At 38.2% G+C, this 144,179-nt stretch overlaps 1 long non-coding RNA gene across 1 annotated transcript; it reads left to right on the plus strand.

The window, feature by feature from the left end:
• The first annotated feature begins 38,087 nt into the window (after positions 1-38,087).
• On the plus strand, positions 38,088-97,965 carry LOC122526441. Its single transcript, XR_006306061.1, has 2 exons — positions 38,088-38,162; positions 97,875-97,965. It is a non-coding gene; the product is annotated as an uncharacterized LOC122526441 (long non-coding RNA).
• The last annotated feature ends 46,214 nt before the right edge of the window (positions 97,966-144,179 follow it).

The raw sequence follows: 144,179 nt of genomic DNA on the forward strand, positions 1-144,179 counted from the left end.
GAAGTAGAAAAGGGGGAGGGGGAAAGGAATCGTCGTCGTCTTCGTCGTCGTCGTCGTAAGGGCGAGGAAGAAACATTCGAAATATTCGAAATATTCTCTGGCAAGAACTCGTCGAGTATTGGGGGGGAGGGGGCGTGCTTGCGGTCGTAAGAATTCCAAGGGTAGCCGAGGTAACACGGTGGGGGGAAGCTTTTCTCGCGAGCTTCCAAGAACGACGATGAGAACGAATAAGAGGACGAATAAGAAGAAGAAGAGAAAGAGAAAATGGAAGAAGAAGAAGAAGAAGAAGGAGAAGAAGGAGATGCCTCTTTGCAAATGAATGACCCATTTATTCAGGATTCCTATCTATTCGCTAGACTCGAGTTGCGAGACCAGCTCGGAAAAGCATCAGGAGGTGTAGGAGGAGGAGGAGGAGGAGGAGGAGGAGGAGAATAAGGATGAGGTGCTGGGATAAGAAGAGATGGTTAGAGGGAAAGGGTGAGGGAAAGGGAGAGATTACCCTGCGGAAATCCGTCCTCGCCGAATACCCGGACTTCCGCACGCGGCTACAAAGCAAACGTTAAACAGAGGCCGAGCTTTTCACCTCCGGGCGATCGAGCGTGGTATTTTTTTTTCGTTTTGTCTCGTTTTTCTCTTCCCTCTTTCTACTATATCCCACCACCACCACCACCACCGCCATCAGTACCAACACCAGCACTACTACCAACACCCTCGCATTCCTGTTTCGCCTGGTATTTTTTTATTTCTTTCTTTTCTTTCACTCGTCGATCATGGAAAATACGTTGCGGGCGAAGAAAAAATATTTATTATTTTTTCCTTTCTCTTGTATCATTTATTGTTGTTATTATTATTATTATTATTATAATCGATTCGATCGATGGTGTATTTTTTATGGGGGAGAGGGATATTCTTTTACTCTATCGTGAAAATACAAAAATAATTCAAACGATATACTACTGGTAGCTTCGTTATTAAATATTTCATTTCTTTTTTTTATTTCTTTATTTCTTTCTTTCTAACGATAATAGCGATCGTCTTGATAATTTATACCGTATCTCGTAGAAAATTTTCACGAATTTACAACGTCGGTAGTTTCTCAAATGAGGTCCTTTGAAAAGTGGCACGAAAGCATCCATTATAAATAGAAAGGAATTTTACGTTGGAAGGTTGGGATTCCCCCCGTTGTATTACGACGATTCGTCGTAGTCGTCGTCATCTCTCTTTCAAACGAGACGAAAATTAGAGAACAGTTCCCGTCACGCTCTTCACCCCTTCCCCCCATCCTTATTTGTTTTTTTATTATTTTTCTCTTTGCCTGTTTTATTTTTTATTTTTTTTTTTAGTTCCCTTTAATTGAGATTCTTTAACAAATTATCTCTCTAACGCGAAGTTCATTACTTTTCTCGTTCAACATAATGAGCAACCGTGAGTTAGTACGAGTGCAAATTTTATTCGTGGTCATTACGCCAGTTATGAATTTTACAAATATGTGTTTCGTCCTTTTAAATTTATCTCTCTATTTAATTATCAAAAAAAGGACAAGGAAAAAATAAAAAGAGAGAGAGAGAGAGAGAGAGAGAGAGAAAAGTACAAATGGAGAAAGAAGTAGAAAAATTCCGGGAATAATATTAAAAAAATTGATATCATAATTTTCGCGACGCTGTTAACGTTATGTCTAATTAAAAAATAAAACACGAAAAAAGGGTAAAACAAATTAACACACATTATTCTTATTTCGTAACATCAAATTTGATCGATCGCGTAGAAAATATATATCAGTTCATTGTCATTGAATTTATCGTTGCGAGAAGAAGAAAAAGAAGAAGAAAGGGCTTTTTTTTTTTTTTTAGTTAGTTCTTGAGAAAGTTTTTTATCGATGGAAGACGATGACGTCGGGGCATTTCCACAGACGTGGAATCGATAGTAAAGTAAGTACTTACTAGGTTTGGCCAAAGAAGGCTTCCCTTTCGCTTCGCGAGTAGACGTCGTCGTTCCGTTACGATTCCGTCGAAGGTGGGGTGTGTGTTCGTTGGTTGGAAAAGGGGTGAAAGTGGGATGGAAAAAAATGCGTGAACGATTGTCTCCGAGACAAATGGCACTCCTCTTTTGTCCGTCCAGCCGCTACTCGAGGTGATCTCGTTCTCCTCTTCCTATCTGTCTATGTGTATGTGTATAAATGCGTGTATATATATACACACATACACTCCTCGTATCAAACCAGCACTAGTACTACTACTACTACTACCACCTACCTTCCACTACTACGAAATTCTAGGTACTATTCTACCTGCCGATGTTTTTATCTTCCTTTATCTTTCTCTATCTTTTTCTACGGTATTATTCTTTCCTTCTGTTGGACGTTGGGCCACCCCGTTGGCGATGGTGGTCGTGGTGGTGGTGGTGGTGGTGATCGGGGCGTCGAGAGGTACTCGCCGGAATCAAATTTCCGTGAGATGTCCTCGTAGAACAAAAGGCAAGGAACTTCGAAAAGGTTTGTTTTAAGCCGGGATCCTTTTGTTGACGCTGACGTTTCTACCGATGCCTAGCAGCTACTTCTTCTTCCTTCTACTTCTACTTCTACTTCTACTTCTATTTCTTTTTCTTTTCTTCTTTTCTTCTTTTCCTCCCTTTATTTCTACCATACTGAATAAGTATGGTGAGAGCGAGTGAGGTGTACTCGAGTAAAGACGTGCCCCCTCTCCACCCCATCCCTTCCTACTTTTACTACTTACTTTTTGTATGTTCTTATCCGATTTCGAGCGTGAATATATATTCTGTTTTTTTTCTTTCTTTTTTTTAATGTATTTCTGTTTCGCGTGGGAGGAGGGACGCGTTTTACATCGGCAAATATATCCGTTAACTTGAAAGTTCCATGAGAGTTTGTTGGTAAAATGTATTTTTTATCTACGTATAACGAGAACCCTCCTCCCAAGAGAATCTTCTTGGTTCATTATAAATTTGATCTTAAAACAAATAATACACGATGCGTTATTTTATATGTTATTTAGAAATAAAAAAAAGAAACAAAGGGAAATGAATTATGAACGAGGAGACACTTGAGTTCGATCATTTATTATTTGACGATCTCGATAAACCAACCGATTCACGTTCGATCGTACGGGAAAAGGAGAAAGAAAAGAAAAAGAAAAGAAAAGAAAAGAAAAGGAAAGAAAAGGAAAAAGAAAAATAAAGGAAAAAAAGGTAAATCGAGGAGAAACGACTTGTTATTAAATTTTCAGAAGATGTCGACTGCATTTACGCGCGAAAGGCTACTTGTTTTCCAAGTACTCGGTTCTTTCAGTTGGCGAACGTGAATACTGCATCAGTTTCCGTCTTGGTCGAAACGCGAGACACTTTCGGTTGGAACAGTAAACTCGATACGTTTGTAAGAAACTGTTCTTCCTAGTTTTAAACTAAAAGAACCGTGGAAAGAAATTTCCGGGTTAGGATTCTCCTATGTGCCGTGAAGTTTCTTTTATATATGTATGTGTGTGTGCTCAGTAGGTAAGTTTACGTGTGCGTCTATCTCTTGGTTCTAAGTAATCGTCCTTTTTTTAGTGGGGGGAGGGGGTTTTTTCCCGAGAAATAAGGCTAAGTAACTCCTAGTAGTTTTTCGTTTCTCCTGTTTTTATTTTCTTTTTTTATTTATCTATTTTTTTTTAATCCGGAATTTAATTAATCGTTCGTTCGTTCGTTCGTTCGATTATTTCTTTCTTTTTATTTTTTTTTTCAAGTTATTAAAAATTGCAAGGGAATTTATTCGTTCGGTTGGAGGATGAGGAACAACATAAAAGAATTGATTATCTTTTTTACAACAGGATACTTAGACAATATATACAAATTAGACAGTATCCTTATCAAACTTGTAGAAGAAAACTCGAAGATTGCTAGCACGAAAATTCATATTGAAACTCTCCTTATTGTTTTCGGGCTAAACTTTCGACATTGATCGTTGGAAACTTTGTAGATTAGTTAGATACGATCGTCTCGAAGCAAAATGGTCATTTTAAAGAATAAGAAAAAGAAAGAAGAAAGAGAAAAGAGAAAAAGGAACAATCACGAAATAAAGTTATAGAGAAGAAATTATTAAAAATAATATTAAATGTCTTATATAACGAATTGCAGAGTAGCTTTTGCTAAAAGCTAAAATTGTCATGAGAGATAGAAAAAAAAAAAGAAAAAAAAACAAATTACACGTAGATTATTTTTGATTGTAGATGATTTCCGAAAGTAATCACACATACTTACTTACTTACTTGCTACGAGTTCACGTTAGGATAATACTGGAGACTGATCGTTATTCTTTTGTTTTTTCTCCGTGGTCCGTTTTAAAGCTCAAGGACGAAAGATACGTCTGTGAAAAAAAAAAAAAATTCCCTCGACGATGACGTCATTGGTTCGAGGGTTGAGAGTTAGTAGGTAGGTAGGTAGGTAGCTAGCTACAGGGTTTTGTAGGACGAATAGAGTCGTCCGTTGCAGTTGCAGTTTGCGATTCGTATTAACAGCTACTACACGCTTGAGTTTCTGCGTTGCATCACGAGTCCTCCTATGCTGTCTCCTATCTCTATTTCTACTTTAACCATTGCAAAACGTAGTATAAGCGTTGAAAGGAAGAGAAATAAAAAAAAAAGAAGAAAAAGAAGAGAGAGGAACGAGCGTGAGATGAAGAGGATGAGGGAGGAGTAGAAGTAGGAGGAGTAGGAGATGAGAATTAGGATGAAAACGAAACGAAACGAAAGGAAACGAAACGAAACGGAATGATACGAAACGTTTCATTCGCCGTTGGGATTTAGAAGGTTTATGTCGCCTCGAGAAGAAGAGATCTTCGTGTTCACTGTCTCCGAAGGACTCTCTCACTCTTTCTCTCACTCTGCTCGCTTATCCTCAAATGCGAGAGACAAGAAGAGATAAAGAGAGACGAGAGGAGGAGGAGGGGGAGGAGGAAAGCCAAGCTAAATGCCGGCCGAGCGAGTTATCTATTTTTAATGGCTCTTAATAACAAGGCCGTACGTCTGTCCTCTGTCTCGTTGGTAAAGCTTCATGCTTCTCTGTACATCCATACCACCTTTTCTTCTTTTTCTATTTCTATTTCTATTTCTACTTCTATTTTCTTTCCTTTCTTTCTATTTTTTCTTTTCTTTTCCTTTCTTTTTTTCTTTTATTCTATGTTCTCTCTTACTCTTAGCCTATCCAAACGGACAGGAGGGTAAGGGGTTGCCGTTTCCGATTATAATCATCTCTACCGGGTGTACTTTCTTACTGAATTCAAGAAGTAGGTAGTTGGTTATGTGTTTCTCTCCTATCGAAAGATCGATTATCCCTTAGGCTATACTTCCTCTCTCTCTCTCTCTTTCTTTATTTCTTTCTTTCTCTTTCTTAAGCAAGTAAAAGGGAAGTCTTCTTCTTCTCTCTTCTTCTTCTTCTCTCTTCTTCTTCTTCTTCTTCTTCTTCTCTATCGAACGATTATCCCTCCAAAAGCGATTAATCTTCGTAAGCTTTCACCTAGAATTAGAATCTCGGGGACAACGGGATTAAAAGTTTCTCCTACCACCACCCCCGTTCTTCTTCTTTTCCTTCTTCTTCTTCTTCTAAAACTACTTTTTTTTTATTCTTTCTTTCATTCTTCCTTTCTCATTCACTCACTTTCTTTAACAGCTTTGATCGCTAGTTCAAGAGTGTTTACCGATTAAAATACCTTCTTTCTTTCTTTCTTTTTTCTTTCTTTTCTTTTTTTACGAGACTTTGATTTTTTACTCAAGTCAATTTGCACCGAGCTAATACTCTTGTCCTAATCAACTATGTTTCTTCTAATCTTCAATATACGTTAATAAAATAATACATACATACATACACATATATACACAGATATAGTCTTCCATAGAAATTCGACGACTAGAAATTCTATTTCGTTTCCGTATAACCGTCGACGAGTGGTCGCGAGTAATTTCGCGGGAGGAGCACGTACAATGCACCTACGTACATACATACGTACACACAAACAAACATATACATACGTGTATACATAACTTTATGTATGCACGTACGAGAAGAGAAGAGTAGGAAATACGTTGTCGATTTAAGTCGAGACTGCGAGTTTCGCGAAATTCGTGGGAAAGATAGAAGGATGAGGAGATAGGGGGAGGGCGGGAATAAGAGGAGGGCGGGGAATCTCCTGAGAGAGCAAAAGGTGGAGCCAGGGAATCGGGTCACGGTTCGGGTCGGCACCGGGTTAAACAAAGAAACGCAATTTTGCCACTGCGCATCGCGATATTCACGATCGTAAATTCAAACTCGACGAGAGAAGATTCTTGTTGTTGCTGCTGCTGCTGTTGCTGTTGCAGCAAGCGTGTGTGCTTCGAATTCTTCGAAATATGGTAAAAGTTTCCTCCTTTTTTTTTTTTTATTTTCCCCTCGAATATTTGCGAGTATAGGTAAAGGAAAGAGAAAAATGGAAGGAGGGGAGAGGTTTACCTTCCAATCAGATTCGAGACACCACTTTTTGAAATGTTTGAAAAACGTATCTCCTGAAAAGACCCTAAAATAAAGAATACTTCATTTTGACGTTTTTCTTGTTACAGAGTAAGGGGTTTATTTTATTCCTATATCGGTTGTCATTGGGTCGTTCGATTTTACTTATATATATGTAAACGTTCGTGTATGCATTTATGTATGTATGTATGTATCTATGTATATGTGTATGTATTGCTATCGAAATAATCGATTTTGAGCAGCTCGAATCCACGTTTATGGAGCAACCGAAGAGACCGCATGGCGATAGTACAGCGTGACATTTAAATCTCGATTCTCTAAAGGGATCTAACCGATAATAAAATAAATTCCAATTTGCTGGCTTAATAATGGATAACGGGTATACAAAAAAAATATCTGCTGTTGTTGTTGTTGTTGTTGTTAATGCAGTCGTTGGCATTACGAGTTTTCGTTTCACGATATAATCGATTCTATAAAGTGTATGCAGAATATATGCATTATACATATATATATACACGTATATACTTAAATTCAATTGAGTGGGGATAAAGATTTCGTGCGAATATGAAATTCACGTTAGGGTCAAAGGCCACCTTTTCGAGAAAACTTTGAATCATTCGTCGAACGAATTATACAGTAGAGAAAGTTAAACTTCACCGTACGAGGCCAAATATTATTTTCTTTTTCGTCATTCTTCTTTTTCGTAGTAGAGTAATAGTTGGAAAAAGATAACGAAATCCGATATGTTCGTTTGAATGGAAAGAGTTAACAAACTCGTCTTCCTTCTCTCTCTCCTTCTCCTACTTTCTCTTACTTAGTCTTTTTTTTTTTTCTGTAACGACAAGGGTATTTTCGCAAATGGCTTACGATCGGCAAATCGATCGATCATCGTGAGTCAATGCTTTTCGTGGTTGGTACTCGAAAGAAACTCGAGCTCTTCTACACTCCCTCAGATCGTAATGGGTTTTTCTTCTCGGGGACATACAATGGATATTATACGCGAGAAAGAGATAGATAGAGTTAGTAAAAGTATGTGTGTGTGTGTATAAAAGAGGAACGTGTTACCTACAATCGACGATTTCGAGCTTGGAAAGTGATATAGTCGAACGTAAACGCGAATTTAAGCGTCGAGACTACTCGACCGGTGATCGTAACTACTCGACGATTTAATTACGAGTGCGATAGATTAAGCCCTTATATATATAGGTATATATCGAGTATATATATACTACTCAAAATAAAAGAGAAAGAGAGGAAAGAATTCGTGTAGTAAATTAAGACGAAGGAAGACTGCATCCTTTCGTGTTGCATGCTTCTTCAAGGTTTTATTTTACATAAATACGTCTCGTAAGGAGGATTAACATTATTTACTTGAGAAACAAAGAGTGAGAGTGAGTTTCTTCATAACTTGAAAGTCTTCGACTGGTGACTGTGTAGCTAGCAAGTTCGTTGTAAAAAAAAAGAAAAATGTTCTTGGTATATATATTGGATTGAGATATCCGATTAACTGGTAAAGTCTTTCATATTCGAGTTAGTCGCATAGTTCTTCATTTGAGAGAGATAACTCGTGTTATATTTAAAGTTAAAATATGTCAGATCGAATAGAAAGAATGAAAATATATTTCTATTTCAAAGTAAAAGAAAAAGGATAAAGTATAAACTAAAGAATAGAAATGTCTCGTGTGAGATATTATAAAGTAAGATACGCATAACGATGCGAAGCAGTCGCGTTAACATGAGAACGGATGATACGAAGGAAGGGTTGGGTTGGGTTGGGGGGGTTATACTATTCGCCAAGAAATTCCTTGGGTTTCATTAATTTCGTCGTGACTGTATCGCGACGCGGATGAACGATATTTGGATTTGGACGTAAAGAGAGGGTGGTGGGGATTGGGGTAGAAGAAAGCAAGCAAACGGAGGGAAAAGGAGTAAAGAGAAATAACAGCAACGGTGGTAGCAGTAGCAATAGCATCTCGAAAAAGAGCATCGATCATTTGCTCTGACACAAGTGGGATGTGAGTGAGTGAGTCGCGTACGTCGAGTTTTGCTATTCCGACTTTGTCCCTGTCATCTGTTTGCCGTTTTTAAATCGTTAACACTTTTGAAAAATCTTCGAGATAGTTTTAGTTTTATCCGATGAGTAAGTTGAGCTATATTCGTTTGGAAATTACTCTCCTGCTCAGAAATAACGCGATAAGTTTTTGGAAAGAGTTTTTATTAGTTGGCTACTTTTAGGGACACCCCGTGTATCGAACGAGAGTGTGTGTGTGTGTGTGTGTCAGAATGAGAAAGAGAAAGAGAAGGAAGGAAGGAAGAGTGCGTTGGCGCGCACAGCAACGTGGGCTCGCGCGGACAAACCGGTCTGGAGACGACTATCCTCTTGGACCGGACTCCGGGCCTGGAGGAGTCGTCGACTCGTGACCTTCGAACAGAGCTAAACCGCTTCTCGAGCTCTGCTGCGCTGCTGCTATGCAGTTACCACGCGATATCGTGCTGCCCCCTTCGAAGCTTCGACCATTTCTTCACTCTTCTTTATTTCTTTCCTTTCCTTTCCTTTCCTTTCCTTCTTTCCTTTCTTTCCTTTCTTTCTTCGTCTATCTCTCTCTTTCTCTCTCTTTGTCTTCACGTTCTACTTTACGAAGTTACGTTCTCTTCTAAGAATATCTTCGTGCTAAGGCTATGATCATATCGAGCGAAAAAGTAGGGGAGGGATCGATCTTCCACAAGGATTCATCTTCTTAGATGAAACTCGTTCCTTTTTTTTCTCTCTCTTTTTTTTTTTCAAAAGCTTCAATCCTTTCTCTATCTCTCTCTCTTTCTTTCTCTCTTTGTTTCTTCGAGATAATGATTGGGAAAGTAAGTGGATGGTAAAAAGAAAAAAAAAGGATATATACGAGTCATCTAATTTGCCATATTGTTATTAACTCCATCGATTATTTGACGTAATAATTTTGGCTTCCATTATTAAGGACATTTATTTTCAATATATATTTTTTTATCTTTTTTTTTATTTAAACGATCGAGAGTGGTTCGTTATTCAAAATTTTGTTAAGTAATTCTTTTAAATGATGGTAATTAATACTTTGGTCGATACGAAGGTTGTTTTTTTTTTATTTTATTATTTAAATTATAATGATTTAATAAAACGCATTGTTAATGTATCATATATACATTTTGATCCGAATTATATCGTAGAATGAAAATGATCTAATAACCAAGAGCTATTTTCAGTCTACGTTAAACACATCATCGTACGCAGTATCATAGTAAAATACATAAACGATAAACTTCAAAACGTTCTAGAACGCACCGATCAAGCAAACATATACACAGTGTGCAAATAATTTCGCAGCATCTACTTAACCCCTCCGATCTTCCTATGTATACATATTTATATATATACATACCTTAAAATAGCTATCGCCTATTGGAAAAAAGAGAAGAAAGAAAGAAAGAAAGAAAAAGAAAAGAAAAAAATAGACATCAATTACCAGCCTGATTTGAAAGAACCTACCGACCATATATCCTTTTTTTCTTTTTTTTTTTCTTTTTCGATAATGATCAACGCTCTCTTCGAGCAATACGAAATCAGGAAAATCCTATGGTTCGCGATTTCAATCGCGATTTCGGACAATCGAAGGCTTCGAAGAAAAAGAAGAGAAAGATTTCTAAAAGCTTTGGGGAAAACGTTTCGGTTTGCGCTTCGTCGACGAACACTCATCATCATCATCATCATCATCATCATCATCATCATCATCATCATCATCATCATCATTCGGTTGGATCGGGATACGGTTTATTTTTTCCAATCATTTTCAAAATCGTTCGCTGCTTTTATTTATTTTTTCCCCTAATACGATATTATTACGTATCGATATTCTAAACGATAAGTAACAAATAAGAAAATTACGAAACATATTACAAAAAGAAAGAAAAAAAAAGATTATATTTTTCTAAGTGTTTCTTCGTACAGTTTTTTTTTATTTATTATCTTATAAAAAAATTCTAATAACGAATATAACAGATAATATAATATCCATATTACTCGTTAACACATTATCATTCGTTATAAGCGAGCGGATATATTTTTTTCTATTTTATCATTTTATACTTTGAAACTAAAAATAAATTTATCTTTATATATTACGTTTTGGAAAATTAGTTTCGTTAGAGAGATCTCTCATGTGTTAGATATTAATTCGGAAAAATATAATAATATAATAGAAAACGTTTGTGTTAATGATAATAATAATAATAATAATAATAATAATAATCGTTGAAATAAAAGGGAAGAATAAATATCGTTCGGACGGGTCGGATGATTTCGCAAAGAATTCAAAAGGCAACGCGGTTAGAGAAGAAAAGAAGGAGAGAGAGAGAAAGAAAGAGAGAGAGAGAGGCCTTTAGCATTTTTCGCGATGGCCGATGGTGCCCTCGTGCGCTCGTGCGCGCGCGCGCACTCCTGGTACCCAGTGGGAGGACCGGTTTTATAGTGGCTTAAATCCTGTTATGCCCGCGCGTGTAAGCGGCTTGCTTTCACGAACAAACCTCGAACGATGTGTGCCCGCCTTGTTGCGTCTCTCTTACACCTATCTAAGTATTATATATATGAGAACCTACATAAAAATACATATACATATTACTCAAATATATATGTGTGTGTGCGCGTTTGTATAGACGTAACGCCTGCGCAAAGAACGAAACGAAACGAAACGAAACGAAACGAAACTTTCCAAGAGGAGACGAGTTTACGAATGAAGAAGGAGAAGAAGAAGAAGAAGAAGAAGAAGAAGAAGAATGAGAAGTAGAAGGAGGTGGGGGAGGAGGAAAAGGAAAGAGAGAGGGAAAAAAAAAGAGTTAAAGAAAGAGGAAGAAGAAAAATGGGACTTTGGCGGATGTTATTATATCGGCATGTCGTAAAGTGCCCGATGGGCGGTGACCAGTACGTAAAAAAAAGAAGAAAAAAAACGAAAAAGAGAGAGAGAGAGAGAGAGAGCGAGGAGGAAAAAAGGAATGAAAAAAAAAAAGAAAAAAGAAGAAAAAAAGCCAGAAAAAAGTTTCTCCCTCGTCGATAACGACCCATTGTCCTCCGATAGAGGGATGAATTCCCCGTGAAAAGGAAAGGTTTACGAGCGGGGTTTGGCTCGTCCAGGCAAATTCCTGTGCAGGCTTGAATTTTCGTCGCACCCACCCCCTTCTTCCTGCCCTGTCCTGCCCCCCCCCACCCCAAACTTCCCTTCTCTCTCTCTCTTTTTCTCTCGTGTTTCCTTTCGATGGAAGGATTTACGGAGACAGCTTATGTACGCGGATTGGGGAGATACAACTTATGTACATACTGAAAAATGTGTTTCCCTTTCATTTTTTTTTCTCGTATCGAATAGAACGAAGATTATTATCTTCGTTCTTTATATTTAAAGAAAAAATGATCATGTGTGTTTGAGGGAATGGGAGGATAATTGTAGATGGTAGTTTAATAATAATAATCAAATTCATCGGTTTAGTTATAGTTTGATATGTTATTCTGGAAGATTCGTCAGTTGGCGTGACACACTTCAAAGGAAATATAGTACGTTACATATGTACGCAAATGATCCGTGATAGAAGTAGGAGGAGAAGGAGGAGGAGGAGGAGAAGATCGTTGAGGAAGTTGAGAGGAAAGGGGGTGACGGAAGACGTGGTTGTTAGCGTGGCTTGGCCATTTAAATCTTCCGCTGGCTTTCCTTCAGCGTCAGTAGTACCTATCTCTAAACTTTATCTACAATGTACGCTTGGTGTTTCTGCAAGGATGCCAAGACAAAACTAGAAAATTACTCTAACGAAAATCTTGCTTGGCCGACCCGTCGGTTTGCCTTTCTCCGTGCAATTAATCGATACAGTGTTTCGTTTTTAAATAAATCTTTGAGGTATTCGATTAAAAGAAATGAAGAAAGAAATAAATAGCAGATAAATTTGCTCAATTTTGTTTTCGAGATCGTTTCTAAAGTTTCTCTCTTTTTTTTCTTCGTAATTTTATACGCATAACAATTTGTTATTTTATGCTGTTTTACTAAGCAATGTATATATATATTAGATAAATGTAATAATGCAGAATGGATCGTATATTATTCGGTAAAATAACATAAATAAAAAGTAGAAAATATATTGGGCATGTATAACTTAGTAAGAAATAGTAAGAAACTTTTGGGGACGACTTAATATATACTGATAAGAGAAAAATCGACTTCAGTCGATATCCGTAGCGAAAAAGTTATGATACAAAGTCACATAGAAAGACGCGTTATGTGTGTATATATACTAGCTAACGCATACACATACACGGTAGGAATTTTACAAACGGTAACTCGGTGATATCTCTCGAAGGACGTTTGAGTGTGGTTATGTGTTGCTAGAGAGAGAGAGAGAGAGAGTGAGATAGAGTGCACCTCGCGTTATTTCGACGAGTGGAAAAATCGAGGGAAATATTTCAACGAAAGGTGGTTTAGTGGACGATCGGGTTGAAGAGGGAGAAAAAGGATAAAGGGGGTGGCGAGGGGTTGGGTAGAACAAAATCGAGTGCATCGTCGTCGCCGGTGTTGTTGTTGTTGTTGTTAGTGGGCGATACATCAGCGTAGGACAAAACGCCCCTATTATATTCTTCCTCCGTTTGCCAATATCTTTTCACGAACGTTTTCGAACGGTTCTTTCTCACTTGGATATTCGATGAGATCAACGATTTAACTTCGACGACTCGAAGATTGTTACTAACCACGTTCTAACGTGTCCCCCCAACCAGTTGGTGGGTGAAGGGGGCGTGTAGTGGTTGTTAAACTCTGACACGAGTTTAATTCTTTTTTCAAGCATGAATTTTTTCCACGAGATCTTACCACTTCTATAAAATAGAATGGAAATAATGCAGACGACGACGACGACGACGACCACCACCACTAAACACCATCGTAAATCTCACGATGGTTGACTCGAACGATTAAAAAAATATTACGAGGAATTCAACTCGGTGTCCTTTTTATTACGATCATTTATACGTAACGTTGGATTAACTTTTAATAAGTTTGAAAAATCTAACGTCTGTCGATGAGAAAAAATCAATTAATTTGAAATTTTTTGTTATTACGTTTTTAACATTTATTTCTACAGGTATATATCCAATCGTTATTACGAATTTATTAGGAGACAAGAAGCGGAATTATTGTGAATTGCATAAGAGATCGTCTAACGATATAATAGTTAATTCATTATTGTCGTTGGACTGATTCTCTTGGAGAGAATGGAGCGTACCGAGTACCATCCAAAAACGGGCCGCGTCCGTTGGCTTTATTCGATCGCAAGGACCCCGTTGTTAACAAAAACCGATAACCAATTTAGAGTTTTGACGTGACGGCGGCGGCGGCGGCGGTCCGTTCGTCCGTCGTCAAGGACCCTCGTACGTACCGAACGATTTTACTGTAACGAGCGATACACGAAAATAGCATTAATTCGTTATTGATACCCACGGCTGTAAGTGATTTCCTGCGTAAGCCAGAATATTTGATGATCGGTTAGTCGAGTGAGTAATGCTCTATGCTTTCATCTTCTCTAGATTCATTCGACAAATTAACTTATTCAAAGTGATCGTCGCACGGGTACGATCTATGAATATTTAAATATCTTTAGCGCGAAAATAATCCTTTCATTTCATTTCATTTCATTTCATTTAACCTTTTTCCCTCCTCCTACCTTATTATTTTCCATATTTTCCATAGGAAATGAGATTTATGCACCGAGCTAAACAACCTAGCGCGATAGAGGAAATTAAGTTTAAACCGGGTCTCGAGAATAAACTGGCGACGAACTGCTGCATTAAATCACGAAATCTTGCGTTTCGTCACCGATAAGATAAGAACGTCAACGTCGAGAAAACTTCTTTTGGGGCGGCAAAGCGTGGTTACGCGTCGATTTAAATGGACAAACCTACCTGGTAAAGGGAAAATCGCTGGGGAAATGGTCATGGTAGAAGAGATTCCTTTCGATTCCTTCGAGTATCGACTGCTACCATTTATTTTCTTCGATTCTGTAACAGTTTTTCGATACGGCAACGTAAATATATATATACCGGAGACGTATGCGGTTATATCGGTGTTGTTACATTGACGAATCATTTTGATATAATCGTTCCGTACTATCTGACCGATTCAATGAAAACTCAACATTTCTTTTTAATTCCTTATCATGTAATGACATCTAAAAGTCATTACGTCATTTTTGAAGCGTTTAATATTGCGACAGGAATAAAAGTAAATTGTTAGAAAGTTAATAGACCATTTGGTGTAGGGATAACGTGATTAAAGGTAGTAACGCAGTTAGAAATCAGCTTACAATTAGTTCGCCTAGAAGGGGAAGTTGCGAACAAAGAGGGGCAAGCTATTGGTTTGTTCGTTTTCCATTTGGTGGGAGTTCAACGAACCCGAGCCGAATCCGCGTGCGATATCATCCCGCCTTGGTGGCGAGCAGCAACGTACTGTTCAAATCCGAGTGCTTCGAGGAAGAACGAGAAAGGAAGAGTGTACAGAAGCTTGCTTTGGTATTGTCGATCGAAACTAGGCCACCTCGGGAAAATTAAAAGTACCTACTACCTTCCCGTTATTCTCCCATTTATGTGTACTACGTCTCTTTGGGTGTAGCTTATACTTTAAACCGACAAAGAAAAAGAAAAAAAAAAAAGAAAACGATGATTTCGCATCGCGACACAATTCAAGTGATTTTTTTCTTCTCCCCCTTCCCATAATCTTCTTCGCAATCACTGCCATTATTCTGGCAAGATTTTTTATAGGATCGGGGTGTGAGACAACCGCGCGTCTACCTATTCAAAACTTTAAACGTTCTCTTATGGTAGACGAAATTCGTGCATTTTCGTTGTCTAACTTTTTTAATGGAGTCAATTTCTAGTCAAAAGTGTTCGTCACTGTTAATACAATATTTGACAAGCTTGATTGGATAAATCAGAAATGACGTCTTTCTTCGAACTCTTCTTCTTCTATCTCTCTCTTTCTTTCTCTCTTTCTAGCATAATGCTGAGCCTCCTCGTAGACCCCATAAATACGCTACGAGAGTCTAAATATACCTCGTGCTCGATTTACGTGAAGTTCTTGCTTCTTCTTGGTTTGGTGCGTCTGTGGTATTACCCAAACTACCAACCAACCACTACCATCTTCTTTTCTCTCATTTTTTGTTTCTTTTCTTTTCTAAGACGACGACGACGACGACGACGGAAAAGACGAAGAAGAATTTTCTCGCGGTATCGAAGTTTCTCGACGTGTTCGGAATAGCCTTAGGAGTCCTCCTAGGTCTTTGCAATTTTCATGTTTTCCCATCGACTTTTACCGTTTCACGTTGACGTGACCGGCAACAACTCGGCTGATTTTCGATAGACGACAGTCGTTTGCGGATCGATCGGATTTCGATATTTTATCCAAATAAAATAGGAATGGAAAGAAGTATATTTTGCAAAAATAAATTCCATTATTCGGGTTCACAATATAAACTAATTATACCAGGAGAATATCGGTTATGCTAGTGGAGCTAGGTCTAACCGATCGTTCGTTCGTTCGTTCGTTGGTAACGTAACGTAAAGCGTCGATTACAAACGACGAAATCACCTACTTTTGGCACGGCGTAATCATTAGCATCTGTGCCAAGGTCGTTTATCACCGAAATCCACGGTGATTAATGCCTCCTCCGCTCTCTGCGGCTATCGAAAACTGGCACCAGATGGATCGGTATCTAATCGGTCAACCGAGCTGAGTCATAGTTCCCCTGATGCTCGCATTGACTGGACGCTCGGGAAATTTTCTCTCTCTATATACATATGCATGCATATCTGTGTACATGTAGGCACGCGTGTGTGTATGTATATGTAAGAGAGAGAGAAAGAGAGAGAGTCCAACCGATCGTTCTCTGTCTCTCTTTCTCTCTCTCTCTCTCACGTTTTGCGATTATCGCGTTACCGACGAGGATCGTCGAGATTACGTACGACCCGTCGGATTTAATCGCGTTGATAAGCGAATACACGACGGCATATGCCACGAAAGAGGGATCAGCGTTATAAATAATCGTCCTAAGGATAGAGAAGGAAGATTCGTTTTACCGTATATTCATTTACGTATGTATTTACTCGTTTGTGTGCGTGTATTTGTGTATGTGTGTGTGGATATGTGGACGACGTGCATACGAATAAGGTATCCAGGAACGAAATCATGGCAGGCCAACAGAAAGCAAGCAAGCAAGCAAGCAAGCAAGCACGCTTGCTCTTTGTCGCGGCTAACGAGCGATCTGTGCTACCGATTTAATTCGGTTAAACGGCCTCCTATCGAAAATCCACGTTCGAGCTATTATCGAAATTCATATCTATTAATAGAATTCGAATCAATTAGCGGAACGAATTGGAGAACGCGAGAGAGGGAGAGGGAGAGAGAGATAGTGCAGGTTCGTCGAGTACGACCATATATATCTTGTTCCTGTGTTATATCACATGGTATCGATTGATCGATCAATCGATCGACAGATCGAATCAGATTTGATCCATCTATATCATCTATACACTCTCTTTGATTGGATAATATCTCGTTTTCGGTGATGAATATTTCCAATGTTTATTATTTTCCAGAATAATAACAACAAATTCAATGTAATGAATGGAAAATGAAAAAAAATCGATCTATCTCCCTCATTAATACTACAAATTAATAATATAAATAATAATCTCTTCTATTTATTCATTTAATTTTGTATTAATTAGTAAAGCACACACACACACATTAATCTCTATAGATAGAGTCGCGTTCATGAAATTTACAGGGGGAAGAGGTAGAGTATATAGAAAGCAGAGAAGCGAGAATTCCACTTAAATTCGAAATCGAGCATAGGTGGCACAACGTTTGATCGCGAATCGTTTCACCCGTCGGCGAAGTTCTTCAGGGTGAAACGCTGCTGCAAATTCGAAAACCGGAGGCGCTTGGACTATACCATCGAAAACCCATCGGACCTTCCATCCTAGCAATGCGGTTATTGGAGTCGGCCGACCGGCCGCTCGGTATGTGTCGCTGACCACTGCCAGCATACGCGGAATGCATATACAGATCGGTGCATATTCGCGACCGCGGCTGCAAGTTCTCCCCCCAACACCCCCCCATCCCACCCCGCTACTCCTGCCCTTTCAACCCTCTCTCAATGTCTATCTATCTATCTATCTATCTCTCTATCTCTCTCTCTCTCTCTCTCTCTCTCTCTCTCTCTCTATGGCTGTTTCGCTCGCTTTTATTGCCTTTACACCGTTGCGAGAGAAAGACAGAAAGAGATATTCGAGTCTGCGTGCGTGTCGAATGTTAAAGTGCGATGTTCACCTTCGCTGACTCGACAATACCGATCGGATCGATCTATCTTCATTGTATGTCTCTTCTCTTTTTTTCCTTTTTCCTCCCTTTTCTTTCCTTTTTTTTTCATTCTTTTTTGTTCGTGTTTCCTTTCTCTCTCTCTCTCTCTATATATATCGGAGTTTAATTTTTTATTAGAGAATTTTGTCGTCCTCATTCTTTACAATCGTTAGTAGTTATTCACGATCAAATAAACAGCACTCGAGATTATTGGTCCTTGACCCAACGCAGTCGGTTGCACGCGTTACGAGGTAACGTTAAAACGCGATCGAGTACCACCTACATATCATCCAACGGGGAAAATTGTGAACGTTTCTAGAATTAGTTTGTTAGCGAATCCTAGGTTGTCCTGGGGGAGATTTTGGAAACGTCCATTACTTTCTGCGATGATCGAGGAGATATATGTACGCAATCGTCTAAAAGTAGAACGCGCGTTGTTATTTCATTCGAGTAAGAGAGAGAGAAAGAGACAGAGAGAAAGAAAAAAAGAGAGAAAGAGAGAGAGAGATAAATTCAGTTAAATGATAATTTAATTCGTAAAAATAGTTTAATCTCGGAAGATAACTTCCAGATCGTCGCCGCGTTGAACGTTAAAACGAAAATTGTGTTTTCCACGAACGTTCCAATCAGTTAAATTCGACTGGGATTTAAAGCGAGCGAACGAATACGTTTCCCGTTTTCCCGGTTTTGCCTTCACGTCAGCCGTTAACGTCAAACCGACAACTATTATCGATCCTTCCCCAATATCAGCGCGGTGTCCTCTCGTCAACATCATCTCGTAGTTTAACGAAAATTTCTACGAAAATGTTTCATCCCCTTTTCTCATTGTCGTCATAGTTTTTTCCATGGTGTCGCGATTGGCGTTATACCGTTCCTATGATTTCTTCGATTTCATTTTTATAACGTTTAATCCCTTTTCTTCGTCCTTGACAATTCTAACAATTTTTTTTTTATTATATTACAATTTCTCAAACGTTTTCTTCAAGATATTAACGTGTTTTGTCGTCGAGAGAGAGAGAGAGAGTTACGCTCAATTACTCTCTTTATCTGTCTCTCCTTTTCATACAAATTCTAAAGAAAAATAACGTCTCTCCTTCTTCTTTTCCTTCCATCGAGTTTCTTCTTTCAAATAGTCGAATAAGCATAACATGGCTAGTCTTGAAATTCCCGCCCAAAAGGAACGGAACGGAACCGGAATACGAAAGATGATAGAGTTTCGTGATCCGCAGGATTTCAAGATACCAAATCCCGTTTCCTATGAGAATTCTTATCGTTTCCTGCCTGGCTTAAATATATTCCACGATAAGTAAGTCGAACTTTAATCCTATAAACATTTACCTTCTCGATTCGTACGCTATTTTTTTCTCGTTTTCTTTTTTTTTCTTTCTTTTTCTTGCGAGAAGATCAGGTTTTTATTATTTTACCTCTTTTTTTCTCTTTTTTTTTCTTGTTCTCTCTCTCTCTCTCTTTCTCTTTCTCTCATCGGTGATCCGTGTTATTTTTAATCGTGACTCGATTAAGGTATATCCTACTTGGAATACGACGATGGCATTTAATCGTTCGATAGAAAACGAATTTGCGAAAGCGAGAAGAAAAAGATATAAGGATGGATAGAGAAAAAGAAATAAAAATGAAAGGGTAAGAGAGAAAGAGGTGAGAGGAGAAGGAATAGGTGGAGGAGGAGGCGGAGGAGGGGGAGGGGGAGGGTCGATCGGTCGTCGTCTCCCGTGGTGAAAAACAATTTCCTTTCTCGTTGGACGAGATGGATAGCCCCTAGGGCATCCTCATTTGCATAAGAATATAGACCGCGATATTGACCGATGGCGTCATCGTTTACAAACCGAGAGGGACTAGGACTTTCAACGTCGCACACGTGCCAACTTTTCCTTTTCTTCTTCTTTTTTTTCTTTTCTATTCTTTTCTATTCTTTTTTGTCCCTCCTTCTTCTTCTTCTTCTTCTTCTTCCTCCTCTCTTTTTCCCTTTCTCCGACAGAAGGAATTTTTATAAAAGAAACAAATAAAAAAAAGAAATAAACACTTCTGTTCGGAAAATCTTTGCAAAGTTCTTTTTCATCTCGAAGACACTTTAATCTAGCATACTTTTATCTTTACGTACTTTGTATTAACAGTTTTCGTAAACGAATAAAGAAAGTTTTGATCGGTACTGGTTATACCTATTCTTTATTATTCGCATAGGATAAAGATGGTGTCTGATCATTAGAAACACATGTTTTTGGTACGAAGACTGAGACTATACATACGTCTCTTTCCATTCTCTTTCATTCGTCGATCGTTTCTCTTTCTCTCAAATTCAACCGTATCATCCCCCTCTTCCTACTTGCTGAGCAAATGATTTGATTAGAGAACAATGGCTTTCCATTAACAATCCTGTCCTCCTCCAACTCCTCCTCCTCCTCCTCCTCCTCCTCCTCCTTCTTCCATCTGCCTGCCTGTCTATTCCTCCTACCGTCGACTGTTCGTTCTACTGTCTGTCAGCTGACGAACCCTGTACACCAACGAGCAACCACGACGATTATTACGAAGACAACCCAAGACAACGATGAAGACTGTCGAGAAGAAGGGAGCTACTTTTGCTCTCCTAACGTTGATGTCATAGGCGCCAATGTTCGTTTTCTATGATACAAGAGCTCTTGTTTGATAAAGTTCAACCACAACGATTCGACGAGAAAAAATAAAACAATAAAGAAAAAGAAAATCCGTCTGGGTTGAATCAGCTTAAATAAATAATTCTAACGTAAGCTCTCACACGGGGTAAAGCTCTTTGCTATTCGAAAATATTTCTCTCCACGTGGTTGTGTCGTAGACATCGTTGGATTCCAATGGAAAATGTTTACGGAAACCTAAAGTCTAGCTGGATTTGTTGTTCCTGTCATTTTAGATTTCGTCGAGTTTTCCTTTACACTTTAAACCAACGGAAATGGAACATTACATTACTATCGTGAATAATTTTCAATCTATGCTATCTTAAATTAGTTTGATCAATTGTTGAGAGGTTGGGGGGGGGAAGGTATGCTCTACTTCTTGACAAATACACACATACACGGTTATAAAGATATCTTTTCCTAATACAATTCTATTCTTCAAATTTTCATAATTTCTAATAGGATGCATACGTAACGTATAGACATGTATATACAAACACCCACACATACGCATAAACCATTCCCCATATATATATATATCTACTCGTATACGTAGGTACACACACGGGATCGATATAATTCTGTTTGGAAAGTCGATTAATGGACGTGCATACGTTCGCTCGTCGAATACGGATGCAACCACGTTAAATTTCAATGCACGAACTCGCTTGGAAGATCGCATTTCTAGATTTGCCGTTAATGTATTTCGTGTGGTTCATGTCGGCTCTTTGTTACTTCTCTCTCTCTCCTTCTCTCTCTCTCTCTCTATCTATTTATCTATTTTACTTTTTAGTTTCTTTTTTCTTTCCCTTTTTTTTCTCTCTTCTTTATATGGTGACAGTCGTTGAAATTTCAGTTGGAACGTAGGTAATCGAGAAACCCTGACGAGGAAATAGGCTATCGATCCTCGTGGACATTGACTCGTTTCAAACGCGGTGCATCGCGAGGTGACATAGCGATTGCTCGTTCCCGATAACAGAAGCAAATTTCCTACGTCATTTGCGACGTTTCGCTTTCCTCCTCCTCCTCTTCACCTCCTCTTCACCTCCTCTTCACCTCCTCCCTCTCCTTCTCTCTCCCTCTTGCCCCCCTCTTTCTTTTTCTCTCTCTCATTTTATCTTTTTTCTTTCTCGAGTTATTCAGTACTTTATCACAGTTTTCTGGACGAACAACCCCCAAGACGCATCTCTTCGAAACGAACGTTTACTTCGATATCGAACAAATTCACTCTCACCCTATCGACTTCTTTCAATTTCAACACATTTAATTTTATTTATTTATTTATTTATTTCTTCTTTTTCTTTCCCCATCGATATTCTGCAATCGCGATAGATGAAGGTGGGTGGGTGGGTGTAAAACTTTATAACAAACAATTGACGTCAGATTTTCTCTAGCTAAAAAAAATATTTCTCTATCAATTAATTGTTATTTATTTTTTAATTTCAATGTTCTTTAATTTAAATGTTCAATGTTAATGTTCTTTTCCTTAGTTTTTAAAATGTTACAATCTATTTACAAATGATTAATTTCTTTCGGAAAAATTATATAAACTTTTACAAAATTGAATACAAATGTGCATTTAATGAATGTACTTTTGATTATCGTTTAATTAACATTTGATTTAAAAAAAAAAAGAAGGAAAAGAAAAGAAAAGAAAATATAATACTTTTGAGGAGAACTTTTTTGATGCGTTATTATGTATGTACTACTTCATCGTTCGTTTAGGAAAAGAAAAAATAGAGAGACGAAGAAAGAGAAAAGAGGGGGAATGGTTGTGGTGGTGTTCGAAATCGTGAAAACCAAAAAGCACTCGTCCTATATAAGTAAAGAGGAGACGAGCCATCTCGAAGAAGTAAAAAAGAAGAAAAGATACAACGGGCAACTACGCACTCATTGTTCGCGACCGTCGTGATCAAACGCGTCCTCGTTCGTTCGCTTGGAATTTTTCTTCTTTTTCTTTTTTTTTTCTTTTTCAGAGAAACAGAGTAAGAGAAAAAGAGAGGGAGAGTAAATGAGGGTGGGTGTGGGTGGTTAAGGGGGGAGGATTTGGTGCGCGTGCACCATGTGTTTCCATCCGGCCTGCTTTATAATACGCTTCGCTATTTTCTTTCTTTTTCTTCTCTTTCTCTCTTTCTCTCTCACCTATTTTTTCCTTTCCTTTTGGGTGTGATAGTAGGCACACGTTGCACACCGTTCATTTACCTCCTTCCCCGAGTTCTTTGCTCGTCACGACGGAACTATCCACGCGCGTTTTTTCCTGCGATGCAACGCATGTAGCAATATGTTTACTTTCGTGCCACCAGATGGAAAAAATATTCTTCTCTTTTTCTTTTTCTTTTTTATCTTTTTTAACTTTTTTTCTTTTTATTTTTTTCTCTTTTTCCCCTCGTTTTCATATTCTTCTCGGGGTGGTTCTCTCGTATCATTCGCAATTTTACGTTCAACGAATTTTCACTGGAATTATCAAATAAAAATCTTTCTCCTTGTTATTACTCGTAATTTTTCTCTTTTACGATGTGTCCATATACATATGTATGCATACATATATACGCGAATATTTACGTGTGAGTATGCATATTATGCATATTATCTGTTGGAAATAGGTCAACAAATAATGCAAACTACTAGTAAATTTGATAGGACTTATTTCCCAGTAATATTTATCATACTTAATAATTAAAAATCATCTCGCGCAATTGGTCGACCAGTTAATCGAATAATAAAATATTTATTCCAAAAAAAAAAAAGAAAGAAAGCAAAATAATGGTAGAGTTCGAAGACCGTAACGGTTTGGCAATTACCACCGGTCGCTTTCTGTAACAACCCGCGTAGTTGGGCATGAGTACAGGAAAACGCCTAATCTCGTGGTTTGCGACAACTTGTCGAGTAAGTACATTATCGTGCGCTTAGATTTCGCACTCCTCGGAGGAGGAGTCAGATTAGCGCAGCCAAAGTCACTTCTAGGTGTAGCGCTAAGTGCGTCACTAAGTAAACGAAACTCAGTAAAGGACGTGTGTAAACATTCTACATGTCCTTTATATATGTATATATATATATATATGTACAAAAGTTACACGTACACCCCCATACTGCACAGAGAAACACACGTACTTTTCTATCTATATACGTATATATAATACCTATCTCTTTATAAACATGTCTTCTACTACATGCGGATTAGTGTATAAGTATTCGCATCACACCTCGATGATTAAGAGAAGACAGACAGACAGGTAGACAGACAGACAGACACATACGAGGTAGAATCTCCGTAGGTAATCTTTGTTTCTCTATTTCACGTACGTACTTCGGTATTTACACTTGCACCGTGGTGCATTTTAGTGTTGATCCGTAAACTAAAATAATTTCTCGGCTAACATCCTAAGTTTATTTTTATTTTTAATTTTCTTTTTTCATTCGTTCGTTTTAATGTTTGAAGTAATATCTAACGAACACTTTCTCGTCGATTTCTTATGAACGATGATGTGACGCATGCTAGTTCGGATGGAACTAGTTAATAGATGAAATTTTACGAATAACGAACAAGAAAACAAACATAAAAATTATTCACAACGCGGCTATTTAGTTTTTTCTCTTTTTTTATGTTTCTTTTATACAAAGTTCGCGATAATACCGAACGACAATTTCATCGATCTTATTTTAGTTGGAATCGTAAAAGTATATCATAGAAACTAGATGATATATATATATGTGTATCTGTCTCTCGAATTGGAGTTACCGAAATTCGCGTGAGTATTTTTTGTTTCGTGTTTTTTTTTTTCGTTCTCCCTCTCTCTCTCTCTCTTTCTCTGGCGTGTGCTGGTGGGCGCATACAATGAAGTAGTACTCGCAGTGCTAACAATTTGTCCATTTCGAAAAAGTTGTTGCCGGCTCTCTCTCGTTCGAACGTAAGCCGTAAAGTATCGTTACGCGTACTCGACTCGGTCGTATAAAACGATCGGGGTCGCGACTTCCGCGTCGGAACGACGCTGCATTTTTCCCCAATGCTGCTCCCTCTCTCCCTCACCCCTCTCTCTCTCTCTGTGTATGTTCGCGTAGAAGAGAGAGAGAGAGTGAGATAGAGTGGTGTTCCTCCTCGTAGTTCGTACATTTTCATTTGGATAGGAATGGTGGGAGGGTGTTGTGTGCAACGAGAGTAAGAGAGAGAATAAAAAAAAAAAAATAAAAAAAAACCCATACGCACCGATCGTGCGTCGGCGTCAGTTCTTTCAAGCAAGAAAAAGAGAGAGAGAGTAAATGTATACGATGATGGTGATGGTGGTTTGTTGGTGGTAGTACTACCACCACCACTACTACTACTAGTACTACTGCTAGTGAATATGGGAGGGAATGAAATAGTAGGATGAGAGTATGAGGATGAGGATGAGGATGAGAGTGAAACGGTTTCGGTCGCGACGCTAGAGCTGCGGCCGTAATTTCGGGTCCGCGTTAAATGTCAACCGATTTCGCATTTACGCTCGGCTGTCAGTTATTACCGAACAGAAGTATGACGCAGCCAGCAGTGTAAATAATTCAGAGCTCAATTACGCAAATTGCGAGGTAGTACCCCTTCAAACCTCTACGTTCTCCCTCCCTCTCTCTCTCTCTCTCCTCTTCATCCAACGAGCACACCACCCCCTTTCCGTCGGTACGACCAACCTCGTGTGACCGTTCCGCGCCACTTCATTCGTTTACTCTCTCTCTCTCTTTCTTTCCCTCTCTCTCTCTCTCTCTCTTTCTCTCTTTCCCTCCTTCTCTCTCACTCTCTTTGGAAGGGACGAATCGAGTGCAGCTCAACGACGAGCCACTTGGTTACGTTCTATCGAGTGATACTTCAACGACCCACAGATGTTTTTAGTAGAAAATCAAGGATGCTGCGTTGGTTTGAATTTTCCTGAAAATTATCCTTATCAAATCTTATCAAAGTTACACACACATACAGAAACAACTCGTCCCAATTTTCAGGAACATACACACATTCATTCTTGTTCTCGTACGCGTTTTCCTGTTTGCTTTTACTTTTTCTTTCTACTATATAGGAAATGGGAAATGGTCGAATATCACCGAGCAAATGGCTGCCGATGGTTGGTCGTGATGGTGATGATGCTGCTGCTTTTCGTTTGTTCGCGCATTTCACGCAAGACTCGTTTCTCTCTGTTTCTCTCGTGCTTTGTTATTGGATAACAATTGGAACGACGTTTAATATGTGTGCTGTGTTACTACTATACTTTGTGCTTTTGACGGTACAATTTGTTCAGCTTTCCTCCCTCTACTCCCCTCCCCCCTCTCCTCCCGTCACATTTGCTTTAATTAATGAAGTAATTGTCCAAGAACTTTTTTTCTTTCTTTATTAATACAGTCGAATTTTAGGTATTTTTTAATGTTTAATTTTTTTTTACGTTTATTTTATATATATATATATTTGTATTTTCCTTCGATAAGAATTAATGCGACTAAACATAAGAAACGAGTTCGTTCTTTACTTTCGCCTTTATTTAATATTATTGACGCGGAGTATTTTGCGATAACAGATTCTCGATTATCATCGTTAAAGCGTGATAAGAAATGGTGTCGGTGTCGCTTTGATGACATATCGTCTTCTTTGTTTATGTTAGATTAACGATGTGTTATAGACGCTATGAACGATCGACTTTACGCATAAGAAGCAGATTGTGTATGTGTCGCAATGTGTTAACGTTGTCCCCCTGATAAAGAAAGGAAAGTGGATTGCACTGGAGAATAAAAAATAGATTAACGTATCGTTTTATCGAAAGATATAGTTGGTTTATAGATTACGATGTTAGAAGATTATGAAAAAATATGGGCGCGACTTAACGCGTTTTATTATCGACACGAACAAATTTGTTAAGAAAATTCTGTACCGTTCCGAAAAAGAAATAAGGAGAACAAACAAAAAAAATAAATATATATATATGTATAATAAAATTCGAACAAATCAAATGAACCAGAAAGTAAAAAACTATAGGTATACAACGGATACGAGTAGTGCAAACTATCGTCGCTATAGTATCGAAACGAATCAAAGAGAAAAAAGAAAAAAAAGAGAGATAACAATTGTCATGCCCATACGAATATAGATACATAGAAATACTCAGGAACGTGGATGATGGGAGAGAGGGAGGGAGGTAGGGGTGATTCATCTCGTTTCGCGTATTTTCAGTATTTCCTTCTATTCTCTCTCGGCTGCGTTTGCACAGTTAGAAAGAGTAAGAGAATGAGAAAGAAATAGGCGAACAGTCACGTACTCGTACGCTCGTGATTATTTAACCGCATGCGGGTTTCCCCGTTTCTACCGGTCATCTTATTAACGTTCAAGATGGCTTCCAGTTTCTTTTTCTTTTTTTTTCCTTTTTCCATTGGCATACTCCCCTATCAAAATGGATCAACGTAGAGAAAAATAAAAAAAGAAAGAAGGAGAGAAGGAATCTGGTAAAGAAAATCATCGTCCTTTAACAAAAAAGAAAAAGAAAAAGAAAAAAAGAAAAGAGCAGGTAGATGGCAAGAAAGACAGACATAGAGAGATGAAGTGGGGTGGGGGGGGGGTAAAGAAGGTTTTGGAAGGAAGGAAGGAAGGAAGGAAGGAAGGAAGGAAGGAAGAGATTCGCGAAAGTTTGGAATTAACGAGGGATAGGACTCCAACGTGGCAGGGAAAGTTTTGCGCAGGCTATTCAACTTTCAGCCGTATAACCATCCTCCCACTTTCATCCTATCCTTCTTCCTTCCTCCGGGCTCGAAGACGCGTACCATAATCCGGGGTAACAACGTGCCAGAAAATACCACCACTCGGCAGAGCGGCCACACCGCGGGCTGCTGCTTGCTTGCTTGCTCGCTCGCTTGCTTGCTTGCTTGCTTGCTCGCCTCCTCTCCACTTTTCCTCCAAATCCTTTCCGAGTTTTCCACTGATTTATCTTCTCCTTTCTCTCTTTCTATCTATCTCTTTGCTTCCTCGTGTGTTTTACTTTCTTTTGAACACCTCTTTGCTCAGCCAGCCGCCACACCACCATAAATACTCTATCGTTTTTCTAACGTTTGCTGTGTTGCTGCTGCTGCTTTTGCTGCAGCTTTTGCTGCAGTTGTGTTCGTACTATAACTACTGACCATTTCTTCAACATTCATTGACAAAGATCTATTAACTCCCGTGGATTTGATCGTCTACCTGGGTCGATGAAAACGTGCCTCGAATTGAAGAGAAGCACGCAGCACCAGCAGCAGCAGCAGCAGCACCACACACTATATATACGTACGATTAATTTGCCGACGTGTCTACTGGTGTGCGCAGTAGAGAAATTCGTGCTCCGAATTTCCGCGTCTCGATGAGATATATTACTCTCTAATTACCTTTTCTCCTTTCTCTTTTATTTCATCCTGCTTATTTCGCTTTAGGAGATACATACATATATATATATACATATATATAATCTTAAGTTTTCATATCATTATTTTTTTATTTATAGGTATTATTAGCAATGATCTATTTTAACATTTCTTTAATTTTGTTGTTATTATAACACTGATTGAACTTTCTCTTTCCTCTTGCGAAGTTTATTATACCGAGAACGATGATGATGTGTATAATCAATGGCGAAAGATCGTTTGACCAATCGATATCTATCGATACCTATCGTGTTACCTTGCTTGTTGTTTCATATGTTAAAAAGGTTTTCACTGGCTACGTGTGTAAGTATGTATGTGTGTATGTGTGTGTGTTACGATATACGATCTTACCCGTGAAATTTATCCTCGTAAATTATTAGTAAACCACGAGAGTTTACGAACGATTTAACGTGCAACACCGAGAATCATATTCGCAATCCAAGCGAAAGTGTTAACGAGATCTTGCCGAGGACGATTTATCATTATCACGGTAAGGCAGCAATTACCAAGACCGAGATTCTAAATTGTTTTTATGAAGGATTCGAACGTACTACTAGCTAGCTAGCACCAATGAACAACATACACCACCACCACCACCACCACCAGCATTACTATCGATAGATGGATTGGTTTAACCGACGTTAATTGCGGAGAATCTTCAGAAGATTGATTCGGAGTGGCCCTAACGTGCAATCGACTAATTCATTCATAGACATCGTTGCATCACGCCACTGCAATAATCGTATATAGAACTTGGTAATACGTGCACCGCATTGCGTCTTTTTTTCGATCCTTTTTATTTTTATTTTTATTTCATTTTATTTTCTTTTTTTTCTTTTTTTTCTTTTTTTTTAATATACCGTTACGTTAATGAGATTATTTCGCGAAGCTTTCTAAACTCTTGCCATCGAGTCGCGTTGATTTCTGTAGTTCTATCTTTTTATATAATATCCAGTTATTCTCATTTATTCGCATTAGAATTAATTATGACATATAGGGATTAACGTAATCATTTTTTATTATAGAAAAAGAAAGAAAAAAAAGAAAAGAACTATAATTGAAAGTAAACGAGGTGTGATAAAATGAGTAAACATTAGATGGTTCGATAGGCATGAACTCTATTATTACATACATACTTACTTTTTGTACTTAAAAAAGAGGGATACCGTGTTACACGCATAAACATTACATGAACATGCAGTAGACAATGTTCGTTTTACACGTAACACTTTTGTTAACAGGTAATACGGCCGATTCGCTTTACGTTTTACTATTTATCCTTTTTTCTTTTTCTTTTTTTTTTCCTTTTCTTTAGTCGTCGTTTTTTTGTGTGCTCTGTAATCCATTAGAAACTCCATTAACCTTTATTAGTCTCGTTACGTCAGGAGGAGAATCGTGCAATCGGTAAAAATAGCGCAAGAACCTTCGATAGATTTTTCCGTGGAATCGTGGGGGTCTTCATAATAATATAACACACACGCACACACACACACGCTAAGATAGAGATAGAAAGATAGAAAGATAAAATGAAATAGAAAGAAAAACAGACTTAATGGTCAGACATAATGGTCAGGCGTGGGTGGTATGTTAGATAGAAGGAAAAAAGAAAAAAATATCACGCTTTTGCGTCTTTCCTTTCTTTGTTGATGTTCGTCGTTCAAGGTAGTTAAACCTGAATAAGGAAAAACATTCTTGTGGAATTATTTATCTTATAAATTTTAGAAGAAAAAAAAACCTGATGCAACCCCGACGCCAATCTCGAAGCATCTGTGTCCTACCACCTCTTCTTTATATTTTCAAATGACACCTCTCTATGAAATTTGAAAACTTTGTCTCTTATTTGTGTTTCTTCCTTTTTATTATATATTATATATTTTTTTTTCCTTTTTTTTATTTTTTGGAAATTTTTGTTTCATTCAGAACAACGTAAAAAGATGTGTCGGGTTTTTTTTTACAATACACACGGATGTAACTTATTTCATTTTTATTTTTATATCATTTAATGAAACCTTCCCAGTTATTTAATTGTAAGAAAATGTTTACTTCCGCGAACGGAGTTTTTGTTTTTCAAGATAGACGAATGTGAGATCACTCGCTTAGTCGTTTTCTTTGAGCATTGCACACCTACGTTCAGTTCCCATCGACAAGGTGCGAAACGAATTAGAACGATTACGTGAAACGTCTTACTCAACACTCGCTCGGTATCCTCTAAGATCGAGTCTAAGAGAATTTCAAATCGTTAGATTATAATCTCAGATAAATTACGTCTTTTATTTTCTTCCTATTGCTCGTTTATAGCATACATTTTTTTATTTTTCATTATAAATGAAGAATAATTAAGTAAGCAGTAAGATTTTCTTCTTGCAAATTTTTAATTATCATTATTATTTCTTAACAAGTTTTTGTAAAATCTTTCGAAACTGTTATATATATAGAAAAATAAAAATGAATTTTGATCGAGAACAAAATTGTTTCTATGTCGAATAGGCTGAAAACTTTTCCAACACACTCGCATACACGCTCACGTATATAAAATGAGAATTCTCGTGACTCGTACGCAGTGTGTTAAATTAGCAAATTCGATTTGAATGGAAAAAAGGAGGTGGTGGAGGAGGGCGGGGCAGGCGGGGGCGGGGGTGGGGTTAGTGAAATAGTAGGTATATACGCCGACAGTGAAATTTTTCTACGAATGAATAGTTCCAGTAGAAAGAATAGGGTACTGCAAATTGCATTTTCATGCGTTTTCAGCAATTTCGCGATAACGAAATAGTTACTACGTATTCTTTCTTTCTTTCTTCCTTTACTTTTTCTCTATTACTTTCTTTCTACCTTTCTTCCTTCCTTCCTTCCTTCCTTCCTTTCATTTTTTTCTTTTTTCTCTTCCCTTTCTTCTTTATCGTATTTTTTCCCCCCCATACCTTTTACCACCCCCCATCGCTTTTTCTTTTTTTTTCTTCTTTTTCGGAGCTTTCTTATTTAACCGTGACGTCGGTATTCCGAGCCGTTTCGTTCCTCATTAAATTCCATTCTTCATAACCGAACCATTTTAATTGTCGGCGTTATAATCAACGGTACTTGCGGTTTTTTCCCGTGGAAAGAGAGAGAAAGAGAGAGAGAGAGATAGAGTCAGTCGTATCTTGCTATTATACAAACGGGGTTTCATTCTACGAACATTTTTCTCGTAAATTTATCCTTCATTTTTATCAATACCGATTAGATTATACATCGAACGTTGAGAGCACCGATATCAAATAATCTAATATCGCTTTCTCTCTCTCTCTCTCTCTCTCTTTCCCCCCTTTTTCTCTTTCTCTTCCGATATACACTCTCGACATTTATCGAACGTATATTTTCTTCTTTTTTCTGTTTATTTTTTCCTTTTTTTCCTTTTTTTTATTTGCTTCTTCAAATATTTGTGTTCTCTATAGAATTCGTAGAAAATTGGAATATCTATGTGCAGATATAGTTTCGCGAAAATGTCGATGTCGATAAATAAATGTGAGAAGTCAAATCGTTTCGTGTTCAAGAGAAAATTCGAGAAGAGGTCATTGGAAATCGTACCAAGGATCTTTCCCCCCTCTCTCTCTCTCTCTTTTTCTCTCTCTTTCTTGTATATAGCAGTGCAATATCGTTTCTATCGTAATTAGCCTCTTAAAATCTTGACTCGTGACCGTATGCTATATAATAATCTACTGAAGTACAGGAAAATATGTAGGACGACGATTATAAAAAAAATGAGAAAAATATTTAAAGAGGGAGAGAGAGAGAGAGAAAGAGAGAAACTGACAGACAGAGACGGACAGAACTACTGGGTGTTTCGAAAATTACTATTAATCTTTGAATAAAAAAATGATAATAATTTTGTTCGTCGTTTTAAGATACAAATTTCCAATTATAAAAATATATGCGAATAACGTAGAGAAGTAAACTTTAAATATCTGTTTAAAAAAAAAAAGAAAAAAAAATAATTATTAAAAAATCGATTCAGTGATTTACTTTTTAGATAAAGTATATAATAATGGCTCGTTATAATACGAAGTAAGTAAATCCGGTAAGATAGAACGTCGTTAATATCGGGAATTAAGAAGCTAGAGTGTGTGGGTTGGTTGTTGCGAACAATGGCGATAATAGCGTAAACAGCCTTGGATAAGTTGGGCCCGTGGAAGTATGGAATAGTTTGTTTATCGACATAGTCCTTTCATTTCCTAAGGAAGAAAATGTATAAGAAAAGGGACGATAAGGGACGATATCGTCCCTCGTAATATCGACTCTTTACGGTTAGAAACGAGGGAACGTCATTTATTTCCTGGCCGGTAGTAGTCTCGTTTCCGGTCTGTTCTCTCGTTAACTCTTTCTTCTCTTCTTTTCTTCTTCTATTTTTTTCTTTTTCTTCTTCTCCTTCTCCTTCTTTTTCTTCTGCTTCTTCTTCTTCTTCTTCTTCTGCTTCTTCTTCTTCTCCTTAGCCCTTTTAATTATCACAAACCGCAGAAACGCGCTGAAGCAATCTTTGCTGGCTTTTACGAGGCACACAGCTGTGCCACGCTATCGTTCTACTACACGTCGTGTCGTTACGCCTGTCTCACTCATTTCGAACACATAAAACGCATATACCCTTACCTATATATATGTATGTATGTATATATACATGGTGTATACAATATTCGTCTAACTATTTCTAACTTCTATCGCATTTATTAATTTATCTTTTTTCATTTCGTAAGGTTAAAATGATTCTATTAGAAAAATGACGTTTTACATTTACGATTACAATTAAATCTCATCGAAAAGTTTACTTTCATAAAATGAACACCTTTCTCGAAATGATAGACGAACATTGGTCCACCTTGTATATTATTACCATACATATATATATGTATATATGTGTATGTATATGCCACACTAACATGCGTCGAGATTCGCGTTTGTATTTTCGTGCCAAGGTAGTCTTATTATTCTTCTTCTTCTTCTTCTTCTTCTTCTTCTTCTCGTTTTTCTTAAAAACTAGACGCGTAGGTGGACTCATCTTCTTATACCTTTTTACTCGTGCACTTTCTTCCTTAGTCCTCATGGCCACGAAAGCTCATGAGAGATAAGTAAGTAGCTATATCGCGGTTGTGTGTTCTTTCTAACTCTCGTGGTAATTACGTGACTTGCCGTTCGTTTCGTGCTACTTCCTACTTCCGTCCTCCCTGTCTCCCTCTTCTCGTTTCTTTTTTTTCTTTTCTTTTTTCTTTTTTTATTTTCTCATTCTCACACGCGTATTCTTTTCCTTCTGTGTTTTAACGCGACCAGAGGGTGTAGGGGGAGAGGGAGATGTGGGGGGGGACACGAGGACGATTTATTACGCGAACTTCGTAAAAGTCCCTTGTAAAGTTACGTGCGCCTCTTTAGGAATGAACCACCACCAATTTACATACCAAACACGGATTTATCTTTTAACACACGGGTGTGGGGGAGGGCTTTATATATTACCATAACTCTCGTCGTGGTTTGTCACGATGATCCCAACGTTAATAATTGATTTCTTTGTAAGTGCGAAATAATAATCTTTCTCTCTCTCTCTGTTATGAATGGGATATATCGTGTAATCGTTGTTTATGAGTATTATTGTTCAGAAGGATGATGATGTGCATGTTAAAACGATTAACATTCGCTTTACGAAGATTTCATTTTTGATATTTCATATGTCGGAAAGTAATTAATTAGTAGGATAATGCTCATCATGCTCGTTTACCAAAGATGGTTACCATCCTCGTAATTAGTCCATGTCTCGTAAAGCATTTAATTGCTCTCTTACCAATCGATCGTTCTAGATCAGAATAAACGACATCTATCTGTCCATATTCTCTCTCCCTTCTCTTCTCTTCTCTTCTCTTCTCTTCTCACTTCACTTCACTTCTCTTCTCTTCTCTTCCACTTCTAGCAAGCAACATCAGCACGCTAGCGAGAATAACGAGCGTGCTCGTGTTAGTGGCTAGGACGAGAGACTAGTTTAGTAGCAGTTATGCGAGTAGTAGTGATGATGGTGGTGGTAGTCGTCGTTGCATGGCTCTGCTGCTGCTGCTGCTGCTGTTGTTGCTATTGCTGTTGTTGCTGTTGCTGCGTTGGTCTAGCCGGGCTTTTCTATTCCACGTGAACGGTGCTGGAATCCAGCCGTCGGCGTGGAATACGGTACGCTAATTCACGCTAATCTAATTTGCTGCGAGCCGGCCAGCAACAGCAGCAGCACCACCACCACTACTACTACTACTACTACTACTACTACTACTACTACTACTATTACCACTACCACTAGCTGCAACAGCGAGAGGTACGAACCGCGAGCGAAAGAGCTAGCGAACTAGCCTGGGAAGCGAAACACACCTTCGACGATTATCCTTACTATGGATATATACACCCTAACTTTCTGACGATTCATTTAAATTACTCCTTTTGAAAAATGATCGTTAACTTCTTCTTTTTCTTTTTTTTTTTTTCTAATCATATTTCTTGTTATTTAAAAATATTTCTTATTTGTTAGATCAATATTTTTGGCCATGGGTGTATAGAATATTTTTCCACACAGTATTTATATATATTTTATTATTCTTTATCTATAATAGAAGCTAGTAGTTGATTATTGATATTAAACTGCACGCTTATATTTTATTATAAATATTGACGATGCAACTCTAGACAAATATTGAACCGTTAAATATGAATTATTCATGAAAAGCTATCGATTATTTGTTAGATCATCAATGGTGTGTAAAGTACATATGTCCTGCGTGCAAAGGTGTTGTAAAACGATCGGTTTAGAAACGTTTATTGGAATTTTTCTCTATCACGTTCCTGCGCTTTGGATCTACAAATCGAAGAAAGATCCACGTGATCTCTGATCGTTATTGGTCAGGACACGATGTTTTCGCGTCCTCGATCATAATGTTCAGCGAGTTTGGCTGGTATCTCTCGAAATCCCAATGCAATCACGTTCGTAGCTCTTCCTTTCGTGGATTCCAGGATGTGTAGCAGAGTTGGAGAGTACAATCCATTTGCCGGGAAATGCAATAATTGCAAATTGTAATAGGGCACTACTGCAACCCTGCGTCATTACCGCTGTATCAACTCTTCCATCCCCTTTCCAACACCCACTTCAGCCCTTCCCCCTCCTTGCTCTCCATGCTGCTTCATCGTTCTCTTCCAATTCCACTCCCCTTTCTTCGTATTTCTTTTTCTTTGCTGATTTCGAAACTTAACCAGTGCGAAATTCCTTCCTCGGCGATCGTCTTCGAATACTTTTGCATCCTTTTTACTTTTCTCTCTTTTACTTTTTTCTTTTTATTTTATTTATTTTCCACCTTTCTTCTCGTTGTCGATTACGCAGCAGCATTCTCTCTCGGGTCCAAATACACCACTACGCTTACTATCTTCTTTACCTATGTGTTGCATCTTCTTTCGCAAAAGAAAATGAAGGAAGAGAGAGAATGAGAGAGAGAGAGAGAGAGAGCTTTCCTTTCCGAGAAACATGGTAACACACAGCTTACCTTCTGCTCCGTTGAATCTGCAACCGCAACTTGATAGTAATTGATATTTATGCATGGTAGTTACATTTACATCGCTTCATTGCACCCGAGCGCCACTCGTTTAATACTTTTCTTTTCTCTTTTTTTTTCCTTTCTCCCCCCACCCCCTTTCTATCCCTTTCTTTTCTCTATTCTTTTTTTATTTATTTATTTTCTTCATTCCTGCCGCGCTACACTTTACAGCAATCACTCTTTGGATTGTAAGGTCTCCTTGAAAAGAAGCCCACGGGTATATAGTGCAAGGGAAAAAAAGAAAGAAATAAAAAAAAAAAGTAGAAAAAGAAAGAGAGAAGAAGGGATCAGACGGGAGGAGAAAGAAATTGGTCTGAGGTAATTTGTGAGAAAAAGAGTGGAAAACGAATATAAGAACATTTCTAGAGACCTTGGGAAATATTGTAAAATTAAAAGAAACGTTCTTGGACGATGTCATCGTAGTCGTAGTCATAGTCGTAGTCGTCGTACCATGAACAACGTTAAATTTATCTATAATATTATTGTATATTTGATAATGGAAGAGAGTGAGAGAGAGAGAGAGAGAGAGAGAAAGGGATGACGAGCAGAGAAATACATTTAATGCGCTTGCAGAGAGTTTCTAGTATGCGAGAGACAGGCGAATCGAAGTATTTATCGTTCGATGTTGTTTCCATCCCTCCTGCAACCCCCGATTTTCTCCACACACCACCACCCAACCCTTCTCAACTACCAACTCTCTCTCTCTCTCTCTCTCTCTCTCTCTCTTCCTCTTTCTCTTTCCGATAGGCGAATACGGGCAACGTTTTAACGCGGAATTAACGTTCGACAGTTATCGTCCGTAGCGTCTCTTAAATTAATGTTCCGATGAAATAGCATTGGAACCGAGAGAATGTCAATCCTCGTGGTGCGCTCGCGCGTGCATCTAGCCAACTTGTTGTGCTGTTCTATGTTGTTGCTAGTATTAGTGTTGCTGCTAGTACTGCTTGCTATACTGTTGTCTCTTTTCTTGCATGTATGGATACATGAATATCCACGCACACGTGAAATCGACAGACCGAAAACGAGAAGCGTAGAGAGTATATCTGTCACTTTGTTCCACGAACTGATAAAATGTTTCACGAGGGTCGAACGTAACGAACGTTTCCTATCATTTCTCTCTCTCTATCTCTATCTCTATCTCTCTCTTTCTCTATACAATTTCAGCTTACGGTCAACGAAACATACATTATCCTACACTTACTTTTGTTATTACGTTATATTACTTCGTTTTAATCAACATCATTGTTTTAATCGATTGACACTTGATTTATTTTTCGTATTATTTACTTTAATATTACGATTAACTACTCGTAAAAATGTTTTCCGATAAGATGATACCTTTGATGATAATAATCATTGAATTTCAATCGAAAAATATTATTCCATTCTCCAATGCAAAATAATGCGTAACTGTGTAGTAGTGTCTCCTACCACCCCCACCGTCCCCCTTCTCTCTATTCACGAAGAATTACGTAAACGGTCCTCGGTCATTTGTTAAAGTCGTAGGTAAATTGATCCGAGTGAGCGCTTGTCCGGAGAAAGATCAAACGTAGAGAGGAATCCTCGTTACGGTGCGGCTAGTCACGTTGCAGTTGAAACTCCACAAAACCCTCTTCTGGTGTCACGACAATGACCGAACTAAAACGTGGCCACCTTCCATGTGGTTTACCGTCTGTTGTTTCATCCACGTTCTAGATGAAATGTCCATGTTACTACTAGTAAATTTATATATACATATATATAAATACGTGTGACAAGTACTGAACATTCCCTGACATAAATCGTAAGTTATAGATAATAATAAACGTCATCAAAGGATAACTAACAGCTCCTATTGATAATTTTTGATGATTTTTGTTGGCATCTTTCAGACCAGTCCAACTTCGAAACTACTTTTTTCTTCCTCTCTCTCTCTCTCTCTCTCGTTCTTTTACTTTTTTCTTTTTAGTAGAAAGAAGAGTATGAGAGAAGAGAGCTTGCTCGCTTCCAAGGATCGTTGCTTTCGCGGAGCGTTAAGTGACAGTTATGAGAAAATATTGGTTCAGACTGTAATTATATTGCTCCCTCGTTCTTCGCGTGCTCAGCATTTTCTTACGAACGGATCTAGCGAGATGCTGCTGCTCCTGCTGCTGTTGTTGTTGCTGTTGCTGCTGATGTTCACCGTCCTGCTGCTACCATCCTGCCACGTCCTAAGCTTCTCTTCTTTTACACCAAATAATTATACTCTCTCTATCTATCTTTCTCTTTCTTTTTCTCTATGTTTCTTCCCGGATCCGATCCGATCCGATCTTTTCCTCTCTCTCTCTCTATCTCTCTTCTTTCTCTTTTTTCCCACTCCTAGTGGTTAAGAAAAGTTTTTGAAGGAAAAGAGGGGAAAATGAAACCCTCATCCGAAGGATAAGATTTTCCTTTCGTTATTATTATAATAATTAATTCGATCATGTCGTAGAAAAATAGTAATAATGATTATTTGACCCTAATTACACGATACTAATCTATGTATTTTTTATTTTTGTTACAGGTGAGTCAGAATACATAAACTACATTAACAGGAACGGTAACTGTAACTATAACAAGAAGAATAATGCTGATGACTTAGGCGATTAGATCATCGTCTACTATGAAATTCCTCTTACGTAAGCCATGACAAAATTGAAGATTTTTCCGATCATTTATCTTGCGATCTTTTCAACCGGCGAGAGGGGTTGCAGGGGGGTTGGCGAAGGGGCCGAGGGGAACGAGAGCGGGGTTTGCGCGCTAACGTTATAACCTTTCATTTGCATGAATACTATTTTCCATTATAATTTTAAATCTTTCGAAGTATGTTTACTCGCACTGAGAGATAAGAAAAAGAGGGGAAGAGAAGAAAAAATAAGAAAAAAGAAAAAAAAAAATAAGGAAAGAAATGAAAAGAAAAAGAGAAAAAAAGAAGAGAGAGAGAGAGAGAGAGAGAGAGAGAGAGAGACAACCGACGCAGAAGCATTCGAAGCTTGCGATCCATAATAATCGGGCTCGGTTAAGTGGCCGATTTATATTCAATGTCATACGAGCCGCGTCCTGCGGTTAAAGCGTTGACGTTCTCTCTCTCTCTCTCTCTCTCTTTCTCTCTCTCTTTCTCAGTGTGTAGGCAGTAGTGAATATGGAACCCTCGCCTACGATCAATTTGTTCGAGGCATCATGCAGAAACGCGTTAAGTTGTTCCACCGTTTCACAGTTCTTTTATTTTCAATGACTCTCGCGCACTTACATCCACCCACGCGTAACAAGTATAATACTATTATTTCTTTTCTCTATAAAACCATAGGGTACCGTAGTAGTTTTGGCCAATAAAGTTTTTAAAGAAGTAAAAAAAGAAAAACATAATCCTATTTTTATATAGACCAAGTCCAGTATTCATCTTTTTTTTGTACGTTGAACTTTTTAGATATGCTTTTTTCTTTTTTTTTTCTTTTGCATAAGTAAGAACAAACGATCTCTTCTTCAGCTAACCCCGGTTACACGCGGGATTACACTTCCATTTACTCGAAAAAAATATCTAAAATCGATAGGGCGAATATCGAAGTCGATCCCAATTTGCAGAAATCGCTAGAGTGTAAGAAGGAGGGGGTGGTGATGGTGGCGGGGGTGGGGAAATAAGAAAAATAATAAGGAAAAGAGAATATGTGCTTTCAAGTCACGCTCTTGGTGGTACCTATCGAGCGTTGCAAACGTGGTGGTCCGTTCTCCTTTTTATCCTATAACTCGTTCGAACAAATGACCAAAACGATCCTTTCGTTAAATTCTTCCTTCGCTCAGTAATACTCTCTTCTTTCATTTGACCGTAGAATAGTAGAGAAACAAATAAGAAGAAAAAAAGAAAAAGATTAAAAGGGGAGTAAAGATACAATTATGACGATGCCAATGGATATTATTATAAGTCAGAACCGACAAATAATAAACTAAGATGATAAAGGTTTCAGAGAGATAATATAGAAAATGATTTTCCTTTTCTTTCTTTATCTTTCCTTTTATCTTATGAAGTTTATTAAACTTAAATATCGAACCTGGTCGCGTAGGAGTCACGTGAACATTTTGTACGTTTGATCTTGGCCACCCGATCCGACCAGATTTAATGGTTTTCCTTTAATCTTCGCGGCAAACCCTTTCGTCGGAGAAAAGGGTAAGAAAGAAGAGATGGGATGAGCCTTGAAGGAATATAGGGGGCTGGGGTTGTGCTGGGTGGAGAGGGTTTTCGGACGTGAGGTGGATGAAGGTGGTAAGAAGGAGGAAATAAAAAAGAAAGAGTAAAAGTAGTAGAAAAAGTAGGAGAAGAAGAAGAAGAAGAAGAAAAGAAGGAGTAAGGGAGGGCTAGGGGTTGGAGGAGCAATAAGGAATTATTGCGGTACGATCGACAAACGGCGACTACGTGGCCGCACTACGGAAGACGAGTTCACCCTTCCACCTTAAGTTCCTTCTTTCACCCTCTCTTTCACAGCCCTCCTGAAACTTCTCGGCGTTCGATATGCTTCTGTCTCTTTTCTCTCTATCTTTCGTCCTTTTTTTTCTTCCCAGTCGCGTTCCTGCGTGGCTATAAGCTACCTTCCAGACTCGTCAATATGTAATGTTCGAATGCCTGTCTGGGTAGTGGCAGCAGCAACAGCAGCAGCAGCAGTAACAACAACAACAACAACAACAGCATCAGCAGTAACAGTACCACTACCATCACCACAATCACCATCATCCTCGAGAGCAGGGGTTAGATCTCAACGTGGAATGGAAGATTCTTCTCTCACTTGTATATTTCATTGGAGTTCTCGATGAACGTTAGGACGCGAAGGTTAGAGGTCCTCCTAAGAAGAGTTGGTTGGTTGTTGGTGTTAGTTCGGGTACACCCTTTTAAGTAGACGATATTTTCTCGGTGTTCTTGCACGTGTAAAAAAGGATTAGTCGGTGTCCTCGTAACCGTTTGGACAGAAAGAAGTAAGAGGTGGTTTAGTTGGTTCGCTAGAGTTTGAGCTAGGTATTCTAACCTAGCCTAGCCGTCACCGTATCCAACAGTGGTCACGAGTGGCCGCCCTGAAAAAGGGTACGCTGCACGAAACTGTTATAGGTGTACGTGACTCTTTTCCGAGAAAGCCTTCGAAAGCGCAATATTTTTGATCGTGTCCTTTCCGCGAACGAAATGATTCTGTTACCTTCTTTACGGGCCGACCCATTGGAACTTCGCTTTCCTCGGATACCATCTAGAATACGAATACGGAAAGCACAGTTGAATCTAAGTTATTAGAACGGTCAGGATTGGATTGCGATCAGGATAGATGGGATATCTTCGTATCCGTAAGAACGACGACTACTACGACTACGACTACGACTACGACGACAACGGGTGTTGCAAGTTGTTCGTTAAATCCTTGCATCGATCTTCGCAAATCTAACGAGAATCCTTTTCCTTATTTCCTTTTTATTTTTCATTTCGTCTCTACATCGAGTTATATTACTCGAAGACAAATTTTGACTATATTAATACGTTAGCTATTTTAAATTGGATATCGACGAATATAGTAGATAGAGAAATGTAGGATAGATCATCTGTTTGTTAACAGTACGGTACACGATATATACATACACGCGCATATACATTGTATGTATACGTACTATGCAACATCGGTAACTAAATTTTCTATCTTTTTTTTTTCCTCTCTTTCTTTTAGTTTTATTTTTACTCTAGCGAAAGGGACAGAGAAAACCGGGACAGGAAACACGAATGCGAATGCCCGCGAGTTGCATCAAATTCCTTTTTTTCTTTTTTCTTTTTTTCTTTTTTTTTTGTTCATTTTCTTCTATTTCTTTTTATTTTTTAAACAATACGCAATCGAAGTCTAGTCTCTTTCTCTCTCTCTCTCTATCTCTCTCTTCGTTCAATGAACTTTTATCACCGAATCCGACTCGTCGAAATGGTGAGAGGGAAAGAGAAAGAGGGTTGCCGGACGAGGGAAGTTTATCGTGGCGTCGCAAAACCAATTTCGCCGTCGGCCGCGTTCCTCCCGCCTTCCATATTGAGCGAACATTAGACGATGTCGCGCACACAGTGCGGGAGGGGGTGGGCCAGGGGGTGGGCACGGGGTAGCAGGGGGGGACCAGGGGTCGATTTATCAACGGGCTACAAAGCGTCGTCGTTCTCTACCCCCTATTTTTTCCCCTCACCAAAAGCACCACCACCACCACCAGCACCCCTCTTTTCTCGCTGCTACGTTTCCGTCCTTGATAAGAATGCAAATAATGGTGGTTGCATTGTGCTTATTGGATATGATGGTATTCTTTCAAAAGCGACTCTTTTTCTTACTCGAAACTTCTTTTTTTTACTCTTCTTCAATCTTCATACCCCTCTCACCCCCATAGTTTATCCTTTTTTAATATATACGTGTCTATAAAAGAAAAAAGAAAAAAGAAAAAGAATAAACGATGATTCTTTTATAATATGACAATGGATACCTAACTGTGTCGATTCTCGATATAATAGTTTGTCCTTGAAGTAATCGAACATTACAAACCCTAACGGGTATAACATTTTCGCGTGATCTTCGATTTTAGTAAAGAACGAGGCTCCTCGACAATTTGTCCTGGGAGAAACTTCAATTTCCTGTCCCAGGACTTACTTTTCGTAGCTTTATTTGTCGCTAAGCGTGCCAAAGTGTAGACGGAAGTTGTTGAGTTAAAGAGAAAAAGAAGAGTAGAAGAAGAAGAAGTAGAAGAAGAAGTAAAAGAAGTAGAAGAATAAGAAGAGGAAGCACTATTTTTTTCGTTTTATACTTCGGGCAGGGTGAAGGCGTTAGCCTGACTTTTTTGTCTTCTTTTTCGTCAATTTTTCGTAAGGCCTATGTTCTTTCTCTACAACACCTTTTACACCTTTTCTTTTAGCCACCTTCTCGGTCGACAATTCTGTCACGTACGTGTCATAAGTTCTCGGCGTCTTTAAGTAAGAAGTAACGGCGTTGTGCTTTCCCCTTCCCTGTTCTTCCTCTCATCTCTCCACATCCCTCCAACCCTCCCTTCTCTTTCATTCTTTCAAGGGAGAGAACACAGACTTCAGGGCTACGCTACTCGAGAGTAGAGCTAAGTACTCGGGCTTCTTCTAGCTGATGTTACTACACGTTGCGGTTATCTATACCTATACCTACAGGATACTACTCTTCTTCCTGTGTCGGGCACGTTCTTCAAAAAGTTTAACAGCCGCGAGTACGTCGTCGTCTTCGTACCGAGACGATAGCTAGACAACGACGACGACGACGACGACGACAACGACAAGGTTACTGGTTGGTGATGGTACCAGCAAGTAGGGGGTAGAAAGCTATGGAAGTAGTAGAGGAAGGTTTCTAGGTGGTAAGGTGCTAGAACGCCTTACCGGAGTTCACTTGAGTCGGTTGGTGGTGTGCGACGGTCAGGCGTGGCCGGCATACCAAATCCGCGAGGTATTCTGGTCATGTAGCTGCTACGAGCTCTCTCTTCCTGGCTTTCCAAGGGAGACTCTCTCTCCTCTCTCTTTCTCTCTCATTCTCTCTCTCTCTGTCTCTGTCTCTGTCTCTCTCACTCTCATTTACTAGCTTGCTAGCTCGCTCTACGCCAAAGAGGTGGGGTAGTATTAATTGGCTTACGAGGCGACACTCATTAGCACTTTGAGTACGAGGGTTTGGGCGGACAAGGGTAGAGAAACACCCTTCGAAGGCGTTACTTTGGCCTGCACCCGCGTCACGCGGCTCTTCCTCTAGATATTCTCTACTCCCGTTCTTCTCTCTATCTCTTCTATGCTCTAGCTACTACACTATTAGAACACTTCCTATATATACCTTTGTATCGAGCTACCCGATATATCGGAGAACGATACCACCGATAATTACGACCTTCTCCTCCTCCTCCTCCCGCCCTTGCCCTCGAGTTTGCGGTCATTTTTCTACCTTATTATATTATATCACGCGTATCCTGAGAAATGAGAAATATGATGGAATTATAATGAAAGGAAGAAAAAAAATGATCATTATAAATCGGGTAGGACGGGGGTTACATTTTTTCTATTCAATGCTTGCTTGTTATGTTATTCGATCGAGTTCGAATATTTCGTATCGCGTTAATAAGTAAACGAGATAGATGGAGAAATGAAAAAATAAAACAAAGAGTATTTTATTCTATTGACGGGGAAAAAAAAAAGGAAATTTTCAAGAATTCATTTGATTTCACATTTTATTCGATCGACGACGGGCGATGGTGGTGGTGGTGGTGGTGGTGGTGGCGGCGGGTCTCGTTATTTATAATTCTAGGAGGTAATGGCGGTAGAGCTTACCCGAAAGGAAAAGGGCGCCGGCGGAAGCTGCGGGATGAAACAGGATTGTGGTCTCTGAATATTTCGCGGTTCCCGTGGATTTGCACAGTTGCGGTCGACCCGATACTCCGAACTCTCAGTAGATCCAATTTGATCGGAAGACCGCAACGTCTACGAGCGACCTTGCATGGAGAGACGGACAATGTATGTGGAACCAATGCGAAATATCCCTATCCTTTTCCATTTTATCTTCCCTTTTCTCTCTCTCTCTCTCTCTTTCTATCATTCTCATTCGCTTTTCCTCCGTTCCGGTTGGAAACTGTGGACCCCTCCCTCTCCCATAGACGATGTTGCTCTCGATAAGGTATTGTTCTATCAGGGTTCTTAGAGTATATGAGTTTCACCCTAGCTACATTACCAGCAGTACTACTGTCATCCTAGAAAAGCATCCACCCTTTCCCTTTCCATTTTCTTTCCTTTGCCAACCAACCAACCCAGTCTTCTCTCATTTACACAACTTTGCACGAGGATAAGTTTCGTAGATGTCGATTGCAGCACACCTTTCTCTCTCCCTCTCTTTCGCAAATTCCTTTTATATCGTTCCATCCCGATATTCCCAGCCAGTCTTTCCTCCCCCCCTCCACCCTCTTTCCTCAATCTCTTCTTCTTCTTCCTTCTCGAGTCGTGGAGCAAGTTACTAGCATAATTTTCCTATCTCCTCAAATTGCGTTCAACTCGTAGCAACGCGATCGTCGCGGTAAAATCTACTTACCCGGTCCACGTTTATGCTTTCCTTCCGAATTTTACGATCGGGTAACCCCCCCCCCCGCTCAGAAATCCGCTTCGTCCATGCACTCGTCCAGTTGAACATCAGGATGTCTTTTGAATACTATAACCAATGTAGTTGGATCGGGTTGCGAAGGAGGGAGAGGGGGTATACCTGGGATTACGCCTTCGAATAAAATTGTATTCGTATCGTTGCGAGTTAAATAATCATTCGATCTTGAACAAATTTGTATTTTTCAAAACATCCGGGGAATATTTTCTCTTTTCTTTTGTTTTTTGTTTTGTTTTGAACGTTTTGCCAAATGTAATGTCGAACACGATTTATGTTTTGAAATAATACAAAATAATGGTAATGCTTTGGATTCTCAATTAGGTTTGTTTTTATATTATTACATTGACGAGTTCGCGTTAATCGTGAAACAAGAGTTTTAAAATAAAGTTAACTTTGATACGGCGGTTAGAAAAATGTCGTATTACTCGATGGCTCGTCGATTTTCTAGAATTTCTCACGACCAATCTAAACTATAACAATCTATCGCGACACTAATGACAGACATTAACTTCGCGGTATTACGGAGGACGACGACAGAGCTTGGAGTCTCTCACGACGATACGTTTTCCCTGAGAGCGAGAAAGATATATATACTTTCTCTCATTCTCTAACATTTGTGATCCCACTTGTTCGTATTTTAGTACATTACGTGTTCCGTGAGCCAAATTAGTCCCTCATCTTTACCCTTCGTAACGCACTATCATCACCCTTAGGTATCGTATTTTCCCGTTGGTAAGAAAAGAGAAAAAAGAAGGAAAAAAAAGGACGTAGCAGTTTTATCCTTTTGCTATTTGTCGAAATTACATTTATAGGGAACGGTCGTGTCACGAGCAACTTTCGGCTGAAGTAGTTTAAGTTTCTTTTCTTTTCTTTTCTTTTCTTTTCTTTTCTTTTCTTTTTTTCTCTCACTCTTTCTCTCTGTCTCTATCTCTTTCATTTTGGTCTCGGTTTTGTGGTTTACGAGCGGCATGTGCCGTCTCTCGAATCAGGCTTTTCCCGGTACCCCACGCGGCACCTGCCGATTCCAGCTTGGCATTGTCATGCGAGGTACTCCCTATAAACTGAGATTGCCGAGGGATCGAAAGTTATGGCTAGTCGTCGTCTCCTCTTTCTCTCTCTCTCTTACTCTCTCTCTCTCTCTTTCTCTTTCGTTTTATCTTTTTGTTTCTCTTAGCATGCCGCGGCGGCCTATAAGGAAACGCCCGACTGACGGAGCATATGTCTCTTCTCTTTCTTCCACTTTTCTACCAAGCACAAATTCCTATATCTTCCCTTCTTCTTCTTCTTCTTCTTTTTCTTATCCTTTCCTTTCCTTTCCTTTCCTTTTCTCTTTTCTTTCTTTCTTCATCTTCTTCTTTTTCTTTCTCCGAATCGTATTTGGATAGTGTTCGCTAACACAACCACGTAGCCACCCCCACCACCCCCCTCGAGATCGTTCGGTGAAAACGAATTCCATTTTCTTCTCGTAAGAACTTTTGCGCTCTCGTGTATACTTTCGAGTTTACATCCTTTCTCTTACTCTTACTCTTCTTAGTGTTCTTACTCTTTCTCTTTCAGTATTTTTTTATTTTCTTTTTTTGTTCTTTTACTTTTCGTTTCGTTCTGCTTCTCGCCAGACGTTACCTTAAAGAAAAAAAAAGGCTACCAGGAAGAGGAGGAGTACGAGGAGGAGGAGGAGGATGGAGGAAGGAACGTGCAGGCTCATGTGTCTTGTTTTCGAGATATTTGCTTTGTCCCTCGGGCTGTTCAATAGAAACGTGAATGCTTTCAGACTATAATCTACCGAGGATGCAAATATTTAGAAATAAACGATCTTTAGAGACATATATTACTAGTACAAAAAAACTATTTTCTTCTTGATAGATTTCTCTTGCAATTGCAATCTTTGCAGTCTTTAATGGAAAAAGAAAGAGAGAGAAAAAAAAGAACAATTCTTCGAACAAGTAGCCAGTATTTGTAACACAATATTAACATATTCCCCCTATTAGAAATATTGGATAATTTCGTTCGAAATAGAATAAAACATATATTATTGAAAAATATTTCTAAAAAGAAGAAACAAATTCTGACCAAATAAATAAATAAATAAATATAGATAATTGTTAAACATTTGATAAAAAGGTAAGAAAGTATTCGATACGAAACGATTCATGCAAATTAAAATAGAATAGACATTGAGATGGTTGAAGAAGAAAGGGGTGGTAGAAGAAGAAAAAGAAGGAGAAGGAGGAGGAGGAGGAGGAGGAGGAAAAGATTGAGGGTGGAGGATCGTCGCGAGTACAAAGATAGGTACGACTGAAGGATTCTCGCGGGTAAAGAGGGCCGAGGGAAAAGAGCAGTTAGTAAAACTCGCTCCGTTGCTTCCTTAGACAGAATATCTCGGGGTCCGATCCTTCGCGTCGTTTGCCAGTGGTGTGGTCTCCACGGCTTCGTCGCTTTCCATCCTTAGTTCGCGTACTTCATTTTATTCATTCCTTTCGCCATCTTTTTTCTTCTCCTCCTCCTCCTTCTTCTTCTCTTTTTGCAACTACCTTCGCGAAGAGAAGAAGGATCTTCGCGTTCTCTTTTTAGAAAGTTCCTCCCACTAACGTTCCTTCTCTCATTTCTCGTCCCGTCGGTTCTTATTTTCTTTCTTTCTTTCTTGCTTTCTTGCTTGCTTTCTTTTTCTTCTCTTGGTTCTTATACTATTTTATTTTTACCGTTTCTGTTGCCAAGAGAAGAGAAGAGAGCTCGTTCTTTTCCCGATTCCCAACGATTTCAACGATTTCAACGACTCCAACGACATCGTCGTCGTCGTCGTAGTCGTCGTAGTCGTCGTCTGATTTCGGCATTCGATTTACGTACGCGTCCATGTACCGAGTCTCGTCGTCTTCTTTCCCCCGCGAGGCTTCTTTATCTTCCGCAAAAGGAGGAAAAATCCAGCTCGTTGGATTAGATTTTCCATCCCCACATTCGCGTATCTTTCCTTTCTCTCTCTCTCTCTCTTTTCTTTATTTCTACGTCGTTTCAATGTTTCTTACTTTAGTTAGGTGTACCTACACATTCTATCTCACAGTTATCGGTTCAAAACTCTCTCTCCCTCTCTCTCTTCCTATTCTCCTATACTTCGAACTATTTTACTTCACCGAGTACCACCTACATACACCTTTTTCTTCTCCCATTCCTTTCGATTGAGAAAATCGAAACTCTCCCTTTCCTTTCCTTTTTTTCCCCCTTTTTCTTCTTCTTCTTTCGTTTCACGCGAGTACGACATGCTGCGTTTGGATTATATTATCTTCCTTTCTATTCCTACTTTTCTTCTTTATGGTTTTTTCTTTCGTTGCTTTTGTTCATCAATAATTTGACACGAATTTTGTTACTATTATTTTGTTTCTTGTTTGATAAGACACAAATATATACTATATATATAGATAGTAGAACGTCAATGGCAGGTGATTTCGAGCTCAGCTAATCCTTACCGTCCGTCTTGTGTTTCTGTCAGTATAGAACGAGAAAGACAGAGAGAGAGAGAGAGAGAGAAAGAGAGAGAGAGAATCTATCGAGCTTCTCAGTCTCGAGGCCTATACTTCGACAGACTTCCTCTCTCTCTCTCTCTCTCTCTCTCTCTCTCTCATTCACTCTCTTTCTCTTTCTCTCTCTAGACTTTACCTTCCTTTCGTGTCTCGCTTTGTCTTCGACTTTAGAGTCTGAACGGAATAACGTTCTCGACAAAACCGTCAGGCACACGCTATTCTGTCGCGATTGTTCTACCGGTGGTTCTATCGTTTCCTTTCCCTCTATCAGCATCGTCCTATCGTATCTCGTTTCGATTCACCTCCAGACCTACAACCATCTTCTCCTTCTCCTTCTCTTTCTTTCTCTCTCTTTTTTTTCCTTTTAATTTTAATTTTCATATTTTTTATATTCGTTCTTCATAATTTTTATTCGTCTTAGATTGAATATATCATCGTTCAATTGTAATGATTCATTCAATCGATTGTTATTTGCGATTTATTATTTAAGAGATGTGTTTCGTAAGATTTATTGAAAGAAATTTATATTAACGTCAGTTTAAGAAAAAAAGAAAAAAGAAAGCGATTACTATGGAGTTAGTTAATCGTCATCGTTCTTGGATAAGTTATCCAGACAGGAAAGAGCGACCTGAATTTGTAAGTCAAATTGTCGAGTTTAAATCTCATGTGCTGCACGTCGGAGGAAGAGAAAGAGGGAATAAGTAAGTGAGCAAGTGAGTGAGTGAGTGAGTGAGTGAGAGAGATTGGCCCCGTTAAAATCAGTGACTTACACTAGTTTGACTTTAATGAGCTCGTAGTAAGTACTTAGCAAACGCGAAAGGCCTTTCGGGCTTGTTCGAAACGCTTGTTCGCATCTAAGAGGCTCTCGTTAATTAAGAATCGAACTGCCAGTTACTCGTTCAGTGTCGCGGCATTCAATCACAGAAAGAGAGATAGAAATATATATATACAGAAAGAGAGAGAGAGAGAGAACAAGAACTATGGCTGCAACGCCTGTTCATGACCATCAATTTATATACGTGTATGTTACGGACAATGTATTATTACGTGCATTGTATATACATCGATGAGAAAAAATCCTGACGCAATCCTAAAAGAACCTTACTAAATAAAATCTAAAAGGTGAAACGTTTATTAAGATACATTTTACAGATTACGTGAAATTTATCTTAAAGACATTGCGAACGAATTTTTTCAAATTACCATGCACGAGAAATATACGTCAAATTATATACATTGGTCAATCTTTTAGTGGACAATTTTATGGAATATATCGGGTAATCTATACAATGTCTGGTTTCTGTACATTGACCATAACACATATATATCATTATTATATACACCAAGATAGTAGTACCTTGAATTTCGAATGTTCTAGTCTTCTTCTCAAAGAAGACAAAAAAATAGAAAAAGAAGAAGAAGACTCCATCCCTTTTCCGTTTGTTCTTACTCGTCTCGTCCTTCATCAAGGGAGAAAAGAAAGGAAGAAAAGACTCTTACAAGACTGTATATAGGGAGAGAGAGAGACTAGACTCTCTCATAGTTTACTCTAGATTTTTCATAATTCCTTACTCGATCGATTTTCTCGTTTAAAAGATTCTTCGATGAAGAATAGAAAAAACTAAAGGTAAGAAAAGAAAAGAGAAAAAAAGAAAATAAAAGAAAAAGGCATGTCGTGTAAGAGGTAAGAAAGGACAAGTTAAATAAAAATCCTCTGGGAGTAGAGCTTTTTTCCGTCTCGAAATAAAAGCGATTTCATAAACGGTCGTCGATTTTTACGCGAAACATTGCCGAAAGAAGTGAAGAAAATGAACGGGGAACAAAAATATACAATATATATATATATATATATATATATATATCTATATATATTTTTCTTTCTTTTTCAAAAGTCGGTGACATCTTTTGAGATATCGACGCAGAGAAGATTCCATCGTGCACGTGCAAGAAAGAAAAAGAAAAAGAGAGAGAGAGAGAGAGAGAGAAATCTTCTCTTCTCCTTTCTTTTCCTTGGAGAGAAGAAAGAGAGTGAATAAGGGGGAGGGGGTGAGGAGAAGGAGAAGGAGGAGGTCGCGTTATGCGTTCAAGGTAGAGAGACCTGCCGTTGAGGTTAAATATGCAGAGTGTTTGCAGAGTCCCCCGTCGGTCGGCTTCATCGGGTCTAATTGCGGTAATGCTCACAGCCCACGGGCACTTTGCTTCGTCTAACTTCGAACTACCATGAAAGGCATAATGGCGCTTGACGGCGCGCCACACGTACGCCTACCCTTATGTATATACATGTATATGTATGTATATATGTACATATGTATATATGTATACATGTATATGCATTTATGTCGTTCTCTCTCACTCTTAGTCTCTCTCTCTCTCTCTCACTCTCTCTCTCTCTCTCGTTCTCTCTCTCTCTCTTTCTCACTGTCACGTTTTGCCTCTGTCTATCCACGTGTCTACATGTCTCGTTCATTCCCTCGCTCACTCCTTTACAGCTCGTAATCTTCTTTCACGAAGCTTCAAATCCGACACTCGAGAGTCGTCTCTCTCCTTCGACTATCCGCGAAGAGACGCGAGTAACCTCGCACACGCTATAGTACTTGCTTCCTGTTTGCTTTACACTCCGTTTACATCGTTTCCACGTCGTCGCTTAACTTCTCTATCTCTCATTTTCTTCTATCTTTCTTTTCTTTTATTCTTTCTTTCTTTCTTTCTTACTTACTTACTTTCTTTCTTTTACTCTTCTATTCTATATTCTTCTTGTCATCTTGTAAATTATATTTTTCTTTTTTTCTCCCCTTTCTTCCCCTCCTCATTCGATGCGAATATTTTTATTCTTATTATTATTATCGTATTTCTCTCTCTCTCTCTTTCTCTCTCTTTTGCAAATAGATGAATTTTTATAGGTGTTGCATACTTTTTTTGTGCGTGTGTATATTTTGTGTTTTCCTCCTAACTTTTTCGATTTTATCCGTAAAATTTTCTTTCTCATTTATATTTCTATTCTCGTGGAACATTTTTCTTATTATTATCATCATCGTATATTTCTCTTTTTCTTTTGCAAACAGTCGAATTCTTTTCGATGTTAGACATATATATAATATATAGCTATATATATGTTTTTTTTTCTTACGTACTATTTCGATTTTATCTAAAAATTTCTTTCCACGCTCGAACGAATCTCTCTTCCGCACCTGCTCACGCTCCTTCTTTTCCATCTTTTCCTTTCCATTTCGTTTCCTTTTATTTCATTCGTTTTTATCTTCCTATTTCTTTCTTTCTTTCTTTCTTTCTTTCTTTCTTTCTCTTGGAACTTTTCCTCCTACTTTTCCCCTTACCGAAAAGATAGATCCACCTTCTCTGTCTCTCTCTCTCTCTCACACTCTCTCTCTCACACTCTCATTCTTTCTGTTCCACCCGGTCCACGTTAGCGAGATTCAACATGCACCAGCAGCAGCAGCAGCATCAGCAAGCCCTTCTCTCCTCCTCGGTGTGTAATGCAACAAGATGAAAAAATTCTCTTCTCTTTCGTCCTTTGTCCCCGATTCAAAGCCCAGAGTAATTAGATTTGAGTTTTGCAAACTTGATTGGCCCCGTGTCTCGCCGTAGGGAGTAGAGAATTTTATTATGCGCGCGCAAACCAACCTATCTATATCTATATATATATATCTATATATATATATATTTCCCTCTCTCTCTTTCTTTCTTTTCCATTGGGAGAGAAAATGAAAATGAAAATTCTTTTTGGTCGCGTATTTTCGACATGGAAATACGTGTGCCGCCTACGACAACAATTCCCGATATTTGTCCAAGAAGAAAACCCGATCATCCTTTTCTAACATGAAAATGAAATAAATAATTTATTATCTACGTTTCACCCTTTTTATCTTCGAAGAAGAATAAGATGAAGGAATGGATTGAGGAGGAGAAGAATGAGGAGGGGAGGAGGGGGAGGGGGAGAAGAGAAAGGGTGGATTTCTTCTCAAAGAATTATACGTTAAGACGGATCGTTAATGAACCGCTAAGTCATTATAAAGTTCTTAGAATTCTTAAAAAGAATCGTTATCAAAGTTTAGCAGAGTTGTTAAAGCGTTCCGGATTTAAGGAGGAGTGTCTTAGAAGGAGAGAGGGACTTATCTCGTGCTAGGTTTGTCGTTGGATTTTTTTTCAGGATAAAGCTAATGGTTGCTGGTAAAGCAGAAAAAAAGATAGAGAGAGAAAGAGAGAGAAAGTGGAGGAGGGTTAACAGTAATAGAGTTTAGATACGTTTGCTAACTTGGCACGAAAATTAGCTAACGTTTTAGCACGATTTCGAGAAGATAATGCTTGCATCAAATCCCAAGGACTATTGTCTTATTGTCTTTATGTATTTATCTATGTATTATTAATATTTATATTATTTTTGTTTGTTTTAAGAACAATTATTGATTTCATTTTTTTTTCTTTTTTTTTCTGTTTTAATTTTTTGATAATCGTATATATATATATATGGAAGATGGTGGGAGGGTTAATACAAAAAAATATAATAGTAGAAGTTTTGAAGAAATAGAACAACGATAAGAATCTATGACAATCGACGTTGTTTTCTCGTTTCGAACGATCTCCTCTCCACGTTTTATCGTCGATCGGTTGGAATCATAGAAAATTGCCTTCTATATTCTCCACATGCTTCTCCCCCTCTACCTCTTTCTCTTCATCCTGCTTTCTAGAATTTCTTTTTCTTTCTAGTCGCGTTACTCTAGGAATAGATCCTTGGTAATTCTTCCTGAACACACCGGTGTCTGCTAACCGTCCGTCGTTCTCCGTATTCCGGTTAAATTGGAAGTTACTCGAGAAATGTCCTACCGACGTACGAAAGGAGTAAAGGACGAGAAAGAAGGAACCTAAGGATGAACGAACGAACGAACGAGTAAACGTATTCTCTCTTCTTTCTCATTCCATTTATTTTCCTCTCCTTTTTTTCTTTCTAAGACACAAGGCAAGGCCCATCTTTCTCTCTCTTTCTCTCTCTTTCTCTCTAGTTCGATTCACTCGTTCCTCCTCCACTTATTTCCAAGTCTTCTCTTCGTTCTATCTCGTTCGACATCCTCCCCCTCATTCGTAAAAAGACGGCAAGTCCGATTTCACTTAGTCTCGCGGAAAACGACGTCCTGATTGCGAGTAGAAATCTTCCACAGGGATCCCCCTCAGGTTTTCTCCGTTTCTATCCAGACTCGTGACTACTACCTTTTCCCTACTTTCCTTCCTTTTTTTTCCTTCTTCTTCTTCTTCTTCTATTATTTCTATCCTTCTTTGACTACCTGTCCTTGTCTTCTCCCTACGATTCCGCAGCCCGGAAGAACGAACACGCTTGGTCGCGTGCCTCGACGACTACCTAACTTGGCTCCTAAGGGTTGGTTGCTAGGTTTGCTTCATTCTTCCTCTCTCTCTCTCTCTCTCTCTCTCTCTTACACTTTTTCTCAGTTAGGAGTAACAGCTTCGGCGGACAAAAGAGAAATGTGTTCTTTCTCTCTCCCTCTCCCTCTCTCTCTCTCTTTTTCTCTTTTTCTTCTCATCCCTGGAGAAACGTCTACTCGTTTATCGAAGACTCCGATCGGTTCTCTCGGTTCGAACTACCGTTGAGAATTTTCTGAATTTTCTCTCCTCTCTCAAACCGACTCCCACGTGTAATCCTCCACTTTTCCCCACCCTACTACACCCCCTCCCCGACCCACCCCTACACAACCAACCTCTTCCTCCGCAACTTAGAAGAGTTCACGGATTAGCTACGAGCTTACATGAGGTTCGTCCATGTTTGGAGAACAAATTATGGCAATAAATTTTCTAATAAGTTCGAAACTTACGATGGCTTGCTTTTACGCTTACACATACTCCCGCGTACACACAAATATATATATATATAGGTTGAAATCCTGTAGACCGTGTATACCATACACATGTGGATATTTGTATTACACGTAGCATAATCTTTCTTAATGGTTCCAAGTCAAAAGTCATTTCGCTTTAAGTATAAAAGACAAGAAAAAAAGAGAAAAAACAACGAATAAGATAAATCCTTGTGACTGATTTCGTTTATTCTCTCCCCCTCTCTCTCTCTCTCTTTTCTCCTTTTTTTTTAAATCGATTCTTTACGTAAATAAGAAAAAAGTAAGAAGAAGATGGGTTGAAGGACGTTAAAACGTCTTCCTCCTCTTTCTCCTCCTCGATCCTCTCTTCTTTTTCTTGAAATTCGTTAAAGTTTAACAGAAGAGGCTTTTGATTTTACGATTTTCAAAGACTAGTTTTCGGATCCCTCCTAGATGCTACGGTAAATAGAAGAGAGAGAGAGAGTAATCGTTTTGGTCGAAGGCTACGTTCCTTTTCTCGTTTATCGAGGAACGTCGATCGACGCCGCGAGCACACTAACACACACACATACCACCAACATCAGTTACACCAGCAACACCAATACTAATACCACCACCAGCAGCAGCAGCAGCAGAAGACTGCAATTTTGAAGCAATGCTTTTCGCACGGTTTTTCTTCGACATTGTCCGTCCTCCTCCATTCCTCCCCCGAGCTTCATCTCCCTCCCTCTCTCTCTCTCTCTCTTTCCCGCCCTTCTTTTCTCTGGGTTCTCGTCTCATCCACTTTTACCTCTTATCGCGTTTATCGTTTCTCTCGTTCGACACGTTCGCGCGAGTCATCCCCCAATCGATAGCCGTTGTCTGGGTGCCTCCGTTTTCCGGAATGCACGCACCGAAATGCGATAGCTCCTCCATCTCCACCTCCACCTCCACCTCCACCACCCTTTTTCTCTTTATCTTACACCTTCTTTTTCTTTCTTTCTTTCTTTCTTTCTTATTCTATTTTCAAGATCATCCGTAGACGCACGATCTCGCTACCTTCGCTAAAGATATCCATCCTAATTTTTTTCCTTTTTTCTTTTTTATCCCTTATTCCTTTTCGTTATCCTACCTTACAACCCTTCACCCCGCTGTCAACAAACAAAAGTAAAGGAGATAGGGAAAATTCGTTCACCGTTTCCTAGATTTACTTGAATATAAATTTTTCTTTTTCTCTCTCTTTTTTTTTTTTTTTTTTTTTTTTTGAAAAATCTTAAACTTTACACACGATGAGGAATAAAAATAAAAAATGAAAGAAACGTTAAAATATTCCCCTTTCACCACGGTAAAAAAAACTAGTATTATAATACTAGTAATAATAAAGAGAAAAAGCAACAAACAAAAAAGAAGAAGAAGAAAAAGATGAAAATCTTTGCGAGATTGGTTAAATAAATATCGCAAAGTCGCGAATAAACGTCGCGGTAAAGGGTGATATATGTTGGATATCTTAAGAGGGGGTTTCTCAAAATATTACCGGCTTTGCAAATGCTAATTCAAGGGTGTTCGCGCTTGGAACACGCGCAAGCAAGCAAGCAAGCTCGTTCGCTTTTCTTAAGGATTATCATTTTAACGATCGTTGCGTTTTTCACTACCGCTGGCTACCACCCTCCTGCCCGATCTCTCTTCCTCCTTTCACTTTCTTTTCTATATACATTTTTTTTTCCTTTTTTTCTTTTTTTTTTTTAATCTCCATCTTTCTCTTTCTACTTATTTCTTTCTTTCTATCTATCTATCTATCTATCTATCCTTTTATATTTCCATTGAACACGCTCACACACGTGCGTCCGCTACTACATTGTTACACGACGTTAGGTTAAGTTGCACGAGATATAATCGCATGAAAGGACTCGTTGAAAACATTGCTAGGACATTTCTATTCTTTTACCTTCTCCTATCCTTTTAACCCGTTCATTTGTACCAACGCGTTACTTCTATCAGCTAACCATGCGCTCACGTACGTACGTACGTACCTACGTATTTTTCTGTTCTTCTCTTTTTTTTTATTTTTTTTTATTTTCTTGGCCTCGGTGCAACCGACATAGCAGGATAATTACAAAGATAATTATAATGAAAGTTCGACCTGTCAGACTGGCAACATCTCTCTCTCTCTCTATCTCTATCTCTCTTTCTATTATTCTCTATTTTTCTCTATTTTTCTCTTTGCCCCCGTACTTTCTCCATTCGGTCTCTCTTTAATTCTCTTATTTTTGTAGCTTTAATTATCACATGTTCCTTGCAATTTCAAGCTACTGGGATTTTCTATGGTTCGTTGGTATACTATATACATTTATTCCATTTACTTAACTCTACTCTCTCCCTCTCTCTCTCTCTCTCTCTCTCTCTCTCTTTCGTACAATCGCGATCGCGTTTTCGCCCATTTACGGGCAACGGCGCACTAAACGTAGTTATTCACGATAGAAAAGAGAGAGAGAGAGAGAGGTGAATATACAACTAGAACTCCCGTTCAATCTCCATTGGGAATTCGGTACGGCCGGCTAATTTTGGAGTCTGTTATCGACGTCGTAGGATTTTCAGTTCCCATTTATTTCCGGAGGCCGCTACTTTGTCGTGGCCTCGGCCGTTCTAGCATTGCACATCCACAAACCCAGCAGCAGCTTTGCGTTCTCGCGTTCTAGGCTCGAAAGTCCCGCTAAACTCGTAATACAACCTAATGGGGTGGTCCCACGTGAAACGTTTGTCATAGGCGTAAGAGCGTTATGGGAATTATGAACTACAATATGATAGAAAGAGAGAGAAATGATTGCAGAGGAGACGTACGGATAACCATTCTCCAAAATTTCCTCGTCTTATCCTGTTAAATCGCATTGTTACATCTCCTTTTTTCGTTCTATCTATCTATTCATCTATCTTCACTCTCTCTCTCTCTCGTTTTTCTACCGAACGATGCGTTGAAGTAAAAAGCAAGCCGCTCGTTAAACGACCGAACGCGGAAGATTAACGCCATTTAATTAGCGACTTGCTACTATCACACCCCTACCCTACCTTCCCACCACCCTTCCCAATTTCTACCCCGTGAACTACCGTGAAAAATAACCGACAATAAGGTTGGAAAGAAAAGGTTTTAGTTAGAACGTAAATTTGATTTTTTGTTCCCCTATAGTATAGTTGCTCTCTTGATACCGGTCAACGGTATAGGAATTTTCTTTCTTTTCTTTTCTTTTCTTCTTTTTTCTAACTTTGGAAATAACTTTACGTTTAAGAAGGTTCGTGCAACAGCGGCACACGTCTCGCTTACGGTTCTTATCTTTTTTTTCGTTTATTTATATATATGTACATGTTTTTTCCCTCCTCCCTCTTCTACTCATGTGAAATGCATGCGTTGGAAGAGGAATGGAGATGAGAGAGGGGGGAATTTTTCGCTAGAGGAAAGGAAAGCAAGATATTTGAAGGTAAGGCTACCGATCGGAAAATATAATTTCCTTTTTCCTTTTGCACCTAGCGGCATTTCGTGACCCTAAGAACCGTCGATCAATCGCGAAAGTAAGTACTTCCTTCCTTCCTTCCTTCCTTCCTTTTGATTAAGATGAGGGGAAAGAAAAGAAGAAAAAGGTGGAGGAGGAGAGGCCACTTCGTCTTACGTTTTTTAAAAACTTATTTACCCGGGTAAACTTGTCAATTTGGCCTCGCGTATTACTACAACTTTAAAAAATAGCAAAGAAGTAATGGGGAAAAAAAAGCTGAGGGCGGAGGGCGAAGGGAAAGGAGGGAGCAGGAGCGAGTTGTAACGTAACGTTGTAACATCGTAGCTATTAAACGAGAACGAGAAACCAGGTTTCAGATTTCTCTCGTTTCTCTTACTTTACCTTCGTAACAAATATTTTCTTATTCTCTCTCTCTGTTTCTTTCACGAAAAATTCTTCCAAGAATTAGGTAAGAAAAAGAGATATATATATATCGTCTTTACGTACATTCGTCGCGTTGATAAGAACATTCCCGTTAACATCTCTGACAGATTCTTCTTCTTCTTTTTCTTCCCCGTTCTCTCGTGTTTTTCTTTTTACGAAGTAATACGCTACGCGTATACTGTTATAACAAACACCGTAATTACGTCATAATGCCCGTAAGCTCGGAAAATCCCCCCATTCTCTGACTATTCGAAATATAAAAATACGTCGTAGCATCCATCCATCCATCCATCCATTCCTCTGTCGTACAGACCGAAAGAGAACGACGAACCGTGGTTTTTTCTTCTACTACTTTTTCTTTCTCTTCTTTTTTTTTCCCGTAGCCTCTTTTTTTTTTGTTGCCGATCTCAATGGTCTCTTTGGTCAACGAAGCACTCCAGAGTCATTCTGCTTCGTCCTTTTTCTCTCCCTATGGTCTTTCGTTCTCATTCCACCTTTTCTCTCTCTCTCTCTCTCTCCCGTTCTTCTTTCTCTTTCCTCTCGTCATTTCTCTGCAGTGAAATTTTTATGATGTGTCCAATTTCCGTCGTGGCTAATAGGCATTAAAACCGAGCCAAGCTGAGAGCTTCTTCTGTACGTTTAAACGCGTCGAACGAGTACTCGCGGCCGTGAAACTTCTTTTTAAATGCTTGCCATGAAAATAAAGAAAGAAAGAAAGAAACGAGAGAGAAACAAAATACGATTTATCAGTTTTACCTTTTGCAACATTCGTAAAGATCGGTACCGTCAACGTTAACAACACGAGAACAGCTTTTTCATAATAAGTTCCAATAGAACTCGCTAGTTAGTGTGTTAGGGTTTGGAAATGGGAAAAGGGTGTAGGTAAAAGGGGTTCGTGGGGAAGGAAATAGTAGTTACTGTTCGAGTTAAATGAAAACGAACGACGAATCGCGATGAAATCTGTGACGTGCGAACTAATCGGTGATATCGCGAATCCACCGAACGGTAGCGTTAATAGCCGTGGCTAATAAACTAGCGTAATGAATTATTACTTCGTGTAAAATAGAGGTATGGAAGGGTAGGAAGGAGGAGGGAGGGGGAGGGGGGGAGGAAGGGAAAGGGAGGAGAGAGAGAGAGGTCTGTGCATACACATACATACACGCACGGACACACACACACACATATGTAACATGCCGCATTCATTACACGTCTCGTATTGTCGTCGTTCGCTTACGAGAATAACGTCGATAACGTTTATATCACCGGCATTGATTCCAATCTACAATGGAATTAAATGGTAAAACGTAACCATTTACATACCTTTATGGCCGTTCGATTTAATACTTAACTTAACTTTTCTTACGATCGATTGATTTTCCAATAATATTTTCGTTTCCTCTCACGGTGCGTGCACGCGCGGTCCTCCAACTTTATGTTGTTTTCTACATTATTCGAATGAACAAAAATTATGTGTGCTATGAAAATAGTCTTTTTTCTTTTTTTGGATTTAACGTGAAAGATATAAAAACACGATCGAATTAATCGTTACTCGTTCCACGTTATTCTATATATATTATTTTTGTTCCTTCTTAGTGTCTGCCGAAGCACGATTCCGAAGAATCGTTTTTCGTTTTTCGTTTTTTCTTCCCTCTTCCCCCTTTCCCCCCATCTCCAACCCCTTTCTTTTTTCTTCTTCGCGGAAGATGAACGAGTAAGCTCTCGAAGGAACTCGCACGAAGGGTTAAGAGTTTAGAAGGAAGTTCTGAAAGGTGTCCTCGGAGAGTCGAGGAGACACGACAAAGAGTCTCGGCGAACAGGAATCGATGAGGGAATAGCAACTAAAAAGAATCGGGAAAGGAAGTATGCTTTCTCTCTTTCTCTCTCTCCCTCTCTCTTTCTCTTTCTCTTCTTTCTTTCTTTTACTTTAGTCGCGTTCCCTAGTCGTCTATGCTTTTCACTTTTGGCAAGACATTGCCAGCCAACTATCGAGCAAGCAAGGAAGCAAGCTAGGAAAGCTAGCTAGCAAGCTTGCTTGCTTGCTTGCTAAGGGTTTGCCTTGAGAAGAGTCCGGTAGAATGATTAATTAAAAGAGTCGACTCGAGCTAATGGGCTATGGATTAATGCTTCGCGTTGTGAACACTGTTTACTCGACTGTAGATGGTAATAAATCAGCGTCTTATCGTGCAAGGAAAAGTTGGGGGCTACGTTAAGAATAATCCACTTTCGAATGGAAAGAAAAAAAAAATAAAAGGAAAGAACAAAAATTACAAAGGAGCGCGAGTTGAGAGTGATTGGGAGAGGAGGGGGCGGGGGAGAAAGAAACGAAAAGAAGAAGAAGAAAAAAAAAGAAACGAAAAGTCGAAAGAAAGAATGTATGGATCGCTTATAAAACGATCTATCGATCGTAATGGATCTTTCTCGATTCTTTTTTACTCGTTCGACCTCTCTTGAAATAATGTTATCCTCTTCGTTTTTAGAATAGGATGATAAACTGGCTTCCAACCTCATAGAGATCGATAAAATGTGTTTGTGTTGATACGTATATATATATATATACATTTAAGTGTGTGTCCGTGTGTAGTAAAAATCGAATGGTTTATCAAAAGTATCGAGAAACGATATATCCTGTATCGGCATCAAATCGAATGGATGGACAAGCGGTCAGCGCGTGGTAATTCATCTAAAAAGACTTTACGATTTAGGATGCACCCCGCCCCCTTTCCCTCCCGCCACCCCTTCCCGTCGGTAAACTTCCTCTCGAAAATATGATCGTCAGGTAATTCTCTTTCGAACAGCATTACAAGTATAACGTAGTATAACGAGATTTAAACGTAATTCAGCATTTAAACGGCATACCCGTGGGCCATTTCTACATTTTCCCCTCTTTTCCTTTTCTCTCGTTCTCTCTCTCTCTCTCTCTCTCTCTCTATCCTTTTCGTACTTTCGTAGAACTCTCGAAACGATAACCGAGCCGTAAGCTCGAGAGGAAGTCGAGATTCTCGCTCGAGGACGAATTTATGCGATGGGAAACTTTGAATGACATCTGTAAGACGATGATATAGACGATCGTTTTCGCGGTCCACATTCGACAAAGTATTATGCATATATATATACTTACGTACACTTACATCGGCCAAAAGTTTGAGTATACTTACTGCTGCATTTGCATTACACCAGTACTTGCGTGCAAACTATAAGTTACATTTTGTTAACATTCTTTCATATTTGCACTTTATACGAAAAGAAAGAAATGGAAATATATGTTTCGAAGATTTTTCTGTGTACCTACGTATTTTCAACGTTAGATCTATACTAACTTACTTAACTTACTTCGACAAACAAATAAACAAGTTATATATAACAAATAGGATTGCAAGTTTCACGGTTGTAACTCATTGTTCCGTTCTTTTCTTCCAATAAAATGAACAAAAATAAAGATTGTTCGAATAGGAAAAGACGGAAAATTTGGTACATATATATATATCTATGTATATATGTTAGTAGTAGTAGATATGGATTTTCCGTCGTTACATATCATATCGTTGTTGTAGTTGAACCGAGGAGAAACCTCAAATTCCAGAAACGCGATGGATATCGCGTTGGTGGTACCGATCTCGCGAACGCGCCAGGTACCCACCTATATGTAGGCCAAACTCGAAGATAATTTCACCAACACGGCTTGTTTCGTAATACCTGCCATAGCTAAATCAAATAACCGAACTCCTTATCTCCGTAGCTGGGACTAATACGAAATTTCCCTCCTGCTAACGCGCTTTCATAATTAACAACACGCTTCAACATGGAAGCCAAGCCGCTCGCTCATCCTAATGCGATTTATGCGATTTCTCCACTTACCCCTTCATCCTTGCCATCTCTTTCTCCACCGTTTTATCATTTTCCTAGTCTTGTTAACAAAACGATTGCTACTTTATTATTTATCATTAACTAATACGACGTATTTCGTGTTACAATTAACCAACAATTATTACAGATTTAACAATTTCTCTTCCAATGAATCATTATTAACGCGCATTCGTACAAACGTTATTTTATTTATCTAGATCAAATGGGGCCGAAGAGGAGGGAGGAGAGTACTCTCGAGGAATGAAATAATTGTCTCGTCGTTCAAATCAATAACGTTCTAATAACATCATAATCGGCTTTATTAGACGACAAATTTTCTTTTTTATTTCTGGATAATAATACTCATAGACGGTGTCACGTCGTTTCTCGTAGGATTCACTTATCGAAATTTCATGTCACTTTCCGACCGATAAAAGATCTCTCCCTCTCTCTCTCTCTCTTTTTCTTTCTCATCGGTTAGATTATCAAATTACATTCGACTTAGCTTGATTATTGCTAATTCTATGTGCCCTCGTGGCTCGTTAAGGACAATTTGAGTTTGAAAAGAAGGGTAGATAAGTAGACGCTTTAGCAGCTTCTCTCAATAAAAAAAAAAAGAAAAATAAAATCTTCCTCAATCTTAAATCGGCCGATTTCTAAATCGGTGGAGTTAACGTCTTCCAAACGATCTTCGACTTATCGCATTTAGCTTGGCAAGGTTCTTGCCGAGGGGTAGCAAGGGTGGAAGAAAAGGATATAACTAAGAGGAAGAAAGACAGGAGGAGTGCGTGTCAAGTAAGAGAAGGAAGTAGTGGGAAACATCGAACAGGCAGGATGGCGTGAACGATGTAAAATGAGCGAAGCAGAGGGGGAGGAAGGTGGGGAGGGTTAGGAAGAAGGAAGAACGTTGCTTCTTATCGTCGTTCACCCTCAAGAAAGCGAGGCACGCGTTTTATCAATTTTCCAGGGCCGTACTTACTAACCCTGCCCCCCTATTTTCCTACTTTGGATAGCGCGAGTTTTCGTGACAAGAGGCGGTCTAGACGTTGATTGAAAGCTTCGGGCCTTAAGCCCCCCCCTAAAATGTTACCAAGTCCTTCTTCCTTTTCTTCCTCTTTATCCATCTTCCTTCTCCTTCTCCTCTTCCTCCTCCTCCTCCTCCTCCCACTCTTCGTCTTTCCTCGATCGCGACTTGATTAAATTTATGCTAGCTTAAAAACCCGTCGTTGGGTTTTCCTCGTCGTAAAACAGGCGTGGCAAAGAACCGGACATTCTCTTTCTCTTTCTCTCTCTATAGTTATCTTTTTATATACTTTTGTCTTTTTTTTTCTCTCTCTTGCCATTCTCTTTTCGAGACCTTTCATTGTGAGGAAACCCTGTCTGAGGAAGAAGTGAGAGGAATCGTGCCAAAGGTGCGAAGGAAATCCCCGTCTTAACTTCACGACGAGAAGATATGACGACGTCGAAGGGACTAAGGCTTTTTACTTCTTCCACTCTCTCTCTCTCTCTTTTTCCACCCACCCTTTTCCCCACCTATCCTTTATCCCTTCTGCTCTTCTTCTCGTTCGTGTTACTTTTCTCTTCTTCCTTCTTAAAGCGACGGCACATCCCTCCCCCTCCCCCCAAATAATGTTACCAATACGATACCACAAACATATTCACCAACGAATACGATCTTTCTATCGTAAAAGCGGTTGTTGTTCGTTGAACCATGAGCTCTCGTTTCACGTATTACCACGCGCACAGTGTGCTTATTCTTTTTTTTTTTCTTCTTTTTACTTTCTTTCTTACTTTCTTATCTTCTTCTTTACCTTCGGTTTTCACCTTTCTGCAAGCCCCACCGGCTGCTCACTTTTGTCTTTTCGTATTGCCGGTTACTACTTTCGTACCTTTTCTCAGTGGCCGTAAAACTTGGCTAATAGCTGACTGGATTTTCGGACGATAATAAAATCTCGGATATGCGTAAACACACACACACACACACACACACACACACATTCGTTAGCTGCTGCTAACATGTATTTAACCAACCAACCAACCACCCACCCACGCACGCATGCACGCGTGCGAGTGTTCTTACGTTATTTATTTTACGGTGATACATTTATTCGATAAAAGTAAAAGTAAACGAGATCTATGGTGGTCGTACATTTCACGTTTGTTCATTTTTCTTTTTTTCTTTTTTTTCTCTCTCTCATCGATTATCGTAAAAAGATAATACTTTTATCCGTATACGCGACAATGCCTGATAATATTTATTATTATTATTATTATCTTTTAATCAAAATCATATGAAATTTGGCAATTGTGTGAAATATAAGTTTTGATCGGAGAGTCAAGAGGGAAACATAACTCCCTTTACAAAATTACGTGTCGCGAATGCAGAGAACCGATATATCGACTCATGGTATATCTCGTAACTGAGCTGGTTAATAATGTAGTCCAAAATTTAGTAGGAAGATATCGGCACGAGTACGTTTGGGAAACACCGTGATTTCTCTCTCTTTCTCACTCTCAAACACACACCCTCTCTCTTCTATCTCTCTCTCTCTCTCTTTGTATGTAAACGTTCTGATAGAGAGAACAAGGGAAAATTAGAGAGAGATAGAAGCTAATACTATTGTAAGCTTGGTAGGCGTGGATGCGTGGGTGGCAGTCACGTGTATATTTGATATCCGTGAGTATCGACTGCATCTGCAATTACAATCAGGACGAGTCCTCGGTTCCATTAGTCACCTTGCAGTAGTAAGCAGGAGCTCTGAGAGACATAGAGAGAAAGAAAAAGAGAGAGAGATAGAGTAAAACGATATATCGATATCCTAGTAAAATCATTTCGAGCCTATCAAATGTGCCCGACAGGTATTACCATTTCTTTCAAAAATACACATCCAGTCTTTTTTTTATTTTTTACTTTTTACTTTCCATTTTTTCTTTTCAAAACCTCGATTCATTTATAATCACTTCTAATATTATCTTTTTTTTCGCTTGTAACTATCATTTATTATTAGGTCGGTGTATTTAAATATCTTTTTTTAGAATATTTTAAAAATAATATCGATACGTAAGAACCCTGACGCAACTTCGTCGCAATATTACACAAATACTGAATATTTATTATAAAAGAATATTTAACGAAAAAGACAAAAATACTAGCGTAAGTGTTTCCTAATCTCTTTTCACGATTTGGATGATTTTCTTCAAGTAGATATTGATAACGGTCTGTTTTAATCAATATCTACTCACGACAGTTTTACACAGTCTCCTCGATCTCTTTTTTTTAATTCTTTTCTTTTCTTTTTTTTTTTCCCCTCTTTTTTACTTTTATTCCCTCCGTTTCTTTCCCACGACCGAGGAGGAATATCGATGAACCGACCAGGAGGAGAAAAGAAGAGGACCCGTTTGTGTCCATCAGCCTTTTTTTTGCGTTTGCTCGAGATTCGAAGAAAAAGTAGGAGAAGAAGAAGAAGAACGGGTCTGTAACCGACGAAGACCGGACGGGATTTAGATAAGAGGACGATAAGAATACACCGGGCTTTTTCGCTACTCCTCCTCCTCCTCCTCCTCCTCCTCCTCCGACCTTTTGCTTGATTCGGTTGCTCGCTGGCAAAAGTTGCGACGTAACGGGAAATGGGAGTGAGAGGAGAAAGAGGGTTATGGTGGTTGTGGTGGTGATGGTGGTGGTGACGTTTGTGGTAGTAGAAATCACAAACGTGTGTCGTCGTCGTCGTCGTCGTCGTCGTCAGATCGATCGACGTTTATCGTCCTTACCAACCTTGTGTTGCGTGTATTTTTATTTCCAAGAGAACCGAGAAATTATGCGAACGAGTTACGCGTAGGTGTATCCTACGTCAAAGATGTAACAAACTGTGAAACACACGCTTTAACTATACGCCAACGACGCGACCCTATTGTTTCAATTTTAGCAATAATTTCTTGTTTTTCTTTTTTTTTTAACGTACCAACGAGTTGTACAAAATTTACAATAAATTATTATTTACATTAATATAGGTTTTTCTTCTTTTTACGCGTACAATTTCTTATAGGTGTTGTCGGCTCATAAAAAAGAAAATTAGACAGAAAAATCAGACGTGTATCATGAATTAATATTTTCTTTTGTGTTTCTACCTTTATTTTTGCATCCAAATGTTTTATCTTTAGTTCGTTTAAAAAAAAATAGGGATGAACGTGTATTAATTTTTCTTTCTTTTTTTTAATACACGTTGAATATTTTCGTATAATACAACCGAGGAGTAGAGTATATCGATGCATGCACGATCATATGATGTTGTCCAGTTTAAATCTTAAAACGAGGTGAAAGCGTAACCAAAGCAGTTCCTTTTACGGAGCTGGTGCGAAGCATCGATCACTTAAGAACTGTAATCCTTTACAACACTCGCTAAGATAGTATTTTTTTCTGCGTGGGTCGTCGCCCTTGCTTGGCCTCTCTTCTCTCTCTCTCTCTCTCTTTCTTTCTCCTACACTCACGCACGAATCTTCTCGAATGCTGCTCCTTTCTCCGGCAAGAAGAGAACTTCTCTCTATCCTCCTTTTTTTCCCCCTTGTGCTCCACACCATCTCACTCTTGTTCACGTTCCTCTCCCCTTCTCGTTCTCCCCCCCTTCTCTCTCTCTCTATCAATTTATTTTTCTCTTTTCGGAGCAGTGGACCGCGTAACGAGCAACGTAAATCAATCGGCTGGCATTGTGGCTTCGTTCCTCCTTCAGTGGTTCTCGATTTCGACGTTTATTTCTTATCTTCCTTTTCTATTTGCCAATTCTTATTTCAATCCTTGAATATAGTAGTAGATAGAGATGGGTGGGGGTAGGGGGTGTGCTCGTAGAACGATTGTTATTCCACCGCGAAAAATTGATAATAATATAAAAGGGAAAATATGACGATGTTTATGTCGTCGAGTGGTAGAAAAGTGGTTTGTAATTGAGATATGATCGAAGAACATCTAAAGAACAAAATGAGTTATAGAGAGAGAGAGAGAGAGAGAGAAAGAAAAACTACGAGTTGAGGATCCTTATTTTTTGTCCCCTCCCTTATAATGTATATCGGTTCAGTTTTATAAACGGGGGGGGTTTACCTACTTTCACGGAAAAAGAGATATGAATATATGTGTACACATCAATTTTTGTTCTCAAAAACGTTTTCGAACAAAATTAGATATATTATCATGTTATTATCTCAAATCTTTTTTTTTTTTTCTAATAATAACAACGATATTTGAATATACATTTTTCTTATAAATCTTGTATATCCATTAAATATTAAAATCAACCATTGTTTCGTGTCAAAGTTTCCCTCAAAGTTATTCTCGTTCGAGAGTTTTCAAATCTCGAGATATAATATCCGTGAATATTTTTTCTAAAACGTATCTAGAAAATAGATCATGGTTTAGTGACAGGAGGAGGAGGAGGAGGGGGGAGAGAAGGATTCCATGGGTTTCAGGATTTCGTCCGGGAAACGTTCGAGGAAGAAAGAAGCACGAAATTAAAGTGTTATATACGTGAGCATGGTTTAATGCCACGTCGACGAAAAAGAGAAAAGGAAAAGATAAGAAAGAACGAAAGAAAGAAAGAAAGAAAGAAGGAAGAAGAAGAAGAAGAAGAAGAAGAGGTGGAGAAGTGGGAGGAGGGTAAAGATGGTAGAGTAAAATGGAAGGAGAGGAAGCAGGTTTATGGAAGGTTCATGGGAGCAGAGCTCGTTTCGGCTTGACTCGAGTATGCGCGGCTGGTTCGACGTCGAAGCTGTCGTCTCTTTTTTTTACTCTTCCTTCCTTCTTCTTCTTCTTCTTATTTTTTTCCTCTCTCTCTCTCTTTCCTTCTTTTATTTGGGTTTCTCTCGTATCCCCTTGCAGAAGAAAGAGCATACTCGTCGTCCACCATAGCCCGGGTTGTATGTTCCATGGTCCTCGTCTTTCGGTTCTCTCTTCTTTTCCTCAGCGCAGGGTTTGCTTTCGCCTTCGTTAGCTCTCCGACTTAATATGATTTCGGAGTTCTAGCGATTCCGACTACAGAATCTTCTCTCTCTCTCTCTCTCTTTATTTTTTTCTTTTTTTTTCTTTTCTACGTTCAAAGGTGGATCGACGATCTTTTACGAGGAGGTACCTTATACCTACGTAGATACCACGGTTCGGCAAATTTTCTTATTCCCATCGAGACTCCTTCGCAGCTTTTTCGAAATGAAACTAATCTCTACGAACGAACACACGCAGGACTCGGTGAATCTACGACGGAAGGATAACGACGTTAAAACAAAGTTGTTCTTTACATTATCGTCCTACTATTCGTTAATACTTTTTTTTTATTATAACGTTTAACAAGTAAATGAGAATGAGAAAGAGAGAAAGAGAGAGACAAAAAAATAAAATAGGACTTGTATAAGTTGGCTAACCACGATTAGTCATCAACCGAGGGGTGATCGTCATCTCCGGCGCGTATTATACTTCTCGCTACTGTAATCGTTCATTCCTCAGTCGGGTTCCTCCGGTTAGCGTAATTACTCTCTCTCTCTCTTTCTCTTTCTCTCTTTTTCTCTCTCTCGGCTCGGTTCGACTCTACTCTACTCGACTCCTCTACTACTCCGAGCTCTAACTCGTAAAAACGGAACTGCGAATAACGGAGGCGTTAAGCCGTCGTTATCGGCTGATTGGTGCCCGTAAAGTGCCCCTAAGTAGGACCCCGTCTCGTCGTTTCGAGTAAAGCACGACTTCCTTTTCAATTTCTCTCTCTCTCTCTCTCTTTCTCTCTCTCTCTCTCTCTTTCTCTCTTTCTCTCTCTCTCTCTTGTTATCAAACTTATTCGAACGAATATTTATATTTCACTCTTCAATTAAACTGTTACAAAAATCTACTTTAGATTTGAACATAGAGTTTCGAGATTGCAGGATAAACGATTGAAGTTTTAAATTGTACCTTAAAAAAGTTTCATCCTTTTCCACTAACTCTAAAAGTTACATAAGCGTTAAATATTTTATTTCTATTTCATCGAGGAGTTATTTACGATAAAGGGAAGAAGAATGATAAAACAAGAATAGATCTCGTAACTTATAGAATTTGAATAAAATAATATAAAAATAATAATAATAATAATAATAATAATATACAATATATAGTATCATCGTGAGCGTCGTATAAGAATTGATAAAAATAAATAAGAAATATTTTCGACAGAACCGAATATAAAATACTTCTCTAGTATAATAATAATAAAATAAATATATATGTCTACACACACACACACACACACACACACACTATACACGGGACGACCTTCGTCACGGGATGGCTTCTTTTTTCGGTGTTCGAAAACCGTGACGTTTTGCTAGCTAGCCTAACCCTGCTTTGCTAGATTGTCGTCGTCGTCGTGTGGTGTGCGCGCGCGCGAACGCGCGTGTCAAAGCGAAGGAGATTGCGTTTCAGGAAGCGTAATAATTCGCTCGGCCAAGCAGGAAGGCTCAAGATTGTGAGAGAGAGAAAGTGTGAGAGAGAAAGAGTGAGTTTGCTGCTACTCCTCCTCCCACCCTTCCACCCTCTCTCTCTCCCCCTTCTATACTATCGTGCTACGAGGGTTGATAAGAAAATATTAACGGAGATGCAGAGGTTATTTCGTGTGATAGGATAAGGCGCGAAGCGGAGCCGTTAAATAGGCCACGTTACCCGCCATTACTTGCAATTCTCTGTCATTAAACATCCCTACCGTTCGTCGACACCCCCTCCTCCTCCTCCCCCACGCATATATATATATATATATATATACGTATACATACATATACAAACAGACACAGCTAGAAGCGAAACCAAGCTCCCCTTTTCTTGCAATTTGCTTCTTACGCGTTCTCTCTCTCTCTTTTTCTTCTCTTCCTTTCTTTCTTCCTTCCACCCCCTTTGAGCTATTCCTTTCCACGACGACCCCGCCCTTATTATTTCTCTTCCTAAACCGAATCGCCCTTGAGACTCGATTTCCGCCAGAATACTTACTACTCCCCTCCCCCTTTTTTCTCGTTCGCGTTCAAGAAATTCTACGCTAAGACATCCAATAGGAACTTAACTCGCGTTTATTTCGAGGCGTTCCTATCTAAAACCTACCACCACCACCACCGATCCTACCTTTTCACCATACCACGCTTTTTACATACCACTTCTTTTCCCATGTGCATACTTCCTCTATTCCTCTCCAACTCTTCACTCACTTACCATTTTTGTTTGTTTTTTTCTTTCTTTCTTTCTTTCTTCCTTCCTTCCTTATTCTTCTTCTTCCTTCTCTCACGTTTATTTCTACCTCTTTGTCTTTCCTTTTTTTTTATTTGTCTTTTCTCTTTTCTTTTTTTCTTTTTCCTAAACCATTCGTCCGTTCGTTCGTTCGTTCGTTCGTTCGTCGCTCTTTACGATGCCCGCCCTTACCCTTTCTCTGCTGGAACAAATAGGGAATTTCAGCGGGCGGGGCAACGTGCGCCCCGTTAAGCGCAACAAGTTGAACGCGGAAAAGGAAACGCGTCTGAGAAAAAAAAAACAAAAAAAGAAGAGAATACTTAGTCGAAATTAAGGACCGAATAAAAAATTCAAAAAAATAAATTATTATTTTAATAAAATATATATATTTTAAAATAATTATTATTATTCTTCCTTCCCTATGATACTACTCGTAATTTTCTAATCGATTATTTCAACAACAACAACAAAAATAACGACCTCGCATCATCGATTCGCTGTTACATCACGTTCAAACCATTCCCGTTTAATCTTCGATCGGGAAAAAGTTAAAAATTGAATAAAGGGTAGATGACAAAATTCCTCCCCCTTTTCTTTCTTGCCTGACACATTTGTCTCTTTCTCTTAACTGACATATATATATGCACCCTCACATACATACATACATACACGGACGGACACATAGATATTTTTTGGTCGTTTTGTTCATGTATCGACGAGCACGTCCGACGTTATCGCGTTTTCCGACGTAAGCTTGGATTAAAGGGGCATGAAAAACGCGTTACTTCCTTCTTCTTTACCTTCCCCCACACCTTTTCCTTCCCCCCCTTTCTCTCCTTTACCCCGTTCTCCTCTACTTCCTCTTACCTTCCTCCTTTACGTCTTTTCCTTCGGATTACCCATCCCCCTTTTTGGTAGAGCTCAGCACCGGTAACCACCATCGACTCCATCAGCAACGTCACCCTTCTTCTCTCTCTCTCTCTCTCTTTTTTCTTTCTCTCTCTTTCTCTCTCTCTCTTAGCTCTTTACGCGGCAGCACGACAAAACTCTCGAGCCGCGAAAGTGTCTCGAGGTACGAACGACTTCCGTAAGAAACGAGAGCTCCTCTCGTAAAAGCTTCCTCTCCTTTCTTCCCCTCTCCTCTCCTCTCCTCTCCTCTCTCTCCTTCTCTTTCTCCTAGTCGAGATCCACACCTTTTTTTTTCCTCAACACCTCGCACACACAGCTCTTTGCTATCTTTTTTACGCCATTTTGCTTTACACCTTATTCTTCTTATTCTTCTTCTTCTTCTTCTTGTGGTTTTCTTTTTTTTTTTTTATTTATCTTCTTATACTTCTTCATTCTTATACGATATCAATCTCGGTTCGAAAAAAAAAAAGAGGATATTACACAGGGGTAGGTGTTAGGCATGTAAATCGAGTTAAGTTATTTAAAATAATAAATAAAATATATTTCTCGTGATAGAGAGGGAGAGAGAGAGAGAGAGAGATATATATTTATTAGAACGATATTGATAATCAAATATTTGCACGTATTCTTGCATTCTTTGTTGATATTGCATTATTGATGCAATTCTGGCGTTATATATAAAAAAAAAAAATAAGAAAAAAAATGTTTTTATCATTTATTTATTTTGTACTTCAAGATGAATTTTTTTACACTTGTTGATTGTACTCGATATATTAATTTGTTTTTAACCGACCGAATGAATTGTATTACGATCGTATTTGTACGTATATTATTTTGTGTGTATATATATATACCAGAAGTGGAGATTTTAATGCGTGTAGAATATGAATAGAGAGCGCGAATAAAAATTCTTTTTTATTCTTTGTTTCTTTCTTCTACCCCATATACGATTACATAAAGTAGATTTATATATCTTTTTAGATATTGGATATACACACCTAAGAGGGACAGAAAATATGCGTAACTTTTACATTTTTTCTTTCTCCCTCCCCCCCTCCCAATGAAAATCTTTTTCAAAATATATACGAAATAAAAAAAAGAAAACGGGCGAAGGGGAGGGGTTGGAAATATAATCTAATCGGTTTTTATTCTTAGTTTTCTTTCGTTTTATTTTCTTATTATTCCTTCGAAGTATAAGAAGCATGGCAAAAGTAATAATGAAGATTTAAGTACTCATAAACCTATCCAACTTGTTGTCGAAAGCATTTTATACTTTCTTGCGGAATAAAATGTATATACCTTTAATGGCGCCTGAAGGTGTGCAAAGGATAGAGTTATGCAGTTTTCTCTACCGTAAGACAGACGCACAGGGGGTGGGGGAAACGAAACATAGCCGAGAGGAAAAAGATTGTAGGTTATCTGTGAGAGCTAATGAACCGAACAACCTATAATTTTGAAGACATGCCGCTCAAGGAATGCTCAACCCGACGAACGGAAGTTATGAGTAAACATCTGCGAATTAGAAAGAGAGAAGAAAAAGAGAGAGAAATATATAAATGGATAGTTGAATTTCTATAGTTTCAAGAAAGGAAGAATAAAATTTTATGTTTAGCCACCTCGTCGAATCGTTGATTTATCTCTCACCTGAAAGATTATTTTATCGGAGTTGGGAGTGTGGGTGGGGGTGGTTTTATTTCTTTTATAAGCAAACGTCAATTTGAACTTTTTTTTAAATTCGTTCGCGTAAGATTTTGATACGCGTTGATACTTTTTGTTTCCTTTTTTTTTCTTCTTTTTTTTTTTACGCGTATAACTTCCCTTTTCACGTTTTTTTCAAACGCGCGCATATTATACGTTACATTTTCCCCGCGTATACTTTTCATCTGATATATATATATATATAGGTATATAGGTTATATACATATATAGATATATTTCACGTCTCGACATTTCAGAGCTAGTAGAATATTTTACGTCTCTTCATATGCGTTTAATAAATCGGATTTACGAGCTAGCACGATATTTCTCTTTCATTTCTTTTTTTCCTTCGTTCTTTTTGCTCGTTATCAAGCCTATCTCGTAAATCATTGCACGTTTAATTCTTTTATTCCCTTTTCTTATCAATATCGATGCAAGTAGTAGAAGAAGTAGAAGAAAAAGAAGAAGAGAAATCGTAAGTACGAAGAATTATTCGTAATGTCTTAAGAAAAATTTCTTTTAATTTTCTTTTTAATGAAATTTATATAAATATGATATGAAAATTGATAAAGTTTAAGATGGGAGAGAGAGAGAGAGAGAGAGAGAAACAAAAAATAACGAATAATAATCGATCAGATCGATTGAAAATAAAATACGTGAATAACTCGTACGATATTTTATCGGTTTGAACGTCGTTCTTTCTCTCTCTCTCTCTCTCTCTCTCTCTCTCTTTTTCTTTTTATCTTTCTTTTGAATTTTCTTTTGCCACTATATCTCTCCCGTTGCGGATATAACTTAAATGCAAAATTGGATTCCATTCGTCTTAGCGAATGTTACTTTCTTCGGCCAATAGAAATTCCGAATAGATGCTTTGGCGTTTCTATTCGTCGGTACGATACCCACTACGTTCTAGTTTTCTAAGTTGTAAGATAATTACGTATATCTTCTCTGTCAGGCGCGAAAACGTGCCACTTGGTTTCGTTCCAGTAACTACTTCTCCTCTTCTTCTCTTCCTATTATTTTTCTTATTTGCCATTACGTTTAAGTAAAAGACGAAATTGCCGTTGAATCGCAACGTTGAATCGCTACAAAAAATTATATATAAATTATCTTTCATTATTTAGAAAAAAAAAAGAAATAACATTTATTATTACAAGCGTATGTAAATCTTGTTCAATTTGAAATATTGCGAATTATCATCATCATCATCATAATAATAATAATAATAATAATAATAATAATAATAAAAAAAAATTTGGAAGAAAGAAGGAAAAAAAAGGACATTGCATATACGCGCAGAGATACGCACATAAACAAACACACACACACATACATAGCAATACGTACATACGTACGTATGTAAAAGAGAGGAAGGCGTTTAATCGCGTTAACGAAAATATTCGTCATTTCGAGCGTAATTTATTCGATATTATTCGATAGAACCCGTCCCGATAATTCGCCGCTCTCGACGTTCAGGAAAATCGTATTTATGGCTCCGTGTCAATATTGCTTTACGCGCTGATTTTGTCAAACGAGCGTACGAAGAGGTTGGGGTGGGACTGGGGTGGGGGGAGAGATGTACGTCTCCTCCCTTCTCGTAGCTTTTATTTTATTTTATTTTTTCCTCTCTTCTCTTCTCTTCTCTTCTCTTCTCTTCTGTTGCTTTTATTCTTTTTTTTTTTTTTTAATTTATCCCATATATACTGTACACAGTATATAGAGTAATATATATGTATATATGTATGTATTTATATATCAACCTTCGGCAACGTTTTTATTCATTTGACAAAACTCCTTTGAAATATGTTTTTCTCTTTGATTCCGAAGAATATACACTCCACCGGTCAATAGCTTATCACTCGATGATTTCTATTAAAATCTAATATATGCCGATAAATTGACCCAGAATTATTACATCATTTACGTGACGTGGGTCGAATAAATTCGATGTATTTTTTTTCAGTTTTTCTTTTTTTCTTTTTATTTTTTCTAAAGTTTTCAAACTATATTCGAAACAGTAAAGTTTGATTGAAAGAAATTGTTTTTTCGTTAGTCTCGATACATTCGTCCACTCACCGACATACTAAAAAAATTGAATTACTAGTATATTTTATGAAATATTAGTACGTTCTTATATTCATAATACTTTTCGTATATTTTTTTTTTCAAATTTAAGGTTGATGCTAGAAATTTACTACTGACACTTCTTTGACAGTTTTTACGAGAAAAACGTGAAAAAATATTCAATTAGAAACACTTGAAAAACTAATTTACGGAATATTCGAGATATGACAGACTCTGTCGGTTCTCGGATGAACGAAAAAAGAAACAAACAAAAAATAAATACGAAACGGTAAAACACCCACTCCTCCACCACCCAACTCCCCCAAGTCATGAGTTGTCGTTGTTAACTAAATTTACCTCGACACTATTTCAAATGTATTCGTACAAATATCTCGTTTCTTTTTCTTCTTTTGTCCATTCCTCTGAATTTTCTACGCGGGGAGTCCCAAAGTTTTGTCCGATAGTTCTAAATATACATATATATATATACAGTTATAATATGGTAAGAAAATCCAAGAGGGGAAGTTAACGACGCGCAAAGGACGTTCGCCGGCCTATGACGGAATAGCGTTTTCACGAGACAATGGCTAGAACAGATTGCTTATCTGGAAAGTTCGCCCCGAAACAGTCCACCGTGTCTCGCGATTATCCGATGAAGAAGCTGCTTTGTTATGCGCCGTTAAATTTGGCTCGACCTTCTCTCGCAAGACAATGAAGGTAACCTCGATAATACCAACGAAGAAGGAGCCCCGATAAGGCTGACGTTGAAAGTGAGAGAGTGAGAGAGAGAAGGAGATAGACAAGAGAATCTACTTGCTCGAATATGATTGCAGTTACGAAGAAATAGACTTCTCTACTTTGACTTGAAGTTCGCGCGCTTCATTAAAGAACAGGTTCATCGATCGATAATCCTATTTTATTTTCAGTTTAGAAACTGAAAAGAAAAAGAACTATAAACACCATTCCAATCTCGATTATCAACATCATCGATGAAACAATGTTCTGATTTAATGCACGAGAAATTTTGAGAAAAAGATACACAAGAGAAAATAGACGATAAACGGTGTATCATTATACCGAATGTTTTTATTCAATTGAAAAATAACGAATTGTATCGTTTCTCGAGTGTGTATTTATAGTGATCGCATCTTGGAGGAACTCGTAATATTTTTCTTGAATTCTATTAATATAAACGGAACATTAATTATGTCCGCTTTTGTTTTTGATTTCTCGGTAAAGTAACTATATGGGACATCCAGTATTTATTGTCTCTAATTTCAGAATACGTAGGACAAGTTACGAGGAACAATTTCATTGCTCCGACCACCGAAACAGTGGAAGAAATTCTGACGTAATACGGTTGTGATCCAATTAATCTTAAGAAAACGACGACGAAGACGAGTTATCTTTGTCGTCGTCGTTTTCGTCTTCGTCGTTGTGTCGTTATCGTCATCACCATCATCATCATCATCATCATCATCATCATCATCATAGTCTGGCCAGTACTCGGTAACCACGCGATCACGAAGTTAGTTCGTTCATTCGTTCGTTGGTGTGACGTAGAATAAACACATCTTCAAAACTAACGAGCCGAGAGATACTTGAAAACGTTTCCTTCTCGCGAACGATGATTATCGAAAACAGCATATAATATATTTTTCTTTTTTTGTCTGACTTGCTATAATAAGTTATATCCCACACGCTTTACCGATAAACATTCCTGATAGAATGAATGAATTTAATCGTAGATGATAATCAGTAGACTTTTAATTTCATCATTGTGGATATGTTTAATCTACCCACCATTCAGTTCTTCTACGTTATATCAACTATTAGCATTAAAAAAACATTCCTATGAAAATATTCATTTCGTATGCATTTATGACTGACGTAATCGACGCTGCATTAATAAATATCGTTCCATCATCCTTCGCCAATGGACAACAATAATAACACTGCCACCATCGACAACAACAACAACAACAACAACAACAATATATAAGAGTTATAATTGCAAAACGGAAGCGTAAATCCAGCAGGTTATGCTTCGCATATTTCCCCTTTTCTCTGAAGTGGTAACCCGTTGATACATAGTCCCTTAAGCGCTTTCGCGCAAAATGCGCGAGTGCGAGCATAGTACTTACTATTATATATATATAATATATATGTACATACGTATGTGTGTGTATATATATATAAATACATGAGAAACTCATATATGCAGGACCGAGGCGACGACTACGACGCTAGCTGGAACACAATATTGCGGATCAATAAACCTCAATAAAGTCAATTTCTGTCGCAAAGCATCTGAATACGGAAATTTTGTATTCCGTCGGCTAGGCACCCGGCTGAGCATGGATCGTGTCCCGAATACAGATTAACTATATTTTATACCACCATCTCTCTCTTTCTCTCTGTGTCTCTCTCTTTCTCCCTCTTAATCTCAAACCCTGTCACTCTTTCCCTCTGTCTATCTATATCTCTCTTTTTCTCTCAATATAGGGTGGATATGTCTCTCTGTCCTCTGTTCGTCGGACTCTCACAAGCATATTTCGTACGACACCCTTCGAAACTATCTTTTCACAGGTCCCCCATAGCCACCCCCCTTTACTCCCTCTACCTTCACCCATCACTTCTCCTTCTTCTCCTTCGAGACACCTTACCTCCTTTTTTTCTTTTTTCTTTCTTTCCTACCCGTTGTTTCTCATTTTCCCTTTTTATTTTTGTCGTCGTAACGTTGCTGCTTCGAGATGGGCAACGGAAAGCACAAGGTGCCCTTTAGACGTCGACGGCCCTTCGAGACGCGTCGTTGCTTCTCTTTCTTTCTCTTTCTCTTTCTCTTTCTCTTTTTCTTTCTTATTTTTATTTTTCTCTCTCTCTGTAATTTCTTTCGAGCGAGTTCGCGGCTTTAAAGGAACCCCCCGACGCCTTGAATATTCTTACTTTGGCACCTCTTGCGTGGAATATCAATGGATCCTTCTCTTTTTCTTCCTCTCTATATCTACTTCTTCTACTTCTACTTTGCTGAGCCAAAATTCTCAACACTTTTTACCCTTTTCTTATTCTCCTTAGATCTTACGTAAGAAAACACATCTGTTTGTATCTCTTCCATGTATCTCTTCTTGAATTTTCATCTCGCACTTTTTTTTCTTTTTTTTTATAGAGATCTTGTCTTCACTTTCTTTCTCATAAAAGGAAAAAAAAAGAAAGAAAGAAAGAGAAGGGAAGTAGAATAGGCGAAAAATGAGAGATAAATAGGAAAGTTGAAAAAAGTTCGAACGGCTAGGTTGACCAATAGAGAGAGAGAGAAGAAAGAGTATAGAAGTATATATATATATATATATGTATAGTTGGTAATAGTTCGGATGTGTGGTAATACACGCGTGTTCGTGAAAACGGTTGAACTTAAACGAACTCAGCGAAATCGTATTTTCCAACGATGGGTAGGTAGCGACTTAACGTTTCGCGTTAGACGACGCTAAAAATTCCGCAGTCAGCGTAGAGAAAGAGAGAAATAGAATGAAAAAGTAAAAGGAAAGAAAAAAAAAACAAAAAAGCAAGAGGAATAGAAAGAGAAAGAGAAAGAGAAAGAGAAAGAAGGAAAGAAAGAAGAAACTTTTGCGCTTTATCGATCCCTTCCCTTTTTATAAAACGATAAAAGAGTTTCTGCGATTTCGCGCGTAGAGAAACTAACTGAACGATAGAGGAAAGCGCAAAGAAGAGTATAGTAGAGGAGTTAGGAGTATAGAAGAGAGAAAGGAGAGATAAAAAAAGAGAGAGAGAGAAAGAGAGAAAGAGAAGAAAAGTGTAGAAAAAGCAAAACGAGTTTTCGACGCAGCCAATTATTCCCGAAGCTTTCAGCCGCGGCGGCATTCCGTGCCGCGCTCGTAAGCGCAGCACTCGTTTAATCGATAGCTTCTTTCTCTGCATTAGCACGAACGCTTTATAGGTCGCACTTTATACGGTTCTCTCGCACCACGTTTCTCTCCTGCTTCTACTACTGGGTACTGGGTACTGGGTACTGCTAGTAATATGGTTCCTGGTGGTGGTGGTGGTGGTGGTGGTGGTGGTGGTGGTGCTTTCGTCTCGCGAGGTCGTCGCAAGCTCGTTCACTTACTCGCTCTGATTCGTTCACTCGCTCCGCGATAAATTGCCGCGAAACGCCAATTCTGCGTTTCACTTTTTTCCTTTTTTTTTTTTTTATCATTTCTCTCTTTTTTTCTTTCTTTCTATCATCTCTACCTTTTGGGCGCATGCATTCCCCTCTTCTCTTCTTCATTTTTACTTTTTTTTTGTTTTTTTTTTTTTTTTCGAGCATTTCAGTCGATCTCGTCGAGTGTCTTTCCCCCCTCCTCTCCCCCTCCCACTCGTCGGTGAAAAACAGAAAAAAATACGTCCGCGAGTTTTTTTCCAGTGTCTCGTATATATATATACATACATACACATACGCACACGCACACACCCTTCTCCGAAGTGGCACACGAAGACACATTGTTTTTTCCCTACAATTTTTTTTTTTTTTCTTTTTATCCTCCCTATGTAGTATAGGTATATAAACCCTAGAGCTCTATATATATGTTCGCGCGAATACTACTACTACTACTACTACTACTATTTTTCTTTTTCTTTTTTTACCGTGTGCGTTTCATTATTGGACAAGGCTTGATGGAGAAATCGTTACCAATGAGACACCCCAACCCACGCGTCTCACACATTTACGTGTAACTAACGACGTAACGCGTGATAAGAGTGTGCGCGTACGTTTTTAATACACTTACGAACGTGCGAGTTCTGTTATATATATATTTTTTTTCTTCCCTTTCTTTTTTCTTTTCATTTTATTTTATTTTTTATCCATTTGAAAGTGAAAAACAATTGCTATCGCATCATTTTTGCATATTCGAGTAGAATACGTAACTCGAAAAATAATCGATATACTTTTATAGATTAAAAATTGGATGGTGAATAAAATCAAAATCGAATGATTATTCGAGAAGCCACGAGATTTTCTATTAATTCGTATCACGATGTGCTACGAAAGTTTCTTTTTTTTTTTTTCTTTTTAAATAATAACGATAGTAGTAATAAAAGTCAAAAGAAAGAGAGAAAGAAAGAAAGTAAGGGAGAGAAAATAGGTGCTTGATTTATCACGCAATTCAGACACCTTTACCACCAATTCGATCTCTCCCTTTTTTTCTTCTTTCCTTTTCACGTTTCCTTCTTTTATATCGAGAAGAAGAAGGTAATGGACGAAAAAGCAGCCCATTTTTGTCGAGACCCCTTTTACGGATTATTTAAGCGAGAGGAACAAACACTCCCGGTGTGGGATGATAGTGCGAATTGGATAGAAGGTTGCAACAATAACGATGACTACGACGACAGGAGTAAAGTAGTAAATGGTGCTCAACAAAAAAAGTAACATTACAGAAATCTTGCTTTGAATAAAGTGGGGAGGGGGAGGGGCGGCACGATGAAATAGACAAAGAGAGGAGAGAAGTATAAATAAAAAAAGAAAATATAGGATTTTCTATTGAAAGCAAGTATATTGTCGGGAATATTTCGATATGAGCGTTTTCGCGTACGCGTTGGTTGTACGGTACGTTTATGCGAACAACTGAATAGAAAAAAAATAGAAGAACTCACGCGACAAATAAGCAAACACGCACGCATGCACGCACGCATTCACGCACGCACGTACGTACGGCCTGTTCGCTCGTCTCCAAATGTTTTACAGAGGGAGGCTTGAAATACTCGTAGAAGGGCCGTAAAACTACACGGTAAAACACTTACAAACTATTGGCCGACAGGGCATTAAATGCGGCTCACGTACGACATAACCGTCCCGTACACTAGCCCTAGTAAATAACGATTCACGTTCTCGCGTGTATTTTGATGTACGCTGACCCGAAATGTTTCCCTGCATTGCACTGAACACCACCACCACCACCATCGCAACAGAACACCACCATCACCATAGAGCACAGCATTCGGTGTGCTACGAAAACGCGCCGCGACGCGCGTTAAGAAGCTTACGCGCCATTTTCCACGTTACTCTGGTTAGAGGTAAAAAGCACGAAATCGTTCTCGGATGAATCATTCTCTCTCTCTCTCTCTCTTTCTCTCTATTTTCACCCGTTCGTGTTCGTAACACGCACGCACTAATCTATACTTTTCTTTTTCCTATTTGTTTTTTTTTCCCTTTCCCTTTACTTTACTTTTCGTTTCTTTTCTTTTCTTTTCTTTTTTTGGGAACATAATCCAATCCTTCTCTAATTCCTTTTATCGATTCGTTAATAGGATAAAATGAAAATTACTTTTCTTTTCCTAACGAAATAATTAGCATTAATGTTCGTCCCGACTCTACGTTGAATACTATAAATACATTTTATATTCTTTTTCTTTGTTCTTTTTTCCTCAGTAATTTTATTATTAATGCTTCTTTCGCAATGTGAGAGAATACAAATTACAGGTGTTGATGTACCAGGAATACTTCTGTTGGGAGCTATTTTTCTGTTAATCGGTGATATTGCGAATAATAATCATTAATATGAAAACAGTTAGGAGGAGGACGGGGAATGAATCATTGTGTTTGCGTGAGCCTTCAAATTAATGTAGGATGTCTCATTTTGGATTTATTCATCGTCCTCGTTATTGTTCGTAAAATTGTTATTTCAATATTCCTCGCACGAAGCTCTCTAGCTAATCGACGTGTAACATGTTGTTCATTTTCACCAAATTTATTCCATGTAAAATCCTTATTTATTTTTGTTTTGTTTTAGACGAACGTTAATATTATCAATTATAACATTTTAATACTGCGACACGTTAACAATATATCGCGTTCATATTTTCGTCTATTTTTATTTATATAAAACGCAACGAGCTAACCGATATCATTAAAATGTAAACGTTATTATTTACGGAGATGATAAAATTAATATTCGGTTTGATCCAATAATTAATGTTTAAATATCATTGTTAACGTCATCGTGATAATATATTAGCTTTATATCTATCGGTTGACTTTCGCAATTATAAAATTGGCGGTGCTTGATTTACTTCTCATCTCTCGTATTTCCCTTCGTATTTTTGACTCGCTCTTTCCCATCTCAATTTCTAGAACACGTAACGCGTATCTCTTTGGTTTTTTTTTCTCTACTCAGATATACTTTCATCGTATTTTTCTTTCTTACCATTGGTACTACGAACTACGTGCCAGAACGGAAACGCGCGCGTTGTAAAGTCCGATTTCGAAAAGTAGTATATTCCTTAACGTCAACGGGTGAAAATAAATTAACGTTAGAGAGAAAGAACGAGTTTTCTACGAGTTGAGCACCAGCACCAACACCAACACCACCACCCACCACCAGCAGTCATGGAAAATTACGAACGGGCGAGGAGAGGTGACAATTGAAACGAGCTCGGCGTTTCCTCCCTGACAAAATACGACGAAACTTTGCTGTCTCGTCTTGACGTTAACTAATTAGTCTTACTGGAACCTGGTTGAACCAGTTTTCATGTCTTTTCACGGTTAACGCGATGACCGAATAATAGCTAGATATTCGCGAAATTTGATCGAATATATTCCTCTTTCTCATCAAATTAATTCTCATCTTCTTCTTCTTCTTCTTCTTTATCTTCATCTACTTCATTTTCATTTTCATCTTCATCTTCATCTTCAGGTCTCATCCACCATCTTGCAGACTCTATGTCTTCGTGAATTTTCCATGCACGACGCCAAATGATTCACGGTTTCAAGCAGCTCAGCAAATCACGTTCTCTCTCATTCCCTTTTCTCTCTATCTCTCTTTCTCCCTCGTATTCCCCCCTCGTTCCCTCTCGTTCGCAAGGGCGCACTCAGCGAACACACGCGCCGTGTTCGCTGTATTATCTATAGGGTGGCTACTACAAACGGTGTGGGGTCGGAACAGAGACAGCTAATTATTTAGACACGCTTGGACACCACCCCATCGATCACTCCCACGGTACATACATATATACATACACTCACACACACACAAACATATATATATCTTTCTCTCTCTGTCTTTCCCTATCTTCTCTCTTTTTCTAAGCAAAGGCCACACGCGCGTTTAAGCGTGAATGTAAAACTGGAAACCGAGGAGCACCCACCTTATGCGTCCACCTCGTTTGTTCTTTGTCGTTCAACAAGAAAATTTCCAACTTTTGACTTTCTCCCTTTCTTTCTTTCTTTCCTTTTTTTATTGTCCCTTTTTCTTTATTTCTTTCTCTCTTTCTGTCTCTTTCTTTTTTGCATTAGCACGCGTAAACGCTCGGACGCACGTTCAACAGAGTGACTAATCGCTCCTGTGCTCAAGTATTTTTCACGTCCTCTTAACTATTTTTCACTTCACCGGGGAAGCATAACTTCCGGTATATTTACCCGAAAGAAAAGCCCCCATCGTGCATCTTGGATATTACGTTGGAAGATACGTGTACGCGAGTCGGAGAATTACGAGCTGGCGGCTTCTATAAAAGGGTCGTCGCGCATTCTGAAATGAAAATCGTTTGGGTCGCAAGATGTTACGCTACTACTACTACTACTACTACTGCTATTATACTACTTTCCTTTCTTTATTCTTATTCCAAGACAAGATAGAAATATATGGAATGATTAAATGAATATACAAAACAAAGTGATTAGAATAATATCAGGTAAATGAAAATATTTCCCAGAGAAAAATTTGAATTATTTGTTTTGTTTTGTTTTGTTTAAGTTTTATGTGTTAGGGAAGTAATTAATACATACGTTAAATATGTATCAAGAAATCGACCGGTCTCGTTTGAAGGCAATACAAACCCGTATTCGATACGTTCGAAGCCTGTTAATATGATTATTACCAGCCGGGTATCGCTAATACCTTCAAGTTCGAGGCTTATACGTCGCGAGACGTCGGATAATGTGCAAATCAGGCAACATAATGGTCTATTATGCAGGATCGATGCCACGGAAAAGCCAGAACCCCTTGCCTAGGTATATGCGCTTCTATGCGTGTATGTGTGTGTGGGTGTGTGTGTCTGTTCATTCTCATCATAGGTATGAGGAACGTACGAATACGTAGATACGTACGCGAATTTCCGTACGGTCTAAGCTACGAATATATCTATCTATTGTACAAGGTGTCTCAATTACTATTATTTTCTTTCTTCCTCTCACCAACAATTTTAATAATGTTTTCTTTTTATTTTCAAATACGTATAATATATTTATGATCCAATGTATTCTTATTTAGAAAAATTGATCGAAATGATATTTGATTTAAGATCAACGTTTGAATAAATACAATGTCACGAATGAAACACTCTGTAGAATAATGGATATACACACACACACAAACACATACACATACGTATTACTTATACGTGGATACGATAGAGGTTATGAAGCGTCAGCTTAGCCGAAGAGAGAGAGAGAGAGATAGAGAGAGAAATCCACTTCCTAACCGAAGACTCGTGTTCCGTGAAATTAAAATCACGTTACGATCTCTATATGTCCAAATATAAAGATTATTTTGTTCAGTTTCTTGATATCGAAAATAAATGAGATAAGGGAAAGATGAATAGTACAAGTGTTTACTAATCCAAAATCAAAATTATTTCTATTATAGATTATAGATAATGAAAAGTTTTACGTAATACAGTTTCTTCTGCCTCTTGTTAATTACTTCGAACACTTGACAACTTGATAGTCATTACTTTTAATATTTAAAAAAAATACTTTGTCGAGTAGAAAAGATAATTAGTGTAATGTAAAAAGAAAGAAAAACAAAACAAAAAAAAAATAGAATTGCCAATACGCGTTGGCCGACGTCAACGAAGATAAACTACGAAAGATACCGTCAAAAATGAAATTCTTCTGCCAAAATTTCAAAGAAAGTAAACTTACGCGAATCGTTTAATGATCCTTCTCTTTCGTAACGTGTAATTTTTTGTCTATTTGTCTAGATAGAAAATTTGGAATCCGACGATCGAAGTCATTTCCAAATCGAGGTCAAAATGAATTCGCAAGATATCCGTGAGTGTGTATGTGTCGGTTGGTATCTATTTTAACGAATGCCGTTGTCGATGTTACTATTACTATACTACTTACATATATATTACTACTACTACGAATACGAGAATATTTTTAGCAATTTCTACGACGACGTAGAAGATTGGAGGGATTATACGACGTCTAGGATAGTGATTTATTTTGAAATATTCGACTTGTCTTTCCTCGTCTATATGCTACGAAGAAAATAACAAATCGAATGTATTTCCCTCTTATGTAAAGTGGCTAGAAAAAATTCTTTCAAATTCGTTGAAGTATACGATAATATTACGTTCAAAAATTACGTTTCTCAAATTAACTATTTTATTTCGTTATGTCTACGTTATTTGAATAATTAAATTTATTGCATTAAAAAAAAAAAAACAAAAAAAAAAAACCTTTAAACAAATATATACACAAAATATTTCTTTTCTCGATAAATCGAATTTGATTTTGTACGTTTTAAAACTGCAAGCTTACGAAACTTAATACGCCCATTTCGTATTCGTGCACACGAGTATATGCATAAAAAGAAAAAAGAAAGAATTTCCAAATGAAACTTAAAACAAGAATCGTGTTGTCACGTCACGAATACGATCCACTTCTTACGTTAGTTTTGAAACGTCTTTTACTTCTATCAACGAACAGTAATGGATTGTCAATAAAGATAGAAATGAATTTGAAAGTAGATGTATTAAGTACCGCACGCAAACACATATTGTATTGTACAAGAGAGAAGCGTTCTCTTATCGAACGGTGACCACCTTTGACCTTTTAGAGATTGCGATTATCGTCATAGGTAAAAAAAAAAAAAGAAATAAAAAAAAATTCCATCAAGTGGTCTAACAAAATAAGTAAAGATTTTGTCGTCTTCCTTATCGATTCTTGCTTACCACCTTGTTTATTCTCTACGCGTAATCATTCTGGGATAGTGCGTGGAACGTTGTACGTGAGGTATGAAGATATTTGCGGATTACAAGGAAAACGTTCTTGGATAAGAGGACGATAAAGAGTAAAAGAGGGGGTTGGGAAGGAGAAGGGGGAGGAGAGGGGCAGAGGATGTGAGAGAAGGTGGTTGTGAAGCTAGTGAAACTAAAGGAATAAGAAGAAGGGGAGGAATGAAGAGGGAAGGTAAAGTGTAGGTCTAAACTCAGCCAACGGGGCTCGTGTACGAGTTTCCACGTAAACGACGAAGCAATATTACCGGGGACCTCACGTTCAACTTTCATGTTGGCACCTCTTCGAACCCGTCCACGCAACATTTCCTATTCCCTTTGTTCACCTAATAAACGAAGAAATAACAAATAGATTTATTTTATTTTTTTCAATCGTAACTCTACATTTTCTTCTTCGTTCTCTGTTTTTTCTTTTTTTTTAATTTAAGTTACTTTTATTCATACGACAATCGTTATTGTTTTCTTAAGTTATACGTGAAATTTGTATAGTACTCAAAAGAAAATCCTCTAAAACTCGTGCTGGTGCAACAAATCGATAGCGAATAAGTTTTAGAAATAATGTTCAAAACTTTTGTTTTGAAGGAACGTTTTGAAACTCTATGTATGTGTAAAATAGAAACGTGTACGTTCTCTCTTTCTCTCTTTCTCTTTCTCTGGTCCGTTTCTCTACCGTACATTGGCTCTCGACTTAACGTAAGATTTATTCGAAGCACCGTGCTATTTTAGGACATCTCAAATGCTCAGTTCGAAATTCGTTCGTTTCGAATGTCTCTTGGAAACGAATTGCTCCCTTGTCTTCTTCTTCTTCTTCTTCTTCATTTTTTTTCTTCTTTTTCTTTTTCCCCCCAAGAAAACTAGGATGGAAGAGATCCATAAAAATTCTAATAAAGAATAAATATATCGTAGAGAACAGTGTATGTATTTAAATCGAAATAAGCTAGACACCTTCATTGTATATCTCTTTTCGATTACACACGTCAGGACGTTGGCGAACGTTTATTTTACTTATAAACGTTATCGGGGAAGAGTAAGAAACAATGGCGTTTGCTAAAGGTAGATTTAAAAGATTTCTCTCTCTCTCTCTTTCTCTCCTTCTGTTCTTCTTCTTCTTCTTCTTTCTCTACGTGTTCGTAGAACCACGAGAGAAGATTTCTACGGTCTGAATTTATTTTAACTAGCCGTGCGGCAAGATAGGAGGAGCCGAGTTACGTAGCGCGATAAATTTTGATTTACCGTCGAGACAAGGGACATTGAATTACAATGTTGCTGGAAGGAACGATTTCTCTAGACTGAATACTAATACAAACCAGAAATACCAATAAGTTCACATTTCTAGCGTCGCGGCGGCGGTGGCACGCTATGGCACTTGAAAAAGAAGAAAATGAAAAAAAAGGAAAATAAGGAGACGAAAAAAAAAGGAAAGGAAAGAAAAGAAGGGGGAGAAAAGGGTAAAGTAATAGCTCGTGAATTGACACCAAGGGAAACTACGACATTCGACAACTGTGAAAGGGTCGTGTCTTGAAAGAATAAGAACTTTTAGTCGCATTCTTTCTTTTTCTTCTTTTTATTCTTATTCTTCTTATTCTCTTCGTTGTCTTCCTCCTCTTCTTCTTCTTTTTCTCGTATGTACGACGACGTTGGCGTCGTTGTCGTCGTAGCAGCAAATTCTCTGTCTCCGACGGTAGTTCCACAATTCACCGGTCGCAGTGTAGCAGCGCCATTGCTTCTCCGACGTTCTCATAAATAACCTCAGTACGTGCATTATTTCACTTCAAGCCCCCGTCCTGAGTTTTGACTTCTGACAGTGAAATACGGAATGCTCGGAAGAGTGTCAGGTGTTACCGAGATCGACGACAAAACTATACTATATTTACACATTTAATATTTATCCCTTTTACATTTAGAAGATATCCGGACAATATTATCATCAGGATTATTCAATTTCTTTTTCTTTCTTTTTTCTTTTCTTTTTTCTTTTCTTTTTATCATTATTATATTTCTACAAAGATTTGTGACAATTATTACGAATAGAATTTGTAGAATTGATTTTTATTTCCTTTCCAAGAAATTAAATTCAATGAAAATTGAATAATAAGTCTTAAAACCTTGGGGACGAGTTTGTCTTTTACTACTTTTCGGTACCCTACCAATGAAGGAAGAACTTTTTACTAGTTTATGTATAGAACACACAACGGGGAATTTCGCTTCGATATGCCATTGATCGAGTACACGGTGTATTCATCGTGAATCGATTCGCTAAGTGAACTTCGTTGATATAGTACTCCTACGATTAATTTAAACTCTCCATTCTAACAGAATTCTTAAGATTTTTCTTATTATATACACCCAAGATTATTATTATTATTACGATTATTATTTTATCGATCTAAATAATAAATGGATTCAAAGTTTCCTTTTAATTGTCATACGTCAATTTTTTAAAATAAAATATTACATTTAATATAGAATTTTAGTTGTAAAGAAGAAATATAACGCTGCGATAACATTACGTAGTAGTAGTAGTAGTAGTAGTAGTAGTAATAGTATCAGCATACTCCCCAAAATTACAGTCGTAAAAGAAGATAGGGTAGAAAAATATGAAAGTTCCGGATGGTACCCTACGACTTTTGGATTCAGTTATCCGCGAGGTGTCGTAGTCCCGTGAGAACAGTCGTACTGAGGACAGTTGTTTCGTGTTAAGGCACGATATAGTAACACAGTGGGTACACTGCAAAGCAGAGTACTGCGCACCGGTACAACACGTCGAGGGAACGGGAACGGACCTGATGTGTTTCGAGGACACCTAAATCAAAAAGAATATTTGCATCGATAAAACTTTTTCCGGAATACGTTTTTCTTTGATGCTTGAGAAAGAAAGAAAGAGAGAGAGAGACCCCCACGAGAAATCGGTGGGTCCCTCCCCCATGCCCCCTCCCTTTCCCTCACATATATAGTACTTGATTTTTCGCCCAAAAACTTTCCTAAGGTTTTCTTCAGCCGATCAGAATATTTCGGTCATGCGGCCACACACGCCCGACTGACTTTACAATCGAAACTTCGTAGCTGAGACTCGTACGATTGGATTTTACGCTTTTCTAAGCAATATCGGGAAAATTTCTATTACAATTCGGAGCATTGAAATCACCGAGTAGCAGAGAGAACTTGTATTGGTGGAAGGGTGGAAGGAAGTAAAGGAAGGAAGGAAGGAAGGAAGGAAGGAAATGAGAGGGAGAGCGAGAGATTCAGTTTGCGACCGCAATTTGTTTCCAAAATGTCCACCTCGTTTGGGGTTTGGGGCTATGTAATTTGAGGAATAACTTATCATAGGAAAATAACGTTTTACAATGTGGGCCTTCCCCCGTCCCGCCCCCTATCATTCTTCGCCATATCATCTAATCGAAAAGGAGTAGGAAAAGAAAGGAAGAAAGATTAAATGAATAAATAATTTCCTCTATTTCGCAAAGTGGCCTTATTTTTCTTTTTTTTCTTCTTCTTCTTTTACTTCGGTAGTAGTAGTAGTAGTAAAGAATTTCTATCTATATAAGTGAACGATCAAAGCCGACGATAACTTTTCTTTCGGCGACGTTTTCGAGCAAGAACGGCCGGAAGTTCCATCCCTTTTAGCCTGGAGCACTGTTTCTATCCGTCCGGTTGGATGGTATTTAGATAGGACGCCGATTGTGTTTCCAATTTAAGATCAAGAGGGTATAAACTAACTCGATGGACGTTTACGCTTTGCAACGCGTCAGGATCCGTAGAGCGTAGAGGAGATTTAGTTGGGGCGTTGCGGTGCATTTGATCCGGTTAACGTAGTTTCTAAGCAGTTTAGCGAAGTACACCCTAGCAAAGTCTCACCAGCTACCAGCTAACCAGCTAACCAGTTAGCTGGCTGGCGAGGAAGAAAAAGAAAAAAAAAGAAGAAGAAGAAGAAGGGAAAAAAGACCCACCGAGTTAAAGTATTCACCGAAAGGTAGATGCCGTATGTTTTTTTTTCTTTTTTTTTCTTTTTCTTTTCCTCCAAACTTTTCTCGCAGGCCAAATATTGCAAGAGTTTTCCAAGAAGTCTTTGGTACCACCACCTAGCACGCGCGCTAACATTTCATATTATCGCGCAAACTTTTCCCACCGGTGTGTCTAGCCGAGGAATCGTGCTACCTGTTCTCGTGCCATTCTAAAGCCAAAGTATAGGAACAGGGACAAGCTACATCTCTAAAGCATCAGTAAAAGCGATGGGAAAGCTGGTGCTCGATGTTGCTTGTGCGCAACCTATTATAGACGACGTTATACAGGGTGTCAGTGGTGGCCCAAGCTAACGACTTCCTGATGAGCCAATGTAGACCACAACTTCTTCGTAATGGACTCCCCTGTCCTTCGATATCGTACTTAAAGTAGCTACATGAGAATATCATCGCATGCTATGCTTCTCTCTTCATGAACCTTGTCATCGTTGTTGGAGATATCCCATGAATTTCTAGCTTCTATCGGCGATATATTTTCTCTATCTGGAAAAGTTAAATAATAATAATAATAATAAAAAAAAAATATTATGAAATTACCTATCTCATTCTATTTTTGATTCGACGATAAAAGGCATGAAAAAAAAACAGAAAAAAAAGTTAGTGCATATTAAACAATTCGTTTTACGTATTTGCCAAGTTTCTCTTGCTCGCTAGGTTCGTGCTTATTAGAGAGGCGGTACACAAGAAGTTAGCTTGGCACACAAACGAAAGTAACTAACTTCGTTTCGTTTCAAGCAAGGAACGAAATCAAACAGGTTCGAACTTTTGGTAAGTAAACCGCATCCGAAGGACAGCTTCCGTTTGCTTGGCCGCCTTTGAAATCGAATGCCCGACTACGACTACGACGACGTTAGACGTCGACGAGGACGACTTTGCGCACTTAAGGTTCTCCCCAATTGGAATGCTGATAAATATGCTGATTTTCCGGATTCTTTGACGAGTACCTTTCAAACTTCCTCTTCTTGGTTGGTCCTCAATTTACGCTAACTGCAGTAACGTATTTTAAATATCTTTTTTTACAAAATTTATTTCCTAATTTCGTCTAAACATTTTCTATAAATAACAATAACTGTGTCTGTCAAAGCATCGTATCTGAGATTCGAAAAAAGATTTTGCTTATATATTTCCTATATATGTATAGAAAATATTTTTCACGAAATATTTTCCACACACAACTATATATATATCCGATTTAGTGATTGGAGTATACGTAATCCTCTTCGAGTGATTCCTTCAACGTACCTACGAATCTTAAAACGTTCAATGGCATCGTACTCGACTCCGTACTCCAATGGACTTGGAAATAAAAGAGCAACGAAGAGGTTTGCGCTACAGAAGGGAAGGATATACAGAGAAGGGAATAAGAGGGACAAGAGGGCGGGAGGGAGGGAAGGGGGTTAGGCGGAAGGATGAGAGAAAGACTAGAAGGGATAGGCACACTATATATATATCGTTGGGTGAATTATGAAACAACGTGTTTAATGACGCGCCGGATCCAGCCCACTGTAAATTTCGCAGGAGGGGTTGAAGTTTTAAACCCCTCTGTGTAGAAGAACCCCTTACCATTGTCATTCTTCTCGTACGACTCTCATTCCAGTGCCATGGCGTCTCGTCGTCCTCAGAGAAACCCTCATTGACTTTCTCCGCACGTTTTCCTCTCCCCGTCTCTCGTTCTCTTTCTCTCTTTGCCCGTCTTACTCCGTGCCTCGTCCACGACCCGGATACCAGAACACATTTTTCAGTTATTAGATACTCATTCCTAATTTTCTTCTTGCGCTCGTTTATTTTCTTTCTTATTTTCTTTATTTCTTTGCGTATAGGATATTAATAATAAATATATAATCTAGTCTTTTATTTTCTTTCTATATCAATCAATCTATATATATATATATAATTTTAATTACGTATCTCGTGGTAACATCTGAAAATATCATCGTGTATAGTCTCGTGGTTTGATAGATTTTCTTATTATCGGAACGTACACGTTAGTACCCCGCGCAATAACCGAGTTAATAATAGAAATCGTCGAATGACTCGTTCGCCAGTTAGATATCATATCAAAGCGTGTGTATATATATATATCTATCCTTGCCTTTTTCGAATAATGTAGATGGAAGAAGGATGAGGTGATGAAATGAGAGGGTGGAGGGGATGGGGGTGGGGGTGGGTTGGGGGAGGGAAGGGAACGGCGGGTAATCAAGTCCGAAGAGGGTCGCGAGCCGTTTCTCGTTGGACGCTCCTTCGTCATCGCGTCTACGCCCTGACTTATTGCCCATTATCTTATACGCTTAAGCACCGAAGAGATATCGGTCCTCCCTGGTAAAGAATATTTTTAATAAAAGCTTCACCCTCGTTGCTCGTTGCTTACCCTCTCGTTCTCTCTTGCTCGGCAGTCTCTTGCTTGCTTGCTTGCTTGCTTGCTTGCGATCGATCGTCGTTCCCATTCTTTCTCTTGCGTGCATTACGAAGAAGTACATATAATCGTGTCTACCCAACGAGACTGTTCCTTGTGCAATAAAGCTTTTGTGTCCTGCTTGTCTAGTAGGATCACAACAAGTTAATAATACTACCCCCTATAGATATATATATACGTATATCTATCTATTTATTTTATTTTTATTTTTTTATTTTGTCACATCAGATAAAATTATAATAGTTTTCGAATGGAAGGGTTTAAACGCGTACACGCGATAATATATTTATCTCGATTTGATAACGATTGTTTTTTTTTTACTTCTTCTTCTTTTTTTATCACTTTTTCTTTTTTGTATGTATGCATGTGTATGCGTGTGAACAGTAATGACACGCAAATCGGACGATGGATAGTGTTTGTATAAGTTAGAAAAAAAAAAAAGAAAAAAGAATGAAGTTAATTGGTGGTTTTAACCATTTTAAAACAGTAAGCAGCTCTTATGTACTTACATTCATACACGAACACATACATACATTTCCTACCGTATGAACGTACAAACGTCCGTTCTGACGTATTTAGGTTAACCAGCTTTGTTCAGGCAATATCTACCGCTGCGGGTACTTAATTAACGCGAACGATAGTCACTCGGGGTCAGGACGATTCATCTAGTGTTTTTACTCTTCCCATTATTTTTGAAAGTTGATGTACTGACAGATTCAAACGATGATCGTCTAATATTCCTATAACATTTCGATTTAACGAAAGAATATTATTCAACATTCCGGTCAACGTGGGTAACATACTTTTACAATCATCCCTTTTCTCTAAGAATATTCTAGTAACGTCTGATCTTTTCTCCGTGCACCTGCATTCTTCTGCAACTTCTAGTCGCCTTAGTTTCGTCGTTTGAAAGACGAGCAATGCCCCTCCCTTCCCCAACCACCCTCCTCCTTACTACTTTCTCTCTCTCTGTCTCTCTTTCTCTTTCTTTCTCGTATCACTGAGAATATCCTTAAAACGATGGTCCGCTCGTGAGGAGTTTTCTACCAGAATACTTGGGATCGCTCGATCTTCGGCCCGTCAGATTTGTACTCTCCTTGAGACACGTTTGAAAAATGTGATCTACGGTAGTACTGGAATAAAAACCGGACCAAGCGAGAGAAGAATATTGAAAGAGAGATTTCTAGGAATATGAGGATGGAAGGAAGGAAGGAAGGAAGGAAGGAAGGTCTAGTTAAAACTTAAACGTTCGGAGAATAACCAAAATGAAATATTGAATACTTATTAATGTCAACTATTTTGATAAAAATCAATAAGATTTAGTTGAATTGTTATATTATATTAAATATAATACGATGATATATATAATAGAATCTATTGTAACAAAAGGCTATTGTAATAGCCGAAGAGAAATTGATTTGCATTGGTAAACAGATACCCTATTGCAACTTTGATAATAATCGATCGATCGTGCGCGTTACCTCGAATTTCCCCTAACTCTATGGGCATCGTTCAAGTACGTTGATTAATAGTATTACAAGAAACGATCAATTTAAATTTATCTATCAAAATTGCTCTTTAAGATGATAAGCTATTATTGTTTCTTGACAAAGTAACACGGAGGATCATGAGTACATATACAAACCGTTTGAAATTCTAAAAAAAAACTTGTAATTTTTTCCATTTTCATATGAGCATTACGTTTAAGTTAAATAAACCTTGAAAACTAATATCTAAAACGTATTACGAGAGTATATTATGAGTATATACCAAAGTTGACTTGTCAGTAGTTCCGAGAAACATAATCGATAAGTCGGCAACGAGACGGAAAAGTACCTTAAATGTTTCGAAATGTTTTCGAGTTAGAGGAACCATAAGGACTTAGTTTCCGCGTCACAACCTTCCTTTCCTTTTTGGAAAATTCGTGAGAATGGGTGATGGTGGTGGTAGTAGTGGTGGTGGTCGCGTTAATGGAACGACGTCGCGCTTTTTGGGGTATCTCGGTATCTCGCTATCGCGATACGAATAACTATCGAACTTTAAAAGTATCTTGCAGAAAGGGTAAAGAGAGAGGATAAGAGAGAAAGAGAGGTGGGAAAGGAGAGATGGTGGGTGTATGTGGAAGTGAGGGAAGAAATATAAAATATAATGGCAAAGGTCGAGGGCGAAGGTTCTTACTCGATGAGAGAAGGGAAACTAGTTTCTTGCGAGGGAGAATATGTATTTTAAGAAGCACCATTATATGTGCGTCCTTCTCTTTTCTTTCTACCTTTCTCTCTTTTTCTCTCTCTCTCTTTCTTTCTCAAGCTTCCCCTTGAGTCGATTCGTTATCGGGAAAAAAAAAAAAAAAAAAAAAAGAAAGCAAAAGACTCATGTATATTTTTTACATATGTATGTTATGTATATATGTGTACATTTGTACGTGTAGGTATACATCTACATATACGTATCTACATATATACGGATCCTAAATCGGATTTCGCTTAGGGCATCCACAAAACTCGTTTCATCGAATAATGTATATATATGCATACACGTGACGGAGTCTTTCAAAAAAGGAAGAAAAAAATAAAAAAGAAAAACGAACTCGTTGGGTCCCCCGATCTCAAGGAATCGAAACTCAACAACCGCACGTGGAAAAAGACGATAGATATCGATTGATCTCAGTTGTGTTGCATTTGCAACGATTGCGATTCTTCTTCGATGCCAGCTGTCGTTCCCTATTTATTTTTTTTTTATCTCTTGATTATTCGGAACATCGTTCTTGACGATGGACGACGACGAGAGCAAATTGTTTGCCATTCTTGCGAAACCTTTTTTACTAAAACATCCGTCTATCGATAGTCAAGTTAAATATTACATATTTGCTAACGGTGAATTAGCTATTTCAAAGATTCAAAGAGGAAGAGAGAGAGGGGGGGAGGGAGAGAAATGGACGGATGGAAGGAAAGTACGATTGCTATAATTAGTTTAGGAATTTTTTAACAAGAAGATGGTGTAAGAGAGAAGGAGGAAGAAAAAGGTCATAGTTTCTGTACTTTATAAACGTTGAATGACTTTCGAAGCAAATGGAGAAGCGCATCGTTACTCCTCCTCGTCGTCTGTTTCACCGTCTAATGGACGTATGGATGGATACTCTGGCGCTCGTGCAAATGTATAAGCGCATCTACCCAAGTACCTAACTATGCCACTTAAGACTCTCCTTCTCCTCCTCCTCCTCCTCCTTCATCACCCCTCCATCGTATCTCTGAATCTTTCTCTCTTATGCTACCCGATTTTCCCGTTCTCTCTTTTCCTCTCTCTCAATGTAGCTGCGTTCTCTTTTCATTTTCAACCCAACCATCCTTGGCTTCCGAAATTAGAAAACTTTTTATGTACGCCAATTTTTAACCAGCGCACGCTCTTCAGTGGTAATTACTTTTTAAGCTTCTCCTTTGCATATTATCTTCGGTGGTGGTGGTGGTGGTGGTGGTGGCGGTGATGGTGGTCGTCGTCGTCGTCGTCGTCGTCGCCGCCGAGATGGCGACGAGCATGTTGTAATTTAAAATTTGTATCCTTCGAGAATCACTCTTTAAATATCTGTCGACGTTCAACGATATAACCAAAATCCTTATATTATTTTCTTTCTTTAAGTTCTTTTTCTTGATAGTAACCTTTGCCAAACTGGTGTTCTTGCTTTCTTCTTGGATTCAAACTCTACTCGCGCAACCTCCGATAGTCATGAATTTCCTTATTTCGTGAAAACTCGTCCTTGTTCTCTCTCTCTCTCTTACTTTACGTTAAAACTCCTTCGACGAGGATGGTTTTTGTAAGCGGTACTCAGTATCTCTCTGGCAATACATACTATACCGTCGTTACTGCCGGCGCCGCCATAGCTTTTTCGTCTGAGAACATTTCAGCCACTATTACGTAATTATTCTTCGCACGGCGAACGTTTTGTTCAGGAGGACGCCAGGGACGACGTCGTCTCGTGCCTTCTCTCTCTCTCTCTCTCTCATTTCTTTATTTCTTCCTTTTCTCCCTTTTTATTTTCTTGCCACCCACCCTACCTCCCTCCCTCCCACCCAGCCCACTCCTCCTCTTCCTCCGGTCCCTTTTTCTGCTCCAGAGATCTTCCTGTTTTCGCCGGGGGAACGGGAAATACATCTGCTAATTTGCATAGTAAATTTGCGTAGCGCACCGTAACGTTTCCGAAGCGCCGCTACGGTCTCTTTCGCTCGGACGACGAGAGAAAAGAGGTTGGATGAAAAGGATGAGAGAAAAGAGAATGTTGTTACCAAAGAGTAAGAGAAAGAGAGGTGGAGAGACAGAGGGCTAGGGATAAGGGAAGGGGTAGAATTGAAGTAAAAGAAAAAGATAAGAAACAGAAAGAAGAAACCTTCTTTCTCTTTCTGTTCTGCGGATTGTTCGGTTCCGCACGGCACCACTTTGTAACGCAGCGTGTGTCTCCGGTAAGAAGAAGAAGAAGAAGAAGAAGTAGAAGAAGAAATAGAAGAAGAAGTAGAAGAAGATAAAGGTACGATCGTGTATATGCTTGGCGAACATCGATAAAACGCGCGCCGATTTACAAACAATGAAATATCGATGCTATCTCGCTAAGAGACGTTGGTACCTTCCTTCGTCTTTTCGATCGTTCCTATCCTTCTTCTTATTCTTATTCCCTTTTTTACCCTTTTCATTTTATTCTCTTTTTTCTTTTTTTTTTTTTATTTGTATTCTTCTCCTTATTCTTATTCTTCATTCTCTAACTTCATCCCATTTATTCTTTTACCTCTTCCATTCGACCATTCCAACCAAATGACTCGACTCTCCTCCCAACGTCGATTGAATTCCTCGTATTACTTCATTACGCGATTATTGCGGCATCAATATGTTTGTCCGTTCGAATGAATTTAAATTACGTATAATTTTTGTTGTTGTTGTATTTATGAATTCATCAATGATGACGTTTTACTCGTCGTTATTTTATTTCTATCGATGATACGACGACTCATCTACGCCGTTTATACTATCTTGCGAAAAGTTTTACGTTTAAAGTGTGACTTCGTTTTATTTTCTTCTTCTTCTTCTTCTTTCTATTGCCGCCTACGTGCTCGAGAAAGATACGCGAGAATAGAAAATGATAAAAATTGAAAGGAATAAAAAAAAAAGGCTCGAGAATATTGCCCAGAGAAAAGCTCCAAGAAATCCTTCCTGTCTCTCGAATTATCGTCGAACGCGGCGCCATTGAATCGACGCATCGAAGCACGAAGACGAATCAGTGTGGGTATAGATACTACCTACGTGTTCTCTGCGTATACACGTATGCGTAAGTATATATGTGTATTACGTATACGTGTATAAGTCTAACGCACACGGTTGGTCGTTTCGAGGGCCTTCCACTTCCGTGTCATTTCGCGACAGTAACCACGAGCCGTCCATTATGAAACCGGAAGCGTCTGATTACGTTGCTACCACAATGTTCACTCCTCCCTCTCCTACTTTCAAACCCTCGTCCACCTACTTTGGATTTATTTTTTCTAATTGGTTAATTGCTGGCTGCTAACGCGTACTTTCACAAAGAGAAAGATTCCGAATAATGGAATTCTTACGAATTTGGGGTATCTTCGATGTATTCTCTTCTTTTTTTTTTTTCAAGTTAATTTAAATCTTTACGCAAAACGAATCTAAATGATTTTGACAAATAATTAATTAAATTAATAGATTTAAAAAAAGTAGAATTAATACCTATAATAATAGATTACTTTTTGTTCAATCTAACGATGAATGTTTATTTTTTATTGTTACAGGTAAGTTCCTGAAAAAGAAAATGAACACACTTATGGTGATCATGGGGGAGGAAGGAAACTACGGAACATCCGAACAACAGGTCGTATAACCGAGAAAATAGGAGCTCAATTGGCGCGGAAACTGGCTCGCTTAAGTCGAGCCAAATCGCGTAAACAGGGAGTATAAAAAAGATAGTAGAACCGGGGAGTTGATTAGAAAGGCCGCGACCAGGGTTTTACAAGGGTGGATTTCTGAAACGACATACCTACGCTTCGGGGGAACGGGGGGATAGAGGGGCTGGGTGTGCTGCTGGTGAAACGAGCGAAAAGTCGTTAACGACGGTTTAAGCTCGCGACTGAATAATAGATCGTATAAGTTCCTCCCTCGGTTTTAAGTAACGCGAAGTAACGTTCTCTTTGCCATAGGGGCAAGGGTACTCTTCTTTATCATATATTTTTATATTTCATATTTTTAGAAACATTTTAGCTCTTTTCCTTTTTTTTTAAATACTGCTAGAATAAAAAAAAGAGCGTAAATGATATTCGATTATTTCAATGAAATCGAATTAACATACCTATAACCAAATAATAGTTTGTTCGTTAGACGGGATTAAATTAATATATATAGGAAATTATTTAAACAATTTTCTTATTCATTTTTCTGAATAATATTAAAAAAGAGAGAGAAAAATTACGTATTGTCGAGAATTTCAGCAATACAGAGCATAAACACCATCACCAAATTTACGTTGTTTTTGCTCGATAAGAGATCTTTTCGGTAAGAATATCTCCAGTGGATTATCTCGATGCGAAAGCTCATAATTGCTAATAGCTCGAACTAACCAGCTCTCTCTTCTCTCTCTCTCTCTCCGTCCCTCTTTCTCCTTGTACTCTTCCTCATCCCGTTGTTCCTCCTCCTCCTGCACACACTAGCTGGGTTCTCTCGCATTCTACCACCACGCACCACGTATATACGTCGTTACCCAAAGTTTCGCAATCAACGGTGCAACGAGCGTGCAACCTTGTTCTCCCAACAATGTAGCTCGTCGTCGTCCGGGCAGCTGAAAGAAACGATAGCACGAAATTGCCAGGCGTTTTCGAAGCTCGCACACGAGCTCCATGGCTCACTGCGAAAAGTGAAAGAGAGAGAGGGAGAGAGAAAGAACGTTTTATTAATAAGACAACGTTAGAAAATTCATCGACGTTAACGTTAACGTACTTACATCATTCTACCACACCAACATAATATTACATTAACTCTAGGCAACATTATTAGAGTCTATCTACGCATTGGCGCGTTTCGCGAAACAATTTAAATATAGAACGATCGAGAGAGTTAAGTTTATACATTGGCGTCGATCTATTCTATCTATCTATCTATCTATCTAGCTAGCTAGTTAGTTATTCTATCTATCCAATGTGTTTCTATATTTTTCTAACTTTTTTCATGTTTCGTTATTAAAAAAGAGTAGTTTCTTTTTGAAATCTCGTTTGCCTTTTTTGTTTCCTTTACGAATTCAACGAATTCAAATAATTCTCTCTATCGACAATTTGAATTCAATGGATTTTTGATATTTCATTTCTTTCAAATCTAACGAACGGAATTTTGAAAATAATTACGAGCAGCTAAAGATTAATTGACGCGATCTCGAAGTTTTATTCTTTTTTAAATCAAATAAGAATAATTATATGGAAAATATAATACGAGATAAAAAAATAAGAGACTCTGATAGAGAGAAAGGGTGAAAATAGGAAGGGGGGTTTTGGGAGGTTTAATAGGAGAGGGGGTATAATTCTCTTTAATAATCATCGCCAATGCAACAAACGATGCTCAAATAATTTTGATAAAACGACCAAGTGCCGTACGAGTACTCGAAAAGTTAGAGTGAGTGAATGAATGAATGCATGTGCATGTGTGTGAAAGAGAAAAATAGAGAGAGAGAGAGAGAGATACGAGAAGAGAAGATTTTTGTAAAATTATCGTTATATTCGCGATGCTAAAGCGATGACAATTTTTGTTGAAAAATGTCTTCCAATTACGAGGAAGCGCGCGTGGCGAGCTTAAAAAAAGAAAAACAAAAAAAAACAAAAAAAAAACCAAAAAAAAAAAAAGAAAAAAGAAAGAGAGAAACGAGAACGCGTGGTTTGAAGCACGCTCCTCGGCTGTTTGTTGAGTTTTAACGAGTCCTCGCGCAAAATTAACTTCGTTAGCGGTGCTTGCGCGTTAAGCACGCGAAAATTTCGTTTTGAAAAAGTATCGAAGTTAACTGTGAGTTTGGCAGCGAGAAAGCGAGAGAAAGATAGAGAGAGAGAAAGAGAGAAAGAGAGAGGGAAATGGCAGATAGACAGACAGACAGACAGACTGACTGACTGACTGATCCTTGTCCACATTTCTCTTTTGTTGAACATCGAACGAGTGAGTCTTTGGTGTCGTTAAAATATAGGATTTCTCTCTCTTTCTCTCTCTCTCTCTCTCTTGCTGCTTTTTCTTCTTTCACTGCCTCTTTCAATTTCTTCTTCGTCTTCTTCTTCTTCTTCTTCTTCTTCTCCTTCAAAAATCGAGTAGGAAACGTCTGAACGCGAGACGAACTCCGACTTTCAAAGCGACGTGTCGCTATTCGTGGAAAACAACGAGCACACAGCTTTCAATAAGAAACTTTCGGTGTAAGGGTCCAGGTGCGCCGGCCAAACTTCCTTCTGCGGTGAGAAAGAAATAGAAAGAAAGAAAGAAAGAAGGAAGGAAAGGAAGGAAAGAAGAGAGAGAGGGAGAGGGAAAGTGTTAGGCGCCAAGGGAATAAAAGTTTTGTTGGTTTTTAAACCAGTTCCGCGCTTTTTTTGAACACCTTTAAGACTACATGCTACAAATTTTCCACCTTTACTTTCCCTGCCCTTCTCTTTTCTTTCTACCTTAGGCTATACCACCTTTTTCTACATTTTTTTTTCTTCTTCTTCTTCTCTCTCTCTCTCTCTCTCTCTTTTTTTCGTTTTTTTCTATCTTTCATTCTTTGTCCGATAAGTTTCTTTAACCAGTTTTTCTTTTTCTAACGCGTATCTCCATTAAATGAAATTGATACGAAATTTATCGGCAAATAAATATTTCTATCCAAGTTTGTTCATCGAGTGTCGTATTTTTTTCGAAATATGTTTACTCGATATTTATAATAAAATATCAATTATATATTATAATTATAAATATCGACAAAATACATATATATATATTATTTACAATTTTCTTTCATAATACCGTAACAAAATCTATTTATATTAATTGACTAATTTATTTAACATAATTCTGACCAGTTAAATAAGATTAATAATTAATATATTATAATATCGAGTAGATTTATTTAAATGAATATTTTTGAAGTACCGTTATCTATTTTAAACGTTATCATTGTTTTTATCACGAGACAGAGTAATGACATGATCTCTCTCTCTCTCTTTTTCTCTCTCTTACTCTCTTTCCCTTTTCTATCTGTGAGTGAACACAAATGGAAGAACTCGCTCTAACTTTTGCCGTTTGAAAATGCCACGGGTAGTGCTTTTGCTGGTAGCGACGTTTTCGATTACGTTTTCCCTCGCGATTCTCCCTTTTCGTCGAGCGTACTCGGTTAACGCTCTCGGCTTTTTTACTTCCTTCGTTTTCGAGTCGTTTCGTCTCGACGCCCTTCGAGTCTCGTTCGAAATCCAACGACTTCGAGATCATCTCTACTATCGAACTTTGTCGAACAACAACCCCCCCCCTACCCTTTCCTTTTTATATTTCTTTGCATTGTTTTTACTCTACGTTATCCACCAAAAAAAAATTAATTCCCAAAATATAATAATATTTTTAACGAAAGCAAACCCGTTTCTTTTTTCTTTTTTTTTCACATAATAATTAAACAACTTGTTGACTCCTATATTGCATTCAAAGACAAAAAAAAGAAAAGAGAAAAAGAAAACGACTATATAATAAGGAAATTTTGTTGCGCGATTAAAGGGAAAGCAACTCTTTTAAAAAAATCGCATTCTATTCTGTGGTATCGCACACAAAACACAATGCTTACTCTTCACTGAGAAGAAGAAGAAGAAGAAAAAGAGAAGAAAAAAAAGCCCCTTTTGTTCACGTCAATAATTCGCAATATGCAAGGATTTTCTTTCTTCTTTCTTTTCTTATTTTTTTCTCCCCTTTTTTTATCCACGACGATAGCTGAAAAGCAAGTACTCGCTTGCTTACTTGCTTGCTTGCTTACTTGCTTGCTTGCCTACTTGCTTGCCTACTTGGTTGCTTGCTTGCTTGCTTGCTTGCTTGCTTCTGGTCGCAAGGCAAAAGCTGCAAGAAAGGAACGTACTCGAGGAGTTCGTCGACGACTCATTAATGTTTTCGAAACTGGCATTAGCGTGCACTTAAGAGTCTTAAGATAACGTAGTTTGTGTGTAGGTAAGTTGAAGTTGTCGGAAAACGCTCGTTCCAAGTACTCGTACGCTACTTCTCTAAATCTTTTTTTCTTTTTCTTTTTCTTTCTTTCCCCCTCCCCCTTTCTTTTCTTTCCTTTCCTTTCCTCTTTTCATTTTTTTCTTTCGAACAATCTTTGCGCGGGAGAATGAGAAACTTCGATTATCGAGTACGATTTCGTAGAAGAAAAAACTCAAACGAGGAAAATACTTATCACGTGTTGGTGAGATTAATGAAAGGTTAAGAGTAATAATCGAACTTTCAAGATTTATTATACCGAAATTAATCAATCGCAATCGTGTTATATAAATTATCTAACGATATATCGCGCGTTCCTTAAAATTGATCAACATTTCATTTCGTTTACGTTATAAATTCATTTTACGCGTTATTACTAATCAGGAAGCGTACTGGAATTCATGTTTAAACATTAACGTATACATATATACATACTTAAAATATTAAAATTCCATTCTCTAAATTCTATATAAACATTTTAATGATCGTATTATAGCATATGCTCATTTCATTGATAACATTTGATATTTAATATTCATACACATTTACATACATACCTGAAATATTAAAATTCCATTCCCCGGTGAGATAATTTCGAGAACTAACTCTTCAACGAGAAACGCACTCGAATAATACGGAAAACGCATCGACTGTACAACGTTTTTACTAAAAATATTTAAACGGTCTAACCTTTCTAGACAAATTTTCTTATCGTCGATAATTTGAGAAAATAATATATGAAAGGAGATCAAGTGTATGAAAAACGATTTGCTGTTTTTGGATAGCGCTTCTGCATAATTATGATTGACTTACATCGATTGCGATTATCACTGATTTCCAATAAGAATATAGTTCGGCGATTGTCAAATGTAATTTCTTGATATTTCCATACTCCTTGCCAGTCTTCTTCGAACTTTGAAAAATATAAAAACGGTATTAAAAAAGTATCAAATTTATTTCGCGTGTACGCGTGCGTGTTTTGTTACTGTGCAAATGATGTGCATATGTGTACGTATGTGTGGGTACTGCTAGCAAGTGATGTGTATGTATATACATTTATTAATTAAAGAATCATTAAAAAAATTGGATAAAAAACATTGTATCTAATGTAAATGAGTTTAAAAATGTATAATACGTACAGCAGGAACACGTCTAACACGTCACGTTGCTAACCGAGAAGAATAACGACTGAGAGTGGTAGAGGTGTGTAAGAGGTCAAAGTTATCGCAAGAACGGTTTATCGATCATTGAATGTTTTGTTTCTACGTATATACATACATATCTCGCTCCTCAGCCGGTATTTACATTCGAATATTGTTTTTATTTCGTTAAACATTTCGTCGCCGAGTTATAATCTTCGTGTACGTTCGTTGTTCGTCGTATGTATTCGTATCTTTGTTCGTAATTTATTGTCAGTCTTCTTCGACGCGTCGAGACGTATACATGGTATTAAAAAAGTGTCAAATTTATTTCTCGTAACGCGCGCGCGCGCGTGTGTGTTGTGTGTATATGTGTGTGTGTTTTATTGCCGTGCAAATTATATGGATTACTGCGTAGGTGTATGTACTGTTGGTAAGTAATATACCAACATATATTATGTGCGTACGTGTATATGTCAGCGTTGCAACTAATTATTTCACGAATTCACGGATTTTACGAATTAAAAGTTAATATATCTTATTTTTTATTACGTTCGGTCTTCGTCGAGTGTATTCGTAGCTGTTTTCCGTAATTTATTACAATTTTTATTAAACGCGATGTATACATCAAAATATTAAATTCTCGATGGAACGAGTAGTTTTTAACTAAAAAGTATCAAAGTTATCCGAAACAAAAGGCCGTCGTGCGTCTTTTTGGGCGATAAAATATTCTCACATTTTTATATCTTTGATAAAAAAAAAAAAAAAAGAAGAAGAAGCAGAAGAAAAAGAAGATGAAGAAGAAGAAGAAGAAGAAGATCGGGGTCGGATAATAATTATAATAAAAAGGTATCTGCCAAGTGACGAGGGAGTTTAACGATAGTGTAATTGGTATCATTCATTCAGTAAGGCAATTAGGGTGGAAATATTCTTTAACGTTTTTTCTCGTCATCGTCGTCGTCGTCGTCGTCCTAGTCGTGTTCCGAGTTTAATGAAATATGATGAAATCGAGGAGAATAAGTGCCGTTAGGAATGGATCGCAATAGTTTTCACGAACCCACTACTCGTTCTTTTTTTTTTTCCTCCTCTTTTCTCCCTTTTTCTCTGTCTAGTTCTCGATCGACGACTCATCTTCTTTCCAGGAGTTGCTGAAGCATTCGAAACGATCGAGATATCCCGCGGCTCTTGGGGCCGTGTCAACCTTTCGAGGGCGCCCCATTGTCCTGTGCCTTTCAGTCTCGGAAATGAAGTAATGGAAACGCGGTTGGGTTCTTCTTCTCTCCCTCTTTCCTTCTCTGCACGACTCTCGCTTTAGTCTTTCTTTCCTTCTTTCTTTCTTTTTTTTTGTTTTATCCCACTTCTCTTCTACTTTTCTCCTCTCTCCCTCTTTTTTAGTCTCTCTTATTTCTTTGCTTCATATTCTCCTTTTCCCTTCTTCCTCCTCATTTTTACCGACTCGGCCCGTTACCCGCGACTATTACTATACTTCGGTTAGCAGCAATCGTATTAGAACCACGTTTTGCCCTACGTCATAAAGCTTTCTTTCTTTCTTTCTTTCTATCTTTCTCTCTCTCTCTCTCTCTCTCTCTCTCTCTCTATGGTGTGCTACGGTAAAGAGTGTGCAACGTTATCGCAAAGACTTTTTCGCTAAGAGAGAAGAGACCACCTCCTTTCGTGGAAATGATTCGTGCTATGTAGTATATACCTTCTACCTTAGAAAACCTTTCTCGATTATCTCGAGTACTTTTGAAAGCACAAAGCCGACAGAGAGAAAAAGAAATAGAAAAAGATGGAGATAGAGAAAAAGAGAAAGGGAGACAGGAAAAGCTGCCTTCCTTCCTTCCATGTCTCATACTGTTTGCTGTCGAAATTTCCGAAGAATAGATCAGCCCAATAAGTAGAACTCGGTATTAACCTTTTTCTCTCTGTCTCTCTTCATAAAGAGGGTGAATCGTAGATAGGGTGGTGGTGATGCTGGTGGTGGTGGTGGTGGTGGTCCAACGAGCTTGATCTCGGAGAAACTTCAAAGCTTTGTGAGACAGAATGGATTTTAAAGCGAACGAAGTAGCCAATAACTTTTATCTTTAACGACTAACGTTTTCTATTTCCTTTTCTTTCATTCTTCTCCTTCTTCTTCTTCTTCTTATTATTATTTTTCTTTGTTTTTCTCCCGTTCGTAGATATTTTCTTTCTCTCTCGGTTATATAATATAGTCCTTCACGTAGAACCGAGTACTCAGCTCGCGGCATTTAGAGCTCTGCATTTCCAGCGATGTCACAAGTTTATATCACCCGACACAACTCGAATTCTATTTACTTTTTTATCCGATCTGTTCTTTCCTTATCTTTTTCTTCCTCTTTTAGTCCATCTTTGCTATCATTTTTTTTTCTTTTCTTTTTTTTATTCTTTCATTCCTTTCTTTTTGTTTCGTTTTTATACTTTTACGACAAGCGCGAGCTTAGAAATACAGTAAAAATTGTTCTTCGCGAAACTTCTTTTTCTCTTTCGTTCTTTCGCTTTTTTTTTACTTACTTACTTACTTACTTACTTACTTACTTACTTACTTACTTTGGTCACACAAGATGACGCCGAGGGGTAAAAGGCTTTCGGAGATTTCAAGTGGTAATTTATTTCCGGTTTCGCGAGGACCGTCTGGAGTGTGCGGCCGGTTGCGACAAAGGAAAACTATCCTCTTGAGTCTCGTCGATGTTGGAACGTCGGTTCTTCTCTTCGTCTTCTTCTTCTTCTTCTTCTTCCTCCTCCTCCTCTTCCTCTTCTTACCAATTTTACTCTACTCTTTCTCTCTCTCTCTCTCTCTCTCTTCCCACACTTTCTGTCCTTTTCCCTTCATTTTCTAGCACGTCTTTCCTGTTTTTCTCTCTGGATTCTCCTTGACTTTACCGTAGAACGTCCACGTCGTCTGCCTTCGTGACTTTGTCGCCACAAATTAGGGTGAAAAATCAGTCGCTAGGAAGGTCCATTAAAACTCTTGCTTGACTTTACTTCGCGAGACTCTCTCTCTCTCTCTCTCTCTCTCTCTCTCTCTCTCTCTCTCTTTTTCTTTCTTTCTCTCTCTCTCTCTTGTTCTCCCTCTCGTTCTTTCCTTCTTTCTCGTTTTACGCGCTAACGGGAAACGGGAAACGTTGTTTCTGATTACGTTTGACGCTGATTTTACGGATTATTTAGAATTTCCCTTGTTCATTTGGCAAAAGGGAAACTTTGTTGTAATCTATCTATCTATCCTCTTATTTGTTATTCGTCATTTATTACTTTTTATTTGATCGTCTACCTACTAATTTATGTTTTCATCCCATTTCATTCATTTCAGCTTTTAATACCATACAATTTAATCATTAAATTGAAATACCCCGAAATAAATACTTTCGTAACTTTTGTTTTAATTACACACTCTTATTTATTTGAACGGTATTTGTGTAACTAAAGCAAAATTACCCATTAAAATGATTACAAAAAATATAATACCCGATATTTATATTAATCTTTATAATATCGATACCGCAAGCTCTTTTCGTTGATTCTGTGTAATACTATATCATCGATTGTGAATAGCGAATAAAAATAATAAAAATGTTGAAAAATGGGGAGTCAATAAATAGGAGGAGGGTTTTAATTAACGCGATTTGATATCTTTGAAACGTGGACGCGAACGTAGGACAGATGACGACGACGCCGGCTTTGCCGTATGTAGTGGCGGTCATGTTAATTAATCATTATCCAATCGTCGATTTTCGGACGGAACGTATGCGGACGAGTAGGACGAATAATTTATCGGGACGGCGGACTAATTACTTTTTGGCGTACAATGGTAATAGTAGTAATACGCATTCGCGGTAAATTAAGCGACGTACTCGAACCATTGTACGGTACATAATGGATATTACGTCATATGGGAAATACCTACCTACCGTATGCTTGGTATATGGTAGATACCTTCTCTATGTTTGACCAACCTCTCCAACCTTCCCCCATCCACCCCCACCCCCACTTACTCCTATAGAACAGGTACGTGCATTTGAGCGCACTTCGTGCATAATAAATTACGCATAATTAGAACGTCTTCTTCGCTAAAAAGACGAGTGAAATGCAGTTAAAACGCTTTGTCATTTTCCTGGTCGTTTTCGAAGATCTGCAGCAGCATCTCTTCTTCGTTGTCGTTAGAAAGTTAACTGCTATAGAGAGATTAATGCAATACTTTCCACGCGAATTATAAACGCTCGTTGATCGCCGTCATTTCTGTCGATGATTCGCTATTTCCTTTTTTCCTTTTTTTTTTTTTATCCTTCTGTCTCTGAAGTCGTCGGTAAGAGGGGAATGAAAAATAAGAAGAAAATGGGTAATAATTCGTAGCTAATTTTCCCGACAGCTGCGGGAGAAACGTTACGCAAACGTATCCGTGCGAATAGTATGCAGATATATATATATATATATACATGTATTTTTTTTTGTTTTTTTCGTCTACCTCCTCTTTTCTCATATTTTCTCTCGCGTACACTTTTTATTCTTATATTATTTTTATTTAAAATAGAAAGAACGTTCAACTTACCGCTTCTTCTTCGCTTATTCTACGGATATATGTATACTTTACGGATGGGAAAAGTAAACGCTCGGAGTAGGAAAAAGTTGAGAACTCAGGAAGGCAAAGTAAAGTAACGAGCTTTAACGCCTTTTCTTTTTCTTTTTCGATAGTACACGGCTGTACAAGACACGTATGTGTATATATATATATACTTACTTACTTTGTCGTTTAAAATCGCGCACGGGTATGTATCTACGAAAGAGATTTACTTAAGTCGTTACTACTAAAAATATTTATCCACGTGAGTTCTTCTCGCGTAATCCTATCTACAAGTCTATTCTTTCGAGTATTATACTTTTTTCTAACGTGCAAATAAAATTAAAAAATATAAAATATAAATTAAAATATATATATATATGGTCCTGTATAAAAATTGTATTTTACTTTATTTTATAATTTATTTAATTTTTTTTTTCTTTTTCATTTATTCGTAAAGACGAATGAATGATCGATTATGAAAGTACACGTGGCACGGGAGAAAAAAGAAATAAGAGGAATCGTACGAAAAGAATTTAAAGCTGATTGTGGGGCGAAAAATGACGATTTTTCCCCCCTCTCCACCCTTCCATTTTTGTCTCATTCTCTCTCTCTCTCTCTCTCTTCACACTGACAGGGCCATAAAGGCGTTACACGGCGAATACCCAGTGCCAGAATTGACTCTGTAACGAGCACCGTAATAACAAACGGGCAACGACGTAAGTCAAACGAATGGCTCTTTTACGAGTTTCGAGAAGATAGCGTGATGGCGGAGAAGAGTCGAGAGTAGAAGAGGAGAGAGAGCCTACGTTAATCTCGCTTTCTTCCACCTCCCTCCTCCTCCTCCTACTCTTGTCTATCTTCTTTTTCTTTCCTTTCTATTTCTTCTTTCCTACCTTCCTTCCTTCCTTCCTTCCTTTCTTCTTCGAACCGAGCAACGAACAAGTCGACTAACCATTAAAAAGATATTCTCGTACGAATTTTTGTTCATGTTAAGAGGAGACGAGAAAGAGAAAGAGAGAAAGAGAAAAAGAGAGAGAGAGAGAAAATTCGATAAGCGAAAGTCCTTTCTTCCCCCTTCTTCTTTTTTTCTTTTTTTAAACTGACTCTTAACATGAAAAGTAACTAAGTATTATAGTAAAAAAAAGAAAAAAGAAAAGCATACGAGATTAGAGAGAGAGAACTCATTATCCTTTCTGTTTTATCTTATTTTGCGCTTATCAAAAAGAAAAGTATTCCTATTTATATGGTCCATAATAATTTTTCTTTCCTACAAAATTTTATCACTATTTTTTTTTTTAGTATTATTATAGCGTATTATATAACGCGAAATTACAATTCAAAGTGTCTCTTTTTGTTTTTTTTTTCTAATCCTTTTCAAAAGTAAAATACATTTATTTTCTTATATATTTTTGAGCAGTATTTTTGAAAAAAAGAAATTTCTCGAATACTATCAATGATTTATTATCATAAATATTTTTGTTTTTTACTTTTTTTTATTTTTTCAAATATTTTCTATTGAATGCTGACCGAATTAAAATGCACAAGTAGCAGCAGCATGTCGTGGGACAGCTCGGTGTCAGCAGTTAGGTATCGACCAGACGTATATTACCGTCACAGTCGTTTAAGGGGGTGACTCTTAGGGTACCCAGAAGTCAAAGGGGAAAGAGAAAGAGAGAGAGAGAGAGAGAGGAAAATGCGCAAAGAGAAGAACCCAACGCACTTAATAAATGCCGTCGTTTTCACAGACGATGAATGCAAGTGGTTCGCACTTTAATGAAATCAACGTCGACGGTTGGAACAACGAACCTTTCTAATTTTCTCTACCTTCGTCCTCTCGTTCTTTTCTTTTTTTTTCTTTTTTTTTATTTTTTTTGCTTCCTTTCTTTCTTTTTCTAATTTTCTTTTTCCGTTTTCTTTCTTTTCCTCCTCCTCTTCTTCTTCTTCTTCTTTTTTTTTTCTTTCTTTATACTTTTTTCCTATCTTTATGTCGGAGAATATTTCCGTAAGACGACGACGATGCGCGCGCGCGCGCGCGCAAGTTTTCTACGTTTTCTCGCGCGAGGTGTTTCGAGAAAGAATAAAGTCGAGCTTTCTCTTTTATATCGAGGCTCTCGGGGTCGCAAAGAACGCGTTTTCCACCCTATCCAACACCTATCCTTTTCTTTCTCTTTCTTTCTTTCTTTCTTTCCTTCCTTCCTTCTGTTCTTTCTTTCTTCTTACTATTTTTTTTCTTTCTATTTCTCGACAAAAGTAGCAGAGTCGTAAAGCAGATATTGAAAGTAGCGAAAAGTCGGCATTCGCAAAGAGTTAGAAAGGATATATAGAAAAGGGGTTGAAAGGAGTGGGGGAGGTGGGGGTGTTGTCGGAAGTTACTTTCGCGGCAGACTGCCCGAATGTTCTCTATCTTTCTCTTTCTCTCTCTCTATATATATACCTTTTTCTCTATTCGCGTGAGAAGTACTTGGCACGTATGTAAAAATGTAAAAACAAGAATCGAAATGTTAACACGCGGTTACGGAAAAGGGATGATCGTGATGATGGAAGTCACGTAAGGGTGTTATTAAAAACGTGCTCATACTAGGACTTTAGTTTTTCAGAACAATGTAACTGCTTTTCACTTAAACGATTCTAATACACACAAACACACACACGCGCGTACATCATTTTACTCATCTTATTATTTCCTATATATATATATTTTTTTTTTACTGATTTTATTCTACAAGTTATACAATTATAAATACGTTAACGTTTCGTTATTTCGTAGTCGAATAAAATTTGTTTAAAGGGATGACGGGATATGCATTAATGACGATAGAAAAAGTGTGAAAGTGTTGCTTGTAAAATTCAGGAACACTAGGAGGGTCTCTCACTTTACGGTCCATTGAAACAAGGGGTATAAACGAATACCCGTCACTGTTTCTATCTACTCTTCTAATTCAACCCTCAACCAACACCAACCAACCAACCAACCCCCCAATCTCCAGCCACCACTTGGTTATTACCGCTTGGTCTCACGGGAAGACGTTATTATCCGTGCGGATATCAGACTATCTCATCGTAGCTGATTGACAGCGCGGAAAAGTATATTGGACGACAGCTTCCTAAGAGTTACGAATCCTGATTTGACGTTAGGTTAAATCAAACTGATTACTATCCTACGCGTCGAATAAAAAAGATATTATAATGCTGATTAAGTTATTAATCTTTTCTTTCTTCTTTTTTCTTTTTCTTTTTTGATATTTTCTTTTCGGTACAGAAATAATGAACGTTATTGTAGTTGGTTTCTTTTTTTTTTGTAGTTCTAATTATAGTTGTACAATAGAATTAACGCTCGATATTGTCGAATTAAAATCACGCGGGGGAGGAAAAAAAAATCCAATTCGAAGGATTTTATTGTTAAAATATACTTTCCGTGTTGTTGATTATTATTCAACAGTTGTGTTCGGCATTGAAATCATACATATTTAAGTATTTAAATTCGGTATTTACAATCGGTAATTATTTTTCTCCAAAAATACAACCAACGAAATATTTTACCTTTCGAAAGATGAAATTAGATAAAATTTATCGTTTCTCATTAACGTTGCTGTCGAACAAACTGAAAATTCTCTCTCTCTCTTTCTCTCTCTCTCTCTATTTCTCACTTGCTTGTATACGCATTCGCACACACCTACACATACATGCACACGATCGATCTATCCTATCGCATCGAGGTGTATAAGTAGTGGTGCACATCGTTTCGCGACATAATATAGAATAACGATCGTGAAATCGAGTCGGTTGAGTTCTAGTAGCCCCGTTGTATCCACTTGTTCCATCGAACGCGAAAGATTTGGGGCTAAATGACGAACACCTGCGAGCATTCGACTCGATAAATACGTCAAATAGCGCGTGGTACTACTACCTTGTAGCTGACATTTGTTATCGAATGACAAGCCTGTCCCCCGTCGAAACATTTATCTTTTGTCATGGATTTGTTTCGACCACATACACACCACCCTTCCTCTATATGACTATGTATTTATTTCTCCATCCAATCAGATTGACTTTTGCTTCAATGATAATACGTTATACACCTCATTCAAATTTTTGTTCTCAATAAAACGCAGTGAGAGAGATTAAAAAAAAAAACGTATAGAAAGAATAAATACCGATTTTTCTTATAAATATCGTCAAAATGTAAGAAATAAATCGGCTCGAATTTTTCGTTATCCACTGCGAATAATATTTTTCATATATTTTATTTTATTTTATTTGATTTGATTTTGTTTTGTTTCGTCTGTGTCAAACGGCGAATAGAAAGAGAAAACGAGAAAGAGATCGTCGAAGGTAACGAGATGGAAATCATGTTTTATATACAGGAAGCGGACAAATGGTGGTAACGTAGGAGTGTGTAGTATAGAAAGAGAAAAATCGAAAAAGGCCGAGCGCGCGGCAGCTTTTGCCTCTCGCTTACTGCGATTTGTCGGGTAGGAACTTTAGCCGGGGCAAAAAACATTTATCTTTCGGCGCGCATGTTGAACATCCGCCATTACCGCGTGCAAATTAACTCAGCGGGTTCGTTCATCCTTTCACCCTTCTCTTTTTCTCACTCATTCCCTCTCGATCTATCTACTACCTACCAAAACCCGGGTGGGTTCACTTCAATGTTACTCAAGAGATCGCTTTTTCACGTGTCACGTGTCCCGGTTAGGGACTTTTTTTTTTGATTATCTATTTAACTAATATATACGAACGCATTTTATTTACTTTTTTTATTTTTTTGGTTTTTGTTTTACGATAAAATAATTGTTAGTCTGAAAAAGAAAAGAAAGAAAAAAAAAAAAGAAATGACGAATCGATGTGGAATCAAGCGTCAAAAATTTACTGTTTGCATTACAGTTATATATATATATATACGTGTCATTTACACGTACGTACACATACCGCGTATGCACTTACACACATAGTTAAATCTTTTCACGAGTATCGACGACGCGTCTATCAATTTCGGATCGTTGGTATATAGGTTTGAGAAAGGATGGGTATGAAGGTACGAACGGTGGTGCTCTCGTGAAAGGGTGAGTTCGCCGGGGGTTAAGGGGTGACTATCAACAGATGGCGTTTTAATCGTAACACAGAGCAGGCCTTTGCCAGAAGGGAGGAAATAGAGGTAAAGAGAGAGAGAGAGAGAGATGGAAAATCAGTGTGCACACGTCGGAGTAGAAAAACGGAGGAAAGTGAGGTAAAGAGGGTGTGCGAGGGAGAACGATAGATAAAAAGGGACAGATATATACAGTGAATGAGAAAGAGAAAGAGTGAGATAGAAACGGATAGTAAATGATCGCCGATTAAAGTGTCCCCTTTTCTTCTCTCTTTTCCTCTTGCAGTCTTCTCCGAATGGTCGAGAGCAGGCAGGCAGGCAGGCAGGCCAAGCGACTCGATTGACAAATGGTTTGCGAAATCTGCATTCGCTGCGAAGTATTCGGCTGCCAATTCGGTCGAAAGTCGAGCTCGTACGTAACAGCCATTTGTTCCTTGTCCGTTCAACCGAAACCGACGGAAGGCACAAAAATAAACAGCATCTATCGATTTCTGTCCAGCATCGATACACGCTCGAGTAACGCGCGCGTGTTCAAGATATTACATTCGTTAGAAACCCACTGACAAATCTTTCTTACTTTTCTAACATAATATTATCGATTCTCTTTTACAAAATTGTCACCCTTCTTTTCTATATACATATATGTATATGTATATGTAATAAATCGAATCGGATATATTTCGAGTATAATTTAATTAAAAGAACAAAAATTATTACCGTTTACTATGTTTGATTTATTTTCTTTTTCTTTTTTTTTTCTTTTTTCGAAGGCCGATGTTTATATCTGGTGTTTTGTTAATTTATTTATTTTTTTCTCTTTTTTTTTTTTTTTTTTAACTGTAACTTCGAAGTACAAACACTCTCTGTTTTCGTACTAAATTCGACGATATTCGACGCTGTTATCGGAACTCGAATTACTTTATTACGGCCGTTTTCCGATGTATTTTATCGTGGCGCACTTACACAGTCTATATGACATGGTAAAGTAATTCGATGGTTACACGGGCACGAGCACGGGTACGAGCATGAGCAGAGAAACGTATGCGTATATTCGTCTATAAACGAAAGAGGCGGGGTATGGCAATACAAATGGCTACAACCAATAATTCGGTAAATTGCTGCTGTCAGCGATGGGGGGATATAAATTTTGCGTGTACGTTCGTTTCAGTATCAGTCGAATTTCATTGTACCACGATATAGAACGGATTGTCGTTCCTATAGTGAAAATTATCTAGGGAGTAACTTTTTCCTACACACACACTCTCTCTCTCTCATATTCTCTGACTCTTTCTCATTCTGTCATATCGCGAGTATGCAAATTCCATATGCCGAGCGAGAAAGAGAAAAAAATAGTGAGAGAGAGAGAGATAACACACTTGTTTTCGAATAGCGAGTTCTGAATTTTCGAGTACGATTTTGGTACACACCGAGAGTACTTATGGGGGTTAAAAAAAGTTCCACTTCTCGTTTATTATATTTATGTGACATAATTTAATAGGACGAGCTTACCATTCAACGTAACATGAAATAAATTTTACTACGAAAAATTATATATATATATATAATCTTGTACATACTTTGAGTAAAATTCGCAAGTCGTTCAATTCGTTTCATCACGCATACGTTTTCCTTTTTCGTTAAAAGCGAAACTAACTTAACTAACTTTCGAAGAAATTTCGAGGACGATCCTTATCGTTAATTACTCGAGAATACGAAGGTGTTCTCTCTCTCTCTCTCTCTCTCTTTCTCTTTCTCTCTCTCTCTCTCTTTCGTTCTCTTGCTTTCCTATCGGATAAACTCTAGGACTCTCTGACAATTAAAATCATATTTCAAACGAGCTTTATGGAATACGTAATCTACTTCCTCGAGAGAGAGACCCGTGCTTCGCGTGATTTTATTTCAAGGTTTTTCCAATGCGACGTAGAAAAAACTTATCCATCCAAGTCAAAGTAAAGCAAAGTAAAGTAAAGAAATGAAAGAAAGAAAGAAAGAAAGAAAAAGAGAGACTGGTGAGTTACATTTGTAACGTGCAGAACGTTGGTATTTTTCTACCTTGATTAAGTGTATATACTGAAGAAGAAGAAGAAGAAGAAGAAGAGAGTAGGAAAGAAGGAATAAAAAAGAGGGAGAGAATGATAAGCAAAAACATAGTTTCGCGTTATCGTGTATAAATATATTTAGATATTTTGTTTAATTTCATCCAAATTTTTCGTAGAAAGGTATTCGAATAATTTGTCGTGCTTACTAACTCGAACTCGCAAGATGTCACGAGTTCAAACGTACGTTTGAAAGAAAGAAAGAGAAAGAAAAAAAGAGAGAGAGGGGAAAAAGAAAGATCATTCGATCTTTGTTCTCGATCAAGAAAATTAAGAGAGCAACTATCGCGAGTTCAAAGATCATGCTCCGACTCTTTGGAACATTAATGGCTTAATTAAACATAATTAAATGACAAGAGAATAATAAGACGTGTAGAAGATGCGCATGAAATTTGATTTATTTATTAATCATTCTTTATCTCGCCCACGCGTGTCTTTCTTTTATTTATTATTTGTTTTTAATGAAATAAGTTAGATAAAATTTGTCGACGTTTTTTTTTTAATAATTAATTATTAACGATAAAGAGATTTATATCATTTAATTGTATAATATAATTATTTAAATGTTGCATTTACCTATTTCTCATTAACTTCGTCTCCATCTAAGGAAATGTAATTAATTAAGCACGCAGAGGTATGCGTGCTATCTGGTAGGAGGAAATACCAGAGCGGGGATTGAACGCTAATTAGACATTCGATACACCGAGAATCACTGGTTATTGGTCTCGGTCTTAGTTTCGCTTCGGTTGCATCCGATACAACTGCATAGCGAAATATTAAAAGAAACGTTAATGTGTATACTTTACCTAACGAAAGGAATGAGCTTACTAAGAGAAAATAGGAAGAGAGAGAGAGAGAGAAAAAAGGGAAGAAATAAATAAAGAAAGAAAAATAAACAAAAAAGGAAAAAAGAACGATTATCGTGTTGCTTTCAAAACAGCTGACTTTACTTCTGTAGATTAAACTTCTTTTCGTAAGTAGGTCATGAAAAAAACACGTATTTGTATAATTGCATACTTTATGCGTGTATCCTTTTTTTAACTTGTGTCTTATTAATTAATATTATATACGGAATATTTACAAAATTACGTTATTGATTAAATAATAATAATACGATATTAAATATATTCATTTATTATTAGAATTTTAATATCTTATTTCGAATTATTAAACGATGTTTAGTGTTGTTAAGAAAATTGGTCCATGATATTTTTGGGATATCCTGTATATATTTAAGGATGATAAGTTCTAACTTATTTGAAATAACTCGTGATAGGTAGGAGTCAATGTCAACTCGGCGAAGTACTTTTTATTGGATGAACGATAAACGAATCGGTTTTGAAAAGGTCAAAAAGTTAACATTTTTTTCCCCTCTTTTTTCTTGATCTTCTTTTTCTTTTTCTTACTTTTTCCTACTTTTTCTTCTTCTTCTTCTTCTTCTTCTACTCGAGAGAGTGTATCATCAATGAATTTCGAAGCATACCTTGAAAAAGCTACGTGGTAGTTATATTATATACTACACGTAACGCGTATCTCCGCATGTTGTGTTGTGTCTACGTTTCGCGAAAGCGTTCAGAGAGAGCTTTTTAGTAAATTGACGAGAGGCAAAACGTGGCGCGCGATATCTATCGACGAAAGTGGAAATACGGTTATGCTCGGAGAATATTTTTTTGCAATATTTCTAAAAAAAAGAATTTGTCGCGCGTAGACGAGAAATGGAAAATAGATAGAATCGTCTAACGAACTTAAGAGAATTCGAAACGAATCCGCCAAATGAAAGAAGAAGAAAAAAAAAGAAAAAGAAAGAAGAAGACGATGATGATTCGCGAATAAATAATATAAAAATTAAAAAATTAAAAAAAAAAAAACAGAAAAAAATAGGAAAGAAGAGGAAAATTTGGATTTCTCTCGGAAAAACGAAACTGGTCACGATTTTTGGAGGAGGATCTCGCGGCCAGCAGATAGGAGGGGGGGTGGGAAAAGGGGGGAAAGGGGAGGGGGAAAGATTAAATGAGCGCGATCTCTCGGTTTCACCTCGGCAATCTCGTGATGAGTTTCTCCAGCTAATTTTCGGCCGAGTGTACCACCACCGTTCGTTGGAGCGGGAAGATAGTTTTGTGGAAAGAGATATCATCAATCGGCTGGTACCGGCTATTCACAATCGAGATTTCCAATCAGTAGTATTAAAGCTTACTTGCCCTATTCTCTGTGTGTTTCGATTCTGCCCACCGATTCTCCTCTACCACCATCATCCCCACCCCCCTCACTACCAGGTGGATATATTCATTACCAAATATTTGAGTTTATAATGGAAAATATATATCTGTATCTATTCCAGCAACGATTTTACTCCTACATATATCTATATATATATATATATATATATATACATATACGTTCGATCGATTGGAATTGATTCGTTCATCGATACTCAATGTTTCTCTCTCTCTATATACATATATATATGTATGTATGTGTATGTGTGTGCGCGTATCTATATATGTATCAATCTTTCTCTCTTTCTCTCTTTCTCTCTTTCACTCTTTTTCTCTATCGCGCCGACGAATTATCGATTTCCACCTTTCGCAACAATTTCTGCATATCGACGAAGTGCAAGCGAGTCGCGAATGTGGTTTGCTTTGGTAAACTGTTTGCGAAAACGCCTATCATTTGATGCGCTTTCAACTATAAAAACGTTTTATGAAACATTCGACGCAAATCGTTTTGAAAAGTTCGAAGTTTCGGTTAATAATCAATAGGGGGTTAGTATTGGTTTACTAAAAAAGAACAAAAAAAAAAAAGAAAAGAAATGAAAAAAGAAAAGAGAAATAGAAAAAACTATCTGTATCCAAATAAATCTACAAATCGTCAAACTTTTTCCATGTCTGGTTAATGGCAATCGTGAAAAAGTCAAAACATAAAAAGAGAAAGAGACAGAGAGAGAGGGAGAGAGGGAGAAAAGAAAAAGAACAAAAACACGAAGAGAGACTTTTATGTACGTCTAGTAAATTCGTACGTTGCATCGAACGAATCGGTTATTTATTCATATTGCTATTTTTCTTTCACGTTTTGGGCAATGCCGGTAGTATCTCAGTTTTCTCAAGCGTTCGATCATAATATGGACTGGCATCTAACAGAAGTAAAAAGAAAAATACTATATATATATATATATATTTTCTTTTCTATCACTTTCTTTCTTCTACGTGCCACTACTACTTACTTTCAACATTTTTCCTTTTTCTTTCACTATTGAAGATTCTTTCACCTTCTCCACATCCAGCTTACTTCCATTGGAGTCCAGAGCTTGGAGTCTTTTACTCCTATCATCCATTACCAATTCTTTCGATCCACCTTCGTCGTTTCTTGGCGCCTTACCTTTTATACACACACACACACACACACAGATATATATATATATATACATAAACTGATATATACTTACTACATACGTAGAGTTAAAACTCGCAGGACAATCTATACTCTCGCACGATTACTTTCGATTCGGGTTTTTACGAGTTTAGTTTTTCCAGTTCGTGAGAAAATTTACGTTAATATCCTCCCCGAGTTCTCTCTCTCTCTCTCTCTCTTTCTCTCTTTCTATTTCTCTCTCTTTGGGTGAAAAGTCCGAACACACTGAGAGTTATCGAATCCAAGGAATTTACGTGCCCTTTTACCTTATGATCCGATGTTACCTTTCCTAGTCTTAAACTGGGGTGGTAATAAACAAAAACACGGCTGGAGAAAAGAGAGAGAGAGAGAAAGAGAGGGAGGGAAGGGGAAAGAGAAATAGGTGGTAAAAGAAAACGAACTTATTCTTCGAACCTTCAAGCAACCTTCGCAAAAGGTTGGGTTACAGGGGGTGGTAGCGATAAATTCGTAGTCACGCCTGTATTCCACCACCACAACCTCCTCCTCCCCACCTCTTCTGGTTTTCTCTCTCTCTCTCTCTGTCTCGCGTATTTTCTTAGTTTTTAACTTTCACAACTTTCTTATTTATGTGTGGCACGTAGAAATATAGATTTTGCCGGTTTAACTTTTCAGCCGTTGGCTTTACCACAAACGAAAATCTCTCTTTTGGATTGATCGTCAAATATTAAATGAAAAAGACTCGTATATATAAAAAGAGAAGAGATGAAATGTAAAAAAAGAAAAAGAAAATTTAACTCGCTCTGAAATAATTTAACGAATAACAAAAAATCCACAATTTTGTACGTTGTAAGAGTAAAACTGATTTTAAATGGTAAAAAAAGAAAAAAAAAAAAAAGAACAACAACAATCTGTAATTTAATATATATTTTCTACGTTTTATGTTGTACTATGTAATACATAGGAAATCGTATATAACCGGCAGATTATTTTTCAACGGGAAAAAATTAAAAATTGAAATAAAAAGTCTATAAATTGGTTTTTGTTATGCGTGCGATTAAATCAATTTAAAACTAAAACAAAAAATGTATTATCATATATCTCCTATATTCTATTATAAATTATGTAATAAATCGTATCTCCTTTATAGTAGTATCTAACGGTATATTATTTTCCTTTTATTTCAGGTAAGCGATCTACTATGGATTTGACAGTCGCGGTTTACAGAATGACGAGCGATGGGTGTTCACGAAGGTAGGAAAGATATGGGTAGCACTTATTCGCGTGAGAAATGTCTTCGGATACCACCTCTTATGTTAGATGCGAACCTATACACCAGTTACACTCGGCAAAGTGACAGATACGAATGCGAGTTTTCTCCTGCGTGGTTTAGTATCGATATCAAGTCATATTATCCTATCGTACAACCATACGCGATACGCGTATATTATATTATAATTCATTCCTTATGCGTATATACCACGCGTATCAATACATTTACATAAATATACGTACGCGGGTATGGTGCTCCTCGTCGTCGTAGTAAATTTAAACCGTGAAATTTTTATAAATTAATCTTCCCAAGGAGAACGAAAACAAAAGAAACTAAAAAGTGTCACATGCGTGTTTCTCGCGATAACCAAAACAACGAAGGTGGTACGTTTCCTGTCTAATGATGGTGGTGCTGATGATCGTAATCGCTGATTAGAATGATGGATACTTAACACACTTTCGAGGATCTCGCAAACGTTATTAATGATGTCTAGAAATAGATTCGTAAGCTCTACTTTTTCTTTTATTTTCTTTTCTTTTCTTTTTTGCTAAGAAGGTAAAAATAGGATTTTATCGACTCTAATGGCTTGTGAGATTTTTTAAACGGGACGGGCTGGTCTAGGAAAAGGAAAGAAGAAAGGAAGGAAGGAAGGAAAGTCAAGTAGAGTCTCGATTTTATATCGTCGATGATGATCGAATTTCCATACGATTTTCTTAACTTCTTTTTATTTTTTATTTTTTTTTCTAATATATTATTACGAAAATTTCTATTAGATCGTTTGTGCAAATATACTCGGTATCTATATATCATTGATTGTTTATGTACGCATGTACTTATTGTTAGTTGGATGCAATAATCAAGAATAGGTACCTAAGGGAGAGAGACAGGTAGAATAATAAGGACAGATAGTGAAACAAAGAAAGATATATATATATATATAGAGAGAGAGAGAGAGAAAACAAGAAGATCGAGAGGTATACAGAATGATACGAATATATAGAGGAGTCGAGAGAAATAGACGGAGGTACCGCTATTGCTTCTGAATTATTGAACAGTGCACTCTACCTTACCTCACCTTCCTCCAAATCCCACCCCCATCTTCATTCTCATCCTCGTTCGCATATTCTCTCTTTCTCCTCCTTTCACCTATACCCGTTCAATCCTCGCGACATTATTGTCTCCGAGTAGACTATCGGATTAAGAAACTCACTCTGTCCTCCCTCACCCTATCACCCACTCCCCCTTTCTCACTACGTGTGCAGACGTGTGCGATCGACTACGTTTCGTCTCGTGTCGACAATTGAATTAAATTATCACGATATGTTTCGAATAATTCTTGATGATGATGATAATAATAATAATAATACTAACTTCTGTTTTAGAGAAAATCCTTTGTCGTTGATATTAAAGTTATAACAGTAATTTTGATATTGTTACTTTATTCAGCGATATATCTCAAATTTGTGTAAACATTTTTAGATTAAATATTTTATTACTAAAAAAAATATATATATATATATATATATTTAATTAATTAATTTGGCGCAAACACGAAATGAAAAAATAATTTAAAAACTTTCATCCTTTGCAGATGTTCGTGCACACGTAAGAAGAGAGAATCCAATGTTTTCTTTCCTGTTTTCGTTTCTTCTTTTCCTTTCTCTTCTTTTTTTTTTTTTTTTTGTTTAATTAAAAGTGTGAAGTTGTTAAATGAAAATTGGAAGTTGAAAAGCGGTTTCATTTAGAAACAAGAAGATGCGATCTAAGTTGGATTCGACGGTCTTAACGTAAACTACGTGCCGTTTCCTCGCAATCCTATAGACGACTACGACGACGTAGCTTTAACGGGTGCACAGTGTAGTCGACGATTAAACGTAAGCAAGATCCGAGAGCGATAGAGGGTGGGAGGAGGGGGTGGATTCAAACGTTTGAATCCCCCTTCGCACTCGGCCTCGCAAAGATCGTGCCGAGATAGAATGAACGTTAGTAGTGGAGCACAACAACGCAACAGAGTCGTTTTAAGATCGGAGTCTAGTATCGTTCTCTAACATTTGCCGTTGAGTCTTCCTATGAAGAGGGTGAATATCTCGAAGGTGGAGAAATAGGAAGAGTAGGAGGAAGAGGAAGAGAGGGGTAAGAGGAAAAGGGGAAGTAATTCGGCTTACACGGCTGGCTTTATAATGGTGGTTTGACCGAGATGGTTTTCCCTTTTGGTGAGAAAGGTGTGGGACTACGTCGGTGGTGGTTGGTGGTTAGATAGGTGCTCGTTGGAAAATACGCGGAAGGGTGGGTGCGCTTGTTGGCATGGGGTGAAAACGAATGTATGGGCTTTTCGGTTCGGGAACCGCTAGTATTCCTACTCTCTCTCTGTCTCTTTCTCTTTCTCTCTCCCCTCTATCTTTACTCTCTTTCGAGAAAGTGAGTCGGAGAGTGGGAGAGAGAAAACAGAAACTGGCTTGGCTGTTCATAAAATGCAAACGGGCAGCAAGTTTAAGTTTAGACGGGCCTTGTCTTTCTCTCTCTCTCTCTCTCGTGGTTCTACCTATCCACCTACCACCTCTCCTCCCCCTCTCTTTCTCCTCATCCTTCGGAGTGTCCCTAGTCAGCCGGCGTAACCAACCACGCTCGACAATAATGAAATCCATAAATCCGTAAGAGTGCGCGGAACACTTTGCATCTTTCCTCCGCATTTTCCTTCCCAACTTTTCTTTTACTTCTCTTCTCCTCTTCTTTTTCTTTCTTTCTTTCTTTTTTTTTTCTTTTCTTTTCCTTCTCTCTATTGCTTACTTCTCCATATACTTTCCTCTTATTCTTATTCTTATTTCATTCTCATCCAAAGCCGCCGACAATCTTTCTTTTTTTATTTTTTTTTTGTCCCCTTTTTTTTATATTCTTTTTCTTATCCTCTATATCTACATTTTTCTTTCCATCTCTTTAGTTTTATATATTTATTCAACACCACTGCCATCATCTTGTTACTACTACTACTACTTTCTCTCAACACTCGGAAAAACTCGAGGCTGTAATCTTATCGTGAAAACGTCTTTTCCAGTTTCGATTGAATATCGGCGATTCGTTCGTTCGTTCATTCGTTCATTCATTCATTCATTCGTCAAATCGGTTAATTTGACGAAACAAAAAGTAACCGTTATAAAAAAAAATGTTTTTTCTTTGAATAATAATAAATCCGAACCATCGATTTCGATATTTATTTTAAATATAAATAAACAAAAATTAAATAGGATTTACATAATATTATACTTTCGAGAAAAATTCGATTAAAATTTGAAATAATTCAACGAACGAGTTTTCTACTATGAACAATTAAAACATATATTTATTTACAATATATCCGTGGAACGTTTTTATGGGTGTTCTTAAGATAAACTCGCGAGAATGGTTTTGGTCTGTAGGTACTGTAATAAAATATCAATTGTCACGGGGTTTCGCGAACCAGATTGATTCGATAACGTGCCCAGATATATTCTGTAAGGATCGTACGACTTAGACAGCAAACTGGAAAGAGAATGAGAGAAATAAAGAGGGAAAGAAGGGAATGAAGGGAGAGAGAGAATCGTGTCGGTGGCATTGTTATGCTAACTGAACGTGGATGACTTTCCATCGATTCCCCTGTCGGCACAGAATGCTCCGACTTGATCATTTTCTTCCGCTCGGAAAATCTCGTTTGTATTCTTTCTCGTGGGTAACTGCCATCGAACACAATGCCACGACGAAATGGCACTTCGTTTTCTTTCCGATACGCGCAAAACTTCGATTTTTCTTTTTCCGAGCGAAATTACCCTTTCTCTTTTTTTTTTTTTCTATTTTCTATTTCTTTATCTCGCCAATAATATCGTCTATTGTAATAGATATACTTCAGGAATCTTATAAAGCGAACTACATTCGTATATATTGATCAGTTAATAGCAATATCGTACGTATATTTTTTATTGCTATTTTTCTATTTTTCTTATTTTCTTTATTCCCCCCCACCCCCGAGAATATTTGCGAATGCGTTTAGAATAAATTATATTCATTTGCATTAGAATATATTTCGGTAATGTAAAAAAAGTAGTAGTATTTTCGTTATACGATAACCGGTAAATACCTATGTACATAATACCTGTAAACATTTGTTTCCTATCTCTAAAGAAGAAGAAAAGTTAGAAAAAAGAGAGAGAGAGAGAGAGAGAAAGAAAAAAAAGGAAATTCCAAGCAGGATCTTTTTCCACCTTAATCCCCCCATTTCGTTGGTGGCCATGATTTTTCCCATTTCCCTCCTGAAACTTTCGGCTTTGCCCTTTTTCGATGTAATAAATTTCACGTTGGAGAATTTCCATTCGCACCTTAATCGTAATCGTTCAGCCACTTTCACGAAGAAAAGAAATTCGTTCGTTGCGAATTTTTCGTACCTGATAATTCTCCGATATATGTATATTTTTTTCTCATGGACGCGTATATTTAAAAGTTCGAGCTGTTAACAAAATTTACAAATATTTTTGTCGATACGACTAAATTATTGACAAACAATTCGCTTAACGATGAGTAGATATAACAAATTAAATACGTTTCTACGGTAGAAATCCCGGTATGTACTTTAATCATCTTCGTTGTGTCGTCTTTACTAACCCTCGCACGCGTTTGAAACGAAAACGGCAAACGGGGGATGGGAGGAGGGGGTGGGTCTACTCTTAGTAACTTCTCGGAATTTTGCTAAACTTTCATCCTTGGTAGGACAAAGAGAGAAAGAAAAAGATAAAGAGAGAGATGGATAGATAGAAATAGTCGTAGTCGTAGTCCCTTAGACATTGTCATCCTTCTAACCCTCGTCGTTTGTTTTTCCTCGAGTAAAGTAGAACGTGCATCGGAGTAGCAATTTGTTAAAGGACAAGACATAGTTTGCTTGCGTTGCGCCACGTTCAACAATGTAAAAGCGTTCTGAATGAAGAGAAGGAATGAAGAGAGAAGGATGAGAGAAAGAGAAAGAGAAAGAGAGAGGAAGGAAGGAAGGAAGGAAGGAAGGAAAACCGACAAAGAATAGAATGTATATTTGGGAACAAATACAATTTGAATGAATTAGCAATAAACTTGAAATGGGCGATCCAAGTTTACCTGACCCCTTGCGAAGAAGAAGAAGAAGGGAGGGTAGGTTTGCTGTTTCTCTCATTCGCTTTCTCTTTCTCAATCCTAACGTTTCTCCTATCTACCAATTTGTATATACAACATTTGAAAACCCTTGGCCTCGTTTCTCTCAATTTCTCCTCCTTCTTCTTCTTCTTCTTCTTCTTCTTCTTCTTCTTCTTCTTCTTCACCAACTCGTCCGATCTAAACGATATTTTTCGATGGGAATCCCGGCGCAGCAGAGGGGGATGTGTAACATCGTACTTTGAGTGGTTTTCTTCGACACACCCTACATCTCTTCTCTCTTGTATTCCTGCTCTTCCTTTCGAGGTTTCGAGCGTTCGGTAAACAAGGTAGATACTGTGAGCCTTGCAACATCGTCGATACCTACTTTCCTTACACCATCACCATCACTACTACCACCATTCAACCACCCACCTGTGTCTACCCTGAGATTCTTTTAACACACTCTTCAATTTATACTCTATCTTCATTTAAGCATGCATAATTATTACTTTCTTATCGTTACTTTACTTTATTACTATAACATAAGATGATAATACCTAATTTCTTTCTAAATATTTTCTATGATTTTTCTAACTGTAACGGTAATAGCTATCAGCTAAAGATAAACACCAATTTTATCCTTTTGAATTATTGATAAGATAAAATGACATTTTCTCGCGATTTAAAGATACTATTAAACAACTCGACGCTCATTCTATCCGGTGGTGTATTACGTTTGCCTCCGGTGTATTGCATTTTCACGAATAAGTGCAATAAGTTTTCGGTTAATCTTATAATACCATGGAAGAGATTCGCGGACGTTTTCTGCATTATTCTCTCCGCGGAAGGAAGATTCGTAATGCGTAGCTCTTTCTCAAAACCCTTCCTTAGTTCTTCCTTCTTTCCTTTCTTCCTTCCTTCCTTGCTTCTTGCCTCTTCCTTTCCCTCGTCTAGATCTGGCCATGAATAATGCACTGGTTCAACGGATAAAATCCGAGGCTGCCACATACTTTCAGTTAATCCGACAGTTCTGAGTAGTTTTCAAATAGTTCACTGCGGACGTAAGTCAAGGCGAACTCAATTTTCGCATTATCTACCTTACCTGCCTCTTTCCTTTTACTTTTTTATTTTTTGGGGGTGGGGGGGGGTTTCATACTTTCACGCTTATTTCTTTCAAATACCTATATTACTCTCTTACACACATAAACCTCACGCATGCACGCACGCGCGCACATAAACCCTTCAATATATTACAATGAAAAATGACTATGTTTAGAATTAGATTAGGGTGATAGTTGGGTCATAACGTTGCGTTAGAGAAGTACGTGTGTATAATTAAACGATGATTACATCATTCGACGATTCCCTTATAAATATATGAACGAACTAACGAACGAACGAACGAACGAACGAATGAACGAACGAACGATAGATCGTTCTCGATAATTGCTTTATATTAACGTTGGAAATTCCAGGAGCGTTACATTAACCGAACGTTTCATTATCGAAATTAGTAGCATCGATGAATATCGGAGACCACGACTCGCACCTCCTCTCCTCACTCTTCTCTGGTAATACAAAAGCGCATAATATCCGAGATGACCGGCATTGACCTCTTTCGAAGGGAGAGGGTTCATAAAGCCGTTAACGGCCGTATCTGACGATAATTACGTGCCATTGTGAAACGTCATAAATTTCCCATGAAATTTGCCATTTGCGCCTGACCTTATCTCTTCGATGCGAAATATATGTTCTCATACGTTCGTACGATCCTTCTCGTTAGTTTCTCTCTCTTTCTCTCTCTCCCTCTCTCTCTGTGTATCTGTATCTGTCTCTCTTGTTGCTTCTCGCGCGTGCGACAGAAGCTAGAATTTAAACCGCGCTTGGTAAGCCTCGAGGGTAATTAGACCGCACCGTGAACGAAGCTGGGATATAGGAAATGGAGATATCGAACAATACGATGATCACGCCCTGCCTCGTCGACGTCACGTTCGTCAGTTCTTTCCAATTTCCCTTTTTTTCCTTCTAGCTTTCTTTCTTTTTTTCTCTCTCTCCCTTTCTTTCTTTCTTTTTTTGCATCGTTGTGTCCCACGAAAACACGATATCGAAGTACCTCCTCCTCATCCTCATCCTCCTCCTCCTCCTCCTCCTCCTCTTTCTGTCTCTCCCTTTTTTCTCCCTTTTTCTCCTCATCCTACTCATTGTTATCCTTGTTGAATCGATATATGAAACGTCCGTATCATTCTGAAATAACACACCCGACGTTTCGTATTACCTTGCGTAAGATTTCGTAAGCTTTTCAAATTTCTACTATATTCTGATTTTGCTGATTATTATATACACATTTCTTTAGGGTTTATTTATTTTTTTTTATTCTTTCTTATCGTATCTATCGAGTCAAGAGATTTGTTTTACAGAACTTACGCATTAGTGATAGTAATAGGGCACGTGCCTAAAGATCTTTGTCGAATATCCCTTCATAATGCGTTAAAAGATGATTATTTGAAAAAAAAAAAAACAGAAAAACAAATTAAATAAAGTGAGTCTTTTTTTCGGCCGGATATTTTGAAATTTCCGCTTCGAAACGTTCCCAGCGATTTCTTTTTTTTTTTCCCGAGCAATACAACGAAATATCCACCCAGACTATACAGTACCCATCTCGTGATTCCATTTTAACAAGGGTTACGTTTTAAAATCCTCCGATTTTCTCCTGTCCAGTTCGATAAGCATTCAAGTCAAATAACGAAAAGAGTCGAAGCAAAGAAAATCGATTCGGACGAGGATCTTTCTTTCCCTTTTCTTTCCCTTTTCTTTCCTTTTCTTTTCTTTTCTTTTCTTTCTTTCCTTCTTTCCTGCGAAAGAACGAAAGAAACGAACGTCGAAGCACGCTCTCGCCCCTTTTACGAAGGAAACCGTTCATTCGTTCATTTGTTCGTTCGTTCGTTCGTTCGTTCAAAGTTCGGGCACTTTGACTCCCCCGAGATTTCCTTCTGTTACGATGTAATTAAGAGAAAGTAAAAGGGAAGTGGAAGGGTGTTAAGGGAAAATAGAAACGGCAGTGGCCGATCTACCGAAAAGTAGAAGAAAGAAATTGAAGGTATTAAGGCTGAGAAAATATATCTTCCCATGACGATATCGTGTCATTAATTTAAGCCTTCGTGGAACCTTTAGACAAAATTTTCATCGAACAAATAGATAGAATTAGTATACGAATACAACACTATTAGCAATATTGTGTAATTTTGCGGTTCTTCTATGTACACCCCATGCGGGTAATCACGACGAACTCTCTCTCGTTTTCTTTCTCTCTCTCTCTCTCTCTCACTGTTTCACTCTCTCTTTCTGTCTTTCTCTATCTACCATCTCTTTTTCGTGTTCTTAAGGTCGACGAAGAAGTTGACGATTGGGAAGGTTCGATTGACTCGGCTTTCGGCTTCGTTCTCCTCTCTTCATGTGATACGGGTTGAAGTTGCGGTTTTCAAGCCCTTCGAGAATACGATTCCATTGCGTTTGTCGAATTGAGCGAACTTTGACCGGTCATGCGTCGCCTATAAAAGAGAGTAAAATACTTGGACGACTCTCTACGACGATTTTGCGAATTCCCTCTATCTGTATCTTTTTCTATCTATCTCTCTTTCTCTCTCTATCTCTCACACGAACTCTCTATCTTTTTTCTTCTTTTCTCAGTCCGAAAGGAAATGGCACGCTATGCGGTTTATTTTAGTTCTTCGTGCTCGAACGAGCCACTACTACCGGCTGCTTAACAGATGCAGACGTTTTACTGCAGTTTTCCATATGTGTGCGTGTGTGTTCATATATGCATATATATATATATACGTTCCTATATCCCCTAAACTATATATTTTCAATGATTCCGTTCAACGACAACGAAACGCAACATTGCAGAACAAGAATTTGAAAATGAAAATGCTTTATATAAAATACTTCTTTCCTTTTATTTCTTTTTCTATTTCTTTTCTTTCCTTTTCTTTTCTTTTCTCTTCTCTTCTTGCCGCCGTCCGTTTTCATTCGAGCGAGAAAATTCTTTCACTATGCATGCACACGATCGTTAAGAAGTTTCTCTTCACACTCGACGACTAGTGTATACACTTTGACTGACAAATCGCACCTGAGAAGAAGAAGAAGAAGATCGTACCTATCTACTCGGAGTTAAAGAATATTTCATGTCGTTAAAACGTTTCCAAGATACACACGCGACACCATTTTTATAATAGTCTCGTTCTCTTTCTCTCTTTTTCTCTCTATTACTTGCGGATAGGGGTAACAACGACGAAGACGTTTATGCCGTATATTCGTTGGATATATTTCAAACGTTTTCGCATTTCGAATATCTTTTTCGCCAAGTATAAAAGTATACATACACACAGTTTGCTTGTTTTTTAAGAGCTTGACGTGTTCACCATAAGCAGCGTTTCTTAGAGCAAAGAACACGTTTTACAACACCGGGAAGTGGACGTAGGATAAGAAAATTTGTGTTATATCTTATGTACGTAGTATATCTTTTTTACACAGATATTTTCACGCTCAAACAAAATATTTTCTTTCTTTCTTTCTTTCTTTCTTTCTTTCTTTTCCTTTTCATTCTAACAACACGTATCCTTCCTCGCATTATTCGCATCCTCTTCGAATGCTAGATAGGGCAATATTTTTACGACGTTTTATCGTCTCAGAGATCGATGGCTTTGCGTTTTAGGTGCGCGTGCGAGGGTGGATTGGACTGAACGGTGTAATTAATTCTCACGAAAGATACCTTTATCGGTTTACTCTGTCTCTCCCTTTCTTTATATATATATATGTAACAAAATACAAAACTCAAACAAAAAACACGTTACTTCTTACAAGTTGCAATTATCGTGTCGATAACTTTAACACATTCCTACTCTCTAATTGAATAATCAAATAATCTCAAACCTTTTCAACAATGATAGAAATTCTCAACTCAAGAAAAAGAAAAAGAAAAAGGAAATAATTATGGACGTGTAAATTTTCAACTTGTCATCGTTTTATCGACGAAGTTATCTCAATAGAAAGTGGTGCTGCACCGAAACGTAATAGGGATACGTTTGGTGCATCGAAGTAGTGGCATACGTCATGAAGAGGAGAAACGTTAAGGATAAATGGGAGGGACGGGGGCGGGGGCGGGGGCGGAGATGAAGGGCCAGGGCGAGCCAGCAATGTTTGTAGGGAAGGGTAGGTTAGGTTTGTATGCATCGCGTTTAACGCGAGTTTCGGATAGGAAACGTATAAACGTTCTACGTAGGTACGTGTACACGAGTAAATAGGCATGCATAGAGACTATATCCTTCTCTCTCACTCTCTCCTATCATACACACATATACACACACATACGCGCGTGTAGCCCTCAGTACTGCTGTCGGCTTTTGTCCCGCATGCAACGGGCGTCATTGGACGCGTGCCGCAGCGATGCATCACGAAATGACGGGAATAGGCGACGCCGTTTCGCTCGCAAATCACACGGCGCGTCGCCTCCACGACCCCCCACCCACCCCCTCGACAGGCCCCCTCTCCCTTTTCGCCCTTCCTCTACTCTCATAGTCTCTCTTGCTCTCTCCTCTCTGATCTACGGCTCGCACCTGCTCGTTCCTCGCTTCTACGCCTCTTATCCTCCTATATTTTTTCTACCCTCTTCCTCTCGCGTTCTCTTTTCTTTCTATTTTCTTTTTTATTTTTTTCTACCAACAGCGGCGAGTAAAAATGCCTCGAATACGATAATCGCGAAAAAAACGTCCGACTCGTTATATAGTTTATCGTTTCGCGTGTTTTATGAGAACGGAATAGTCGTTCCCACTACTCCCCCCCGTGCCTGCTCGATAACCAACGAGAAAAATCGTATTTATTATATTTTTCTTACTCGTTTATTTATATTATGAAATCTTGGTAAATGGTCTTATTAGTTCTTTCCTTTTCTTTTCTTATAACAATATTGCATGAAAAAGATGGGAGAGGGCTGGGGGGTGTTGGTCTGTTTAGAGAGAGAATCCGAATAACAGTAGAGAGGAATCATAGATGGTAGGTATAATAGTCGTTGTAGGATGCATCGTTGCGTCGTTAAAGAAGCCGTTGGTCCCCTTGACGCCGGTGCGGCAGCCCAGCACGGTCAAAATTTAATTAAATACGTCGGGTCAGGTTCGTGCTCTGTTACGGTTCGATGCCACATCTGGTTGTCTCACCTCCCTTACCTACGACTTTGCCATTCTTCCTTTCCATTCCTTTCCTTTCCTTCTCTCTTTCTATTTCCATGTCTCTCTTCCTCTCTCAGTCACTCTCATTCTGTTTCTTTTTTCTTCTTCTTCTTCTTCTTGTAATACCTTTTCTCAGACTATCCAACTCACATGAGCACGAGCGTAACGCGATAAGCCTTTCCTGGCCCGCTTTCTTTCCTTTGTGTTCTCCCCTATATTCCTTTCATTTTTTTTCTCTCTTTTTCTTTTCTTCTTCTTCTTCTTCTTCTTCTTCTTCTTCTTCTTCTTCTTCTACTTCTTCTTCTTGATCTCTTGCAAGCGTGGGCCAAAAGAGAGCGTGCCCAGACTGTCGAGTCACCTGGAGTTACACGAGATCGTAACTTTGCGACCGCGCCCCGACTTTCAATGTCTCTTCTCTTTCTTTTCCATCTCATTTTTTCTCTCTCTCTCTCTCTCTTCTGCCGTGGGAAGCGTGGGTGATCTCTCGCCCGTTCGAAAACGAAGAGAGAAAGAGAAAGAGAGAATGAAAAGGAGGTTCTCGATCTCTTGCCACGATAACCGGCCGTTGACTGCATTTCGTGCCGAGCTAAAACCCTGCCAAAGCCTTCGCTAAGATTCGAGAGGTGCACGTGAAAGAAAAAGGGGAACGGAGAAAGAGAAAGAGGAAGAGGAAGAAAGATAGAATGCACCGAGTGTGTCCGAACAAGAATTCGGTACCTAATTTGGAGATGGTGTACGTTTTTTTTTTCTTCTTCTTCTTCTTCTTTTTTTCTTTAAGGTGACCATGAAGGCGAAACGAAGGAAGGTGTCGATGAAAGCCGATAACACCCACACACACACACGCACACAAACACACGTATACTTTTATATAACTAAATCCTTCTCACGATCTTTTTCCCTTTACTCTTGTACCCTTTCCACAACGAAAAGCAACTTTTCGATCGGTTATCGCTCGTTCATTCGTTCGTTCGTTCGTTGAAGTTTTTGCCGGAAGGATTGTGAGCCTTTAGAGATCTTTTAATCTTGAGTTTTCGTTCGACTCGCGAATAGAGAATTCGCATTTATACTTTAGTATATATCCACTGGAATATATTTTCTTTATTTGTTTTTTGATTCTCCTTGTTTTTTACTCTCTTCATTTATCTCTCTATCTCTTGAATCGAGATCAAGTAATCTCAACGAGATATTAAACTTTCGCGAGAATACTGCACTGCTGCGTCTTCTTTGACCAAAAACTTTTGTTCGTTGTTAGTTAAGATGCGATTGAAATCCTTTTTTTCTTTTTTTCCTTTCTTTCTTTCTTTCTTTATCTATCTATCTATCTCTATCGTTTGTTCTTCATTTCCGTTGGTACTCGTCCGTTTCTTATTTAATTGGCTTTCGATTAACAGAAGATCTTTGTACTGTTACCTCTTTAGGTTTTATGGGAAACGCTCATTAAGGAACGACCATTGAATTACCGGCCAGTTCTACCAATGAACCTTTCCTTGTTTTCGATGCTAAATAGCTTTACTTTTATTCCTTGGTTTTAATAGCATTGCGATAAATCCATCGACGGTATTAAGATTAGTTAGTGAATGAGAAATTATATTTTTTTTTTTTCTTCTTTGTAATTTCTAACTCTTATAGGATTGTTATTATATTATAATTAATTTCAATAGATTCGTATATAACAAAAAATTTCTTCCTATAATAATGAGAAAAAATATATACACACGATCAAATGAACATTATCACGTGTGTGTTTTTTTATTTCCTTTATCGAAATAGCAAATTTCGTATTTGCTTAGATGCGTGAACACGCCGGCAATGTTTTTTCTTTTACATGTACATCTAAATGTAAATTCGCGAGTCAGCACGGATACTGAATATTAATAATACGGAAGACGAACGTGGAGAAATTTGATGGAAGGTTATTTTCTTCTTCTTCTTCTTCTTTCTTCTTCTTCTTCTTCTTCTTTTTCGTCAATATTTTTATTGCGAAGATAAATTAGAAAGTGTCTAGGATTTTGTTAGATTTTTATTTCTTTTTTCATATGAACTGCGAACGTGTTGAATGCGGGTTGATATAAAAACGGAGAATATTTTTCTATCGAGTGTAAATCCTGTAATTATAAACTAATTGCAAGGAATTATGACACCGTCATCGGCCATCCTCTCTCCCTCTCTCTCTTTTTTTCTTTTTCTTTCTTTCTTCGACAAAATTTTGTTTTCGTATTCCTTTTTCCACAACGACTTTAATAAATCCGTGCGCGCGAGCGGAGCAGCTCATAATTATGGTTATCAGATTGCATAATAATTCGATGGAACGAGAACGGCTTGATTCAATATTTTCATCTCGCTTGCTCCTATGAAGCTTTCTCTTATTCGCGCATTATGCCGGAAGGAACATAAACTTATAAAGCGTTTATCTCGGTCCGTAGATTCGAGTGCTTTGCTTGGGAAAACTCCTTTGATTAGGGAAATACGAAGAAAAGGTAGGAGAAGATAAATAATTAAGCGCTTACTCGGTTACAAAAATATAAAGAGAGAGAGAAAAAAATTCCTATCTCTCTCTCTCTCTCTCTCTCTATCTTTTTCTCTTTTATTTTTTTCTTCTATTTTTTGTTTTTTTTTTTGTTCTTTTTTTTTTATAATCCTCATTCTCTTTTCTCTCAAATTAGCAGACGGAAGAACTTTAATTTACCATCGAGATTAAATGGATACCCCCTCGTTTAATTCAAAATCTTGGCAACGTCTGATTAAATTGGTAGTCATTCGGTCTGCTTGATTATTTACTCTTCTTAACCGAGATTAGCCGGTCTCTTATATTGCCCTAGCATTTCGTTAACCATCTGTTCGGGCAAGGATAACTGATAACCCGTCCCTTTTCTTCTTCTTCTTCCTCCTCCTCCTCCTCCTCCTTCTTTTTCTCTTCCCAGTAATAGTAGATACCTGGTAAAAAACGGAAAAATGGAAAGATCTTCGCTTAGAAATGATTCCCCATTTTTAATTGAAACAAATGGAACAAACGTGTCTACCGAAATATATATATATATATATATATATTATTATTATTATTATTATTATTATTATTATTAATATTTCCTGGCATAGGTTATTCATTTGGCGTTGTTTGATCATAGAATAATTAACACTACGAATCTAAATATCGTTTGTTGGTAAGAGTCGCTTCCCGTGCTCGTTAATTCTCATCGTTTTGTTTTAGCCCAACGATATTAGCATCGTTGATTTAAACTTCCCAGGAGTCCGACTCGTTTTTCTCTCGACGTTTCCCTTCGACGGCACGGATATACACCCCGACACGTACATACACACACACACACACACACACACACACACACACACACACGTATGTGTGTGCGTTTTTGCGCACCCCTATCTTCCACGTTCTCTTTTTCACCATTTTCTTATTTCGTTTAAAACTACTCTACGTTAATATGGTAATCTAGATGTAACCTATACTTTAAACACAAATGATAAGCACGAAATTATCGAGTTACAAAAATGCTAAACCAAATGCAATAAGAAAAAAACGTACGAGTAGGAGAGAGAGAGAGAGAGAGAGAGAATGAAAATAAAATTAAATAATATTAAAAAAAAAAAATGTAATGAATAAAAAAAGGAAGAATAAAGAAAAAAAGTAGAGTCACGCTCGACCGAGTTTCGTATCGGCGTCACGATCTTTTCTTCACGAGAACCGTGTTCCGAACCTATAAAATTCAAGTGAGAGAGAGAGAGAGAGAGAGAGAGAAAGAGAGAGATCCGGGCAAAGCGCGAGTTGCAGGAGAAATAGTCGGGCTTACGAGCGAAGTCGACCTTACCAGAGAGTCCAACTTTGGAAGTTAAGTTTTCACGACACCGTTACAACACCGCACGCGATCTGATATGTACGTAGAGATATTCGTCGAGAGAGAGAGAGAGAGAGAGAGAGAAAGAGAGAGAGCTGCTCGACGACGATACATTTTCTTTTTTTTTTTTTTCATTTCTTTTTTCTCCCCTTTCCTCTTCCTGCACGCTTCTCTCCTTGTTTTTTTCCTTTTATTATTTTATATTATATTTATTATTTTATTATATTTATTTTTTGTAAGAAGGTATAACCCGACCCTCTACTAACCCCGGTTGACACGAATTCCATTCCAGAAATTCGTGTAAAATATTGAACCGCGTTCGCGAATAAATTGGTATTGCTGTAATACTCGCTTGTTAAACGTTAATTCTAACAAATCCTTTTTTTTTTTTTTTCGAACTTTTATAAGTACTCCCTTTGTATACTTATACCTCATTCTTATCTTTCTTACTTTACTGAACCGATGATCGGTCCAAATAATGGAATTAATCGAATGATCATCGGAAAGTTATATTAATGAAAAGTTCTCGTGGAATGCTAATATTCTCGTCGAATAGAATATCCGAAGATTCTCTGCCGTACCTTTACCCTCTACCTCCTTGAGAATAATTATTTTTCTTCGATGGAAATATTAGCATTCAAGATAAATCCGACAAACGTTCTTCTTTCATCTTAGAAAGCCTCTCAAATGTCGTCTTCGTCGTCGTTTTCGTCGTTTTCGTCTTCGTCGTCGTTTACCATTCGTTCGCCAATCGAACGTTCCTTCTTTCTTTCACTACCACTCAGGTAACGTCACTCGGTAGGAGCGTCATTAATTTCAACAGCCGTCGAAAGAAGTGGCACGGGAAAAGATGAGAGTTACTATGGGATGAAAGGTAGAAAGAAATAGAAAGAGAGAGGGGGGAGCTAGGGTGGGTGGGTGGTTGAAGGAGGAGGAAGGGAAAGAAGATATACGAAAATACGACTGAGAAAAGATGGAGTACGTAGAACTCGCTGATCATCGTCGGAACAGTTGAAATAAACCTTTCTTACGTCGTACGACTAAAAGGGGATGACTGTTAAATTTGTAAAAAGGGATAGGACGAAGGGAGTCAGAGAGAGAGAGAGAGAGAGAGAGAGAGATAGCAGTATTGGCGCCGGCTCGAAAAATCTTTCAACTTGAATCCATCGTTAAAAGTCATCATTGTTGTTCTCCTCCTCCTCCTCCTCCTCTTCGTCTTCTTCTTCTTCTTCTTCTTAATATCTTCAAAAATACAGTTTTGCGTTGTGTGATCAATTTATACGGATATCTCATGGTCGTCTTAAAAAGAATATTTACGCGAGTATGATTTACGAGCTCTGAGTAAATATATCGTATAATTATTACGAACAAATAGACGTCTATTTTTGTATGGTTTTTCTCTTTTTTTTTGAACACAAATAATCATTATAATCGTCTATACGAAATAATATGTATTTTGTACCGAACGTTATATATCTTTCTTTTTTTATTTCGATAAAACTGACGAAATATTTGGATCGATCGGACGACTGACGCGAGTTTCGTTCATAGAAATGATATTTTATTAAAATTATGTGAAATCGAAGAAAGAGATTGTGTTGTTGTTAAATCTGTAGAAATATAATCGTCGACTCGGTAAATTTCTAGGAAAATGGTTGAGGTCAAGGGGTGTGAAAAAAGAAGAGAGGAAAAGGGGGTAAGGAAGGTGGGGCGGGGTAGAGAGTATGACGGTGGGCGTCGAGAGGAAAGCATGGGGGTCCCAGGGGTGTACGATGATCGATTGAAACGTTAACGAAATAAAGCGGCGCATCAGTCGCCACGAAATCCGTCGTTGGACTGTCCGCTCAGGGGTGATTAAAATTCGCCCCCTCTTCGGGGAGGAAGGGATGAAGAGGAGGAAGAGGAGGGTTGAGGTGGAGGGGGTTGGGGGAGAGGGGGTGATAGTAGTAAACGAGGCAAGCTGATGATGATGGTGCTGGTGGTGGTGCTGGTAGTGTTGGTGATGGTTCCGCAGTTACTGCTGCTACTTGCTGCTGCTGCTGCTGTTACTGTTACTGTTACTGTTGATAGTGTTAGTGATGGTAATGGTGATGGTGGCGGTGGCAACGGCGGCGGCAATGTGGTGGCTGGCGGCATCCTTCTCCCGACGCTTGGCACATTAATCATGCGGATTGACGCACCGAGTGACATCAAACGCGAATTTACAGCGCGAAGGGAGCCCGCTCGAAGCATGGGAAGCTCTTCGATTTCACGGAGGGCCGAGCGCGAAATTTGTCCGACGATTCTTCCTTCCTGTCTCGATACGTTACGCGAGATACCATAGATGGACGGATAGACGGACGGACGCATGGACGGACGATACCAGCAACACTACCATCACCCTAACCTACGATCTATACCTCCTTTATGATCGAAACATAGTTAACGTCACTAGGGATTACTACTCTATTAATCGATCCATCCATCCATCCATCAATCAATCAATCTTTTCCTTTTCTATTTTTTGTTTTCTTTTTGGGAGGGGTGGGGAGCGGGGAAATTTATTTTATTTATACAAAATTGTTCATAACATCAAAATACAGATAGAATTTTCTATTTATATTGTTTGTTATATTTTATTGGCCGTTATAAATATTGTTTATATTAAAAATGGTTTTATTATTATTATTATTATTATTATTATTATTAGTTTATCGATTTTTCCTGCCGTTGAATTTAATCGAAATATAATTACCGGTCATGAGTTCGTTTTTTTTTCTTTTTTCTATTTTTTTCAATTTTTTTTCTGGTAGTAGTTCAGAAGTGAGTAGCGATAAGCGACATGAAATTCGTAATGGAATACGTCGTCTACAGGAAGCAACGGCGAGGAAAGTGGTAGCGTCGTGATTTCCTCGGAGATTATGCCTCGGTGTCTATTGGAATATTGTCCCAGTCATGTCGTTCGATAGCGAAAATTATCTACGTGACAAAAGTGCGCTACGACGAGAGGGAAAAAGAAAAAGAGAGAGAGAGAGACAGACAGACAAAAAGAAAGAGAATATCGATCGATAAGAAAATTCTCTTCGAATTATTTTACCTCCCGTTAGATCTTCGATCTCAAAAAATAAAATATATCTACATTTATTGATAGATAAAGAAAAGAAAGAAAAATCCCGTTAAAAAATAATATTCAAACATCGAGGAAGAAAAAAAGAAAAAAGAAAACACAAGAGAGAGAGAGAGACAGATGAAAAGATGTCCGATAAACAAAGAGACAAAGAAGAAGTATCTACGTACGAGTCGATTGACAAAACGGGTGCCGGCTGGAGAAAAGAGAAAAGAGAAAAGAGAGAGAGAGAGAGAGATGGGAGTGAGTGAACGAACAGGAAAAGGGAAGGTGAAGGGAGGATGGAAGAGGGACCGCGAGAGGGTAGTCCGAGGAATGAGAGGAACGCGTTATCGAGAGTACCCGGTATTGGCAGACCGTTTTCCAGCAAATAATTGGAAATGCAAACGGAACGGTCCGCCCTGTGATAGTTCGATAATTGAGTCTCTTATCAGTGTTTGAATGGTTTCTCTCTCTTCCTCTTGCTCTCTCTCTCATTCTCGTTCGTTCGTTCGTTCGTTCGTTCGTTGGTTGGGTTGGTTCGTTCTCGTTACACCCTCTCAGGCTCATAGCACACATAAGCACCGTCGTCGCTCACGCGTTGGCTAGTCGAGAGGCATGGTGGTCCCGTTGGCAGCTTGCACGGATGCGTCCTTCCCTACCAGTATCTCTCTAGTAGTCCTGGGAATCCTACGAAAATCACACACAAATCATACCAATCGAATGAGAAAGAGAGAGAGAGAGAGAGATGACTTTAACCAACGACGACTACGACGACGACGACGACAACTCTCGAGATTATTCTATTCGTAATTTGTTTTCCGTTACCATGCAGAGAAAAGTAGATTCTTATTCTTATTCTTCTCCTTTTTTTTTTCTTTTTTTTTTTCTCTTCCTTATGTTAAAGAATGGTGGTGCATATCGAGCCAATATCATGGCGAATCTTCATCCGCCGATCGCGCCAATTAGAATCTAATTAGATTCGCAATAGGTTTCGCTTTAACGCACCGCTGCTACCTCTCTCTCGCTGCTGCTACTTTGCACTTGGAGCCGTGGCAACGATCTTTCCTTTCCGAAAATGCATTCGAATGAAGTCCATACTTTCCTTCTCTTTATCTCTCTTTCTTCTTCGTTTTTTTTTTTCTTTATTTCTTTCTTTCTTTCTTTCTTTCTCGTGTTTTCCAATTTCACGAGCCACTCTTTTCGCATGGACCGCCAGAAGAAATTTTAATTACGAGCTTTTACCTAAGTACCCTTTCCAGTTACGAGACGACGTTACTTTCTTCTCATCCTTTACTTTTTCCTCTTCGAATCTTCATAAATGCACGAGGTGTATACGCGAGAAAAAGATAGAGAAAGAAAGATAAAGAGAGAGAGAGAGAAAGAGAGAGAGAGAGACAAGGTACAAGCTAATAAAACTACGCGAGCTGTTTTGCCTTTCCAATTCCCCACGAGGGAAGTTAGATTTTCCTTAAATTTAAATATACCTTGGCAAAGAACAAAAAAGAGAGAAAGGGAAGAAAGAAAAAGGAAAAAATAACTTCGAAAAGGAAAAAAGGAAAGAGAAAATACGCGTCTAGGAGCGACTAGTTTAAAAAAAAAGAAAGAAAAAAAAAAGAAAAAGGACGTACGTTATACGTATACTCAGGTAGCCCGCACGCGTTAGTTTTCGTTGGTGGCCGTGTGCGCGCAAACGCTAAACCGAATAATTCAAATTGTAATCCGAAAACGAGTATACGGAGAACTTGCGTGCAGTTGGACGCGAATATCTTTTCAAGTTTTTACGAAAAGGGCCAAAGAGACCGTAAAAAGCAACGATCTGTCCTGCTGAAATATTCAACGCTCGGCGAAATGAAAGGAAAATGAAGACGAAAGATGTGAGAAAGAGAAGATACGGCGGGGGTGGCGTGGGGAGGGGTGGTAGTGGTGTGAGAAGAAATACGAGAGAAAGAAAATAAATAGTGATGGTGTCCTCGAGCGTGTATGCAATTGTCATTTACACGTATAATACACGAATCGCGAACTAATCAACGTGGTTTTTTTTTAAAAAAAGAGAAAACAAAATATACGTAAAATTCAACAAAAGAAAAAGGAAACAATTGGTAATAAATGATATATTTATTTTAATCGAAAAAGTTTGTTCTTTCTATAAAAAGAAAGAAAGAAGTAGAATAAGAAGCAACGTATGACATTAGGATAGTGTAGAAGGGGTTAAAGTGTATTCGTTAGGAATAGTATGTTGGGGATGACACATGGCAGACACGGAGTTAGTCGATACACGGGTGCGAACGTAACTGGTAGCTTTAGAGGCGTATTTCTGTGGAGAAACTCGTGAAAATCGTTGGTTTCGCGCGAGAGTATCGTGTACGAACGCGTGTTACTGTACTTGCCTAGGATAGATATAAGCGTAGAAGCGTGTAAGTGGTCGAATACGTTCGCTCGTTCGATCGTTCATTCGATTGTTCATTCGTTCGTTCATTCGTTCGTTCATTCGTTCATTCGTTCATCGTTATTCGGACCATTGATGTCTCTACGTAAGCGCGACGCGTACGTTTGTTTCTGTCTCGCTCTCTCTCGTAGGTTAACTCTCGCTAAACTATCTCTATCTCATTCTATTGGATTCTCGATGGCGCTATGTCTCTGCGAATTGCGGAAAACAGGGCATTATATGGGCGTAGGTAGGTAACAGAAGCAGCAGAAGCAGAAGCAGCAGCGGCAACAACAACACCAACAGACCGTCCAGTGGTGTGGCGCCATAAACACCGGCGTGGCGGCAATTACGCAAAGGGCCGACCACGATGTTTTGCCGCGCCAGAACCGAAATTATCTCCAACCTGTGCTTCCGATTCCGATTTCGCCAACGAAATTTCGGATAATTTTCTCTCCCGACCCATGAACTCTCAAAGAGAGGGAGAAACGGTAACCGACAATACGACGAAACGCCCATCGTATTTCTACCTAAGCAAAGCAAAAACGGAAGCAACCTAATAAACTTCTCCTCTCGTCATACAAAAATGTTTCCACGAATGTTTTCGTCTCGTTAATTTCGACATTTTTATATAATTGATAAATTATAATGACAATGGAATACTTCTTAAGGTTTTTTATACACTTAAATTCTTCGTATTTAATTAGAGTTATTAATAACGATATTTCTTTTTTCTTTTTTTTTTTCATTTTCGCGTACTTAATCAAAAAAATCGACGCGCAAAGGACCACCACCCGGAGTATAATCCCAAACGGGTCGATAGATTTTATTCTCCTGGTCTCATAAGGTAAATAGAAAAAAAAAAAAAAAAAAAAACAATAAAACAAAAAAAAACGAAAAAAAAAAGAAAATTTCATTCGGACGAACGAGCTTGCGCGAAGCTTCTCCTGAGCGTGTGTAACGCCGGGAAAATATAGTAGTGGCAATTATAGCGACGTGAATTTTCCTCCGTGCGCATTAATCTCACCCCGTGGAAACAATGGACGAGCATCGCGGAATAATAAAGTGTCCCTCCGCGTTCTCGCGCCACGTGTAACGCAATTTGCTGGAACGCGGAGAGAAGAACGGGGATAAAAGAGAGAGGGAGGAAAGGGGTGGCAGAGCAGTTAGATGGGGGGAGGGGGAGGGCCGACTACGCCGGAAATTAATTTTATATCGGTCAATCGTTAAATCAGCGAACAAACGAGATGTGCAAGACTTATCTCATTATGTAACAACGTCTAAACCCCCCATGGTCAACTAATTTCGGATAAATGGAACACGAGGGGTGGAAAAACAACGCGAGATACGATGGCGAAGAAAGAGAAAGAGAGAGAGGAGGAAGAAAGTAAAAGAAGGGATAATTTAATCAAATATTTAAAATTAAACTTTCGTGCTTCGTAAGTCGTACTTTGCACGAATGTTTTTTTTCGAAATCAATAACAATTTTAATTTTCTTAAGTAGAATAGATCCTCGTTGCTCTTGTCTTTCTATTTAGTTCTTTTTTTTTTTGCTTTTTTTTCAAATTTCCTTTTATTCCGATTTTACGATTAATTGCGACTCGTTCGTCGTGGAAAAATTCGTGCGGTTTACTTCATTGATATTATTTTAGTTCGAACATGTGTAATATCGAGGAGACATATATATATATATTTGTCTAGATTCGTCTTGATTAAATTTTTCTTCATCGTTTCGAGCACCGGCTTCCTTTCTAATTTTGTCTCTTTTCTTTTTTCTTTCGGTCGGAAAGAGGAAGAAAACGATAAATTATAAATGTTGGATCGAACGTTGTCGATATTGCGTTTTCTTCCTTTATATATATATATATATTTTACCAGCGAGGAACGGTAAAGTTTGTTTTTACTTAGGGTCTTGGGGAAAGAAAAGAGATTTCCGCGTGGCAATCGAAAGAATTCAAAGTTCGAAAGCTGCGAACGGGTAAGAAGAGGGAAGATTCTCGAGCTTGACAGAAGTCCCGATGACAAATGAGATTCGTACTGGGCTGGCTGAAAGCTCTCGAGAGTGTCGACGCGTTTCGTGTAGTATTCGCGTGACGGCTGCTTCCTACGAAGAGTTCCCTGAGGAGATTTCGAGTGTATACCTTTGTGAACATTAAACGAAATTTATAGCCTGGAAAAAATAAAAAAGACAAAGTAAAAAAAAAAGAAAAAGAAAGAGAAAGGGAAAAAGAACAAGAAAAAAAGGATCGAAGAGTGCAGAAAGAGGAGGAGGAGGAGTAGGGGTGGGGAGTACGATGGAAAGAATTTTAACGATATTCTTTCTCTCACTCTCTTATGATATTTTTCATGCGTTAGTAGAGAGAAAGAAAAGTTGTAAGTAATAAATTTGAACGGGATGTTCGTGCGTGCGTGTGTGTGTGTGTGTGTGTGTATACGATTCGTGAAAGTCTAATGATCGTATGGAATATCTTTGTTCGATGGGGGAAAATATCGTAAATTTCATCCGTATATTCGTGTTACGGCTCTTTGGAAGAAAATCTCCGGTGTTAAATTTGTAGAGAACGCGAACGAAGAATATTGAGTTTTCTCGAGCACTTTCGTGTTGCTCGAATTGCGCTCGACATTTCGAGTCTTCCTACTCCGATCCAATTTTTCTCACTGATTTTGAGCAACGCTATACGTTACTGCTACTGCTACTGCTACTGCTCCTACTACTGCTACTACTACTACTACTACTACTTCTACCACTACTGTTCTGTTCCCCCGCTGTTACTGTTGCTGTTGCGGCTGTTGCTAGTGGATATGTCTCACGTTACTCTGACGGATACCTTCTCTCGAGAATTTGACAATACGCGATAGCTCGAATCCGAACGAAGCAGTTGGGAATAAAAATCTGCCTTGCGAATCGGACGTTGTTGCTTTGACAAACTCGGAAAGTATACAGAAAAAAAAGACAGAGAGAGAGAGAGAGAGATAAAAATATAAAGAAAAATAAAAATCAAACGCAAAAAGGAAATAGAGAAAAATTAGTTCGTTTCGCGCTATGATTCGGGAAGGAAAAAATACTCTTCGTAAATATTTTCACTGTTTCCCACGAGAAAGAAAGAGAAAGAGAGGGTAACATAAAAAGCCGTGTTGGTGACGATAATTAAGCAATCTACTCGACGTTATAATGCGAGCAATTTGCTTGAGAAATACACGCGAAATTACGAGAGGAGGGTGAGGAAGAAGAGGAGGAGGAGGAGGAGGAGGAGGAGAAACTCGGTGGTGGTCCACCGTTATCGTTCTCTCGTAGCTCGATGCGTTTCTATTCTCTCTTTTTCTAACACACATACATATAGGAATATATTCATACATACGTACATATACATATACGATATATATATATATAACTAGGTACGTGCGTTCCTACCACTGGAGAGGAATTAACGAAATTCCATTTACCGTACTGTTCGCGATAAACCGACACAACACAGCCGCCGTGTTGGTGCCCGATGGAGGCGAAGCCGTGCGACTTCTATTTGCCGGTGAAGGCAGTTATTACGGTGTTATTTCACCCCTACCACATCGGCATTGTGCTATTAAATTCCCATATTGTCACGCGTTACGGCTCTGAGAA

Source organism: Polistes fuscatus, unplaced genomic scaffold, assembly GCF_010416935.1.
Source record: "Polistes fuscatus isolate 324 unplaced genomic scaffold, CU_Pfus_HIC Scaffold11, whole genome shotgun sequence".
Lineage (NCBI taxonomy): Eukaryota > Metazoa > Arthropoda > Insecta > Hymenoptera > Vespidae > Polistes > Polistes fuscatus.